The sequence below is a fragment of the Panthera leo genome, chromosome D4 (genome assembly GCF_018350215.1).
Source record: "Panthera leo isolate Ple1 chromosome D4, P.leo_Ple1_pat1.1, whole genome shotgun sequence".
Lineage (NCBI taxonomy): Eukaryota > Metazoa > Chordata > Mammalia > Carnivora > Felidae > Panthera > Panthera leo.
The window spans coordinates 20,597,290-20,741,468 of NC_056691.1; positions in this window are offsets into that span (position 1 = coordinate 20,597,290).

Consider the following 144,179-nt stretch of genomic DNA (forward strand, 5'->3'; position numbering starts at 1 on the left):
AATCTTTTCACCAGTCTGTTCTCTTTAATTTTTTTTTTCCTGATCCCTGTTATGCCTTTGATCTGCTTGAGGGGTACAGGAGTCATGGAACAGATTCCACTTGTAAATTCTGCATATGGTGTGTGTATTGGCAGGGAATCTTCATTCCTTTTGTAAATTCTGCATATGGTGTGTATGTGGAGGGGGAAGGGGATCATATTGGTGTCTTCATGAAAATGATTGAGGCAGGAGGGATTCCATCCTGATAGGAAGGAAGGAAAGTAGGAAGGAAGGAGGGGAGGGAGGACCAGAGGGATGGTTGGAGGGAGGGAGGGAATTCACTTTTTCAGTCTCTCATTCTAGAGCATGCTCATCTTTATTTGGTGGATATTGACTTCAGTACACAGAGCAAACAAGGTGATTACACACATATACTTTATAGACCTCCATTTGCAGTGTTGAAATCTTTATTTTATTTTCTAAGATGAGACATATCCTGGCCCCTTTTTATGTGATACTAAAATCCCCAGAACCGCTAAAACAGACTGGAAAATTCCTTCATTTGAACAGCTCATGGGTCTTGAGTTGCAGGGTTCTGAAAGGAAGGGCTATTTAGGGATGCCCAATCATGCAGGCAGACCTAAGGAACAATTGCGTGGAAACTCATGTGAAGTTAAATTGGCAATCAGCTCTAGCATTTCTTATGGCACAGCTGCCTATTGGGTAAATAATATGCATTTTATAAAAACATTCATAAGTGTAAATTCACACAGGAGACTGAAATGGCTCCTTAGGGTTAAATGAAATACATATTAACAACACTTATGAATAGTAAATAGCATGCACTTTTAAAATGTGCTCAATGTGTATTTACATAATAGCCTGTAAGAGTTCCACTGTCAAGTAAATAATACTGTAGTTGCCCTTAAAAGTCTTTAATTACCTACAGTATTTGCGAAGCACACTATAATGGATTTCTGGTTTGTGTTAGCACTCCACTCTCTTCTCAGATTAGTTCCTTTTCTTTGCTGGTTTCAAATGCATATATATTTATGAAAATAAACTTAAATTGGCACTGAGAGAAATCACCCATCTCGCTAGAATGGCCTTGAATGGTTTCACTTGTGTGAGAAGGATACTTTTAAATCATGCTGACAGCAAACCCCTAAAGAGCATCTTATAAATGAAAACAAGTAAACAAAAAAGAGAGCACCTGATGGAGCAGTCCATTGTGGGCAAACCATGCTTTGGTGAACTGGAGCGAGTGTTTCAGCCCTTTCCTGTGCCATTGTGTTTCCATCTTCTGCTCTTTCATTGTATCAGAGGGCTCTACCTCCTGCAAAGTATGAGTCCCAGTCTCTTCTTTCAACTACTTTCTGGCTCTTTTAGGGCAGTGGGGAGAACTGGTTAGAGGCTGGAAGGAAGGAAGGAGCTATGAATCAAAGATGTCTTCCCTCTTCTCTCTTCTTCAGGCATAGATCTAACAATGGCTGTGGTACCACATACCTCTTTCCCATCTGTCCACCCCATAGGTCTACCATGGTTCTATGTTCGTATGTGGTGTGGCGCAGGCTTCCAGGCTCCAGTTCTCTTGCCTCCCCTCTCCAGTCCTCATTGTGGTAACAGCTCCCTGTAGTTGCTAATCTCTGTGTTGCCTCACCTTCTCTTGGTTGGTCTTCCAGTTCTCACCTCTGGTAACCAATGATCCAGGTTAAATGATCCCTGTCACTACCTGGTGTAGTGAGCTTTCTTTACTTGGATGGTCTCTGATAAAACTGGCATATGGAAGTTCTCTTCTCTGAAGAAGTTGTCTATGTCCAGTCAAAGATATAATTGCCCTCTTTCCTTTTCCAGGCAAGAAGTCTCTTGGGACTTCACATTCAATCTGGTAGAGCCCATCTGATATTGGTGTCTTTTTAAGATGAAGGAGACAGATTTAGATGTTACATTAGACATAAAAGAGGTTAAGTCTAAGTATTCAGACAAGGCTACTTAAAAAGACAGCACTGTTCCAGAAATATCATTAGTGTGAATGCTGGCTGTTGCATTTGACCAATTCTGATCTTGCCTTACTGCTTTAACATCCCCAGCTTTCAAAGATTCTTGACTGTAAGACTTCTGCTTCTTGTTTACTGGCTATAATACCACTCTTAATCCTTGTAGTTACAATCTGAAATAACTTCTGAGCACAATATGTAATGGGAGTCAGTGAACAAGAGGGGTCTTGATAAAATGATGTGCCTTGAGGAGGGACATTCAGTTTTGTATGACTCCATATGAGCCACACAACATAACTTTTGCCAGATCTGGCCCTCTGGCCTGCCTGTTTGAGACTTTTAATTGACTATTTCATTTGGCAAGAAGCATACACCTGCCCTACTTCCATATTCTCATTCTTTCTGTGCCACCCTTCCCACCACCACAATGAGCCACATTCTTGCCTTGGATTTCATGGATTCATGGCACCTACCTCACCCCCCAGTCAGTTAATACCCTTTTGCCTACATACCCTGTGCTTAATCCCAACCCCACTCATTCTTTCTCAACCCTTGGCCTTCCCATGCTGTCAGGAGAAACATGTGGCACCTGAAAAATCACCTATTAGAGAGTATTTTGAAAGTTTACCATAGGTAAAAATTTCACTCTTATTTTATTAAAATACACTCGACTATTCTGCATTTTATTAGTATTATATCAGATATCACCATTGCCAGGTTAGGGAGTGCTTACTATAAGCTAGGTACAGTTTTACATATTTTAATTCATTCCATCTCATGTTACCCTTATCTCAAAACCTTCCTTTCTGTGTGATTATAATGGAGAACAGTGCCCTGGGGAGAAAGAAGTTCTATCTAGAATAGGCAGGGGGTGGGGCAGGTGAAGAAAGACCCTAGGAATAACTTCCCTAGCTCATGGTGTTAAGTGGATCTGAGAGCTAGGCTGGTGAGAGATGTGTGGGCTCCCAGACTGCTGGAACTGGGATGGCCCAAGACCCATCACTGAGCCTGTGCTCTCCACTAGTTCCAGTCTCAAATATCAGGAATAAACTGGTGAGAAAGATATACAAGACTGTTTTCCTTCTGGCAACTGATTCTGCGGGGAAGAGGACATTAAACAAGTACACAAGTGAATTAAAAAGATCATTTTAGAAAATGAAATGAATACAACGGGATGCTGTAAGAAAAAAAAAAAAATCAGTGGAGCAAAGGACAACACCAGATTGCATGATGAGGGAGAGCCTCTGAGAAGGGCATATTTGAATGATGGGAAGAGCCGGCCATGCAAAGCTCTGGGGCAGTAGAGTTCCATATGGTAAGTAAGAAAAGCAACTGCTAAGGCCCCGAGTCCAGACAAGGGCAGCAGACTTTCAGGACAGAAAGAAGGCCGGTGTGGCTGGGATCACAGGGAGAGGGGCGTAGGAACAGATGTTAAGAGGGACCATTGGGTGATAAATCAGGTGGTGATTTTTTAGAATGGGTAAGTTATTTGGATTGCATTCTAGGTGCCTATAGGGACAGGGAGGCTGAGGCTCCAAGAGGTGAAGTGGCTAGCTGGATTTAACATGGTTGCATTGTTGTAGAGATGCAAACTCAGTCTGGGATTCTTCATTCAGTCTTCACCGCCTGTATGATTTCTGCAGTATTCAAATTCATGTATTTACCTCCTTAAAAATAACAATCACCACAGCAAGAATCTCTTGACCTATTTTATTTTTATTTTTATTTTGTTTTGTTTTTTTCTCGGTTGTAGAGGTCCTTTAGTATCAATTGATCAGATCTTGTACTCGTTGACAGAGCAAAGTCTTGGTGGCCCTTCTGCACAGGAGCTCTCTAGGAAGTGCGTAGGGGCTGTTGGGAGCTCAGAGTGCGTGTAAATCAGTAAGTGGCTTTTAGATGTCATCCATCACCTGGAGTTTGTTCAGAGTGCTAATCAGAGCTGCCCTCTGAAGACACCGGCCTACGCTGGAGCTGTAAATCTGAAGCCAGGCTTGCCTGTGATTATTAGCGATCCCCCCGGCAATTTTTTTGTGAGAGATGAGGTGTTAATTCCAATGCCTTGGCCCAAATCCAACCCAGGAAATTACTTTTTGCCTACCTAAATTGTGTGTAGACTTCCAATTGGAAATTAATTCTCAAGTTCTTTTCTGGGAAACATTACTGTTGCAGTGCTGCAAGAAGTCCCCACACGCCCAGGAATTTCCTCCTCTAGCCTTCTCCTCCACCACTTTGCCCAGGCCACTCCCCACCGTGTGTGCACTTAGCCAGCATGGTATGATTTGGATATACCTGAGAATCTCTCTGTGCGGCAAAGTGGGACAATTACCTGTGATTCTGTGTGTTTCTGGGTGTAAATTAAGCCTCTTTCCATCAACACTATGACCTGCCTTGGAATCATGACAGCTAACTCAGTATGTCTTTTATTCTTATTTAGATCAGTCTCCATAAAGAGCTGGGATGCATAAATCATGCCTTTTCTCCTGGATTATTCTCTAGTCTACTCCATCTCTTTCTTTCTCTCTCTCTCTATCTCTCTCTCTCTCTCACACACACACACACACACACACACACACACACACACTTACACAGAGCCCAGAACTTCTTTCTCTTTTCTGCACTGTCAGTTCTGCCCTCCCCTGCAAAACACTTCTTGTCATCTAATATGTTATATGTTTTAATTGTTTATTCTCAAACCCACCTTAGAATATATGCACTATAAATGAAGGGATTTTTTTTTAAACTTCTTTTGTTTCCGGTCCATATCCCAGTAGTAAAAATTCTGGCTAGCATGTAGTAGGTGCTCAATGAATATTTGTTAAATGAACTGTTAAGTAACTACCCCAAGCCCAGTCATTTGGGTAACAGCTGAGAGATGCAATTGGACACTCAAAGTGTTGATTGTTCATTTATTCATTCATTATTCATCCCTCATTTGATAAACATTTATTAGTGCCCACTGTATCAAGAAAAGTGCATCACTAGGAAGCTGAACAGACATAGTCTGATTCCCCCAGAGCTCTTAATCTAAATAAGGAAAGACACATGTGAGTAGCTAATTAAGGACCTAACTATAAACCAGCGAGATAAAAGCCAATCTCCTGATATGTTGAAGGGCAGTAAAGGCTATAGAATTTTGACTCAGTACCCTTCCTGGATAGCTCCGTCTGGTAAACTCCGCTTAGAATTTAATAACGGGGGGAAAAATCTATTCCCAAAGATATTGAAGATGTTTCTTTAAATCAGGATAGAACAATCTTTATCATGTTTCCCTTTTTGCTTTAGCGGCTAGTCAGTGAAAATCTAAGTGTGATAATCAATTGAAGTCAAAGCCATATAATGAGTATCTGGTAGACCTGGTTTCAAATACCGTACTTTACGATTTGTGATGGCTTTTCCTATCTGCATGCTAATTGTTGTGTTGTAAGTGTACCATTCTTAAATTTTCTGGAGTAGCCACACGGCGTAGATAGTAAATAAAGCTTCATAGATTTAGATGCTGGAGATGACCCTGCTGACCTATGCTAAAATATTAAATTCATAAAAATCTAGGGTATGATGCCTATATCCAGGCCCCAGGCCTCTGCCTAAATAACCAAGGTTTGGGGATTTACTGCACTCTTCTGCACATCCTTTTGAAGGCTGTGATAAACCTGTATGCCACCCCTTTTCTTATAGCAGCTCTTGATGTTTATTTTAAACCACTTTATGCACATGCAAATAGTACAAGTTGGAGAGACAGGGAGAGTGTAATGTAATTTACTCCACACAATACCCCAGGATTGGTTTTGTGTCTCATCCTCTGCAAAGAGCCTTAGTGCTTCTTATCCCCTGGTGTGGGCTTCTTGGTAGTGACTTCACCTGTGCCAACATTTCACTTTCTTTGTTTGAATTGTCTCTCTTTCTAAATTGGTCTTGCTGCGTTTTATGTGTGCTGGTGAGGCACCTTAAATCCATTCTGAAACAAGGTGAAAAATAAACAACCAACCAATCAAATAAATAAAGCTTTGTAAAATCATGGTATTTAAAACCATGTTTGCCCGTGGAAATACAAAGTAAGAACAGAGTTTCCAAGATAGTATCCTAGACCTACTTATTCAATGATCAGGTCTGGAAATCTGTATTTCCAGGTATAAGAGACATATGTATGATATATAGACATTATCTTAGTCTGTTTGGGCTGCTATAACGATGGCATAGACTGGTTGGCTTATAAAAACAGAAATGTATTTCTCACAGTTTTGGAGGCTAAAAGTTCCAAGATCAAAGCGATAGCAGATTTGGTGTCTGGTGAGACCCTGCTTCCTGGTTCATAGCTATCTTTCCTCTTTGTCCTCACATGGTAGAGGGGGTGAAAGGGTAAAGTCTCTTCTATAAGGACACTAATCCCATTTATGAGGGCTCTGCACTTATGACCTACTCATTTTCCAAAGACTCCACCTTCTGATACCAACACATTATGTTTCAACATACAAATTTGAGGGAGACACAAACATTCAGTCTGTAGCATTCCACCTCTTGTCCTTCGAACCCTTGTCTTTCTTACATGCAAAATATATTCATTACATTCTAATGGTCTCAAAGTCTTAACGTGTTCCAGCATGAACTCTAAAGTCTAAAATCCAGAGTCTCATCATCTAAATATCATCTAAATCAGATATGGATGACATTCAAGGTGTGATTCATTCTGAGGCAAATTGTTATCCAGCTGTGAATCTGTGAAACCTTATTAAGTCATGCACTTCCAAAACACAGTGGTGGGACAGGCATAAGATAGACCTCTTCATTTCAAAAGGGGGAACTAGGAAAGAAGAAAAGAGTAATTGATCCCAAGGAAGTCCACACTTAGAAGGAAAACTCCATGAGATCTTAGGGCTTAAGAATAATTCTCTTAAAATCAGCGGTCTGTCCTACAGGTCCTGGTGGTAAAGGTCCCACCTTTTGGACCCACTGAGGTGGTGGTTCTGTCTCCACAAATTTGCTGGGCAGGGGTTGGGCTCCAAGGCACTATGTGACCCTTCCCCCATTGCTTTGGAAGAAGCCATCTAGTCTGTTGGAAACAAGACCATAGTTCCCCACTTTGAAACCAAGGAGATAGCCCTGATGATTTCTGTATTGCCTTTGGGGTTCTTCTTCCATTATCTTGGAGAAAAGCTCTTGGTTTCTATTGAGATGGCTGATTCATAATGATCTGTTTATGAAATGGTCAGTTGGCCACACCTGTAATGTTCTTTTCCAACTGTTTTTCACAATATGGATAGGCTAAGAATTTTCCAAATCTTTAAGTTCTGCTTCCTTTTTACCTAACAATTCCACAACTCCATCTTTAAGTCATTTCTATCTTCTTTGTTTTCCTTTTTTGAGTATAGGTGATACACGATGTTAAATTGGTTTCAGTATACAACATAATGATTCAATAACTCTATATGTTGTTCTATGCTCACTACAAGTATAACTACCATCTTTCAAATGTTACAATACCAATGACAATATTCCCTATACTGTACCTTTTATTCCCATAACTTAATCATTCCATTGCTGTCTGTTCTCTGTATTTATAGGTCTGATTCTGCTTTTCATCATTTCTCCCTCATTGCATTTTACAGTAAGTAGTCAGGAGGAGCCAAGCCATACCTTCAACACTTTGCTAAGAAGTAGCTTCAGCTTGGGTACCTGGGTGGCTCAGTTGGTTAAGCGTCCAACTTCAGCTCAGGTCATGATCTCAGTTTGTTAGTTGGAGCCCTGCATTGGGCTCTGTGCTGACAGCATGGAGCCTGGAGCCTGCTTTGGATTCTGTGTCTCCCTCTCTCTCTCTCTCTGCTTCTCTCTCTCTCTCTCCCTCTTTTTCTGTCTCTCTCTCTTTCTCTCTCTCTCTCAAAAGTTTCAACATATGAATTTTGGAGGGATGGAAACACTCACTCTGTGGCCAACATGTATAAGCTCCCTGGGTGATTCAGATCCCAGGATGAATCATTCCTCAAATCTGTGCATGGTAGAAACATCCCTTTGTTTCACAATAAATCCATTCCCATTCTTGTAGTACTCACATGTGTATCATCCAGCCTATAACCAACCCACAGGTGAAACAGTTATAATTGTGCATATTTCTATAAAGTCAACTTGTTTGGGCTTAAATAGCATCATAACTTTCATCTGATTGCATTGGCTATGCTTCTAACAAAATGTTAAACAATAATTCTTGAGTTCAAGAAAATGTCGCTGATATTTCCTCATTGAGAACGAGCATTTTCCCATGTATAGCTGAATTCTATTTCTTTGTTTTTCTGTCTACATCTATTTATGAATATAATTATGATTATCACATTATAGTAGTATTCATAAATTCCTATTTTATTGAGTATTTTTATAGAAATTATAGTTGAATTTTGTTGAACTTTTTATCAGCATCTAGAGAGCTAATCATATGAGGGTTTTTCTGAACCCTCCCTGCATTTCTAGAAAAATACATATTTAATGTGTTGTCAGCTTTTATTTAGCATTTTATTTAAAAGATTTTACATACATATATATGTAACATTGGTTTATTTGTGTGTGTGTGTGTGTGTGTGTGTGAGAGAGAGAGAGAGAGAGAGAGAGAGAGAGAGCTAACTTCATCAGTTCTAAAGCCAGCATCTAATTTAATGGGAAAATGCTAGAAATATTTTCCTAAAGTCAAAAAAAGGCAAGGATACTGACTACCTTTACTACTCTATAGAAAAATTAGAGGTGAGAGATTTGAAAACTACCTTTGTGCATGAGGTGACAATATACGTGGAAAATTCATGAGAATAAATGACAAAATTAACACAAATTTAATAAATCATTACCTAATAAATCATTAGGTAATATAGTGTAACATTAACAAAAGTCAATAGCTTTACTATGTCTAAGATATTACCATTTCCAAGATACAGAATAAAAACCCTATTGCATAATAGTGACAAAATTCTTAATAATAAAGTTAGCATGAAATGGACGAAATCTATAAGATGTAAACTTCAAAATATCTTTGAAAGACAAAAAACTGGCCTGAGTCAATAGAAAGACTTATCTTGTTCTTGGTGGGCATCTCACCATTATAAAGGTAGTTTTCCTCAAGTTAATTTTTAAATTTAATTCAGTAAAATGCAAATAAATTGCTTTATTTGGTTTGGTTTGGTTTTGGAGTTAGACAACCGATTATGCAGCTCACATGGAGAGTAAATTTGAAAAATCACCTGAAAAAGCCCTCAAAAAGAACACACAGAGAGAGACTAGATATAGTCTGTATCTACTAGATACAGTCTTTAATATCTACCAGATATTAAAACATAGTATAAAGCTCTTATAATTAAAACAGAATAGGGCGCCTGGGTGGCTCGGTCGGTTAAGCATCCGACTTCGGCTCAGGTCACGATCTCACGGTCCGTGAGTTCGAGCCCCGCGTCGGGCTCTGTGCTGACCGCTCAGAGCCTGGAGCCTGTTTCAGATTCTGTGTCTCCCTCTGTCTCTGCCCCTCCCCTGTTCATGCTCTGTCTCTCTCTGTCTCAAAAATAAATAAACGTTAAAATTAAAAAAAAAAAACAACCAGAATAGTGTTGGTGCATGAATAGACACACACAATAATGAACATAAAACGAGATACAGACATGGACCCAATCTATTTAATTCGTAATGAGAGTGTCATCTGAAATTATTGACAAAAAAGAAAAACAGATTCAAACTTCAGACTATATACCAGAATGCACTGCTAATTGTCAGAGATCTAAATGTAGAGAATGAAATCACGCGAGTACTACAAGAAAACATCAGTGAATTCCTACATAAACTAGTTGTGGAGAAACCATTTCTAGCTATCCCTAAAAAAGCCAGAGGCAATAAGAGAAAAGATTGGTAAATTCACTTAAAGTTTAAGTAAATGACTTGGCAAAGAACCCTAGAAGCAAAAGCAAAATCGGGACAACTGGCAGGAAGAGGGCTCCCAACACGTTGGTGTCTTTGGCCTCTGGGACCTTGAGTGGGAAGAGCTCTACCACTAGCAGTGACAAATGACATGTGTTAACAGTTGTTAAACATTTTGAGTCTCACTCTTGAGGACTGTGGTTACTTCTTTGGGGATTTAAGGAGGAAGGATGCAGAGGGGAGGAAATGCCCACCTGGGCTTCTGTAGAACTAGAGATATTTTATTCTGAGATCATTACATTGGTATTTGGCTTCTTTTAATCATTACATTGGTATTTGGTTTTTTCTGTTTCTATAAATCGTATATCCACATTTTGTGTTTTCTTCTTTGACTCTATGTGCTTCATAGTAATAAACACCTTTAAGGAACTATCTTTACATTCTCTGTTACTTGCTGATGAATTATGGCTTCTCTTCTTATTTGTCTACTGACTCAGATATTTCAACCAAGTTTCAAATGATCCTGATCCAAAAGTCCTATTATGTAGTGTTAACTTTAAAAAGCAAGATGCAAAACCGTATGTACATAGAAGCCCAATTCTTAAAAAAATATTCTTATCCAAAAAAAAATCTGAAATACTTTGTAATATTTCTTACTTTTCTACAATGAATATGTATGTCTTTTATAATTGAAAAGAAATTCTATGTATGAAAATACTAATAAAAATAACTGTCACCTAAGAAATGTAGAGCAAGTTGGCTCTGAGAGATTAGACTCTGTTTTCTGTTTATTTGAGAGAGCAAGAGAGACAGAGAGCATGTGAGTGGGGGAGAGGGGCAGAGGGAGAGGGAGAGAAAGAGAATCCCAAGCAGTCTCCACGCAGAGTGCAGAGCCCAACACGGGGCTCCATGCCACAACCCTGGGATCATAACCAGAACAGAAATCAAGAGTCAGTGGCTCAACTGACTGGGCAACCCAGGCGCCCTTAGACTTTGTTGTCTAAGGAGAAGGAATTTCCCCGTCTTATCTTCACCCTGTGCTCCTGTTCAGAGATATCTCCAGTTCAGAGAGAGATATCTCTCAGGTAGAGAACAAGAAAAATAAATATTTAAAAATAACTTTTGCTTTAAAAAGTGTTTTTCATATATATTGTTGTGTTTCATCATCACATGAGTTCTTTTGGCTCAGCAGAGCAGAAAATGTACTGATGAAGATTTGAAAAAACTCACACCTTATTGGATGTTTGTTGGGTTCAGTTCCAGTCACTTTCCTAGGCCTTTATATAATCTCATTATTCCTCTCAGCAATCCTATAAAGTAGATGCCATTTTCCCATTTTATGCATGAAAAAACTGAGGATTTAAAAGGTTAAGAATTGTGCCTGAGGTCACACAGCTGCTAAATAGCAGAGCCAGAATTTGGATCGCGATCTGACTCCAAATGCCACGTTCCTTTTGCAGTGCTCCTCATTGAGCTCTGACCAGAATGCAAGCATCCCCTCCATTGCAATCCTGCATTTTCTCTGCATCATGCAGACTCCCTGCAGCGCTAAGATAATGCTCTTTAATGGTTGTTTTGACACTCGTTAGACAGAATTTTGTTCTGACCAAACATTCTTGGCTAGGCAGTGGGTCGTCCAAGTGCTTTGTTAATTTGAAAGTGCAATATAGGCAGAAGCCCTTATTGGGGGGAGGGGAGGGCAGTGCAGTGGTAAGAGAACTTGGCAGAGTCAGAAGTTCTTCAGAATCCTCCCTCCTGCTAACTCATTTTGTAACATCGGGGTGCATTTAATAGCTAAGCATGAGGGACCTGCCTACCCACCTAGTTACTTTGCACCTCCCTCTCTCCTACCCTCCTTTACAGAATTGTGAGTGTAATTGGCGCAATGAACAACCTTGGTACGTCGGAAAGAGTTGAGGTTTTTTTTCCATCATTCCCTTCATGCTTGCTCTTTTGAACTTTCTCTTTATATGGCTTGATTATATCTGGAGAATGTTCCCTAAGGAACCAGTTAGTATTAGAACAGTCTCATCTTCATATTATTAGTATTGAAACACAAAGAAGGTCCAGTCCAGTCTTAACATGACATCTTATATCCAGTGTAAGGCTTTTCTCTTCCATGCCCTTTGTGTGTTCTCTTTCTCCTTTCCTCTTCCTTTTCCTTTCCTTTTCCTTTTTCCTTTTCCCTTTTTCCTTTCCTTTCTTTCTCTTTTCCTTTCTTTCCTTCTCCTCTCTTCCTTTCTTTCTGTCTTTCCCTTCCTTTCCCTTCTCTTCTTTCTTTCCTTCCTTCCTTCCTTCCTTCCTTCCTTCCTTCCTTCCTTCCTCCCTCCCTCCCTCCCTCCCTCCCCCTCTGAATTAGGTGTTGGATAGGGAGGATTTAAGCAAAGAGTCGAAGTTTTTCACTACCCAATGCTGCTTTTCCCTAGGGCATCTGTGTAGGTTTTTCAGAACAGTCTCTCCCTTCACAGGCCCCTGTTGTGAGTATGTTCCTCAGCTGACCTCCTCAAATACCTTCTTCCGCTCCAGGTCACTGAGAAACCCCTCGCATTCAGTTTTTACTGTTGAAGCTGTCCTGAGTGGGGCATCAGCTAGATGGCCCCAGGTAGGCCACTTTCTAGGGGCCATGTTGGTCCATGGGAAGCTCCCATGGTTTGTCTTGTCAGAGATGAGAGTGGAATCTGCTCTTTACTTATTTTCTAGTCTCTTCCTATTTTTTTTCCTCTCTAGCTCACTCTTACAGAGATTTTGCCTCAGTTATAAGATAATTAAAGAGTTCCATTTAACGTTTTTTTTTTAACATTGTGTTGCATATAAAACAGGTAGTTTTTTTTTCATGAAATAGGGTAAAAATACAGGTGGTTGCTATCAGAAAGCATTTCTGTTGCTTATCACCCAAAAGTGATTTTACTCAGTGAACATTTATGCGTTAGACACTGCTCTAGACATTGGACATACAATAATGAATAAACCCTATCCTTACTCTCAAGGATCCTTCATGGACTATTTCAAGAAACCAATAAAAACATTAAAGTTAAGTTTTATTGGTATGATTCTAGAAATCTACTTAGTTAAGGTAATAGCAGAGAGGGACTATTTAGTGATATTGCCAAGGAAAACTATTATTGTTATTTGATAAATTTGATGTTTTATAAATTTAAGATGTGTGATGTGCTACTTTGATACATTTATATATTGTAATATGGTTACCTGTGAAGCAGTATTTATCCCAGTACATCATGATAGTACAGTATTATTTTCTATATTCATTAAACTGTGCATTAGGTCTCTATGGCTTATTTACCATTCTTTATAAGTTCATGCCCTTAAACATCATAAATCTTATCCTTCTACCCTTCATCCCCTGGTAACCATTGCACCTTGTTTTTTTACAGATTTGACTATTTGAGATTCCATGTATAAATATCATACAGTACTTATCTTTCTCTGACTTATCTCACTTAGCATAATGTGCCCAAGGTCCATCCATGTTGTCACAAATGTCAGAATAGCCTCCTTTCTCAAGGCTGAATAATATTTCATCATGTATCTATACATATCACATCTTTTTATCCATTCATCTATTAATGGGCATGGGTTGTTTCCATATCTTGGCTGTTGTGAATAATGCTGCAATAAAAATGGGTGTGCATATATCTCATCAAAATACTGTTTTCATTTCCTTTGGGTAGGCACACAGAGGTGGAATTGCTAGGTCATATAGTAGATCTATTTTTAATTTTTTGAGGAACCTCCATATTGTTGTCCATAGTGGATGGACTACTTTACGTTTTCACCAACAGTATATAAGTGTTCCATTTTTACCACTCCCTGCCAGCACTTGTTGTCTCTTATCTTCTTGATGATAGCCATTCTAGCAAGTGTGAATAAGTGGTTTTCATTTGCATCTTCCTGATGATTAGTGATGTTGAGCATCTTTTCAAGATTTAACATTTTGATGTCCTCTTTGAGAAAAATGTCTGTTTAGTTCTGCCCATTTTGTATTGAATTATTTGTTTGTTGTTGTTGTGTTAGTTCTTTACATATTTTGGATATTAACCCCTTATCCAATATATGGTTTGCAAAAATTTTCTCCCGTTCTGTAGGCTGCCATTTTGTTCTGTTCATTGTTTCTTCTGCTGTGCAGAAGCTTTTGAGTTTGACATGGTCCCATTTGTTGATTTTTGCTTTTGTTTTTTGTGCTTTTGGCATCATGTTCAAAGGATCATTGCCAAAATCAATGCCAATAAGCTTCTTCCCTGTGTTTTCTTCTTGTAGTTTTATGGTATCAAGTCTTATATTTAAGTCTTTGATCCATTTCAAGTTAATTCTTGTGAGTGGTATGAGACAGGTCCAATTTCATTGTTCTGTTCTCCATGTGTTTCTCCAGTTTTCCAGCACCATTTGTTGATGAGACTATTTTTCCCCATTGGGTATTCTTGTCTCCTTTGTCGAGTATTAGTTTGAAATCAGGGTGATACCTATGAATTTGTTCTTTTTTCTCAGGATTGCTTTGCCTATTCAGAGTCTTTTGTGGCTCCACACAAATTTGAGGATTGTTTCTTCTATTTATGTGAAGAATGCCTTTGACATTTCCATGGAGATTGCTTTGAATCTGTGGATGGCTTTGTGATAGTATCGCTATTTTAACAATATTTATTTTTCTGATCCACGAACATGGGATATCTTTTCATTTGTATCTTCTTCAATTTCTTTCAGAAAAGTCTTATGGCTTTCATTGTATAGCTCTTTCACTTCCTTGGTTAAATTTAGTCCTAAGTATTTTATTGTTTTTGATCTAATATGACCGAGACAGTTTTCGGTATTTCTTTTTCCGATGCTTCAACGTTGGCGTAAAGGAATGCCACTGCTTTCCGTAAGGTGACTTTGCAGACTCCACTTAACTGAAATCGTTGATTAATTCCAACAATTTTTTGATTGACTCTTTGGGATTTTCTATATCTAAGATCATATCATCCGCAAATAGTGACAGTTTTACTAAGGAAGACTATATTGAGAAATATTAGTGCTATTAATATTATTACTATATCAAACTATAATGTAAAATACTGTTTCTATTCTACTAACATACAGCTACCTATTATTGAATACTGACCATAACCAAGAGTAATGGAATGTTTTGCATGTACTATTTTATGTAGTCGTCACAATCATCCTCTATGAAGTAGAGACTCTAATTACCTCCATTTTACAATGGAAAACAGAAAACTAAGACTTAGTAAAGAGTGAATGAGTTTTTCAGTGTGACAGTTTTTCTGCCCTTCCTGCACTGGTAACTGTAACTCAGTACTGTCTCCCTTGGAACCATGGTTTTGAAGGCACATATGAGGTATGTGCTTTTTGCTAGCAATGGTGTTAAAATAAATAGTATTTGAAATGATATTAAGTATAATAGAAGGTTCAATAGGAGGTCTTATTGATGATTTGGATGCAAGAAGAATGACTACAGGTGGGTACCATTCACTTTTCAACGTGACCATCGAAAAGACGAGTATTGGAAAGTAGTCTTCATTTGAGTCTCTTCTTTATAGGAAAGGGGGGTTGGGGCTTCCATTGTCTGCTTCCTGTTCATTCTAACCAGCTGACAGAGCAGCATATTCAGAAGCTGAGTTTCTGCTCTTCTTGAACTTTACAAACTGTGAGGTTGCCAGTTACTCTAAGTTGAAAATAGCACCAGTATTTAGCCAAGAGTTTTCGGAATTGGAAAAAAGGCTCTTTGGTTTTGTTGGGGTTTTTTTAAGAGCAAATGAAAAGAGGTAGAATTTTCAATAATGCCTAATAGTAAATTGAACTAAAGAAATGAGACTAATATTTTAAAACACACACACACAGTATGTTAAATTGTATCAATAGTCCCTGTTTTCTTAGCTCACTAAAAATAATTTCCCAGAACCTCTGAAAGAGAAAATAGCTACTAAATCTGACTTCCTCGAAATCCTTTTCACTTGAAATTTTATGAAGGTGCTTTATGCAATGCTGAATAAGTTGAGTCTTCTAAAAGGGTAGGTTCCGTAGCAGAAGGAATACTGTCAGAGTTGCAAATGGTGGATGTTTAAGAGTTATCATTGCCAAAAATTGAATCTAACAATTTAAACTAGCACAGCCCCAAAGGCCAAACATGGAAGGAAATCAGGCTGTGAATCCTGTCTCCTGAAAGAAGTGTTTCTATAGATTTGCAGAATGCTAAAGCTGCAAAGAAATTCAAGATTATATTACCTTAATCTTGTGCTTTATAAATGAAGAACCTGAGTTACAGAGAAGCTACTCAAATTGCCCAAAGACAACATGTCCCTGAGAGTACCATGGAGGGAACCAAGATTTCGTAACTCCTAGTATATTATTATTCCAGAAGATACCATTTTTCCATTTTAATAGGTGTTGATTTACATGAAAATAGTGCTATAGCATGGCTGTGATATAAACATATTTTGTTCCAGTAAACTATATAGCAATGGAGAGGGTTAAAAAATTCTCTTCGGGATTATACCTTACAAAGGAAAAATAACACATCTTTCTCTTTTTCTTATTTTTTCCCTACACTTGGCATATTTACTAATAAATATTATCTGACTGAGAATTGTCACTATTTAGTTGAAATTTTTAGTTTAAAAGTCTTTTGATCTTAAAATAATTTAATGATGTCTGAAATGAAAATATCAGTCAAGAGTTACATTCTGCTGCATGTAAGTACAATGGCTGTACCATACAAGGGCTTATACTCGCAGAGTAAAAAGTTCGGTAACATACAGTCTCTAACTGACACACTAGCTTCATGTCATAGACCCTCTCCTTCCGTCTCCCTCCTCCATCCATCATCCATAGATTATGGCTTTCATTCCCATGATCATCTCAGTGTTATGCAATGGTAGTCTCACCTCTAGTCTCCTGTCTGCATTATTGGTAAGTAGGAAAAGAAAACAATAAAGAACAAGAGGTGAGTCATTATTTCAAGAGGAAGCTTACCCCAAAATTGCCTTCATATTTTTGCTTTTAACTCATCATCCAGAATGGAGTCTCATGAACAGCCCTGTACAAGGGAAGCTAAGAAATGTAGGTTAATGGCTGAACCTATTATTGTCTCTCCCCTCACCAATGGTATAGTTGATTATTAGACAGACGAGAGGGATGGACATTTGGCAGCATTTCCCATAAAGGAGAAGCAAATATAGCTCTACTCCAGTGTTGAAAACCCTTGTGTAATAGTAACCCCAGACTCTCAGGTTTGAGTTGTCTTGCTTTATATCCTTGGACTAATTGCTGAACCTCTCTAAATATTTTGTATTTCATTTTTGAAATGTGATAACTAGATTAAAAATGATCTTTAGGGTAACTTCAAGCATTAAAAATTCAGATATCCGTTACCAAGAGCTGTGTGGTCCCATAAAATAACCACTAGTCACACATGGCTATTAAAAAGTGGCTCGTCTGAACTGAGATGTTGCATGGGTTATGTGTACACACTTGCTATTGAAGAGCTTGGTGTGACGAAATTCTCAAAACCTGATTAATAATTGATCATGTGTTGAAATGCTAACATTTCTAATATGTTGGATTAACTAAAATGCATTATTAAAATTAATTTCCCCTATTGCCCCTTACCACTCAAAAGAAAGTAGAGGATTGGGGCACCTGGGTGGCTCAGTCGGTTGAGTGTCCGACTTCACCTTAAGTCATGATCTCACAGTTTGTGAGTTCGAGCCCCGCAACAGGCTCTGTGCTGACAGCTCGGAGCCTGGAGCCTGCTTCACATTCTGTGTCTCCCCGTCTCCCTCAGCCCCTCCCCTGCTCATGCTCTATCTCGCTCTGTCTCTCAATCCCTTGGCCCCTCCCCTACTCATGCTCTGTCTCACTCTGTCTCTCAATAATAAATAACCGTTTAAAAAAATTAAAAAATAAAAGTAGAGAACCATAAAAGTAGCACCTTCTCCTTTCCTTCCTCTTCCATCCCACTCCAGTCCCTTTTTTGCCCCTCTTTTCTCTTGTCTCTTCATCCTCTAGCTGTCATTGCTTTGCTCTCCCCTCCACTCACCCTGGAGGAGCTCTTCTCTCTCTCTGAGTCTCCTGGCACAATGTCTTCCATGAATGTAAGCTTTACTAAGTCTGGAAAAGGATTTGTCCTTAAACATCTGATTTTCCAACTGCACCCAAAGCAAAGGCCTAACAAAGCTCTTGGCATGAAAAAAGGAGAAATACAAAGAACATTCAGCCTTTTGGATACCTTGGTGGCTCAGTCGGTTAAGCCTCCAACTTTGACTCAGGTCATGATCTCATGGTTTGTGAGTTTAAGCCTTGCATCAGGCTCTGTGCTGACAGCTCAGAACCTGGAGCCTGCTTCAGATTCTGTGTCTCCTCCTCTCTCTGCCCCTCCCCTGCTCATGCTCTGTCTCTCTCTGTCTCTCAATAATAAATAAACGTTTAAAAAATTTTTTTAAAAAGAACATTCAGCCTTCCTCATTTTTCTTCAGAATGGTAAATGTAAGTCATTAAATCATAATTCAGCAATTTACCTGCCACATGGGCTAAGATTTTCTCTTTCTGTTGGGAATCTGGTAATTTCTGCTCCTCTTTAATTACAGAATACAGCTAACCCAACAACCTCAATAGTTTCTACTTTTTTAAGTTTTATGGCCCTTTCTCTCTCAGTGTGTGTGTGTTTGTGTATGAGCACACCATGTGATAGTTTTATTTTGTTTTTGCCTTTTCTGTAGACAGTGAAACCTAGTGGTATTTAGAGGTGAAAATATGATTCAGACAATGATGAGAAATCATCCCTTCTCAATTCAGAATAACTGACCATCTTGTCTCCATCAGTGACTATGCTCTCATTTATGATTTTCCTGCATTTCCCTCTGAGTTCTCCTTCTCTGAAAGAAAAAAAAGTCTTCCAAATTAAGTCAAGACACAGTACAAACAACACACAAAGATTTTTATTTGATTGATCACATGTTTTGTCACTCAAAGAAAAAGGAAACTGGTGATCTTTAGTGCATGTTATATGATAAATATGGGTGAATAGGCACTTGATGTGGTGAAAAAAGCAAGTCAGAGATTTGTGTGGTACTATGATATCAATTCTAGAAAATAAGTAGGCTAATGGAGAAGACAAGATAATATGTAAAATGTATATCACTATTGTGATGAGGTGTTGGAATTATAGTAGAAAACCCCCTAGTTCTGAAGTTTTTGTAGTGTTATAAGAAGAAAGAAAGAACGCAACGCAATAGTGGGAGAGAGCAGGGGTCAACGACTTCAGAGCCAGCTTAACTGGGTTCACAGCTCAGCCTAGTCACTTGTATCTGTGGCTTTGTGCATCGAGCTGGTTTGGCTTCTCTGAACCTCATTTTATCTTCTGTAAATTGGGAACAATAGCAAAAAACATTGCACGGTTCTTGTGAGAATGAGAAATTGAGATAACCTATTGTCTGTGTCTAGTACATATTAAGTGTCTGATAAATAAACACTGGCAATTATTTTAAAAGGTTTCTACCATGAACCCATCAAAAAAGAAAATAAGCAAAATGTTTGATGCATGTATCTTACGTGTGATTTGTGCAGACAGAAAGGATGTCTACCAGAACCCTATTAGAAAACAAGAGAAAGATTGTCATTATTAGTTAAGAATTCAGACAGAATCTGAAAAGGGTTCATTTCTCTATCAAATCTGCAAAAATGTACTGAGCACAGCTACATAACAAGCATGTACTTGATGGCATATGGCATGCTAAGATAGATAAAGCACAGCCCCTGGCTTCCAATAGTTCCCTGTCTAGTGGAGCATGCACATTTGTTCCCACATAACCACAGGACAAAGAAGAAAATGATTACAGAGGAGAACTAACGTTTATTGACTTCTTACTTGGTGCCGAGCGTTATTTTCAGCAGAAGTAGATATTATTATCCTCAGTTTACCAAGGCCCAAGAAAGGCTAAATAAATGCTCGGAAGTCACACAGGTACACTGTAGTGGTGTGGGGAGTTAGACCCAAAGAAACCGAGGGCATAGACTGACCTTTGATATGAGAAGATAGAGGAGAGAGAAATTAATTCAATCTTTGGAGAGACTGAGTAGGGAAGAGAGAACGGCAGAGAGAAAAGCCCTTCAGTTGAGTGAAGAATGGGGAGTATTTTGATAATAATGATGAGGGAAGTGCATCACAAGTGGAAGGAACAGCATGGAGGGGCAAAACGGCATGAGGATATAGAGTGGATAGGATAGAGTGCATAGGATATAGAGTACAGTTAATATTAATAACCAGAATCTGGCGTAACTTGATTTCCAGCTTCACAGACGAGGGTGAAAGGATGAAACTGACCCCGTAAATTCTAAGCTCTCCTGTCAATCGGTTCATACATTTTATTCCAGAAGGAATAATTAAAATTAATGGGACCACTCTTGGAAGCATTCTAAATCTGTCTTTCACCACCAGAATAAAATTTAGAATTTAATCTGTAGAAGGGTAAGTTAAGAAGAAATCAAGGAAATATTTCTGTAGCTGAAAAAAGGAAAAACATATATTTAAGTAAAGTCTTAAACAAGGGCATTTTACTCTGAACTCTATAAAGCAGAAACCCACATGCTAGAAAGATATACTTATTACTTGGTGGGTTTGGGGGGCTGGATAGTGTCTCCCCTAAATTCATATCCACCAGGAACTTCAAAATGTGACCTTATTTGGAAATAAGTTCTTTGGACTATAATTGTTAAAATGAAGTCATAATGGATCGAGGTGGGTCCTAAATATAATGACTGGTATCCTTGTAAGAAGGCCATGTGGAGAACCAGAAATACATGCAGAGGGAAGATGGCCAAGTAAAGATGGTGGCAGAAATTGAAACGATGCATCTATAAGCCAAGGAACACCAAGGTTTGCTGGCACCCACCAGAAGCTAAGAAGAGGCAAGGAAAGATTTTTAGAATCATCAGAGAGAATACAGCCCTACTGAAACTTTGATTATAGACTCCTAGTCTCCAGAACCATGAGAGAATACATTTTTGTTGTTTTAAGTGACCCAGTTTGTGGTTCTTTATTATGGCAGCTCTGGCAAACCAATATAGTGGGCAACCAAAAATCTCAAGCAATCCATAACAAAATTAATTTGGCCATCCATACGGCAGTGGTAGCTGAGATTAATAGGAGTTAGAAACCTTAGGAGAGTCATGGACTTTATGAAGACAGGTGTTGCAAAGCTCCAAACAGCTGTCTACTGGAAGCAGCACAGAAATGTGGATTCAGTAAATAAAGTTTTCTCATTTCTTTGTATACTAGACCTTTCCCATGTATTCTTCTATAGCAGGCTCTAAGATCATCCAGAAGTTAGACAAAAATATGATGACCTCTCTCTCAACCTCTCTTTTTCCCCATCCATCCGTCCAACCATCCATCCATTCATCCGTCTACATAACATGGAGGAAAAGTAGACTGTGTCAGTGACACCAACTCTGTAGGCATCCATGAAATAAGAATCAATACTGTCAGTGGCCAGGAAAAAAGAAAATCACTTTAAAGGCAGCCTTCAACCAATCAGAAATTAGTCTCACATAGGGTCCCATGCTGAGGAAGTTCATGTTGCTCTAAGTGCTAAAATTATAGCCACGTCTGAGCAGAAAGGGGCCACAGCAGGGAAAAAACAACAATCCGGGCATCTCTGTAATGCGAACTATGCCAAGCATAAGAGCTTCAAAGTCCTGTGAAACTCCAAAACTCTCTTGGGCTGGAATGCTGCTTCTCACCAACTTTCTTTCACTTCATCTGCCAGTCCCTCTTCTCTCCCAGCTATGAATTCACAGTCAGGCAGCGTCAGTATATGCGGTGTGTTGCAGTGAAAATGCAAACACATTTTCTATAATGAACATATGGAAGACTCCAGTTGAAAAGAGTTCCGATTCTATCCCAAGCATGTTATTGGCCATGACTGCAGAGAAGCAGGCAGCAGACGGAATCAGGAAGCGTGGAGGCAAGAAAGGAAGGATGTGTACTTGACTGCTGTTTCAAGATCCTGAGTCCTGCCATCCCATGCTGCAGCCTCTTTCAAAAAGCAAACTGGTTTAAGTGCTTGCTTTCCTGATTTTTACTACTTATCTTTTATTTTATAGTCCAAGGCCTTATAGAAGGGCGGGGGTGCAGGGGGGTAGGGGGCATCTAATGCAAACTATTTGTGCCTTAAGATTTCAATATAAATGTCAGTATTTAATTTGTTTAATTATAAAAAGGTTAAGCATTCAAAAATTAAAATCAGTATACAAGTAACTCCTGCATATCCGAACCTAGGCTTAACAATTGTTAGTATTTCTTATTTTTCTTCATATATATGCATTTTGTACGTATATAAATATAAACGTGCATATATATGCATATATACCCATTTATGTGTATCTATATCTCTGTATATATGTATGAAACCATCTTGATATAGTACACTCATCCTTAAAAACAAGGGCATTCTAACACATAACCTCTATACAAGACATAGGTATTTTTGAAAAGCTTTCTTTGACTTGCTCTCAGTTTCACTAGGATGATACAGATTTGAAATGACAATAAATTAAAATTATTCCTCTCCCCCAAATCAAATTACTTGTTTAAATGTCAACTCAAGAGTGTTTTCCTTCAAGATTCATCTTTTCATTCTGATGTGAAGTAAGACGTATATCTGTACAGATCTGTCAGTGATGAGCACAACCATGGGATATGTTGAGTCAAAGAAATAGCGTCACCATTGACTGCACCGAGGTAACGAAAGGTCGTAGAAGCAGCTGTCAGGTTGGTGCATCAGAAAAGTGCAACCATCTACTTAGTCAAGGATATTACTACCCAAATAAAATTGTACCTGCTGATGTGTAATAATTTCTCCTCCAGCAAGGAGACTTTTTGCAGTCTAATGGAATACTTGGAAGAGATGTCCAAGAGCTTATAACCATCAGTCTCTCTTAGATTTGTAGGAATTTTTTTTTTATTTGTGTTGGATGAGATCTCTTCTTACTTTAGTACACAATGGAGAATGAGGCTGTGTGTAAGGCATGAGAGAGGTTACAGTAAGTGCAGCACAAAGTTTAAGATAGAACAAAATTTGGGGTATATTTCTCTATATTTTACAGGGTTAAAGACTAGTTGGTTGCCTTTCTGAAGTAGAAATGGTCATTTTCAAATTTTCTTTCTTACCAAATGTCTCCAAGGACATTACTGAGTGTCTGCCTATTCTATCCTATTGACTATTTCTTTGTAGTGATTTTGCTCAAACACCTATTTCACTGGATTCTTGAATTAGTGGTGGTATTTTTAAGGGGGAAAAAAGGAAGGTTTCCTTTAGGAATCCTTTTTCTTCCTCTTTAGATGCGGGATTTTAAAATTTGTTAGCAGTGACACAGGCAGTGGTCCTGTGCTGTAAGCTGCATTCTGGAGGCTTTCAGAACTTCGTGACCTTTTCATTCCCTGCCAGGCTTGTTTTAGCTCTCGGTGCAAATCTGAGTGCATGAGTATCAGGAAAGAGTGGTTTTCTTGGGCCCGTGGACAGGAAAACTTAAGTACCAACATAAAAAATTGTATAGACTGTATACCTTTTCTAACTTCCTCCATCTTGTCTTTCTGCATTTCTATTTAATCTTTGGACTCCTAAGTCATATTTCAGATATTTTCCTCACAACTATATGGGAAAAGGGTCTATTTTATGAACAGGAGCTTCTCAGAAGGGTTAAGTTGTATTTATATGGTAGCTATCTCTGCATACATAATGACTTTCACCTTAAATGATAAAACTTACTTTCAGAACTCTTTTCTATCTGCAAAAACTGGTCTAAGCTGGTATCATTACAGGGCTTATCATGAAACATCTTACCTACTTATGCAATTTTGAAGTCTGGGAAGCTACAGTGAATATAGTAGGCCTTCGGCATTCAAGATTTAGCATTCACAATTTTGATTATCCTTACAGAATACTCAAGGTCCATGTTATAGCGTGGCTGATAATTTTGCTGCGACAAGAAATTAAATTGGCATAGACTGAGATGCTAGTTTGTATGAAAGTCGCTTTACAAGTGAAAATTACTAGCTAACTATCGCATAGCATCTGCACCTCGACATGACTTTATGTTCTTCCCTCGATTTCATATATGTGGTAGCACAGATGTAGTTTTTGAGAAAAAATGTTAAGTCAGGTAAAAAGTAAATCTTCAATACAAGTTGAAAATATCGTTACTTTGTCATGTAGAGATCTATGGTAGAAGCCGGGAGCCAAGGGTCTTCTGTAATTGGTGTGGTGGTAACATGATCCCATTAATGGTGTATACATATTGATATCCTCAGTAGATGGAACTATGAGAATAGACCTCTGCATGCCTTCCAAAATCTGATATCACAGAACATGAACTTTAATACTAAGTTACTATTCTGGGGGAAAAAAGTTTATTTTATCAGTTACAGCTGCCAGGATCTTATTCTACCCCACTTTGACCTTTCCACACTGCTGGAGCTCTGGGGGACAAAACAGAAACAAACAAACAAAACAAAAAATACCCCAAAACCCAGACCTCCTCCTAAGATTTATTCTAAAGAAAGAATGGCAATGGAGAAAGAAATCTAAGAGAGGAGTAAAAAGGAAAAGCATACACTATCAAAGAGTAAATAGAATGCTCAGAATTGCACCCATCAGAAATAAATAAGCTTTTTTTTTTTTTTTTTTCTTTTAAGCGGAAGGAAGCAGGGCTCCTGGGTGGCTTAGTCGGTTGAGTGTCCAACTTCGGCTTAGGTCATGATCTCACTGTTCATGAGTTCGAGCCCAACGTTGGGCTCTGTGCTGATAGCTCGGAGCCTAGAGCCTGCTTCAGATTCTGTGTTTCCCCTCTCTCTCTGCCCCTCCCCCACTCACACTCTGTGTCTCTCAAAGATAAATAAACTGTTAAAGAAATTTTTTTAATGAAAGGACACATTGAAGACAAAATTTTTTAGAATGAAAAGAAGAGAAAAAAGGAATCTAGCACACAAGGGAAAGATAAAGAATCTATCTAGCAGAATATTTATACCAGGAAATACAAGGAAATTGTGGACAGATGCATTTCTCATGGAAATCAGAGAGAACTTAGACTCTACAGGGAGACCAATGTAGAAACAGAAGAGATCAAGAATGAGCTCTGATAGCAAAAGAAAGCTGGCAGAGCTAAGAAAAGGACCATGTGGTTGTCCTAGTCCATCTGGGCCTCTATAACAAAATATCATACACTAGGTGACTCGTAAACTAGAGAGGTTTCTTTCTCACAGGTCTCCAGAACTCTTGGCTGAGAAGTCCAAGATCAAGGCTGTCTTCTCATGGTGTTTTCACATGCTGGAAGAGACAAGAGAGCTGTCTGGGGCCTTTTTTGTTTATAAGGGCACTCATCTCATTCATGAAGACTCCACCCCCATGACCTAATGACTTCCCAGAGGCCCCACCTCCCGACATCATCACATTGTGGGCTAGGTCTTCAACATAAGAATTTCAGGAGGACCCAAACATTCAGGCCTTAACAGTGACAATGGAAGAAAATCTTCCATCCATAAGAACAAGAAAATCCCTAGATAAACCAAATGCTAACCGTAGAGACACATTTCGAAGAAAAGGTAACATTCTACTGAGGCACATACAGGAAAAATGGGCTAAATATATAAATATATATCATTCATGAATAAGAAGACTCAATAAAATGAAGATCCTTACATGTTGTAAAAATCTTCCAACATCAACTAAAACCAAAAGAGACTTAGAATATTATTGTTTTAAGATGACAGCATTTCCAAATTAACCTGGAAGCATAAATGCGCAATAACTGGAAACTTTTTGAAAGGAAAACTAATGAGTTAAGGCTTGTTCTGCTGTATATTAAATTATATTATAGAGCCATGTTATTTAAAACAGCATGATTACAGATCCGTGTGTGTGTGTGTGTGTGTGTGTGTGTGTGTGTGTGTGTATACATATAAATGTATGTTTAAGTTTAGAATAAAAAGAGGTTAGCACTTCCCACTGATTTAAATAGCCAGCAAAAGATGGAATTATATCTTCAGAATGTCTTTGGTCCTCTTTACATGCTAAGAGATGATCCCTTCAGTATAAATACATGCTTGTCAATCTCTCTATTTGCAGAAATCCAAAAATAATGTGCTAAACCACTTTGTGGGCAATATTCTGTGTATCTCAAATTTGCATTCGCTTCTACTTGTCCCTGTAACAAATTACCAAACAGTAGTTAGTAGCTTAAAACAATACAAATGAATATTCTTAGAGCACTGGAGGCCACAGTCTAAACTGTGTCAGGGGATCAGCAGAGCTGGCTCCTTCTGGAGACTCCCGGAGAAAGTCTGTTCCTTGCCTCTCCCAGCTTCTAGTTGTCGTCAGCCTTTAGCTCTTAGCTTCACACTGTATGGCCTTTTGCGCCCTGGTTCTGTTGTCACATTGCCTTCTTTCTGTGACTCTGACCTTCTTGCCTGCCTCTTCTAAGGACCCTTGTGATTATATTGGGCCCACGGAGATAATACAGGATAATCTCCGCATTTCAGATTCCCTAATTGAATCACATCTGTAAAGTCCCTTTGACCATGTAAGATAATATATTCACAGATTCCATGGATTAGGACATGGATGTCTTTCAGGGGAAGAACTATTCAGACTGCTATACTCTCCTTCATTATTACCCTAGTTACATAGTAATACATACATACATACATACATACATACATACATAAATGGCTGAAAAAATGAATGTCAGTTATATCCACACAGGCACATGCATTTGTAACAGTGGGGCGGTGGAGAAAAATTTCCTGGATGCTGAATCTTATGTGGTTAGCTTCTTTGATTCAGCTCTCTTTTCTAAGAATTTGGTAAGGCCCTGAAACCTAACTTGCTCATTAACAAGTGAAAGAAAGTATGAAGTATTTTTCTTCTATTTTGCGTTCATTTGGTCATTTCATACTGCATACCTAAAAATTATAATAATTATTATTATTAGAATAATTAACAGTAGCTGTTATTTCTTAAGTGCTTTCTGTGGGTCATTGTACGAAATTGCATCAATTATCTTATTTATTCCTAATTATCCTATAATCGGGTATTCTCATTTTCCACAATTTATAGATAAAGAAACTAAGAGCTCACAAGAGTTGCCCAAAGTCACACAGCCAGCAGGTGTGAAAAACAATATTTGAACTCAGTGATTCAGAAGAACCTAACTTGGCAGTCATTAGCTTTGTTCCCAGTACTGAGCAAGGCACTTGCAGCAGGAACCAGTGGAGCGGCCTGTAGCTGGATGCTTCATTCCCAGGAGACCCAGACTCATAGGCAAGAACAAAAGGATTAAATGTATGGTAATGGGGAAGATTGGGATATAACAGGAACATGGGTGAATGTCTAACTCAGACAAAGATGGGGATTCACTTCTAAGGGGGAAGCCGAGGAATGAAGAACTGATCTCCGGGCAGGTTGAAGAGTAGTCGGGTGAGGACTCCAGACTGATTTAACAAAATGAGCAAATGCCCTGGGGGGCAAGAGAACAGGGAGCGCTCTAAGGGATTAAAAGAAATTCATTATGGCTGGATGATAAATGTCAGGGAGAAGATAGCAAATGTCTAGGGAGATAAGCCTGGGCCAAATTATGCAAGACTGTATAAATCCTGGTGAGGAGTTTGCACTCCTTCACAGCTTCATCAGATGGTCTGCCCCTTTAACAGGTGTAAGCAAAGGGATGACTTGATCACACTTGCCCTTCAGGATGTTCCGAAGTGTGGTTTCGATGTGGCAAGTGGGAGTGTTGAGGCCAGCCCCTAAACTGTTAGGACTTCCGTTATTACAGAGATATTACGGAGTTAACATGTCAATATTAAAACATACATGGAAACACTTTGAAGAACACAGAGTTCACATGCATTGTTAATATAGGCCACCAACTTGAGAGAAATTTCATACAATCCTCAAGTCTGTTCCTCTAACCCTCTTAGCAGACCTTCCCTCTCCCCCTCTCCCCCCTACTCTGCACCAAGTATATTCTGCTCTGCTATAAGGAGTACATCAGTAGACAAAGCTGTAGAAGCACATGTATTTTGAATGGACCTGTAGCCTCGGTATCCCCATAAAGCAGAGCATGAGACAGAAGCCTGCATAAAGGCAGTTGGTTTGGGAATGATCTCAAGAAGCAAGAGAGGGACAGGAGAGTGGAGTGGGGGAGGAAAACAAATACAAGAATACATTTTCATTTTGGTGGAACTTTCTGAGGTGCCTAACGAAATGCATCTCAGAACTTTGCTCTATGGAGATGAAACAGGAAGCACATTTCTCTTCCATCGTCCATTGCATTTCCACGAGCAAGTGCCTAGCAGGCAGCTGTGGGCAAACAACCTGAGAAGCTCTAGGACAGGCATCAGGCCCAGGGGGAGACACCAGTAAGTTGTGCTCGTATGAAGCATGTTGAAGCTTGCACGGCAGCCGTTGCCACAGCCATGGCCAGATTGATGTGTGCGGTTGCCATTTGTAATAGCACTTGCTGCTGTCTGAAGTTGCATTTTGGTTGGATATGACATGTGTGTGCTGCCTTTTTCACCATTCATATTGCAAGATCGAATTGTCTTTTTTCGTTGCCTATCACCTCAGCCCTAGAATGCTTCTTGCTTACACATGTTATTAAATCGATGACTCTCGAGTCTCAAATGTCTGAAGTGTACAAGGTCACCTCATTGAGACTTGGTCCCAACTACCTTTTTGTAGTTTTCCCTAATTTTACTGCTACAATTCACCCCGTGTGCTGCTTGAGAGGTACTCTAGCCACAGCAGAATGGACAGGTGACCATTTCAAGGGTTGGAAGGCAACTAACACAGATCACAAGAAACTCCAGCCAGCATGAGGCATTGCATTCTGTAGAGCTATTCCAGATTGGATGACTCCAGAATAGCTCGTTAAATCCTAGTCTTTGGAAGATATTCATCCAAAAGGGAAAGGGAGCTTCACTCAGCTTCATGTTTTCCTAACTGATGCTGGGCTACTTCTGCCTGTCTCTGAGATGTAAACCCTGAGACCAGGGTGAAGTGTGCTGGTGATAAGGAAAGGGGCATCATCCTGAAATAACTCCACCAACAGGTTTGGTACAGATGGATTCCTGCAAAGAATGAATTTGTATTCTGTTCACAGAGATGGTTACAGATCACATCCCACTGTCCTGTTGCATATCAGTTCCCGACCACATTTAAAGTAGAGAATTAGAAGAGACTTCGATATTATTTTTGTTTACTGTCTTCCTCCTTCTTGAACCTGCCCCATATTTGGCCCAGAGGAAATTAAGATCCAGAAAGGTGAAGTGACTGCTCTTAAGTTACCCAGCAATTTTGTGACAGAAACAAAATGAGAGTCATTCTGTGTGGTCTAGTTCTTTTTTCAGAGCAATTCAATAGAGTGTGGGTTACTGATAATGCTAAAGTAGCAGGTTTGATTTTTTGTGTATAGGCCACAGATTCTTCCCTCCCTCCACTGACCTCCCTAAAACACATAAACTCGCCTGAAAATGCCTTGAGGGTTAGAAATGTATCCTCTAGCCAGTGCCTGGCACGATGTAGGATCTCAAAAAATATTTGTTGTAAAATGAATTTCTATGGCTGTGGTATTAGTCATCCCAAAGGAGGATAATAACATTTTTCCCCAAAATACATTTTTCTCTGCTATCCTGGTTACTTTTTGTCTGTCTTTGTTTATAGTCAATCAATATCACTATTAAGGCGCCTCCAGCCTGGTTGTATTCTGGTCTGGAGCCTTGTCTGTTGGACACCTGACTTACCGCAGAGATTCCAAACACCCTTTCAAAATCTATTACTGGGTCAAGCCTCAACTCCACTGCTTTAAATATCATTTCTTCAAGGTTTACTTTGAAGTTTTCTTTCTCTCCATGTCAGCAGGATAGCTGTGAATTTCTTATTTTCAGCAGGCCCTTCTTTGAGTAATGGTGACCCAGTAAGAGGGATTTTCATGTTCACTTTAAAAATCTTCCTGTCAAAGGTTTAAGCTTTTCCCCATTAGTCTAGCTGGGGAAAAGACTCTTTTTTTCTGGCTGGGGGGGGGGGGGGGGGGGGGCGGGGCACTCAGTTTCTGTAATTGTCATTATTGCCTGATTAATGTCAGTTTTAAAGTCTAACTCCAACCATAGAGGGGAGACAAAGCTAAACAGAGAATTTCATTGCAAGATAAAAATTGCATTGCTTTCTAAATATTTTTGTTGTCATTAAAGATAATCTGCATTGGTAGGTGCTAAAGAAGCTATGTTACCAAAGAATATGTTTAATAGCATAATTTTTTTTTTAATTTCCTTTAATGTTTATTTTGTTTACAGCGAGAGAGAGAGAGAGAGAGAGAGACAGAGTGTGAGTGGGGGAGGGGCACATAGGGAGACACAAAATTCGAAGCAGGTTCCAGGCTCTGAGCTGTCAGCACAGAGTCCTACCCAGGGCTTGAACTCACAAACCGTGTAATCATGACCTGAGCTGAAGTCAGACACTTAACCAACTGAGCCACCCAGGTACCCCTAATAGCGTAATTTTCAAATAAAATCCTAGATTTGTAAAACTCTGAATTTAGAGTTTGTACATTATCTTGCACCTTGATTTTATTTGCTTCCCTTATATTTCTGTGAAGTAAACAAAGAAGTTATGTCTTTGTTTAAGACATATGGAAAGTGAAGGCTCTCCCAAGTTTATTAGTTCATTGGGTTTTCTCTCTAAGCAATGAAAGCTGGTTGAGAGTCCCTGGAGGAAGTAATATTGGATAAGCAAGAAGTGTGTGTGTGGGGGGGGTGGGTGTTGGAAGGATGTAGAGTGTTGAGGCTATGGGAAGTGTGGCAAAAATGGAACTGTTCTCCAAAATCTTTGTTGGGAGGACCCCTAGCCATTCTTTGAGGGGAAAATAGTGGCGTAAACATAAAGAACGAGACAAGAATACAAAGAGAGCATAGTTGATATTAAAGAAGTTAAAAGCTAAGTGAAATAAGATATGAATAACAGAGCCCCAAAAGGAAAAGGTTATTATGATTCAGCCAATACACTGAACTAGTACCAAAGGGCAGTCTTCATTGCCAACAGCAATGCCATGTCTATCTATGTATTCGATGAACAGATAGCTCTCTTGTAAATATTTTTCTATTTGTACCAGTGAAGAAAATCTATAAACAATTGTCAGTGAATAGCCAATGACACTATTTAATGTAACAAATCTTTGTTAAGGAACTACCATGAGTAGGCACTGGGTCAGGTGCCATGCTGGTTCAAAGGTGAGTCAGAGATGGTCACGGCCTTGAGAACACACAGTCAACACACAAGGGGGAAAGTAGGGGAAAAAAGGAGAAAGTGTGGCTGTTTGTGATCATTTTATTAATAAGCACTATTTTAAGCTCTTAATATTAAGTGTCATGTGGGAGGCTGTGAGAAGGGATCAGTGAAGATAACAACTGCCTAGGTGATTAGAGAGGAAGATACAGGCTTGAAAGTGTGGGTAGCATTTCCATAGATTGGAAGGGTCCCATTAGAGCGTTCCACTCAAATGAATTACACCAGGAAATGCAAGGGGAGGGGATTTTTAAGGTACCTGGAAGAATAAGGTGAATGTCAGCTGTGACTATTATAGAGGTATATCGTAGTGTGCAGGGATCCGTACATCTATTTTAATATTAGGCCAAGGAGTTTGGTTTATAGAGTAGGCATTGGGGAACCATTGAAAGTTGTTGAGTACAGATTCACATGATAAAGCAGATTAATGTAGAAGATGGAGAGTAGATGGGGGAATATCAATTAGGTAGCCATGACAATAGTTGAGCAACCCCACCCCCACAAAAGGACAATGAAAGGAAAAATGAGAAAAGGATTCCAGAACTATAGACTGAGTCTTAGCTAACACAGTTAATTATCTCTCCAAAAAGTCCTATTGTCATGCGGTTTGTTGCAATAACTGACATATCGATGGAAAAGCTCCAAGCATAACTGGGGAGATAGTCATTTGTTCTGGAATAGAAATAGGACTAACAACATTGAAATAAGTATTTTTGAAAATTTGGGGTATGATTATATACCTTAGTAAAGTCTTAACGTCTGGTAGATAAGGCTCAGAGGATGCATATTGCTTGTGAAAGCAAGGGTATTTCTAAGTTGTCATCTATAAATTGAAGAGTTTTATGCAACTTTTGGTTTCTACGGTAGAATTTTTCTCTTTATTCTGTGTCCTTTTCATCTTCCACTACCCCAGACAGGGGCAGTCTTCCCACTGAATGACAAAGGAATGGGGAGGAAGAGCAGTACATGTTGTGGGTAGCCACAAGTGTACCTAACTCAGGACAACTTACACAGGAAGCCAGTAGAGTGAGCGCTTCAGACATTTCTCAGGACATGATTTCCTCCAGCCACTTGGGCCAATGTATCGAATGGATAATCCCACGATGAAATACAGCCACATGGTGCCAGAAGAACCAACACCTACCAGTTCTGCAGTCTCAGTTAAACCTTTATAAACGCGACTTAGATTCTTTCCTTCATGACCTGCCTTATGTGACATAAACCCCTCCAAAATTCCTACCCAGATCTTTGCCTTAAAATGCCTTCCTCACCAATTACTGTCTATTTAATTTGCATATCTTTCTTTCTCATTCACATGCTCGTAGCATGTAGAGAGATGACCTTGTTGCCATAGGTAATAGGAGTGGCTTATGTACATGTGTGTCCTTTATTAAAACCTTAACTCCACTTGGCAAAAGTACCACTGAGTTCTTGGTTCACTTTACTCCTGCCATCAGTGAAACAAGATATTCCACAATTCTGGCTGTCCTTACTTCCTGCTTTGTCTCCATGTTATGATATCCAACTTTCCAATACATACTCCTTAATTATTTTACCTATTTGCTTTATTTCTATTGACCAAATTTGGTGCTTCCTCAAGAATTTACATAATATATACTTATCTGAATTTCTATAATAATTAGTATTTCCCACTCCATAGTTTCATGTATCAGAAAATTAAAGTAAGTTCGAATTCTTAAATTATAATAATTTTGTTCCTCTTAGACCTGATGACAATTGATTTTCTTCTAAAAACATTATAGTAACTTACATATAAATAACTTTTTTTTTTAATTAGCAGAGTCATGGTTCAAATCCAAGACTGATTCTGTGAATGTGCCCTAATGGTAAACGAAATAGGAAGTGGCATATGCCAGCCTTAATAATATATACACACCAAAAATATTAGATGAAAAGGTGAGCATTGATCAAGAATCACATTTTAGGGGCATCTGGGTGGCTCAGTCGAGCGTCCGACTTCAGCTCAGGTCATGATCTCACGGTTCATGGGTTCAAGCTTAGCATCAGGCTCTGTGCTGACAGCTTAGAGCCTGGAACGTGCTTCAGATTCTGTGTCTCCCTCTCTCTGCCTCTTCCTCACTTGTGCTCTGTCTCTCTCTCAAAAATAAACATTAAAAAAATTAAAAAAAAAGAATCACAACATTTTAGGAAAAAAAGTAGATGGAATGGGAGACATAAACAAAAACTACAACTTTAGGAAAATAGAATTCATAACCTTATCCAAGGGAGAGTTTAGAAAAACTACAGAAAGTATCTACAGAGAAATCGGAGATAAAGTATATATATAAAAATACATAAAAGTACTAAGTTATTGACTTTATTAATATTAAATGTTAAAATTATTAAATCATTAAATTATGATTCTATATTATTAAATTATATATACACAAAAACATACAATATACACATATATTAAAATCTGATTACAATGAGAATATACACATATATAAATATATACAATATATATTAATATATGCACATACACACAGTAATATAATATAATATAATATAATATGATAAAATATAATATAATCTGATATAATATGATATGATATGATATAATATAATATAACATAACATAACATAACATAACATAACATAACATAAATCAGACTTAAAAAGAAGGAGGGGCGCCTGGGTGGCTTAGTCGGTTAGCTGTCAGATTCTTGATTTCAGCTCAGGTCATGATCTCATGGTTTGTGGGATGGAGCTCTGCATCGGGCTCTGCGCTGACAGTGTAGAGCCTGCTTGGGGTTCTCTCTCTAACCCTCTCTCTGCCCCTAACCCACTCACACACACGTGCATGCTCTCTATCTCTCTCAAAATAAATAAACTGTAAAAAAATAAAAAGGAAATCCTAGCATTTGCAACATGAATGGACCAGGAGACATCATGCTAAGTAAAATGTCAGACACAAAAGGACAAATTCTACATGATTCCACTTATTATGAGGTATCTGAAAACAGTCACACTTCTAGAAGCAGAAAATAGGATGCGGTTGTCAGGGGCTGGCAGGGAGATTGGGAGTTTTTGTTCAATGGGTATAAAGTGATAGGTATGTAAGATGAATGAGTTCTAGAGATTTGCTGCACAGTATAGTACTTACAGTTAGCAATATGATGTTGTACACTTAAACATGTGTTAAGAGGGTAACTCTCATGCTAAATGTTCTTAACACACACACGCGCACACACACACACACACACACACACACACGCACACACAGGGCAACGGGATACAAGAAAACTCGGGAAGCCGTTGGATAGGTTTATTATCTCTATTGTGGTGCAGATGTCACAGGTGCAATGAATATGCCCAAACTCATCAAATTGTAACATTAAATATGTGCAGGACTGTTTTTTTTTTTTGTATAAGAGTAATACCTCAATAGAACTATGGAAGAAAAGTACAAAGACACCAGCTTTTGTAGGATAAACTATGTATTTGTTGTGCTAGCATCTTGGTCACCAGTAATTACTAAAAATTGACTCCTTTACTATCAGCAGACCTTACCCAGGTTTTGGCTGCTTGGTCTAATCTGGTAGTACCTTCTCCTATCTTGATTTTCAGTCTGTGACTCTGCCTACCGTGCTACTTCTCGCTCATTCTCTCAATGAAACGGCACCTAAAGAACAAATTGCCTCTTTTGTCTGCAGCTGGCTTGTTCACAGTGGGGCTCTCGATTTGAACAAACCTGAAGATGTCAGGCTGTATAAACACTCAGGGAAAGATATGTTCACAAAGGTTCCTGCTCTAGAAAATTATACACTACTTTCAAAATGCTTTGCCACATTTAAAAGTGTAATTATACCCTTCTTTTTAATGACTGACATGACATATGTTTACACATGTTTTAGCTGACTTATGACAGTGCACAGTAGTGTGTTGTACATTTGGTGGCGACATCTAAGATTTCATGGGAAAAAACATCTGAAGCCGTCTGTTGTTGTCCATGTGTTTTAAAGCAAATGATGCAGCTTGCAAATTTGCATTACTTTTTAATCTTCGCATTAATAAGTTAATTGTCACTTTTCCCTTGTCAGCTACAGGGAGTCATTGCTCAACCACCTTGTCCTTGCTTCAGGTTTCCTTATTTTTCTTAGGCTGTTTCTATATTTAGTTGGGTTTTTTAGAACAACACTGTCCATCAGAACTTATTGTAATGATGAAAATGTTTTATATCTGCATTGTTCAGTTTGGTAACCACTAGCCACATGATGCTAGAGAGTGCATGAAATTTGGCTAGTGCAAATGAGGAATTGAAATTTTAATTTTATTTAATGTGAATTTAAATTTAAATAGCCATATGAGGCAAGTAATGCTGTCCAACAGAAACCTATTGTGAGTTACATGTGGAGAATTTTCAAATAGCCACACTTAAAAATGGAAAAGGAAAAAGAAATTTTAAAGATTTATTTGTATTTAATCCAATAAACCCAAATGAGTGTCATTTTAACCTAGGGTAGTCAAATTCATAGAGATGGGAAGTAGACTGGAGCTTGCCAGAGGCTTGTGGGCAGGGAAATAGGGAGCTGTTGTTTAATGGGGACAGAATTTCAGTTTTGCAAGGTGAAAAACATTCCATGGATAAATGATGGTCATGGTTGCACATGGGTGTCAACATACTGAATTCCACTAAACTATACATTTAAAAATGTTTTAAGATTGGGGATGCCTGGGTGGCTCAGTCAATTAAATGTACCACTCTTGAATTTGGTTTGCATCATGATCTCACAGTTTATGGATTCAAACCCCAATGTCAAGCTCTGTGCTGACAGCATGGAACCTGCTTAGGATTCTCTCTCTCCCTCTCTCTGCTCCTCCCCCACCCTTCTCTCCCTTTCCCTCTCCCTCCCTCTCCCTTTCTCTCCCTCTCTCTCCCTCTCTCTCCCTCCCTCTCCTCTCTCTCTCAAAAATAAATTTTAAAAAGTGTAAATATTTTTAAAATATTTGTTTATTTTTGAGAGAGAGAAAGAGAGTGCAAGCTGGGGAGGGGCAGAGAGAGAGGGGAACAGAGGATCCAAAGCAGGCTCTGTATGGACAGCAGAGAGACGGATGTGGGGCTCAAACTTACAAACTGTGAGATCGTGACCTCAGCAGAAGTCGGATGCTTAACTGACTGAGCCACCCAGGTTCCCCAATTAAAAAAAAAAAATAAAAAATGGTTTAAGATGGTAATTTTTATGATATGTGTGTTTTATCACAATTTTTTAAAATTAAAAAATGAAAATTAACGTTAATTTCTGCAATTAACCAACACAAACTCCTTATCTTTCCCCAAACCTGCCCACTGCTCACCATCTTCCCCCAGTAGCAAATTAATGACCTACTTTAACCCTAAAATACCAACAAAGTATGTGCTCTTGGTTCATCTCTTTCCCTCATCCTCACTTCCAACCCAGGAGAAAAAGCCATCAATTCTTTTTTTTGTTTGTTTGGTTTTTTAATATTTATTTATTTACTTCTGAGAGAGAGAGAAAGAGAGGGAGAGAGAGAGAGGCAGACAGAGAATCCCAAGCAGGCTCCGCACTGTCAGTACAGAGCCCAACACAGGGTTCGAACCCACAAACTGTGAGATCATGACCTGAGCCGAAATCAAGAGTTGGATGCTTAACTAACTGAGCCACTCAGGTGTCCCTAAAATCCATCAATTCTTATTACAAAACATACTGTAATTTTGTTCACATCTCTCCATCATTATCATCACCTAAAGCTCATTCCCAACTTGAGACTTTTCTCCTTACTGTTCTCTCAGCCCAGATACTCTGCAGACCTTCCCAGGACTGGCATTCAGGCTTTCCCTTCTCAGACACTTCCTCAGAAAAGTCTTCCCTAACCACTTTCTACATGTGCACATTTCCCTGTTTGTTTTGTCTTTCTCTCATAATATAAATTCTGTGGATGTAAGGACCTTTTAACCCTTACTACTGCTATTTCTCCCCCATCTAGCTCAATGTCTGGTATGCATCTGGCACTTAACACATATATTTTTTTAATAAGCAAATGAATGAACCTGCCAGATTTTTAGTTTCCGCTTTGTGAAAGTAGATAATTATATCAGTCTCATAGGTCGAGTTTGAGTATTCAATAAAATAATACCTGGAAAAGTGCTTAGGACCGTGCCTGAAGCACATTCAGCACACAGAAAAGGTTAACTGTTATTGTCATGACTATTAATATCATCACTAGGCAAATTATAGGCTGATGTTGGTGGCTTCGGGCATTGCTATCATCAGTTGTCTTAGTACTTGAGAGGCAGGAAATTGACAGCTAAAGGAGAACCCCCTTGGCCCGTAGAGGTAGTAGACTACTTCTATTAAGAAGAGCAGTATTTCAGGCCAGATGCATGAACATTCTATTGGTCAAGGAGAATAGGTTGTACATGGAGGCAGTGTAGTTTTGTTACATAAAATTTCATAAGCAAGCGTATCCTATCTAGATACCAAGCATAGATCAACAGAGTGCTTGAAAGCTTAATGGTACATTTTTACATGCATTATCTGATGTGCCCCCCCTCACACTAACACTGTGAAAAAGCCAAGATAGATATGAATGTCCCCTTTTAAAGAAACACCTTGAAAGATTAAGGGCATATAACAACTAGGTTCCAAAGCCAATACTTGAATCCAGATTCGCATCTCCAGTCTTATAATTAAGATAAAAAATAATATACAGTGTTTAAATAGGAAACATAGAAACACTCAGCTTTATATACAGTTTAGGTATAATTATTTGGTATTCTCTTAAGATAGATTAATTTTTAAAAAATTTTTTAACGTTTTTCATTTTTGAGAGACAAAGAGCTTGAGTGGGGGAGGGGCAGAGAGCGAGGGAGACACAGAATCTGAAGCAGGCTCCAGGCTCCGAGCTGTCAGCACAGAGCCCAACGCGGGGCTCGAACCCATGAACCATGAGATCATGACCTGAGCCAAAGTCGGCCACTTAACCAACTGAACCACCCAGGTACCCCAATTAATTTTTTTAATGAGATGTCAAAATGCAGTCTTGTTTCGTTCTGAAACGAAATCATACAGAACCCTTAATATTCAAACTTGTCTATATAAGTTTGAAGGATTTCGGATTCCTATTTGGGGCTATAAAATCCTCTTCCTTATATTGAGCCAAAAATCCTCATGTAAAAATATCAGTTACCCAAGCTGTACTTGTTATACAATACATTTTTTCCCATCTCTCTTAAGGCTTCCTATAAAGTTGCTCATCTTCTCTTGAAAAGAACAAAATCCTGGATTACATCAGTTCACCTTGGCAAAAAGAAAAATGAGAAGTTTCATAATGTTAACAGCAATGAAATCTTTCACTCCATTATGTATTGCACTAAAGATAGAGCATTTCAAAATTCAAGATGTTGCAAATTCCTTAAAAATATGGAAACATCAATGAAGTAATTTTCCCTTTTGGTTAATTGTTAAAAGCATTTAATTAAAAAAAAATTTGGTTGATAACTTGGTTTCATGCACAATATACCATTCTCTACCGATAGAGAAAAGTCTACTGAAAAGTCAGGAGGGTGGCAGGAAGAAGTGAAAATGGGAGTAGAAAGTGACAAGGATGATCTAGACAGTCTGGTTATCCAGGAGGTGTATTGACTTAGGTAAATTGTGGAGGAGGAAAACCAGAAATTCAGAGAAAAGAAATTGCAAATAGAGAAGGGCAGTCTTAGCTGAAAAAGACAGGCATGCAAGCATAAGACAATCAGGAATTGAAGGTAAAAGGGAGCATACAAGTTAAGTAACTAACTTGCAGAGGAGCAGAGAGCACATCAAGCAAGAAAACAAGGAACAAGTGAGAGGGAGATAGGGATTCAGGATCCTGCGTGTGTGACCAGGGCACACGGTGTACCACATACTGCCAGTATTGATGGAAACACCAGAGAGGCACTGTTGCTTGCCTGCATTCCTTTGTGAGTATGAGAAAGCATTTGTGGAGAGACTGCGTTGCCATTGCCATAATTTAATGATGCGATAAACAATGTTCTAAACTATTTCGTAGCAAGAGTTATTATGCGCCTATGTTGTAATAACCACATTTTTAATTCTAAAAGTGATACCTCCTCACTATATAGAACTTAGAAACTTTTTTTTTTGAGAGAGAGAGAGAGTGTATGCAGGGATTGGGCAGAGAGAGAGGGGAACCAAGCATCCAAAGTGGGCTCTGCACGGACAGCAGCAAACCCTATGTGAGGCTTGAACTCATGAACTGTGAGATCATGACCTGAGCTGAAGTCAGATACTCAACCAGCTGAGCTATCCGGATGTCCAGAACTTAGAAGTTTTTTTTTTTTTAAATATTAAGAAACTAAATGTTCCATGCAACCTATCTCTCATAAAAAGGCATTCTTAACAAATTGCTGAGATGTATGCATGGAAATATACATGTACATTCACTTGAAATCTGTGTGATCATAATATATTGTTTGATACTTTTTTTTGTTTGATACCTTTAATAAAATTTTAATTGTGACTTTATAAAGTAATGTGATTTCACATACAATTAGTTTTTCAAAAGGATCATTTTAGTGATTGTATAATATTCTATTACATATTTTGGATCTTTATATTCTTTCCATTTTTTGACAAGCGATCTAGTAGCCAACAGCTTCATTAATTAATGTCTACTTCTGTCTCTTAAAAGTGAAATTATTGGGTTACATTTTTTCAAAGGCCTTTGACATATTGTTAAATTGGCTTCCAGGAAGTTACATAAATATCCACTACTTACACTGTGAAACCTGGCGACAGAATGAATTCAGATAATAGGTATCTTTTGCTACCTGCAGTATCACAGTGAGAATTTAGGAATTAGATAGTAAAGCATTCTTGTACATATATTTTCAGAAACTTCGAATTACAAAATGAATGCAGCTTTATATCTTGATTCTTCTTTCACAATTATATAGTAAAATGACAATTGTGGTGACATCAGATTTTTATTAGCAATAATAGATGCCAGAAAACAATGAAGTAATATCTCCTAAGTATTAATAAAAAGAAACTGCCAAGTTAGAGTTAAATATGCAACTAAACTGTCATTTAAGAGTGAAGGAAAAATAATGGCCTTTTTTTCATCCCTAAAAGAATAAAATTTCCTACAAACCCTGAAGACATCCTAAAATAACTAACACACTTTGCAAAAAAAGAATAATGGAAGAAATGAGAGGTATAAAGAAATGATAAGTGTGGACGTTTGGGAAATATTTATAAATCTAATCGTTGACTAAAAGTAACAATAATGTTACATATCTAAAAGGTACTACTAGATAACATGAAAAAGCCTGACTATAAAACACCTGTGTTTTCCAGATCAATGTAACAAACATCTTCATAAATACACAGTGGAACTCATAAGAAGGATTATTTTCAGGGGCCCAAACCAAAATTGAAATACAAGCTTGAGGACAAGGACAATGCCTTAGCAGCAACAAAGAGAAGTAAGGTGTAGTTTCTGAAGACTTAATTATGGACAGAGAGGGAAAGGAGATGAGGATGTGGCCAGAAAAGACGGAGAATTTAAATGGAAAACTCACATAAATCTAGGGAATGTACTTTTAGTAAAAAAAAAAAAAAAAAAAAAAAAAAAAAAAAAAAAAAAAAAAAAAAAAAAAAAGTCTAAGTAATTCTACTCATGGCTGGCTCAGAAAGATGTGGAGTAAGTTGATCAGTTATGCTAAAGTACTAAGTAGGGGCAAGAAAAAAAAATCTGTAAGATTTTATAACCAAGGGCCTATCACCATGTAATACTAAGATTAAAATCCTAATGTGGAATCCACAATCTAGGAAATCAACCCAACAGAAGGGTGTGTCAGGCTTGTAAATGCACCTGTACGGTTTGCTCTGGAGAGCTACACCCTAACACATCTCAGATCTTACTTGATGAAACCCTGCCAAAGATAAGCTCGCTATCTAATATTACAAAACATAAGCAAAAACAATTCACCTTAAGCAAAAAAAAAAAAGTGATCATAACAAATGGTAGGATTAGACCAGAAATGTCAGATAAGAGAGCCTATGAAATAAATAGATGTAAAAAAAGATTGGTATTTCCGAAGAGGATAAGCACACAGAAAAACATAAGACTCTATGACCAAACAGAGATTATTTTTTAGAAATGAAAAAAAAATTGTGAAATAAAACTTCAATGAACAGTTTAAACTTTAACTTTGTTCAGGTTAAGCAAAACTGAACAGAGAGTCTCTTAGGGTTTGCCTCCCTTTTTCCCTTTCCCTTCCCCCATAGTCTTCTGTTGAGTTTCTCAAGTTCCACATAAGATGGGGGTGGGCAGGAGAGAGGAGAAAATGGGTGATGGGCATTGATTGAGGAGGACACTTGTTAGGATGAGCACTGGGTGTTGCATGTAAGTGATGAATCACAGATATCTACCCGTGAAACTAAGAGCATACTGTATATGTTAGCTAAGTTGACAATAAATTACATTTAAAAAAACCAAATAGAGTAAAAATGATTTAAAAAGCTGAACAGAGAATTTGTGAACAAAATACAGATCTTAAGGATGTGAAGTTCATCTAGCTGTGATGTCTCTCACCCATTGATTGCCGAGTTGATTCGGCTGATCTGGCTTTTTAGGCGAGTGTCACCTTCCTCCCTCACCTCTCCATATACATCCTTCCCAAAGGTGCGTGCTCAGGGTGAAGAGGCTGACCTTCCCCGAAAGAGAAGGCCCGTCCTTCCGTCAAGGGTATAGGATACGAGTAGCTGTGCTTTCCTGCTAGAACCTCCAAACAAGCTCTCAAGGTCCATTTGTAGGAGAACGTAGGATAGTAAGGCTTCGAAGACTCCAGACACATCCAAGTGAGGTACTGCTTGTGGCGGTCTGCCTTTCTTGGAAAAAAAAAAAAAAAAAAGGAAATACAGATTTTAAGAGATTAACCAGAGGACAAAGCAGAGCGGAAAAAAAAGATAAAAAATAATAGTAATAAAGAGATTAACATATATGAAGAGATTAACATTAACATATATGTTGCATGGAAAATGCAACATATGTTAAATGGAATTTTGTTAGAGAACAAAACAGATAATGGGAGAGAAGCAGTAAGGTGATTATTTTCTTTCTTTTCTTTCTTTCTTTTTTTTTTTTTTTTTTTGAGAGAGAGGGTACAAGTGAGCAGGCAGCAGAGATGGGTGGGGAGGGTGGTAAATCCCAAGAAGGGCAGAGAGAGAGAGGGAGAGAGAGAGAGAAGGGGGGCTCACCCAGGGCTCATGCTCACCAGAAGCAGGACTGGAGTTCATCCAATGTGGGACTCGAACTAATGAACTGTGAGGTCATGACCTGAGCTGAAGTCAGATGCTTAACGACTGAGCCACCCAGGTGCCCTGAAGTGATTATTTTGTAGAATTGGAAAAAGTCATGAATAAGCATATTTAAACAGCACAGTTATTGCTTAGTGTAATAAAAGGAAATGTGCTCCTAGATTCACTCTACTTTGTCATATAGACTGAGAGAAGGTCTTAATGGTAATGCCAGAAAAAGCAGAGTCCCTTCAAAGAACAACAGTTAGCTAAAAAAAAAAAAAAAAAAAAAAAAGAGACATCTAAACTTCACCTAAACTAGAAGCCAGAAGATAATGTAATTATACTGAAAGATGGTCAGGGAAAATAACCTATGATCCAAATTCTATATCCAGCTAAACTGTGAAGGAAGAACAAGGCCAAATAAAACCATTTTCAGACAAACATACACTAAAGGAGGTTACTAATAATAGACTGTGAGAAGCAATTATAAAAATATGCATTTCTGGGAGAAACTGATTACAGGAAAAAGAACTGAGTTTGAAGAAAAATGGTTATTAAAAATATAAATATTAATCAGTCTAACAAACTTTGCATAAAATAATAATATGGAATAACTTCAGGGTTATTAATGATGGAACTAAAATGTAGGAGACCATATATCACTTAAGACAAGAGTGGGTGAGGATAAAAACCTTCATATTCTTGTATTGTTTTGAATTTAAGCCTATTTACTAACTACCCTATGTGTACATTAAGTTAAATGTGTATATTAAAGTGTTTAAGGTTAAGGGGTGCCTGACTGGCTCAGTCAGTAAAGCTGGTGACTCTTGATCTCAGGGTCATAAGTTCAAGCCCCATGTTGGGTGTGGAACCCACTTAATTTATAAAAAAAAAAAAAATAGTATCTAAGGTTAGTTTTAAGGGAATAGATACATCTGGTATAACTTCTAAGCCATAGCTGACATTAGAATGAAAACAGAAAGCAAAATACAAAAAGAAAAAAAAAATACTGTAAAACAGGTTATAAATGAGGAAAAGCATAAATATTCATGGTCATATAGGAAGCATTAAGTAAAAATGATAGAAATAAATCTAAAATACCATTTTCACAGTCATTGTCTTTTTTTTTTTAATTTTTTTTTTTAATGTTTATTTATTTTTGAGACAGAGAGAGACAGAGCATGAACGGGGGAGGGTCAGAGAGAGGGAGACACAGAATCTGAAACAGGCTCCAGGCTCTGAGCGGTCAGCACAGAGCCCGACGCGGGGCTCGAACTCACGGACCGTGAGATCATGACCTGAGCCAAAGTCGGCCGCTTAACCGACTGAGCCACCCAGGTGCCCCCACAGTCATTGTCTTTTAACTCACTAGTTAGAATGCATATATTTTCAAATTGGAGAAGCATGTACACGTACATGTATAAAATTTTGTATATGCTGTTTTTGACATAAACATCTAAAGCATAAGAACACAGAAAAGAATATATTCCATGCAAATAATTAAAAACGATAAAATCTTGTAGAGATAAATTAACATCAGAAAAATAGAATATAAGGCATAAAATGTTATTATGGTAAGAGGTATTTACTAAAAGAAGGTGGGTAGAACAATAATACTTTCTAAAAATATTACCAGGGATAAAGAGGAACACCACGTAATGGTAAAAAGAAGCATTCCTCCAAGACGATATAAGAATCATTAACTTACATGCACTTAACAAGACCTTGAGCTATATAAAGCAATAGCTAACTGAATTAAAGAAACCAATTCCCAGTCATGGTGGAAGATGGTAACAGTAACCAACCTGTTACAGGAACCAACCAATAGAGGGAGCAGACAAAAAATGTATACATATTGTGTAGACAGCTTGGATAACATAACTAATGTAATGTTACATTTACTAGTTTACTTTTAAAAGCTTAAAAACTATTAGAAGAAAATATAAGATAATTGTGTTTATGAATCTGGGTTCATAAAGGATTTTTAAATGAGTTCCAAAAAGTATTTAATTTTGACCAAATCAAAATTTAAAACTTCTGGAAAATAAAGGAAACCATATTATAATAAAATTATAAAAACTGAAAAATACTGGAAGAATATATTTGCAAAACATACAAAGGACCAGAAATAAAAGCATATACAGAACACCAAGGATAACTAAGAAACAGGAAAGGAAAAAGAAAGAAAAAGACAGGAAGGGAAAATGGATAAAGGGTTTATATATACAAAATCACAGAAGACACCCGATTGGACAATAGATACATAAAAGTTATGAAACGCTAGCAACTACAGAAGTGAAATTAAAACTACACATCACCAGTGTAGCCCCATTGGTTTGGCACATTTATATTAATATGGTAACATCAGTTATTCTCAAGGATGGACAGAAAAAAGGAAATGTCAAGTATGGCTGCTTGAAACATAGACATCCGTTCAGCAAATCTAATAAAACTGACCTAATCTCACTCTATCTCCACAATTCCTTTTCTAGGTATGCATCTTAGAGCACTAATTTTCTGAGTAACCATCCTTAGGTATGGTTTACCTTTCAGGTAAAACTTGAAACTACTTTTATGATAATAATAAGACTTTATCTGTCGCTTTGTTCGTGTTGGCCTTTGCACTGATTGTATAAAAGCCGTGAAAGATAAAACTGCTGACACCTTAACATATATCAAGGCAGAGGATCAAAGTATATCATATTTTAGTGTATTCTTTACCACCTGGGGCTTGCAGTTAAAAAATAAAAAGCTAGGGGTGCCTGGGTGGCTCAGTCGATTAAGCATCCAACTCTTGGTGTCGGCTCAGGTCATGATCTCACAGTTTGTGGGATCGAGCCCCTCATCGGGCTCTGTGCTGGCGGTGAAGAGCCTGCTTGGGATTCTCTGTCTCCCTCTCTCTCTGCCCCTCCCTCACTTGCACTGTCTCAGTCTTTCTCCAAATAAACAAATAAACGTAAAAAAAAAAAATTTAAATAAAAATAAAAAGCTAGTTTTACTGAAGAATGTCCTTCAGAAATCAGGAAAAAATTAAATTTCTTAAATTTTGACTCTTCAGTGCACATCTTTTTAATATTCTGCATGAGAAAATTGCAATTAAACATGAAGTATTTTGGCTGCCTGCTGAAGAGCAAAGAACACTTGTGTGATTGACTTATGAGCTGGAATAACTGGTTTGAAGTATGGAACACCATTTTGACTTGAAAGAATGACTAACAAACTACAGTTATTCAGAAGGTAATGGCAGGCACTTTCATGCAGAGAACAAAATGAGTTTGTTCTTTCAAGGAAAACAATTGATAGTATTTGTACCAATGATAAAATTCCAGCTTGTGTAGAAAAATTAGAATTGTGGAAAACCTGTATTAGCTTCTGTGAGCTTAACAGCTTCCTAATATTTGAAACCTTTTTTGATGAGGCCAGTGTGATATTAACAGCTGTGATTTTAAAATTCTGTATAATGAGGTATGTCATCACTTGGAAGTTCTGCAAACTCAGTGAACCGGTATTTTCCAAATGACCAATGCATGATGTTATCAAATCATGCCATAGTTAAAGGTCCATATACAAGAGAGATCAATAGATTTTAATAAAACAGCATGTGAAAATTCAGTGTTATGGTTTCAGATTCCATATGGCATTAAACCTTTTAGAAACTACCACTTGTTGAGGTTTGGTATAGTATTAACAGGAACAGTATCTAGAATAATTTTAAAAGGATACTGACATATATTTCTCTTTTCAACAACACGTCTGTGTGATACAGGATCTCTTCCAACCAGAACTACATATCACTATAGGGTGAATGCAGAAGCAAATCTTATGACCTAGCTGTTAAAGGATTTGCAAAAATGTAAAACATTATACTCTTCTATTTTGGGGGAAATAGAGTTATTTTTATAAAATATGCTACTTATGTTAAGATATAAATGGACTTGGGGCACCTGGGGGGCTCAGTCAGTTAAGCATCCAACTTCAGCTCAGGTCATGATCTCACAGTTTGTGGGTTCAAGCCCGACATAGGGCTCTGTGCTGACAGCTCAGAGCCTGGAGCCTGCTTTGGATTCTGTCTCCCTCTTTTTCTGCCCTTCCCCCATTCATGCTCTGTCTCTCTCTTTCTCTCTCTCAAAAATAAGCAGTAAAAAAATTTATTGAAAAGATGTAAAAACATATAGATGGACTTATTTTAAGTAGATTTATAATTTTTTTAACTTCTGTTTTAAATTCTAATACAGTAGCTATTGATAAATATAATCCACATAAAAATGCTCTTTGACATTCTCCATAATATTTACAAGTGTAAAGGTATCCTGGACCAAAGAGTTTGTGAACTATTATCTTAAAGAAATGTTGACACATATCAAACATTGTTTATTATGATACTATTTCAGTGAAAATTTAGGAACAGTTCAACGGCTCATAGTAGGAGAATGGGTAAATAAGTTGTAGTACGTTTATGCAGTGGAATACTGCAAGGAAAAATAAATAAATTAGATCCCTATGTGTTAATATAGTTAGTTCTTGAAATATAATATTAAATAACACAAGAAAATAGCTTATTACATGTCAGTTAATTAAAATTACATAAATTATTTATGAGTTATTTATTAGGAATTATGTATGCATTTTAAAATTTTAAATCATGATAGTAACTGCTACTGGAGAGGGAGAGAGAAGGGCAACCTGACTGAGAGATTTCAAATTTAAAGTATTTTATGTACATGAAAAAAATGAAAAGTATAGCAAGCCTTTTTCTCCTTTTCTGTAGGACATAGTTAAATATACTCCGTTGTATGTTAGGGTTTTTCAGTAGTTTTCACTATTATTAAAAACACAAATGCTTTAAACATTGATCTTTATTGCAGATGTCATTCTTAGAATAAATTTCTCCTATTGCGAGAATTGTGTGTTTGACTCTATGGTTCCTGATAAGTTTTATCCAGCACAAAGTTTACACAAATATAGCAAGCAATATACTAAGAGTGCCAGCTTCTGGGCATACTTTCCAAGTCTGTAGAGTATATTAAGAAAAAAATGTTTGCCAGTTTTATAGGGAAAAGTGACCCACGATTGTTTCAATTATTATTTTGATGATCAGTAGTGAAGTCTGTGGATGGGAAAAATACAAATTATAAGAGCAGAATTCCTTCTGCTTTAGAAACAGGAAAACTCAGCATCATAGTAAGCTTGTCTTTGGAGTTTATTCCACACTTGGACAATGGTAGGTAAAGAGAAATATACGCCTGTGGTCTTTACTTAAGAACACTGGGATAAGTTATGTTCAGGGCTTTTCTGCCCACCATCTCTAACATGTGGTGCTGGGGAGAAGTAGCTTTGCAATTTTGTGGTTATTAACACTGCTCAGTATCTGCAAGAGGGGCAGTAAATATGGGAAATCAAGAAGTTCCCCAATATGTGTATTTGGATCTCCATATATGTGCACACCCAAAATCCTCTACTTTCTATGTTTCCATTCCATAATCTCTCTAGGTTTCTACCTAGTCCCTCCCTTGGAAACATCTTCACACCTGAGTTTATAGTAGTTCCCCAATATGGGTTCCTTTCAACAGCTATTATTGTAATGTGGAGGGTGTTTTTCAGTGACCTAGCTTTGCTTTGGTACCTCTGAAGTTCATTGTGGTGATGATTCTCATGGTTGTTGATATTTTTGAGTTAGTAGAGTGTCCTCTGGGAGCAAAACCATGCTGAAAGTCAACAATTCCCTTTAAGTTACCACTGCTCTGATGCTATACAGGGTGAAATTTATGTGTTTCCCATGATCCTTGTCCTTCTGGTGGTAGCTTCTGGCAGAAACCAATTTAATTCTTCATACTTACTTCTTTTTGAATAAGGACTCAACATTAAATAATTTCATATCTTTGTCCATCATTTTAATTTGTGCTTTTTTATACTTTGACCTATTTTTATTGCATCTTACATTCTTTACTTCTTGCTTTTAAGAGCGTGTGTGTGTGTGTATCACAAGACTCTTGAACCAAATTAATTTGTCAAATTTGTGGCATATATTTCATCACATGGTGTGAATTTCCTTTAAGTTACTTTATGATCTTCATTTTGCATTCAGAAGTTTAAATTTTATTTATAGACACAATATATTAGCTTTCTAAATGTGTGGTTTCTTCCATTGCTTCATTATTATCTTTTTCCTTGCAAGACCTATTCAAGATTCATCTGTATCTCCTATTTCTCTTTGTTTACATTTTCATACTTAAGTTATGTGGAATTTATTTAGTGTATATTGTGAGGTGTGAACCTGTCTCCAAGTTTTTTTCAATTCTGACAAATTTTGCAAGAAACAAAGAAATGAGGGGGAAAAATATTGACCTTGGCACTTTATTATGATACCACCTCTATTATATATTTAATTTTTACATAGAAAAATATTTTAATTCTGGGATTTTTATTTCAGATTGACTGGTCTCTCTGTGGATTCCTAAATAACTAATATACCAACCTGATTGTTGTACTTCAAGATTTCATCACTTGTAGGATATATTCCTTTTTTTGTCTTTTTTTTCCTGAAAAAGTTTTACTACTCTTACCTGTTTGTTTTTCCTAATGTACCTCAGAATCTTTCCTATAAAATTTTTAGGATGGGAATTTGAATTGGGATTAATACTAAATTAATCAGGATCCTAGCCCACTCTTTAATCACTTCCTTATTTCTTACATGGTAGAGTTATGTCGTGTAATCCTCATACCTTGTTATCACTGCTAACGAGATAGGATATTTTGACTCATTGTATTTTTTAACTGGTATGTATAAAAGCTATTAAAATTGTGCATTTATTTTGCATTAAACTCATATCAAAATATTTTGTTCTAATAGTTTTCCCCCATCGATTATTCTGGCTTTTCTCAGTGGATAATTTTATCATCTACAGATAATGATACAATAAAAGCCATATTTTTTTGTATGCCAATGTCAAGAATTTTGAGAACAATTATGAATAATGCTTACCAAGGGTACTGTTCCTAGTTTTAGTAGCTTTTTCCCCCTCTAGTGTAGTGTCAACAATAAAAAGTTCTACATTTGGGATTCCCTTCTCATTGCCGTGGCAGACATCACTAAATTATCATTGCATTTTGTATGTCATGTTTTCTCAGTTTGCATTTGGTATTTTTATTTGGACTGAGCCCCTCTGTTTTAAATATACAATTCAAATTATGCCATTCCCATTCTCTCTGTTGTATCATCCCCTTTGATTTTCTTCCTAACAGTTACCCCAGTCTAAAACTTTTATTTACGTATGAGCTTACTTTGTTTACTCTCTGTCTCCTAGTTATTTAGGACCAGGGCCTCATTTACCCTGGTATGCTTAATACCTAGGACACTACCTGGCTCATAAAGGTATTCAATTCATACTCATTGATAAATGACTCCAGAAAATCAAAGGCTCAGCTGTTCCTAGTTCTCTTTCTATCTCTAGTCCTGCTTACAACACTTTTCTTTATTCATCTCATTTTTGTTAGTCTTTCCCCACGTATAGTGGGTCTCTGTTGTTAGGTGCATATATGTTTATAATTATTATATGATGGATTAACCAGTTTATCATTATATCATGTCCTTTTTCTCTTTAATAGTTCTGGACTTAAAGTGTATTTTGTCTAAAATTAATAGCCACTCCAGCTCACTTTTGGTTATTATTTGTATGGAATTTTTTTTTGTCATTTTTTTACTTAATGTCTGAATTTTCACTTTGTGTCTTTGAATCTAAAGTGAATCTCACAGAGAGCATACAGTTTAATCTGTAGCATTTGTTTAATCTTAAACATTTGTTTAATCCTTCCTGCCAATCTTTACCTTTGGATTGGAAAGTTTAGTCCACTTATATTTACAGTAATTACTGATAAGAAAGGACTAACCTCTGTCATTTTGCTTTTTTTTTTTATGTATGTCTTTCTTACATCTCTTTTGTTTCTCAATTCCTCCAATACTGACTTCTTTTGTGTAAAATGGATGTTTTCTAGTGTGCCTTTTTAATTCCTTTGTTGTTTCTTTTGCTACATTTTTAGAGTTGTTTTCTTAATTTTTGCCATGGGGATTATAATTAAAAACTTAATTTATAACATTTAGATTCAGAGTTCAGATTAATACCAAATTAATTTTAATATATCATATGCCTCTTTTCCCTCCCCCCTCTTAAGAGATTTTATGGTTACAAGTTACACATTGTGTGCCCACCAACATAGGTTTATAATTATTTTATGCAATTGTTTTTTAAATAAGATAGGAAAAAGAGAAGTTACAAACAGAAACAACGTTAATACTGCCTTTTATATTACATATATTACACGCATATTAATACATATTACATACATCACATACATAGTTATCTTTACTGATGTTCTTTACTTATTCATATAGATTAAGGTTACCATCTCCTGTCCTGTCATTTCAATCTAAAGGACTAAAGGACTCACTTTATTCTTGTAGGGCAGGTCTGCAAGTGAGAAACTCTCATTTTTTCATATGCTAATGCCTTAATTTTTTTCACTTTTGAAGTATATCTTGCTAAATATAGAATTTTTCATTGAAAGTATTTTCTTTCTGCACTTTGAATATGTCATCCTACTGCCTTCTAATAGAGGTATCTGATGCTCCATAGTTTTTGATGAGAAATTAACTGTTACTTTTATTGATGGTCCTTGTTCATGGTATGTCACTTTTCTCTCTGTTTCACTGCTTTCAAGGTTCTCTTTTTGGCTTTGACTTTCGACTCTTTGATTATGAGATGTCTGAGTATGGACCTCTGAGCTTATACTACTTAGAGTGTTTTGAGTTTTGTGTGTGAGTATTAATAATATTTTTTCATCAAATTTAGCAAGTTTTCAGCCATTAATTTTTCAAATATTCTTTTTGTCTTTTTTCCCCTCTCCTTCCTCTTCCTTTTCTTATCTTGGTATATTTGATGGAGTCCCACAGGGCTTTTAATCTGTTTATTACTCTTTATTCTTTTTATTTTCTGTTTTCTGTACTGGATAATGTCAGTTGACCTATCTTCAAGCTAACTGACACTTCTGCCTACTTAAATCTGCTGCTGAGCCCCTCTAGTTTATTTTTCTTTTCAATTATTGTACTTTCCAACTCCAGAGTATTTATTTGGTTCCATTTTGTCATTTCTATCTCTTTCCTTGTATTCTTTATTTGTGAGACATTATTCTGGATGCTTTTCTCTAGTTCTGTAGACATGATTTCCTTTAGCTCTTTGAATACGTTTAAAATCTTTGTCCAGTAAGTCCAATATGTGAGCTTTCTCAAGGGCAGCTCCTATTTATTGCTTTTTTTTTTTTTTTTCTGTGTATGACTTACATTTTCTTGTTTCTTTTGATGTCTCGTTGTTGTTGTTTAAAACTAGACGTTTTAATATTTTAATGTGGTGAGTCTAGAAATCACATTCTCCCTCTCTTCAAGATTTGTCGTTGCTTATTGTAGTTATTTTTGTTTGTTTGTTTGTTTGTTTAGTGACTTCTATAAACCACTTCTGTGAAGTTTTTGTTCTTTGTTGTGCATGGCCATTAAAGCATCGGTTTTACTAGCTTAAAGATAGACATTTCCTTAAATGCCTGGAACCAAAACAAACAAACCCTCTGAGTTTTAGGGCATGTCTGCAACACTCAACCTGGTGGTTTGCAACTCTTTAATAGCCTCACTTCTTGGGCAGAGCCTCAAAGTCAGCTAGAAGTGAGAGCTTAGGACCCTCTAAGGTATTTTCTGATTATGTAAATAGTCCTGGGCATGTACATGGTTTTCTAGATTCCTAGAGATATATTAGAGTTGTTCAGACCCTTGCCACGACATGTTATTCTCCCAACTTTTTCTCCCAAGTTTCTTGGCTAGTCTATTATATGCCTCAACTGCTATTCACTGCCTCAAGAAACAGCCACTGAAATATTTGCCCGTAGTTTTCACAAATGTTCAAAGGGAGTGGCTTAGGCTGGGAAAGTTCTGAATTAGCTAAGATAAAGATGAGCCATTTGAGAAGGTCTTCTAGGGAGTCCACAAACAAATCTATTCTATGCAGGTTTTTGCAAATAAGTTCCTTTTACTCCTTCAGGAGCAGGTGTCATTAATATGGGCTATAATCTTCAAGACTATCAGTGAGCTGGCAAGGGGGTGCTGGGACTAGGGTGAATGAAAATAGGACAAATCTTACATTTCTTAATGAGATTCAGCCATATTTCTTAACTAAGTTATGCTCAGGTTGCTGGGAGTTTTTAGTTAGTTTCCGGATTTCCAGAAAAGTTGATATTACATTTTTTGCCAGTTTTTTTATTGCTTTTATGAAGATATTTTCAGTTGCCTTACATTGTTCACTCACGTGTGTTTTTCTAGGGGGAAAAAGATTTTAAATGAAAAACATTGTAAGCAATCTAAAGTTTGTTTCAAGTTTGCTGGGTTGATGAATTATTTTTCTTAAAATTATAATGTAATAATAATAATAATAATATCTACCCTGAAGCAATTATTATGTCCTAGGCATTGCCTATGTGCCTCATATACATTATCTTTATTAATCTATGCAATATTTCTATGCTGTGGTTACTTTTATTATCCTTATTTTACACCTGAGAAAACTAGTATTTAAAGAGATTAAATTCAAGGTCATATAAGTAGCAAAGGGCAGAAGATGATTCATATCAATGTCAGTCTGGTTTTGGATTATTGCTCTTAATCATGATGCCAGGAGAGGAAGCAATTCAAAATTCCATAATATCTGACTTTGATGTACAGGCAGTTTGTTGTTACCATTATTATTAAAGTTCATATATCAGATATTAATATATTGGGTGAAGACTAAGACATTGACCTGAGTACAGCAATCGACAAATATTTACTGAATACCTCTCAGATGTCAGTATTGTGTTAGACATTTCTTAGGATAAAATGTGATTAATGCCTTCACGAATCCAATTATCTACTGAGGAAGTGAGAATAACTATGTGAGAAATAATTAAGCTCTAAACTATATGATGCTAAGAATACATTCAATGGGAGTTCAGAGAAAGAAGGTCATTGGTCACAGGCTGTAGGCAAAGAAGAGCTTCATGAAACCATTGAAATCAACTTGAAGAATAAAGAGGATGGAGCACGATTTAGCAACTTGTGGATTCATAGCATAATCTGACGATTCAATTAAAAACACATTGTTCTAATGCAGACTATATTCAAGGCATTGGAACTACAAACGATGACGCTCTAGACATCCCCTTAAGGAATTCAAATAGTCTTTTTTTAATATAGAATGCAAAATATTACCTTGTGGGTATATAAAAAGTGCTGCAGACAAATGTAAGAAGCAATTAAACCTGTCTCTAAGAATCAGAGAAACATTTAAAAATTTCAGAGAGCAAACGGCTCTCAAGCTGGCCCTAAAGAGTGAGGCAGTAGCATTTGATTCTATTACACTTATGTTGCTGCCTGGACCCAACTCCTCTGGGCATTGGTAAGGCCAGGCCAACAAGCTGCTATCCTTTCTTCTACCAGCAGAGTAAGCTTTTTCCTTCCTGTTTGTACTGGCTTTTTGGAAACGCGGTAAAGCAATGTGGATGTTGAGCACAGGTTTTATTGCCCATACTGACTTGATCAGCATCCGAGGGAGAATAAAACAGTACTGAAGAAATTCTTGGATTTAAGTACGAGAATTTAAAAATATAAGCTGTATCTCTTCATTTTGTTTGCTGTCTTTCCTCCATCTAGATTTTTATCTTAGCCTTCCTTCAGTCAGCATTAGAGTACCACGAACACTGTTAGGCTCCACTTCTTCAAGTTCTTTCTATTTTGATGGCATTGTGAGATAGGGAGGGATTTGGTGTCCCAGACAACCTTATTTGGCACCTGCATAGTCCTTCCTTGATGGCAGCACTTAATTATTTTAAAGCGGGTTGATTTCCTTCCAAGCGCCCTGCAAACCATATTGTTAATCTTGTAAATGCCAGTTGGGGTTAAGCTGACTTGACTTTTTTTTTTTTCTTCTTTTCACTGTCCTTGTACTTTGGGTTCAGCTTATTTGTCAAGGCTGATTTTTCTTTGCTTATGTCTATTTCTAATGTACTAGTAGATGACTTTAAAAAAAAATTATAACTTATCAGCAATTCTCCAGGAACACAGGTTTGCAGAACAGCAGTCCAGGTGGAAAGGCAGGCAAAGGCACACAGGCTTTGAAAAGACCTGTCCTCAGAACATGAGGTTTTCAGAACATGTAGAGCAGAAGCCTGTTAGGAACCGGAGACCAAGGTGAAGTCGCCACTGGTCAGGTTATACATAAAGCCAAAGTGTTTGGACTTTATTCCACTGAATGAATGCAATAGTGACTGATCTGTGGATTATAAAATCACTCCACTGGCAGAGTAGGGGATGGATGAGAACGAGGCAAGTGGCAACAGTGTTAAGGTCATTAAAGAAGTCACTAGGTAGTGATCCATCTGTAGTTGTATTCTAATATGGTACAGATTTTTTTTTAAGTAGTTGAAATTGGACAGAAAAGAAAGTGGCACAGGGAGAGAAATGTTAGTCTAACTTTAAATAATCATTATTTGTTCTTTATGATCATTGACATGACTAACTGAAATTATGTATTTTTACAAAAGTTAAAAGTAAAGGTTGCATCTATCATATATTTTACTAAAATTAAAATGTCAACACAAAGGGGTACCTGGTTGGCTCAGTTGGTAGAGCATGTGACTGTTAATCTCAGGGTCGTGAGTTTGAGTCCCACGGGTGTAGAGATTACTTTAAAAAAATAGTAATAGTTTTAAAAATATCAACATGAAAAATATTTTTATTGACTTACTGACAAAAAATACAGTATTTTTGCCAACATACAATTTAAAGATTATAGCCTATCTTTTGCTCTATTTTTTTCTCCGTTAATATTGTTATCTTTCCCTCCCCCCAAATAGAAAAGTCAGAAAATCAATTACCATACTTTTATAGAAATTGATTTGTATCCTGTGAGCTACTCCCTTCTTTTTGCATTATCTCCCTCTCTGACTACAGCACTTTTTTACCTCTCTAATGACTCTCACTCGAGAAACCTAAAAAAGTTTGAAACATAATAGGTTGAATGGTTCCCCACCCTCCCTACTATATTAGCAATCTGGCATTCATATTAACTGTGGTCATATTTACCTACATTCATCCCAGATTTTACTGTTGCTATTGTATAGATCACATTTTCATGTTACACCTTTTATATTAAGAATATGCAATGAATATTTTATCTCTAATTACTCACAAGAACCCTGAGAGGATTATGAGACAATTATAACTCAAAAAAATAAAAATTAAAAAATGCAGACCTGAGATCCAAGGTATTGCTTTCCACTAGAGTGCACAAGTTGAGGCTATCCAGAGTGCAGCTGTTTTACTCAGAAAAAGACCCTAGGGTGTGCTAGTATCTAATATATGTAGAAGGTGATGTCACAAATCAATAGGAAAAAATGATTATTCAATAAGCAATTATTGAAAAATTTGTTATGTATTTAGGGGAAAAGGGATTATCTGAATACAGACCTGAAGGGATGCATAAAATGTTACAGATAGTTTAGGGAGTAAAAGAAAAAAATAACTCCAACTATTAAAAAGAAATTATAGTGAAAAGGCACGTATAGTTCTTATAGTTCTGGAAATGTGGAGGGCTTTCCAAGTTTAGAATCAATGAAAGTCATCCCAAAGGAAAGTGTTAATAGATTTAATTATATGTGATGGATATATAGCTTCTACGTGCTATCAGAAAATCGGAATGAAATAACAAGTCTCATACCTAGCTACAGCATCATTTTTAAAAGGAGAAATATAAAAATAAACCTAAACAGGCAATAATAGACTATGGATTAGAGAGATTTTAATCTACCCAACTAATGGAATATTATAGCTATGACAAGTGATGTTTATAAAGAATTTATAATGACACATGAAGGCCATATGTTTAATATGAAAAATAATGCATTAAAAAAACTGTATATACTAAAGGTGCCAAGCACGGTGGCCCCAGCTCCCGGGGGGCTGAGGCAGGAGGATCGCTTGAGCCCAGGAGTCCTGGGCTTTGGTGCCCTATGCCTGTTGGATGTCCGCACCAAGTTTGGCATCAATATGGTGACCTCCTGGGAGCAGGGGACCACCAGGTTGCCTAAGGAGGCGTGAACCGGCCCAGATCAGAAATGGAGCAGGTCAAAAAACCATATATGCCAAATGAATACAAATATATAAAATCATTCCTGATACTTATAACTTTTAGTTTAATGAATAAATATATATTATAAAAATATGAATATATAACTTGATAGCAACCATTTTAGCTTTTACATTTTTCTTTCCCACATCCCATTTAGGGAAGATCTCTCAGCAAAATCTTTTTGTTGTTGTTTTAGTTTACTTTGCCTGTTTTTGTTTGTTTTAATGAAATCATTCATTTTTAACTAAAAATTTGAAACTACTTAAACCTTCTATATCAGGTATTAAAAACAAGAAGTTAAATCAATGACATGATTTAAAATTCAAGAAACACAAATTCTTGTTTCTTGGATTCTTGGTTATAACCCTGGGGGAAAATCACTTGGCATTTATTTGCCATACCTTATTATGTCTTTCTTTTAACTCAGCATATTGTTCTGGAGCTTGTCAATTCTGTCTCCCATAATAATGTGTGATTCTAAACAGAACAGATACTGACCCAGAAGCCACCACTTCCAGGGAGATCTTAGAACCCAGGGAGCAGAAATCATTAACCCAATGGATTCCATCAACACTGAAGATTGCTATAGTCCTATAGCATGGGGATTCACACTGCCCAGGGCAGACTTAGATTTCTATATTAGGTTGGCCACTTTAAACACATGTACATGAATCAGAAAAGGATCTGCCAGACAATGATAGAAACGCAGCATGGAAAATCACTTAAAAACACTACAGATTCCTTCTTATCTTTGTACTTTATTTCTAATTTTTTCAATTACTGCAATATCGCACTCAAATATTTATTGAGCAACTGGTACATGTCCAGCCTTCTGGGATACAAAATTGAATACAGCACAGTCCCAGCCTGCCAGGAGTCCACAATCATGGGGCTGGGGGGTGGGGTAGGGGTGGGGGTGACAGTTATAAATACAACAGACTTGAGTGCTCAAGTGAAGGTATGACTAAACACCATTAGGGGACAGACAGAAGTAGGAAAGTTCCTGTTCAAAGTCAAGTCTTTATGATAATTATGTGGCAATTTGTCACCTATCATAACTAAACTGCCCAGTTATTGAGCTCAAATGGGAAGTGACATATATAAACCAGCATACTTGTATCAAGGAATCAGAAATAACTTTTTTTTTCTTTCTTTTTTCATTGCAATAAAAAAAACCCCACATAACATAAAATATACCATCTGTCTTAGTCTGTTCGGGCTGCCGTAACAAAATTACCATAGAATGGGTGGCTTATAAATGGCAGAAATCTATTTCTCAGCCTTGGAGGCTGGAAGTGTTAGTTTGGTGAAGACCCCTTTGGGTTGCAGAACCCCAGCTTCCTGCTCTATCCTCACATGGCAGAAGGGGTGAGGGTGCTCTCTAGAATCTTCTTTATAAGGACACTAATCTCATGCATGGGGGACTCCACCCTCATGACCAGATTACCTCCCAAAAGCCCCATCTCCTAATACTGTCATATCGGGGGGCAGTATTTCAACATATGGATTTTGAAGGGACACATTAAGTCTAGAGCACCATCTTAACCATTAAAAAAAATTTTTTTTTAACATTTATTTATTTTAGAGAGAGACAGAGCACAGGCGGGGGAGAAAGGGAGAGAGAGGGAGACACAGACTCCGAAGCAGGGTCCAGGCTCTGAGTTGTCAGCACAGGGCCCGACACAGGGCTCAACGCAGGGCCGGAACTCACGATCTAGGAGATCATGACCTGAGCCCAAGTCGGACACTTAACCCACTGAGCCACCCAAGCATCCTACCATCTTAACTATTTTTAAGTGTAGAGTTCAGTAGGGTTAAGGGCATTCACATTGTTGTGAAACAGATCTCCAGAACTTCTTCATTTTGCCCATCTCAAACTCTACACCCATTAAATTACTCCCTTTCTTCCCTCCTCCCAGCCCCTGGTAACCACCATGCCACTTTCTGTCCCTATGAATTTGACTACTTTAGATGCCCCGTGGAAGTGGAACCATACGTATTTGTCCTTTGTGACTGGCTTATTTCACTTAGCACAGTGTTCTTAGGATTCATCCATGTTGTACGTGTGACAGGATTTTCTTGCTTTTTAAATACTGAATAATATTCTGCTGCATGTATGTATCACGTTTATCTATTTTGTCAGTGGATATTTGGATTGTTTCCACCTCTGGGCTATTGTGAGTAGTTCTGATATGCACATGGATATGTAAAGGAGTTAGAAATATTTTAACAAGGAGAGAGGCCAGGCATATCAAGGAGAAACTCAGACAAAAGGAGGCAAGGAAGGGTCAAAGCGTGTGTGGGGTGTGTGTGTACGCATGTGTGTGTTTGTATAAGTGGGTAGGTAGGTAAGTGACATAAAATGTCCAAGCAATTGCCTTAAGAAATTCTCTGATTCATACTTGGGATAAATAAAATGATCCGTATTTTTCCAATTAAGGTCCCATGTTTATTAAAGCTTCCTGCGATATGCATAGAGAATGTCATATGCATAATGAAAATTCAGAGTGACTGGAAATTTGTGGCCGGATGGGTGGTTTTCGTGGCAGCCTGGATGTTGGGGATGCAGTAATACCTGAGGACACCGACACGACAACCGAAACTGGCCCCAGCATTAGAGATCGGGGTTCTAGTCCCATTTCTACCACTCTGCCCTCTTAAGTCATTGGTTTATTAGGCTGTAAAGAGGAAGACTTGAACTAAGTGTTCTCTGAGCTCTATTCTAACTGTTGATTTCTATTTTTGTCCATCGGTGGTTTTGGAAACAAAACAAAACAAAACAAAACAAAACAAAACAAAAACCGTCATGAGAAGGCAAATAATGACCCAGCCACAAATTTGAATAGTTCCCTTGGGAATCTAAGCCCAGAAGCACTTGAGTAACTTTGGGGAAGTTGACAGAATCCTTAGATGAGCAAGAAGACAAAATCTACGAGAGGACTAATACGTGTTTTCTAATGATCACACTGCATGAATTTGGGGCTGGGGTGGGGAGTGATCATCTCCTCTAAGTAGTTAAGAAAACAATTACATCACATCCTGTAAAATCGATTCTGGTCTCGTTTGAAAAAATTAATTTCCCCAATTCCTACTTTTTCAGTACTATATCACCTTTGGGGTAAACTGAAAAGACTATTCTGCCATGAAAATATCATGTTCTTACTTTTCTTTCTCCATAAGGGCTGTGGGCATAACATAATGTTAAGTCTGCCAAGGTTGTGGGCCTCCTGACATGAGACAATTATATTAATTACTTGTCTTGAAAGTATATCTGGGACTTTATGCCACATTCTGGAAACACAGTTAAGTACTTTTTCCTTATCTGAAAACCAAGTTGAATGCATAGACGTATGCAGAGATTTACAGTCCCTTGAATCTCCAGGGTGTTTGAAAATGTCTGAAATCTCTTTAAAGAGCATATTAACATGTATCCAAAAAGTTAGACTGTAATACTATTTAACTGCTCGATTTTTCCATTATGGGTCTGTCAGCAGGAATATGTTGCCCTATAGTACATGACAAGTGAAAACGCTGGTAACATTGTTTTTCATAGACAGAAAAAATACCAAAGAAGCAATTTCTTAGCTAAAATGTCACCTGTTAGATGTATAGGGCTCACTGTATTTTGTTGCCCTGGTAACGGATGGTGTAAAATGACTCCTTTGCACTGCTCCATCAGAGTGATTGCATCCTGTTTTTTCCATCATTTTACAAGAGGCTGTTTTCATTCTCCCTTCCTGACCATATTAAGTGTAAAGAGATTGAATTACTGTGCTGTACCCTCTCCATCCGATGTGGATTTAAGAGTTGATATTGATGTACGGAGAACTGTATGCTTCTTCAAGAAAAAAAAAAAGCTACAAATTATAATGAATTTGACTTTTATGTATCGACCATTCAAGAGTTGAAGTAGGGTTTCTGCACCCAAGGGATAGACATGGCCTGATCAGCATTTTTCACTCGTACGAATCCAATTGATAAAGCAATATACTCAGTGTCACTTTGCTTGATCTCCAGGTTTAACAATAGTCATGCTAAAAGTAGATACATTACTCTATAAATTTTACCCGTAAAAAAAATGTGCTAGCCATAGCTTTCTACGGCTGCACCTCCTTCCAACTTTTCACTGAGCCGGGCAAAAAGGAGGCCCACTGCGAAATTGTGCTGAGGCCGTGCAAGTGTGGGTAATGTGTATTCAGGTACGCATTCCTGACAACCAGGAGCCAGGTACCACTTTACTTCCTTACCCAAAACCACCGAATCAGAAAGCGCTTCCTGGGAAACCGACTTCTCGCTCTCTGTTCAATGGAAAATGACTCTCCGAAGTGACACACTGCTTTATAATTATCCAACTGTTTCCGTCTGTCACTACGAACAACTTAATGCCTAAAATCCATTTGGCTGAAAACTGCTTTTGTTCCACATTTGAAATAAGGGAGCGATTTTGTTAAAGCAAGTGTTTTCGGTAATGCACTTCGGGTCATTGAAGTTTTGGCCGCCGCTCCGTCATGTGGGTCATTCTACTATGTGTTTTTGTTTTGTTTTGTTCTACTTAGAATTACATACACAAAGCAAATGAGAGAGTGTGAGGAAAAAAGTGAAGATAGGAGGGGACATTTTGAAAGAATGGGGAATCCCCCTGCCCCGCTCTGGGGTAGGAGTGGGAAACAGTGGGATTATCTATTTTATTTACTTAACACGTCATAGGAAAATGACCCCCTAGTTAACTGCATTCCTTGAACAATAATACCCTTTCACAATTTTATACGAAAGACTGTTTTTGAAGTCCTGCTGCTCAATCACAATTTGGAGAGGCAAGAGATCCTACTTGAGCCGCCAATTTGGGTGACTGTGTATTTCTGCTTTTAAAGTGACTTCAGCCATGATGATGAATGATCATTTCCCTTCATACGGGAAACATTGCAAACATTTAAATAGCTAACTAATGACCTTTTTATTGTTTAATTATTCTTAATATGTGTACAACAGGAAACTGTGGTATTGATTTGCTCTCTGGTAAATTGGCTATCAAAGGTTCTTTGTTTTAAATCAATCTGTTTCTCTGTCTCTCTCTCCCTCTGTTTCTCTCTCTCTCTCTCTCTCTCTCTCTCTCTCTTTCTCTCTCTCTCTTTCTCTCTCTCTTCTGCTGTCCTTTATCTCCTGCAGCCTCTTGACCCAATTTAGTAAAGTGCCTGTATCTCAGAAATTGACTAATGTGAGGTGCTCTGGTCCCAAAATTTCTCCAAAGAAACCCAGCTCAGCTTGTAAACATTCATTTGCATTGACTTCTTTCTGTCACTAAATTGCATGCATGTCCTCTCTCCCTGTGAATTTCTGCCATGTGGTTAACACCCTAACAGCATTGGTTCTCTAAGTGTGGCCTCTGGACCAGCAATGTCAGCGTTACTTGGGGACTAGTTAGAAATGCAAATGATCGGGCCCACCTTAGAGCTATGGAACCAAAAAACTCTGGAGAGGAAGCCTGTGCTTTAAAAGTGCTCGGGGTTGATTCTGATGCCCACTATTTGGGAACCACTGTTCTGAGCCTCTGTTTGTTCACAATTAGCCCATTCTGGTGATCAAAGCTATACCACATCCACAAATGTGGGTGACACCAACTAATTTCAAGTGACACAGCTATGATAAGTGGCTTTGGTGATTTGTATGACCCACTGTCCCACCCCTCAGAGTTTATTTGTCCTTATCTCAAGAATCTTACAGAGTTTAGAGTGAAGAACGTTTTAAAGTATCTTTACACAAAACCAACCAAGCCTTTAGTAAAGGAGGAACTGAGGGGAAAATACCAATCAGAGTCAGTTCCGAGACCGGAGGTCTGCTCGTGGCTTGCCGCTACCTCTTTCTGTTCTTGTGTAGTTTATGCAGCCTGTCTCCTCATTTGCACATGGGAATAAAACCATCTAAGTCACGGAGTCATCAGAAGAGATCAGACGATAGCTGACGATATGCTTTTTAAATTATAAAGAGCTACACAAATACAAGTAGATACTATTAATAATATAATCACTTTTTATCTTTAATGATAGCTTTAGAGTAATTACAGAGGATTTAGATAATGATGTAGGGCTAACACCAAATGTCTGTTTCTACTCTGTTTGCTCCTGGAGAATTGCTGGAGAAATCAGGGATTTTTGGGTGAAGAGAGTTCTCTCTCTCTCTCTCTCTCTCTCTCTCTTTTCTTTCTTTCTGTTTGGGCTCTGGACTCACCGTGTAAGTAGCGTGGCTCATAATACCACCTGCTTGGAAGAAGGTGTGAAAGAGCAGCTCTCATTTTGTGCTCAATCACAGAACCAGTCCCTCACCCATATTTTAAGAAAGATAAGAGAGCTGCCAGGCATAAGTGCCTTGTAAATATATTTCCTTTGCAGGATTACGGGACATGGAGAAACTGACAACCGTAGATAGTCCTTTCTGAAAAGTGTCATATCTTCCCAGGCTGGGGGTAATCGAGTGAGAAGTTTTGGGGTGATTAGGACGCTAAGATCAAAGAATTATACATGTGTGGAAGGGAACTCACAGCCCTCCCTCCAAACCCCCCCCCTCAACACACACACATCAGGGACTGAAAGATTCAGAGAAGCGCTGTCCAATAGAAAATAATGTAAACCACAAATGTGATTTAAATTTTCCTCATAGCCACATTGAAAAGTACTAAAATACAGGCAAAATTAATTTTAAGAATATATTTTAGTGAACCCCAATATATCTAAATTTTAACATTGATCAACGTAAACGTTAATGAAATAGTGTAGATTCTCTTCATCATGCTGAGTCTGAAATCTGGTGAGTCTTTTATACTGAATAGCACCTCTCCATTTGGACCAGCCACATTTCAAGCCCTCAGTAGCCACATGTGGGAGTGTGGTTACTGTACTGGACAGCAGAGGGTTAGAGAATCTTAATTTTAGAGTGCAGATTGGTAAAACGGAAACAGTCCTACAGAAGAGTTGAAACCCCTTCAGCATGTGTTTGAGCAGGCACTCCCGCTCTTGGGCTGCCCCTTCTTTCTCTCCTACTTGGTTCTTCTTCCTCTCCTCCCCTACTGCAACATATGTGCGCGCGCACGCACACACACACACACACACACACACACACACTGTCTCTGGTGCTCACAGGCATGTACACTCACACACACACACTCACCGTGCCCCCCCCCCCCCCCACCGTGGGGCATAATCACGGGGCTGCACTTGTCTTCTCCTCCTGCTCCCTGTGCTGCTGCTGTGTGTGTCCCAGCAGAGCGAGGCCTCCTCTGTCCCACGCTGTCCCCCAAAGCCATGACACAACCTTGGGTTATTGAACGTGCCGTACGTCCTGTCCTCTGCAAAAGCAAAAGACTGAACGCCGTCGTCTTTTTACAGGCCCAGGGCTGTTTTTATTTACCGTTTCCCTGATCTTGTGAAGGCAAAAGAGGAAGGGAGAGAAAAAGGGATGAGAAAAAGAGACAAAAACAGCGAGACCATGTTCCCACATCAATCCTGACCTTGGAGGCCCTGATGACTGCTAACAGAGGGAAACCTCCTTTAGCCTTCCTAAATACAAATAATGTTCATGTTTCGAAAAAATGAAATTTTCTGCGGAAGCATGGTAAAATTAAAATGCAATTAAAACCAAGCCCCCAAGAACCATTCCAACCATTATGAGCCTTTAAAAATTAGCATATGTTGGGGCGTCTGGCTGGCTGGCTCCATCAGTAACGCATGTGACCCCTGATATTGCGGTCTTGAGTTCAAGCCTCACGTTGGGTGTGGGACCTACTTAAAAAACATTAGTGTGTGTTAATTTTACCAGAAAATATGTAAAAATACCTATGCCTCCTACACGATGCTTTAAAAAAAAAATTTTTAAAAAGTCTAGCTTACCATGGGTTGAATCTGTTCGGTGACAGAGAATAACCATGTTGGGTAAACTACGTCACCATTACATCCCAATGCCTCCTCACCCCACTCTGTGCCTAGAGAACATCTTCCTAAATCCCCCCGACAGGTTGACCCCATCTGGTCACACATCCTGCCACTCTTGCCTGCACGTGCACATGTGGCACTCTGTGTCAGGACAGTGCTGGCTAATTTAGCCCCGCTGATTTGATACAACTGGAGAAAATTTTATGGCGCACCTGTGATTGTCAGGATGCCTGCTTCATTCCTTTCAATATGCCTGGGAAGGCGTGGAGGGCCATTATGTCTTAATTGGGTAATTTCTTTTGCAGATTTCCAAAGGCAGGGTTGCTCTATCAAAGGCACCCCAGAGCAGTGCCTCTGATGCCAGCTGGTGTTAAGATGATGGCAATTCCAAGAGGACCCAGGACCTCTTTCACGGACTGAATCTTTTAGGATCTTGAAACAGTTTTACTTATTTTAAAACAGAGATGTGGGCCTATTATGTCAACCTGCTTTAAGAGAAAAATATCTGGTTCAAAAGGTCTCTTTTATTCCCGTTTTCTCTTTTTTCCCCCCATCCTGTCTCATGCATTCTTTTAGACATTTTAACAAGCTTCAAAATCATGTATTTATATACCAAGTGAATTTGTACTAGTTCATTTGCAGTTTGCAAAAGGTGTTTTTGGATTGTAGGTGTAAGTGGAAACACACACACACACACACACACACACACACACACACCTTAAAGCTTAAAGAAAAGGGCTCAGTTCTTTGAGTCCATAAATTGCACCAATTAATTGTACAATACGCTGCTGCCATTTTGCAGAGGACCATTAAGATAATATGAAGCAAAGCAGATTTCATTCGGAATAAAAGCTTCAATGTAAAAATGTAAAGGAAGTAATCTTTGCCCAAAGTGTCATGAACCAAACCAAAACAGAAAAAAGGGAATAAAGGAAGTATTGCAAGGAGGAGAGGGAGGTAGACGGAGATAGGAAATAGCAGTGGGTGCTGTTCCCACCACTCCAGAATCTGTGCAGCAAATTGCTGTGCTTTAAGGAGAAGTAGCAATCAGCACCGATTGAAATATCCCTGAATGCAGTCATAATGACATTCCTCTCCTCCCTCTTGTGTCTGGCATGATAGGCCATCATCAGAAATGTGCACCATCATGCAGAGTACACTTTTTAAGGACAGGAAGACCCCTGCATATGATCCCAAGACCAAGAGCCTTCTATGTGTGTGAAGCACGTACCCCGTGTCACAAGGGTTCGGTGCTCAGAAGGGCTCCACACTTGATTACATGCTCTGATGTCGCCATCTTGATATTGAAACTCTTAATTTTCAACAGAGTTAATTTTTTTTTTGTTTTACTCTGGACCCCATGAATTATGTAGTCAGTCCTAGATGGACAATATCGCTTATCTAGTTAGAGAATATCCAGTTAAAGGAAGTATTTCATCCATAGGTTCCCTGACTAGGTAATCAGTAGAAGAAAAAATGAAAACAACCAATAGACCATTGTCACATTTTGTGAGGATATTCCTGCCTCTGTCCATCCTGGTTACCAAAAGAGCCATGAGGTGTTCAAAAAGCAGTGAGCAGCTCTAGACCACAGCTTTGTATCAAAGATCCACAAGGGCTGTTCTTGATTCCCCTTTTGATTGGGTTGAGTTACATAGCACCCCATGTCATGTCACATCAAATGTGACTTGATGTGACAAGACATAACATGACCTGGTGAAAACAGAGGGAGAATTGGAGGAAAGCACCTTTTTGTTTAAAATGCCAAGGAGGATGTGAAACAAATCTAGGAGAGCAGAGGTGATCATAATAAAATAATGCTGCTAAATTATAAATGATAGTCTGTGCTTCCCTGGCCCTTTTCATCCATTGCTATTAAGGCACCACACACTGGTTAAGCCATCGTGTAATTTCTCCTCAGGTTCTCACTATAACGTGTTTTGGTGTGAGTATGTTATGGGTAAGTCTTCCTTATTCAGTAGTGACATAGGTCCATCCCTGTTAGATAGCTGTTTAAAGGAAATAGTGTACAAAAACTTCAAAAAGGATGTTAAGAAAATTGTTGTCAAAAGCTAGAATATGCAGAAGACCATCAGAAAATGTTTCTTTTTGATTAGAGGAGGAAAGAAGCTCTTTTTAGAAATGGTTGTTGCTGGTGACTTGGAACAAAGAGCACATGACTTGGGGGAGGGAAGTTAATGTGTTAGGATCGTGTCACCTCAGATTTAAAGGGTACTACTTGCCACCAGGGTTTGTCACTGTCTAGTGTGATTATATAAAGCAAAAAGGGCATTAAGGATGGCCAGTTCTTCCAAGAAAAATCGCCCGGGGCTTCCGGGCAGTCCATTGCCAGCATGTGCGAGCTCAGGATTCAGTTTCCTCTCAATCAGGCTTAAGTCAGTGATCTTTCATCCCATTAAAACGTATTGAAAGAAGATTTAAGAAAACTGTGGAGGGGTGCCTGGGTGGCTCGGTCAGTTAAGCGTCCAACTTCGGCTCAGGTCATGATCTCATGGTCCCTGAGTTCGAGCCCCACGTCGGGCTCTGTGCTGATCGCTCAGAGCCTGGAGCCTGTTTCGGATTCTGTGTCTCCCTCTCTCTCTGCCCCTCCCCTGTTCATGCTCTGTCTCTCTCTGTCTCAAAAACAAAAATTGAAAAAAGTTTTAAAAAAATTAAAAAAAAAAAGAATAAAAGAAAACTGTGGATCTCGGAGATCTCAGCGATGTCCCATCATCCCAAATTCCTAGTTGGGTTAGAATGGCTCTGCCCAGTAGGCCAGGCACATGATCCCAGGGGAAGATGGTGATGAAATTTTCACGGAGCAGAGGGTCTAAAGCTGTGGATTCAGGGTGTTTTGAGACCACACACACTCCTGCCACACGAGGAGGAAGACGGAGTTCACTCAACACCTGCCCTTCACTAGACCTGAGACCTCTCTGAGAGCCTAAACTCACACTCTGATGACCTGTGTTGACATCTCAGCTTGACTTTTTCTCAACCAGTATAACTTTGGGTGAGTGATTTGACTCTTCTGTGACTCAGTTTCATTATATATAAAACAGAGATGATGATATACTTATTCATAGGGTTGTTGTCAGGATTCAGTAGAAACAAATATGTGTCCAGTATTTAGAATTCCTGGAGCATACTAAGCAATGAATGAAAGTGTTTAATAAATCTTAGTTATTTCCTTACTAAACCAAAGTGTTGGATATTAAACACTGATATTTCCAGTCACAAAATCAAATGAGTGATCTCATGGTCAACACTCTTATTTCTTTTATTTTTTTAATGTTTATTATTTTGAGAGAAAGAGAGAGAGGCAGAGTGCAAGTGGGGGAGGGGCAGAGAGAGTGGGAGACACAGAATAGGAAGTAGGCTCCAGGCTCTGAGCTCTTAGCACAGAGCCCAACATGGGCCTCGAACTCACAGACCACAAGATCATGACCGGAGCCAAAGTTGGATGCTTAACTGACTGAGCCACCCAGGCACCCCTCAACAGTCTTTTTTTTTTTTTTTTAGTTTTCTTTATTTTTGAGAAGCAGAGAGAGACAGAGCGCGAGTCGGGGAGGGGCAGAGAGAGAGGGAGACACAGAATCCCAAGCAGGCTCCAGGTTCTGAGCTGTCAGCACAGAGCCCAATGCAGGTCCCGAGCTCCCTGACCATGAGATCATGACCTGAGCTGAAGTCGGATGCTCAACCGACTGAACCACCCAGGCCCTCCTCAAAAAATGTCTTATTTTTTATAAGACATTTAGAGAATCTCCTCTTCCTCCCTTTTTTAGATATTATACTGTTTAGGTTTCCCAATCTTTCTAGAAGCTGGGTATCTTATCAAGACTTGGAGATTAGCAGGTGTAATATTTTGCTGGTAAGCCAAGGTGGCAAAATACAAAATGGTCCAAAGGACAGTATATTGATTAGAAATCTTGGATGGGTAACTGGGTTAATAGTCTACTTTTATCATATTCAGGTTCATTCCACCTATAATGAAGAAGTGGGTGATAATTTTTTTTCAAGTTCACACAGATCCTGTAAATGTTTACAAGCTCTTTTTTTCTCTTTTGGTTTTACCACACAAACACAGATTCTCCAGTTCCATGAAGTCAAAGAAACTAAGAAGCCAACTCATTTTTTTTCCAAAGTATAAAAAAACATTGTGAAGAGGTGAAGTTTTAAACTCACGTGAGCATTTGAAACCTTGCCTCCTTTATATGACCAGTAATTCCTCTAGAGCATACAAGATGAGTGGAGAGTAAATACCTTTGTCAATGGAGCTGTGAGAACGTTAAATGTTCTACTTGTAGCCTGTTATGTGAAATTAAAAAAAACAAAACAAAACAGAACAAAACCCACCTTAATCTCCTGAAAGGTGGCCTTAGCATCCAGTATGCTATCTCATGTTTTGAAATTTATCATCTCTGTGGCTTTCCAGGGAAATTTAGGATTGCCTTAACATTTTTTGAATGGATTAAAAAATTAAACTCTTTTGGTTTGCCTTATCACATGAAGTTAAACATAGAGGTAAGTTGGCAGAACCAGAAATCCACTTGGCATTGGTGTCCCTGTTCTATTTGTGCACCATGGGCCTTTGGATGGATCGTTTCATGGCCCTAGGCCTCCCTCTCTCCATCTAAAGATTAGAAAACACTCTTGGGGTTATTGTGAAGATAGAAACAACACATACAACGTATAATGCAAACACTTTGCCCCGCCCAGCAGTAGTAGGCGCTCACCTAAACACTAAGTTGTTATTGCTACCATGGCCACTATCACTACTGCTCTTATTACCATCATTTTATCATTATTGTCTTTGTTGTTACCATCATCATTATATGCCTGTTCTGGTCACCCTACAACATCTCAGCTAATATAGTCAGTATTTTTAAGGGCTGGTCGTCTAAAATAGGATCAATACAATAAGTATATGCAATATATTAGTGGTGTCATTCTTTATCTGAAGTGTTTCCATTAGGAAGAAGTGGGGAGGAAGCCGTGAGCCTGCCTGGCATATGTGTTCACTTAAGCTAAGTGCTAATGCACTGACATTGGCAGCAGGAGTGGTGGACCTGCCAACCTTGTGGGGTTTCTAAAAGGAAGAGTTGGCATAAGGGGAATTCAGATAGAGACAGGGATGCAAATAACCTTACAGCAAACATTGTGGCTACTCCTGGGCACTTGGTTTATTTATAGTTCAAATCTGGTCTGAAAGGCAATAAGAAAATGACTTAATGGCACCTCCTCAGCCTGAAGCAGGGCTTGCTTTTTCACCTGGAGAGAGCTTTGGACAAAATCCCAGTCGGCCTAATAGCAGAGCCATGCCAAGGGAGTGTCATAAGGGATCAGGTCCTCACCAGGAAGCTGCTGCCCTGAATGGCAGCCTGTGTGCCTTTGTTTTCTTTCTCTTGGGTTTTTTTTTTTTCTTTCTCACTGAGATGTCAGGTTGCCTGTGGCCCTTGAGGGAAGCCCTTGTTTTGTGAGCCATCTTGTGCCTGAGCTACTTGGATAGGATCCAGAGAAGTGCTGCGAAGTGCAGTAACTAAAAGGTTGGGCTAGAACCCATGAGAAAAGACTCAAAAGAGGGTTAATTAGGCAGTCAGGAAAAGCTGAGGGTAGTTGAACAAAGGTCTTCAAGTACACCCCGTGGAATCACACAGAGAATAAAAAGCAGTTATGTGCTGTCTCTAAGGAGAACAGAATAAGAGGGACTAAACTTCAGGCAAAGAAGCCCAAAGCCATTTTGTTGGGTTCACAGCCTGCTGTGCATTCCCTTCCCAACATGGTCGCTGCTAAGTTGTCTGTTTACACAGAAGTCACGGAGAAAAAAGGCAAAAGACTTCTCCTTCCTTGGCCTCTGAGAGATGGTCAACTAAGAGGGTCAAGGAAGAGCTGGCCCATGGAAATCTCCAAAGCTCTCTTCTTCCCCCTTAAAAGGGATTCCATTGTTATCACCTTCACAACCACTTTTGCCTTTATTGCACCCAGAGTAGAAAGAACCATGCTTAAATCTGCAAGGATTAATGAGGTAATATAAAATGAGGCTGTGCAATCATTAAATAATAGGGCTAAGCTGCTTTAATGCCAGCTATATTGGTATTAATGCACCTGCTTTACTAATTTCTATCTGTGTTTGTAGAAGCCAGAGTTGTTCAGTGGTTAGAACATGTGAAGTCAACTTGTGGTATGATCTCTCTTGATGCTGAGCTGACCACAGCAGTCTAGCAGTCTATGGCAAAAGCGAGTTATCCTGGTGGTGGCAATAGTCGATTGGCTCACGCCCTTGAAGCTACAGCAGATCTCAGTCTGGCTTCTCCTAAACCCACGGACAGAAAGAAAGAAGCCACCTTTGACCCAATTCTTACTCACTTACCTGGATTTTTCTTCATTAAGTGTCACTTTCTATAGATCAAAATGATGACTCCTGAGTCCTGAGATACGAAGGCCGATTTTGAAGCCAACAAAATTTATTTTATACCTTTCCACTTAACCCAGGCAACCATCTTCTCCCTCCTCCACCATCTCCCAGTCCTGCCAAGTAAAGGAAATCAAATAAACACACAGTTATGGGAGATAGAGTCAATCTTTAACCAAGCCCACTCTACTTGAGTATGCCTGAAGGAACTGAATCAATATATTCATTGAGTTGGACTTGATAACATAAGTTATGTAGCTCGCGTTACATAATTGATCCTCTGATCAATTATCATGGTGTCTGCAGGTGTTGAAGAAGTTACAGGGGAATAGGTAAACAGAATAGCCCCCACCTTTCTTGGGAACCTTGAAAAAATATCTGTGGTATTAGTCATATCTAGTGACTAGGAAGAAAATTGGTCTGACCCAAGTGTATGGTGCTGGGAGGGATGGTAGAAGATGAGGTCACGGAATTAGATACTGAAAGGGTATTATCTGCCACTCCAGGAAGTTTGCACCTTGTGCTACAGCCACTAAGGAGGCAATGGAAACCTGTCGACATGGTCATGATGCGACTAGGTTTGGTTGCTTCTCGTTCCTGTTGGGTGTGGATTTTTGGTTTTTTGGTTTGGAGATTTTATTTGTTTCTTTTGGGTTTTGTCCAAAGTGTGCAGGATGGACCTGAACTGATGGAAATTTTATGGGAGGAAGATCGATTATCAGCTATAAAACATAATGGTGAGAGGTGGCAAAGGCCTAAGCTAAGACATTAAAATTAGAAAGACAAGGCTAAGAACACTTTGAAAGCCATTTGAAAGGTACCACTGACATAACTTGTAACTCTTTGGTATTTGTGCATTCATGACAGGGAGTAGCTGAGGATATCTGAGTTTTCCACCTTGCTATAAAAAAAACATAGAGTACAGAGATAAAACTCTGAAGCCTGGCAAGTACAAATGAGTTGCCAAAATTTAATGAAGAGAAAAAGAATTATCCTTGGTGACTCTGCATCTTGCTTCAAGACCTGGAAAGGTACTTGAAGAAATAATCAAACTATCAATTTGCAACCTTCTATGAGAAAACAAGATCCTGAGTTGCAACCACAGCAACTCAGGGAAGATCAGATTGTCCAAACCAATCTCATTTCCTTCTGTACTACAGTGACACCCCAGGATGATAAGGAGAAAGCAATAGTTGTAATCTACCTGGATTTCAGCTAGAGTTTTGATTCTGATTTCATTTTACGTGACATTCTTATTAACAAGTCAAAGAGATATAGGCTAGTTCCAGGATGGTACTCAAAGAGAGGGTTACAGGGGACCAAACTAAAAGGAAAAAAAAAATTAGAGGAATTCCACTGTAGTCAATCTAGTTAACATCTTTGTTGGTAGCCATTGAGGAGAGTGCTAATTCTTGCTTTTGGAAGGAGTCGCTAAGACAATTTCAAATTGATGATAATGAGGGAAATGTTCTTCCTCCTTAAACATGTTGGAAATAGTAGACGGTAGGGGCCTACAATGTGGGGGAAAGATACAAGATGGAGAGAAGCAGATGAGGCCACCCGAGTAAGTAAACAGCAGAAGTTATTATGCACATGGATGTGGAAGTTAGCTGAATTTCCACACCAAAACCAGAAACCTCTTTTTCTACCACCTTCATAAGACTTCATGTCAAAGTTTAAAATAGGCTTAAAATATTTGAGATTACTCTGAGTTACTGGATAGTCCTTGCATATGGGGAGGAAATTAATTCTTTAAGAATCAAATGTTCTTATATATATGAAGAAGAAGGGTAGGATTCTGGACACAGAATAGGAGTTGGATACTGGATGTAGGATTAGCTCAGTGTGTACATATGTTAAGTAACTTGCTTGGAATGATTCTCAGGGGGCTCCCGAGAGTTATCCTAAAAAGCACCATCCCCAACTGCTGAATGTTACCTGAATTTCCACCATTAGAAAGGGGAACTAAAATGGATTGAGTTACTTCTATGACCCAAACCCTTTGCATAGCCTATCGTATATGACTTCTTAAAGAACCCTGCTTGGAGGCACTGTCACTTCATTGTACAATGCAGAAACTGGGGCTCAGAGAGGCCAAGTCACTTACTGAGAGTCACACAATTCATTAGTGGTGGAGCCAGTGCTTGAAACTAGGTTTTTCAGCTTCAGAATCTGTGTTGTTTCTGTTGTACCACATTAAAAGTGCAGTCTTTTGAGTTATTGTTTTCTTATACCCTTGGGAAAGTTGACATTTCTAATGGTGGCTAATTCACTTTAGTGTGAGTAATTTTCAGACTCATCTCAGTACCTAAATGGGGAAAGGCCTATTATAAAGAAGATGAGAGGGGCGCCTGGGTGGCTCAGTCGGTTAAGCGTCCGACTTCAGCTCAGGTCACGATCTCATGGTCCGTGAGTTCGAGCCCCACGTCGGGCTCTGGGCTGATGGCTCAGAGCCTGGAGCCTGCTTCCGATTCTGTGTCTCCCTCTCTCTCTGCCCCTCCCCCGTTCATGCTCTGTCTCTCTCTGTCTCAAAAATAAATAAACATTAAAAAAAAAAAAAAAAAAAAAAAAAAAAAAAAAAAAAAAAAAAAAAAAAAAAAAGAAGATGAGAGCCAAAGACCTGGGAAGAGTGGAAGAGTGTATCTCCAAATGTAGGATAAGATGCAATTCAGAAAACTTAACAAAAGGAAAGACAAACTCCTTAAACACGTGTCTTGGCTGAGCGCCTATGGCTCCTCATAGAGGATAAGATAATAGAAATTGGTGCAAATTCCAGTAATAGGGAAAAACTCAAGCGCCCCCCCCACCCAACATACACACACATACAGATATACACATAACACCCCAGACGTTACACCTAGACCCACATAGTCACACAAGAGATTAGATCCATAGGACCCTTAACATAAGCTAACCTTAGACATCCTCCATTGTCACTTTGTTTACTTCAAAGCTAAAGAGACTCTGGCGTGGAGTGATGGATTTCTGTACACAGAGTCCTTCAGCTACTCATGGCTAAATGTATATTCAGTCCTGGGTCTTCTGACTGCCATAAGCAAGTCTTCACTCCTGGGGACTACACATTTTTTGTAGCTTAGGACATACCTGTCTGAAACAATGGGTTTGATAACAAGTACTTTCATTTGGAACCTCTTAGTTCTTTTATGAATTGTCAGCTTAAAATATAAGCTAGAACTAGAAACTAGAAAGCCTTTGTAAAAGATAGTTGCTATTTTTGATTTTCCAAAATCCATTCATTCTCCCCTTTTCCTTGGTAACAGAAGGCTGATTTCATTTGGGCATTACCCCCTCCCCATTCATAGAAGAACAGGTGAGTTTGAGTACAAAAAGATTTCCTTGATCCTAGCTCATATTTTTACCTGTGAGGATATGGCCCAATTTACACAAATGAGATATGCAGAGGTATTCACCAGGGGTTTCTGGGAGAGAAGTTTCCACATACTTTATTAAAAAAATTTTTTTTTAATGTTTAGTTATTTTTGAGATACACAGAGAGAGAGAGAGAGACAGAGTGCAAGCAGGGGAGGGGCAGAGAGAGAGAGAGGGAAACACAGAATCCGAAGCAGGCTCCAAGCTCCAAGTTGTCAGTACAGAGCCCAATATGGGGCTCGAACTCACCAACCGCAAGATCATGACCTGAGTTGAAGTCGGACACTTAGAACTGACTGAGCCACCCAGGCACCCTGAGAAGTTTCCACATACTTTAGATGGAGCTACAAGAGGAGAAGAGGAGGGTGCCATTCTTCCTTGGGATGGTGTGTTAGTTCTCGAGCCAGTATGGCCATTTCTGTCACCATAATGGGATTCCAGCCTAAGGACAAACTGAATGCACAAAGAAGGGCAAAATAGGTAAAAATTAAGCACAGGGAAACAGAGGCCTGATGGCAACAGGAATCTCAGCATCAGACCGTACCAGACGTCATTCATGTTCTCGACCATTAAGCCCCATTTTAAATTTAAGTCAGTTTGGATTAAGCTCTGTGCCACTTGCAGCATGAACACCTCAACAAGATCGAGCTATACTGTTTGTGGTTGTTATATCAGCAAAAATTACCCCACAGTGTGGTTGACTGGTCACCCCTAACTGCAGGCTTACAAGATGGCATAACCAAGAGGTACATCCCAAAGTCATCCATAGCAGAGCAGAGAGTGTTGATTTTAGTATAGGGACTAATTCTCCACAAAGCACAAAATCTGATTAGAGGAAAAAAGGAAGAAACTACAGGGATAAACCAAAGGAAGATGGGCCAGGCAATATAACATATCCCCAAGGGTGTGGTACAGAATAAAAGCTATAGTTTAGGGGAATTTAGAGGTAGATAGGGTCCCTTTGGTATGGGGTTATCGGGAAAAGCTTTGGGGATGAGGTGATATTTGGGCCAGATCTTAAAATAGAAATCGTGACAATAATGTACCAGCATCTGTCTGGATTCTACCTGCCATCTCTGAAAACCAGGTCGGAACCTCTGAGGTGCAAAGGTTTGACAGTTTCAAACGGGGAGAACATATTCTCCATTCTAAATGTTACTGTTGGAGGGCCTTCATCTAGATCCCTGTTCTCAAAGTCGGGTTTCTGGACCAGCATCATCATCATCATCATCATCATCATCTGGGACATGTAAGAAATGCAAACATTCAGGCCCTAACCCAGATTTACTGACTCAGAAACTCTGTGAGGGGGGCCTAACAATCTGCATTTTGGCAAGCTCTCTGGGTAATTCCGTGGCACACTCAATTTGGAGAACCACTCATCTTAAGGGGTTCTTAAAGTGTCCTTAACTGGGTGTTCATGAACTTGGATGGGAAAAAAAAGAATTCTGTTTTTATTTTTACTAACCTCTAACCAAAATATAGTATCTCTCTCCATTGTGAAACTGGACAACAAACCAGAGTGGTGCTTAACAGTATACATCACTGGTAGAAATCAGGGGTATTGTCATATCACATTCCTGTGGTGGCAGACATCTCAAAATATCACTAACGCTCATCGCTGCTTTGAAATTATGGTAATTACTAGGACTGCAACTAGATCTTATCATTAATATGTTAAGAAAGAAACACACACATTATTATATCTCAAAATTTTAAAAATACTTTGATAACTGTGTCTTAATAGAATTCCCTGATTTCCTTTGCAAGTCTACATATTTTATTTTATGTATTTAAACACTAATTCCAGCAAGAGGACCAGAGGCTTCACTGGACCAGTGAAGAGGAGCGTGGCTTGAGAAGTGTAAACCCCTGACCTGGGAATAACACTGGTGTCTCTCACCATGCCCCTCCCCCAGTGTTCCCAGCACGAGCAGGGGTTATGATTTGAGTGGGGAGAGATGCAGAAGCCATAGGAAAAGCCTGACTCCAACCCCTTTCCTCTTCCCTCTCACTGTATCTGCCTGGGTGGAGAACTCATACGCCCTCCATCGTGCAGGCAGGGCTTGACAGGGGTCCAGCTCTTCCTCTGGCTGGTGGGTATGTTTGTCTCATTCAGAGCTGCAGTGCCACAAAGCCCACATAGACATAGGGCTAATGTAGCATTCCATGCTCCAATCCAGCTTTTACCACTCGCAACGTGAATATTTTGATCTCCAGCTGTCTGTCTCCTATCTGTTTCCTAATTGGTTCCAAACTCAGGCAGGGAAGAAAAGCATCATTTATCGGCCTTCTAAAACTTCACCAGTCTGTACGCCTATCTTTTCCTTTTCTTATTCTTCTGGGAATATACTGATGTAAAGAAGACAATGCAGGAAATCAGGCAGCCCCATCTCTACCCAGGGGGTTTCTTAATTGTTCCTTAGTAGCATTGGTACCAGATGCCAGACAGAAGCTTGCAGCCAGGTACTTCCTGCTCGGTTGTCCTAGAATCAGGGTTATAAATTAGTTGGGTCATTGCCCTTTAAAAGAGGAAAATATGAAGTGATAATAGTCAAGGTCATCATTGTGCCTCCAATGAAATCTGTAAACTGACTGTAAAGATTCTTCTTTAGCCTAATACAGCTCTAGAGACAGACCCTGGCTGGCTTTTTAGATCTTCAGATTAAACTTTTCCCTGAAGCAGCTCTTTTCTCTTTACCACTATTAACTTGTTGGGCCAAAAATGGCTAACCTTATTATGAACTGAAAGAGAACAATCGTGATTACAGTGTTTAGCTCTGCAATATGCAAGGACAGAAAGCCAACCAAAATGTTGACTCTGGAATTTGAAGAAAAGTCCCCAAACCAGCCTAGTTCTATACTAACACCTGCTACTGGTAGAAACACTTACTGTCAGTAAGGCCTGTGGAGGTGACTCTTCTTGTATCATTCACAATAACTGTAGGAGTTGGAGTTTCTACCATCCATTTTTACAGCTGGGTGCACTGAGATTTAAGGTAAGGTAACTTCCCCATGGTCAACAAAAATTGTGGGGCTAGGATTTAAATCCAGGCCCAGATGTAGAAGCCCAGGCTCTTAGCCATTGTCAGAGATAATAGTCTCTTCTCTTTGTACCTGTTTGATCACCCCTCTACCAACAATCTTGTATCTTCACTTCAGAATTTATGAATATTTAGGATGCACAATTCTGTGTATTTCCACAAGGTATCCAACTTCAACACCATAACAACCATGTTACGTGAGTCATGTTATCATCTCAATTATGTAGATAAGCAAACTGAGACTTAGGGATGAAAGTAATTTACTTGAGGTTAAACCACGCAACTAATAAAGCATCAGGGTTGACATGTGAACCCCAGTCTTAACCTGAGTCCAGATTTTATAAATCTGATAAATAATACGCTTTGGTGGGGCACCTGGATGGCTCAGTTAGTTGAGCGTCCGACCCTTGGTTTCAGCTCAGGTTTGATCAGCTTGGTTTCGGCTTGCTTTGATCTCACAATTCATGGGTTCCAGCCCTACATCAGGCTCTGCACTGACAGTGTGGAGTCTGCTTGGAATATTCTCTCTCCCTCTCTCTGCCCCTCCCCAGCTCACATGCGCTCTTCTCTCAAAAATAGCTAAGTAAACATTTTTCAAAAACAGGCTTTGGTGACAAGGATTCTTTATCCATAGCATCTCAGCTAGCAGATTGACAGGGTACGTGTGAGGATAAGGACCATGTAGCTTCAGTGCACCAGGGCACTAAAGCTTCTGGGACTTCCAGGCTACCTACATTACCAGTAGAAACATTCATTTGTTTTCTCCAAATCATACTGAAGTCTTCCGATTCCTATTTCAGACAAAATAGGAATACTTAACACAGCGACAGCCTTTCTGCGCGTGGCACATGACTGGAAAGACTGATATGATTGTCCAGTCTCCCCATTCTGATGAAAAGCGAAGCCTGGGAGGTTAGACGCTCAACAGAACCACTTGGACATCGGTCACCTCATTAGCAGGACTCTTCAAGACATCTCCATCTCTTGGTGCTCAGTCACAGTGTTAACACACGGTAACTGGCCCCGTGGGCATAGAAGTAACTCTTTCTCCCATTGCAAAATAATGCAGATAAGGGGTTATAAAGCCAAAATTGGGCTTGCCGACTACCCAATGGACCGTGCTTAGTTTGGTTCCTTAAAGGGTGTAAAAAGTGCTACTTTGAGCAACAGTTGTTTCTGGCCATCCTTTGCAGGGACGTATGCAACATAATTGTGCTAAGTAGTGTGAAAAGGAAACCTACTTTGAGCCTAATATAATCATGAATGTCATCTGGGAAACGAGAGGAAAGGCAGTAATATAATTTTTTTCAGATGAAAATAAAAGTCTCGTTAAAGAAAGTTTTAAACAAATTATATTTCTCTGTTTCTCTCGCAGTTAATTTTTGTGCAGCCCAATGGCCATTTACGGTTCTGATGCTTTTACACCAAGCAGGGTGCGGTGAACTGCTTGGAGAACAGCAGAGGGCAGTGCTGAGCTGAAGCTGGGGCTGGTACCTTGCTTCTGGCTATAAAATTGTACTTGTTATTAAATGAAATCTTAAGGCTAACTTAGCCACAGAGGAAATTAAACTGCTAATTACGTGTGTATAAACCACTAAAAATGGGTCCGGCTGTTGCTCAAGATTCCAGAAACACCCACCTCTTCTTGGTTTTTAATATGTAATTATGCCTGGAAATAGTACCTATTAATGATTTTATACAGTTAAAAAAATATTTTAGCGTTATCTGTTTAGATAGCCCATCCCTTTCTAAGTAAATAAACAAAAGATTAGTGGTTTTAGTTTAGTTGTGTGTGTGTGTTTCAAATCATCCACATCAATGTCTATAACATCTGAGTCACCCCTGTTCAAACCACATAGAGCAGAGTCCTAGTGGGCTCAGACAAGATGACCACATTATTTTTACAGCACTTTCTTAAAAACAGACAACAACAACAACAACAACAAACACCATCTTTCTGCTGAGGGAGAAATTTCAAGAATTTAGAAGATCTGGAGAACAGCTTTTTCTGATCTGGGAGGGGAAAGGAGCAAGGATTGCATACATGTGCATATGCACTGAGAAAGGTGATGTCATTGTGAATTTATCCTCAGGACAAGGAAATAAAACACAGATATCTCAAAGAGGGTAAGGAGTCTGTGACGGTCCGGGATTCTTTTGTGTTCTTGGCTCTGTGCGGTGCAGCCTAGTAGCTGTGGATAGATGATCAGGTAAGGGAAAGGGAGAGAAACTCAATACCAGGTTTTAACAAAAATCTCAAAACAAACTGACAGCGAATGTCTGTGGTCCAGTGAATAACTTGAATAATTTGCATGGCCCGGTCCCTGCAGTTTGAGAATCGTTTTTCATTTCTATCTCTCTTAGCCTCTTACTAAACCAAGGAACAGTGTGTTCCTTAGGCCAGCTGCATCACCTGGGAGCTTGTTAGAAATGCAGAATTTCCACCTACAGACTCCAAATCTGCATTTTAACAAGTCTGCAGAAGATGGGATTGTGTGCTCGAGTTTGAGAAGCACAGTTTAAGGTTTTATCTCCAGTAATTTGCCTTCTCTGAAAAGGGCATCCCTCCTGCTTTAGTGTAGAGACAGTTCATAAAGCCTAGAACAGCAAACTCTCATTTAGAATCAATTAAGAGAAGTTTTCGTGGCTGTGGTTGTTTTCCTCTTTGAAACAAATAGAGCCTTTTGAAATCTTTAATGGATGCTTTTTTCCCCCAGCTGATTTTAGCTGGGCCTAACACATCCCCCGGTCACGGCTCAGAGTCCTGGATGAATGAATGCACAAGGCGGCCGTGGTTAACTGTGTATTTCTTCTTGGCGTTTCTGGACCTGCCAAAGACCGGTGAAATGTTGAAGGTTCACCACCCCTTCCATTGACTTGGCTCTCCAGTTCTTTCTCTGCTTTTTGTGGGTTTCATGAAAGGGTGATAATAACCTATTTTACTTATCCATCAAGAGCTATGACCCAGAAGCTTCTTCCCAGTTCGTCAAGAAAGGAGGGCGGCATGGCTAGGTCAGCCAATCAGAGTAATGAGGCTCTCCAGCCTGGCAAAGTGAGATTAATCTAAATCAAATACTTTCCACCTTGACAATTTTAACTAATTCCCCCAGGAAAGTACAAGAAATACGTGGAGCCCCGACAGTCGCACAAGTCTCCTGGTACGGTGAGGCAGGTAATACCTTTTAAGCTTGTTAATATCTTCTCCCGCTGGGTTCTACAACTGACTCAAAGCAGCAGCGACTCCTCCACCAGCATTACAAAGGAAGGCAGCTTTCAGGGAGGAAGACCAAAAATCCGGGGCTCTACAGAGGATGGCTTTATTCTGTGGCCGATCACTCGGCCTGCCTTGATTAAATTGCTTCCCGCATTGTCTTTCTGCCTCTGTCCCAGTAATCATCAGAGGATACAAAGTGCCGGGATTCAAGGGCTGTACTCCGTGATATTCAGGCTGCAGATTAGAGAGGCTTCCTTCCTTCCTCCCACAAGATGCATATGCTATGCATATGATCTGCAGGGACCACACCGCGAGGCGGACCTGGGAGAGGGCAGCTCAGGTGCGCCATGGCTCCTGGGGGCGCGGGGTGTCCCCCTCCTCGCAGCGGTAACCATCTGAACACCTGAGGCCCGCTCAACGGGCAGGGCTCCCTGGATAACCACTGCACGGCTTCTCCGATGACCTCTTTCCACCTTCAACAAAAGGAAAGGTCTTAAGCGGGCCCAGCTTTCTTGGTTTTTCAAACAGAAGCCGCAATGGAAAACAAGCTAGATTTTTGACTTCGTGGGCACCGACCTAGGACTCCTCCCTGAAATTGCCAAAGGTGAGAAAGATAAAAGTGCCTCTGTGCCCAGAACAGGTGTCTACCCGTGAGCCTTTGGAAATGTTTGTTCGTTGGAGATTCATTTTTCCTGTTCTCCTTTTACATCAAGTTTATCCGAGTGTGATTTGGATTGAGTAAAATCAAACCCTTTTGGACTACAATTCTGTGAGTTTTGACAAATGAAACAGCAGTTGAGATAAAGAACGTTTACATTACCCCTCAAATCTCTTGAACCCCTTTATAGTCACCCCCCCACTCCAAGCCTTGGCAACCACTGATCTCTTTTCTCTCCCTACAGCACTGCCTTTAGTCCTGAAAGATTTAGTCCATTTTTTAAAAGCGGAAACCCTCTTTCCTCACAATAATTAACAAATAGGTACAATGAGTACAATAAGATGTAGTTAAAGAAGCAGCTCTGGTGTCATATAAATCAGGTAAATCCAATCTTTGCACACTGATTGGGATATATTCCTTAACTTAGTTAAGCCTCAGTTTTCTTATCTAGTACATGGGGTAACAATAATCAGCAGTAGTTGCTGAATACCACATTGCTTGCTGAGATTGGTTGAAATCACCTCACCAGGAGATGATTCAAACCCACATGCTGTCACTTTCTACTTAATCTTATTGCCCAAGTTAGAGGGTAGACATCCTAAATCACACACGTTTTGTCCTCCACAGTGCCTGTCAGAGTACATGTCTTAGGCTATCCAGGTTATAACAAAATACCATAGACTGAGTGGCTTATAAACAATGAAAATTTGTTTCGCACAGTTTTGGAGGCTGAAGATCCAAGAGCGAGGTGCTAATACCTTCCATGTGTGGTGAGGGCCCACTTTCTGGTTCACAGATTGTCCTATTTTTGCCATATCCTTAGAAGGGGTGAGGAATTTCTGCCTCTTTTATAAGGAGGCTAAATCCCATTCATGAGTGCTCTGAATAATCACCTCTCAGAGGCTCCACCTTCAAATGTCTTCACACTGGGGAGTCGGGCTTCAACATAGGAATTTTGGGAAGACACAAGCTTTCAGTCTATAGCAGTGGTTGGGGAGGAAGAACTTACTCTGCCCTTCAAGGCCCTTCTAGCTGGGCTAAGAATCAAATTGACATGAAACAGATTAACAGGAGAAAATCAAATTTAATAGCCTATTTATGGGGAATCCACACAGACATGGAAATTGCAAAGACAATGAGGCAACATGATGCTTATATAAGCTAAGGAGAGGGATCAGTGTCTGAGGATACAAAAGGAAGGCGGCCAATATCAGAAAGGTGAGAGGAGATGTTTGGAGAGCAAAGGTTGCCCTATTATGAGGATAAGTTTTTTAGGTAAAGAAGAATCTCCATTAACAGCTCTCTTCCCAGTACAAGCAAGCAGTTGAGGGGCAGATAAAGAGCTTTTCCTGAATCTTCTGGGGTTTGATTGCTTTTAACTCAAAATAATATTCACAACAAAGTAGCCCATCTTGGGGCAGCCTGCCCTTGGCCTCTAGATAGTACATAACATCTTTGCAAAGCACATACATCAAATAAAAGAATATTACACATTACACTGAAAAATAAACACATTCATATTTGTTGTATTATTGCTACATTTATAGGTATTCATAAATGATTTATGTTATTGATATATGCTTTTAAAATTTGCATGAATGGTATACTTTTTGTATCCTTTTGCGGCTTGCTTTTTTCCTATTTAGTAGTACTGTTTTTTAGATTTATCCATTATTTAACTACTAAATAGTATTATATTTCATGAACAAACCAATCTATTTACCCATTCTGCTGTCCAGGGACAGTTAGGGTGTTTCCATACTTTTGCTGTGTGAATGTACAGGCATTGCCTTGAATAGGAAGGATACTCACCAAGCCAGGGAATGATTTCCTTTGGGAGGGGAGAGAGAGGAAAAAAGGAAGCAGGTAAAGGTTTTTAGCTGTAGCTGTAATATATTGTTTCCTAAGAAAAAAAGAAAAAAAAAAGATAAGATATAGCACACCAGGGCAATAGAGCTAGCAAGTTGTTAATATCTGTTTATTCTGGGCAATGATTAATGAGTGTTTATTATATTTAGTATAATTAAAAAGAAAAATAAATATAAAAAATAAATACATTAAAAAATAAACGGACACAGTTTTATCCTGGAATGTATAAATTGTTACCAATGGAGCGGAATCTGTCCTCTTGAATTTTTCATAAATAATGAACTTTTTTTTCATGACCGGTGTATCTTACATCGTGACATATCCTAGTTATTCTGGATATAAAAAGTCAGTGGGGCGCCTAGGCGGCTCAGTTGGTTAAACATCTGACTTCGGCTGAGATCATGATCTCGTGGTTCGTGAGTTTGAGCCCCACATCGGACTCTGTGCTCACAGCTCAGAGCCTGGAGCCTGCTTTGGATTCTGTGTCTGTCTGTCTGTCTGTCTGTCTCTCTCAAAAATAAATAGACACTGAAAAAAAATAATAAAAAAAAAGTCAAGAGTCAGGCTTTCCCTTAATGAGTGTTACTCCTTCATCAGTGACAGCTGGGCTCTGCAATGTTTTCCTGCAAGAATCCAGTTGGGGTTGTTGTTGTTGTTTGTTTTTCCTGCTGTTCTTGTTTTTGCTGGTGTGGTTGGAAGTAGTGAGTTTTGAGCATAAGAAGCATGTACCAGAACCCCTTTAAAAATAACCAGATACTGTTTGTACGTTAAAGAGAAAAGGGTTATGAGGCATCTAGCAATTCATCTCATCAAACTCTGCTGTTAGCAGGACTTGCCTAATACAGGGCACCAAGGGAGTAAGCATGCTTTTGCCTTTATTTTATTCATATTTTACAAAGTAAAGGGAGCTTGGCTTTGGACAGGAAATAGCTAAGCTTTGGAAATAGTTGTGAGGCTTATCCCATTCTTTAACTTTAATGACTTTCCCTGGTATTGAATCCCATCTTTCCTTTCTTCTGTGACTCTACTTATTTGTATGCTCTTAGGATAGCTAAGAAAACAAGGCTGTGAAGATACAGCTTACACCAGGTCGGGGCTACCATGGCAGTGAGCATGTTTCCCTGCCCCCTTGTGGCTTGACTACAGAATTTCTGCTGTGGTTACCCCCCAACCCCACCCCCCATGGCTCATTACCCTGTCTCTGAAATTCTGGGGAACAGACTGTCTGAGATTCAGCTCTGCTACTCGCTGTAAAATAGATGGATATTTTATTAGTGACTGGGCTTTATCTTACTGAAAGCATTTGCTTCTTAAGGAACTGTGGGCTCCAAGATGCACCCGCTCACAGATGACATGGGAAGGCATGGGCTTCGAGCCCGGAAGCAAGTCTGCAAAGTAGGTCATGAGCCGAAGCAATAGGCACTTGAGAAAAGCCACGAATCCGGAAGGCAAGTCTTCCAGCTTCTTACATGATCTCCAAGACAAGCCCTTTGTGTCAGCACCAACTGTTCATCGTTTCGGGACAGTGAAGGAGGCTACGTATTATCAGAGAATGTCTGTTGGATGGAATTTTGAGCACAGTGGGATGTATAATGCCACAAAGAGGGAGGTACAACTTCCTACTATTAAGTGTAAGGTGCAAATTTTAATGTTAAGCAAAGACCAAAGAGGCATTTCATGGCTGCACTGTCATGGGAGACAGGGCCCAGATGAGAGCAAGTCAGGGCAGTAAATTGTTCTTCTTAATCTATGACAGTACTGAAGTCACTTACCTGTCCTCATTTAATTTTCCAAAATTTCTGTTTACCAAGAATGGGCTGCAAACATAATCACTCTCAGGATTAAGGAAAACATCATATATGTTTGGGTCATTTTCATTGTACAGACAGGAAAACTGAGTCACCAACGAATTAAAATTGTTTGTCACAGATCTCATAGTAATCTAGTAACAGAGCAGGAAAGAGAATTGAGAGTGTCTTGTGCCTTAGATAAGAATTCTTGTCTCCAGAGCAGACTTTCTCTCTGTAGCAGTAATGAACTGCTTCACTGCTTCCTAATGCACTATGTGCCCTCGTCAGCTTGTCCTTCTAGGATGCTGGAGGCACCAGGTCACTGTGTCACAGTACAGTGTCAAAATGTCACAATAATATCAGCTCGGTGATGACAACAGGGATGCAAGCCAAGGGCTACAGAAACATAATACTTTCACCATGCAGCATATAGATGGCATTATTTTCTGTATCAATATTCAAAAAGGTGCTTGGAAATAACAGAAACACTAAGTAATAAAAATAAGTGTTTGCCCCACCTCGTGAAATGGTTTGTCACCATCTACTTGCTAGCCTCACCTTTTCATCAGGCATTCATATTTGATATATAGTTTGAAAACTGTAAAATAAGGAAAAGGCTGTATTTATGTTAATATTGTCATTGTGCAGATAACTGCACAGTAATCATGGCTCTTGCCTTTTACTTTATAATTATAGAGTATGGGGGCACCTGTGGCTCAGTTGGTTAGGCGGTGGACTCTTGGCTTCAGCTCAGGTCATGATCCCAGAATCATGGGATCAAGCCTTGCATCTGGCTCTGTTCTGAGTGAGGAGCCTGCTCAAGATTCTCTCTCTCTCTCTCTCTCTCTCTCTCTCTCTTCCCCCCTCCCTCCCTCCCTGTCTCCCTCTCCCCTCCTTCTCCCTCCCTCTCCTAAAACAAGAGAGAAAGAGTACAAATGAGTACTCCTAAAAAAAGAGAGAAAGAGTACAAATATAATATTTTATAATATGTGATATATGTGCAAGATAAGCACCATTCTTTTGTGTCAAAAATAAAGCTGGGGTGCCTGGGTAGCTCAGTCAGTTAAGCAAGCGTCTGACTCTTGATTCCAGCTCAGGTCGTGATCTTGTGGCTTTGTGGGCTCAAGCCCCACATGGGGCTCTGTATTAGCAGCAAGGAGCCTGCTGGGGATTCTCTCTCTCCTTCTCTTTCTGCTCCTCCCCCACTCATGCTATCTCTGTCTCTCTCAAAATAAATAAACTTAAAAAAAAAAAAGCTAAGAAGACCTAAGAAAACAGTGTGTGTGTGCACATGCACACAAATTGTATATATAATGATATAATACATATATGTGTATGTATTATGTATACATGTATACATACATGTATGTATATGTGTATATTTCATAATTATAATCAAGATGAAAACAGAACACTAAGCTGCAAAATAATACTGTTTTTTTGATGCATCATTTTAGTTCTGTGAACTGAAATAGGTTTTCTAATGAAGTTGATGATAAGATATATAAATAGATTGATGGATATAGCTATATAGATCATATATACTTCTCCACCATTGGGTTTTCCCTATTCCTTATGTCTTACCATCTTTCTATTTCTCCATCTAATGTGCCCTCACTCCGCCCCCTGCCTTCCTACCCCACCCCCTTTCCTGCTACATGGCTCCATTGAGTCCAGATGACTTTTGACTCATTATAGTTTAGGGATAGCCGATTATGGTCCTGATTTAATGTTTCTGGAAATATGTTTCTGTGGCCCATCTGAAATCATAGAATCACCTAGTGATGCTCACTCAAAATGCTCATTAATAGGACATCCCCCAGACCTGCTGAAACAGATCTGTTTTTAACAAGCCTCCTCCTCTCCCATTTTTATGCAGATTCAAACTTGAGAACCCCTTCCCTAAAGCAGTGATCCTCAGCACAGATGAGCACAAACATTGGAAGTTTCTTAAAATTGCAGGCACAACCGCCGTAGAACTGGCAACTCTTACATTAGGTTTGGTGATGATGTGATGGATACTAGAGTTCAAAGTCTCCCACCACGTGCCAACTTGGAAATAATGATGTAATACCAAGGAGTATCTCTGCCATAAGGACTGAGAATCACTGCTGTGGAAGTCACTGTTAGTGATGGGGGATTTGCTTCCCCAGGAATGTGTGGAATTATGAATATGTTGAGAACAGTTGTTACCCCTTGGATTTTGTGATGCTCCTGAAAACAAGTGGTTAGAATTAAAAAATAACATTACACATGTAACTTATTTTTACGTCATAAAAAGATTTAATTATATATAACATAGAAACTAAATAAATGTCTTATGAAATGGAAATGATTAATAGATATCATACACTGCTTTCTGGTTGTAGTCAACATTGTAATAATTCTGAGGGTCAAAACAAATATACAAAATGCTAATGTTCAAAATTGCTACTTGTGGTGGCCATGAAGATGTGCTGCTCAGATCAGAGAACATAAGTGACTAATGGGTCCTAGCTGCTACCCCTCTGGACCAACCAGGCACCAAAGCCACACCTCTGACAGGCTGCTCCCAGCCAATGCCTGATCACAGAAAGGATAATAAGGTGGTCTATTCCCGTGACAGGTAGAACTCCTGATATAGCGACTTTGGCACAAGGGCTTCCCACTTGGCCTGGCCGAATCTCTCTTGGAACACCCGTTACAGTCCATAATTCTTCCTATAAGATCTCCCTTTCTTCAGTCTCTCCTTCCACAGGTGTCAAACCTACATCATGGTCTGGCTGGAGGCTTTCTCTGCTTCCTCTTGTTCCCTTTCCTCATCTTCTCTTATTTTCCTTACTATTAAGTCTCCTGCTCATCTAATCGCATCCTAACATGTGCTTCTTGGTAGACCTACACTAGTACACTAGGCTTCATTGAAAGCACTATTCATTTTGTGTTCTGTCTACTCCAACACACACACACACGCACACACACACAGACACACACACACACTGGTACAGTGCTTATGCTTTCCTCAAACTACCTTCTTCCTGACCATCAGGATGGCCCCCTTCTGAGTGTCATTCTTTTGGTTTCTTGCTCTCTCATGAATGACAATGAATGGTAGTATATTTTTTAGATGAAATGTCCTCTTTTGGCATTTTAATTATTCATTGTATCTTCCTGTAAATATAATGCTCCAAACAGTAAAGATGCAAAGGATTCCTAGAGACCCCTAAGGAGAACTTGTAATTGTAGACATTTCAGTACGTGGTCAGGGAGATATTTGGAGGTCAGAGCCCCTCAGCCAGTACTCTGTAGGTAACTGTCTACTGCATTTATTTCTGTGTAATGGTAGAGTTATCACTTCTTTCCCTTTTTACTCCTGCCTCCAAAGTAATGATGAAAGCTGGGAAGGTTTTCCTTCTTCTCCAGTTTACCTCAATAATGCCATTTCCTGCCCTATAAACAAAGAAAGCAACTTTAAAACTAGTGTTTGACCTCTATTGGAATTATGTGGGAGAAATTGGGATATATGCAATTATGTAGTTTAATGTAAGTAGTTAAAAATGGAGATGTAGGGGAAAATGCCATGGCTGTATAGTCATTGTCAACCATGGCCTACCATAGTGACTATGCAATTAGACTTTCTATATCTCAGCTAATATAGATAGGACATAAGCTAATACCCTAAGCTAGTAACCACTGCAAAAAGATCCTGAATGTTGAACCCTATAATACCTAAGGTCTTCAACAGACATAATAATACTTTCCAATTTTTATTCAGGATATTCAAGATGTTTCAGAAGGAATTAATAACATTTAAATAGATATTGAAGTGATTGTTTAAAAACTGATATGTAAATATTTCAAATTAAGCCTAACATTCTTTATAATTGCCTCTGTATTTATCCTCAATTAATTTATTTACTTACTCTCTTACTTGTTAAATTTGGAATGAAACTTCATCACTTCATTTGGATGATTGGTAACTATAGCAATTGGAAGGAAAATAAAAAGTAAATACGAAAGTAGCTGTAATCTGCTAAGCAAGTCATTTTAAGAACTGGAGTTGCAAATCAATTATTGGAGCTAGTGGTGGGCTTTATCAGTGGTGGGATTATACACTCTTTCACACAGTGTTTTACTCACCCATTTTATCCTCTTCTTTACACATGAATTCTTAAGTCAGAAAGAATGCCTTTGGGACAATAGAGAGGAAGAAAATAAATGTAATAGTGTCTTACTGCTAAAGAAAATAATCTGGCTTGTTAGTTTTTCAAATCCTATTATATCTGAATCCAAGCTACGTTTTTGATATTATATTTCTGCTACCTTCTACATGGACCTTATATACCAGCCAAACAGGAAAACTCACTTTTCCTAGAGCACTAGGTAGATGTACTCACTTCTGAGCATTTTGCCCATACTATTTCATCTTCTTAGAAATCATGAAGATGTAACACTCAGCCTCTGGGAAACACCGATCTACTCTCTGTTTCTCTGCGTTCAACATTTTAAGATTCCAAGTATAAGTGAGATCATATAGTATTTGTCTTTCTCTGACTTATTTCACTTAGCATACTGATGACAATAGTTAGTAATATTGTATTGTATACCTGAACATTGCTAAGAAAGTAGATTTTAAATGTACTCCCCCCCACCACATGCACAGTTAACTATGTGAGGTGATAGATGTGTTAACTAAATATACTTATATGCCAGATTATCGTCTTGTACATCTTCAACCTATACAATATGTCAGTTATATCCCAATAAACGTGGAGAAAGAAAAAGATGCAGCCCATCTCTTAAGGACCAATTTGTACCTCTCCTTTCCATGATGATTCCTTTGACTACCTAAGCAGGAAATGACCCCTAAACAAACACAATACAGGACAGTTTACAAGCTGGAGCGTGGATCGAAAACCCAGTTGTACTGCTGTGTTTTCACAATTTAAATAAGTCACCTAACCTTTCTGAGCCTCGATGTCCTTGTCTGTTAAATGGGGAAAATAATAGTTTCAACAATGGTTTGTTTCAGAAATTAAATGAGTTATTATTATTATGCTTATGATTTTGGTATCAGTTTATCCCACAGAGCTGTACAGTGTAATTGTTTGTGACAGTTATCATCCTTCATTTGTAAGCTCCTTGCAGTTAAGCATCTGTTGTTTCTTCTCTCTGGCCACCATAGTTACATTTGAATTGTCAATGTTCAATGACTTTCTTTTTCTTTTTCTTTTTCTTTTTCTTTTTCTTTTTCTTTCTTTTTTTTTTTTTTTTTTTTATAAATGGAGGAAACACAGAGTGAATTAATTCTAACTTCTATATCTGTTCTGACAACAGTTAATCCTCCTATTTGGGAATAAAAGTAACAGGCATAAGAGTAGCGACGTCATATGATGACAGATGAGAAATTTACCTTTAGGAGCATCAGGGAGGACATACCTGGTTACGACTTATTGGAGGTAACTTTTGGAGTACCTTCCATTTGTCCTATCCCTAGGCAGCTGCTTCCTAAGTTTGTTTTGTTTTTTTTTTTTAAACAACAAAAAACTTTAGGTAGACCTAAAAGCCAACAGTTTCCAATAAGTACTAGGGTGAAAAAAAGGAGAGTATGGAGGTTGCCAACCAAGAAGATACCAGGAAACTGGGGATATATGAGGCTTGGATGCTGATACCTGACAGAGGCCAAGTCCTGTTAAGCTGGTTGGTCTCCTTTCAGATTTCAATCCATTGCACTAGACTAAAATCTGCGTGCTTTCAGTTTGTACTTCAAACCAATATAAAACGTTGTCCTCATCGTTAGCTAAAACATACTGATGTGTGTTAGATAGGAATTCTAACACATAATTCTTCCTATAAAACATAAGAATTGTCTTTCTACATACAATCAGGGATTAAAAGTTTTCAAAATTCTGATTGTTTTTAACATGTACACCTGAACACGTCTTTCATTTGAGCATAAAAAGTTAATGGTAAATGGGTTATGAGACAGAGTTTTGCTTAGCTTGTTCGTAGGTACATTCTCTTTCTGTCTGTAGTGTAGAAGGGTGCCACTACATTCCTGAGGCCTTTGTTTTCTCTTTACCCTCATTCATGATGACTTCTAGCAGAGGACCGGGTAAACAGGCCTGCCCTAGACCCATGTACCTTCAAGCCATTGTCACAGCACCACCAGGAACAGAGCCCAAGGCAGGGGAAGTAAGAGGAAAAACATGTTACATTTTAGTTATTATTTGAAATATTAACTATTTAAAAAATACAGATTAAACTCCATTCATATTGAGTTAAATCATTAATTTATCATAGGTAGTAAAGCCTCCTTAGAACATCCTTGGGTTCTCTGTATCTATATTCTTAGGAAAGCATGCCATGTATTTTGGTACTGACATAGTGACAGGGAACACTTGTGTTCATGCCATTCTTTATAACCATCCTTATGATGTAGAGATCACAATGGTTAATCTCTATTTTATTTGTTATGGGTCATTTCAATGGTCATTAGAATGCTTTAAGTTAGTGCTCCTGTATTTACTTAGTGGTGTTGAAGTATATAGCCCACAAGATGCAAATTCTTATTATAAACATTGCCTGGGCTCATCTATAAAAGAGAGAAGAGATCAAGTAACCTATATCCCAATCTCCTAACTTTCTAAACCACTCAATGTAGCGGTGCAATAATCTCTTTAGAAACTGTGTGTTCCCTTAGGGCTGGGGCCATGGGCCATTCACCTCTGAATACACAGAGTTATGTATAGTAGGTATGTAATAAGTAGTCAATAAATAATGGTCAAAAGGAACTTCCTAAATGAGTCCCTTTTGTTGCTTTAAGGAATCAATTTGTGCTAATTATCCCATGTAATGCATGATCTTATTTAGGATATTGGCCAGGTAAGTTCTACGGCCATATGAAGGGTGAATTTCCTAAAACATGCTGCAAAGTTACTGCAAAGCTTCCCACTGGGAATAACTGCTGGGTGTTCACTACATGCATCAGACATTATGCTAAAGTCTGTGCTTGGATTTTCTTATTTAATCCACACATCTACCCTACTGAGGACTATTACTCACTTCAGTTTACAAATGAAGAGGTTGAGGTACAGTTGAATAACACTGTAGCTGTTGTTTAGCATTTTCCCAAAGTTACGTCTAGTAAGTGACCTTGATTTCAAAACAGGGAAGTCTGATTTTACAGTCTAAAGTCTTAGTAGCCATTTTGCTCTACTGCCTTTTAAATACACTCAGAAAATGCATATTTGACATAAGAAAACCACGTGGGAATCATACACTTCTAAGCCCATTCATTCAATCAGTAAATATTCATCATGCTTCTACTCTGTCTGGTTTTTCAACAGTCTCTTGCTGAGTTTCAGTCCTCAAAAGAGGGACCACTCCTGCCTTCAGTGTGTTCATAGCCTTTTAGAGGGTGATCCCACATGATGATGCTATAGGTTTGAACATGGGACGGTGAGGTCACCTTCAAGGGGTCTTTGGTTGACCCAGGTTGGTTTGGGATTGCTTTGTAGAGGAATTGAGGGATTGTCTCAGAGGGTGAGCAGGAGTTTACCAGGAGCGCAAGATTGGGAGTATTCAGGCAGAACACTGTGCCTAGAGTTGTGGAGAGATGCAAAGATGAGAAAAATCAAGGCTGATATCTTTGGGCAAATTGAAAGTGGAACAGCAAAAACACAGAATGTGGGCAAAAAGGGGTCATATGCTCACCAACGCTATGTAGAAGCTCACACATGCCATTCGTGGAGCCCAGATTTTCAATGCCGGGTCTTCTAAAGTCAAACATATCAGTCTAGCCTCATAGTTGGAGCTGGTAGCAGCTCAAGGTAAATACATACTCATGCATCTATCAAAATGTTAGAATTTGCCTCCTCTTGCATTCACTGTCCTTCCACAGACATATTTCACTTTCAGTTTCTTACATTAGTTCTGTAAGGAAATTTTAATTGTTCCAGCAATTACAGGTTGACCAACAAAAAGAAAAAAAAAAATACAGGCTTCATGTTGATGGTAAAGATGATGGATGTTCCCTTCTTTTTGAATAGTTTTGCCAGGCATGATTGATTTAATAATAGGTAGGTTTCATTTTAATGCTAGTGATAACTGGGGGAAGAGTTGGCAAGGAGAAGAAGAGAGTGGTACTCTATAGCAGGTATTTAACGAAGACAGCATGAAAATCAATATTAATCCTTTGCTGGCAGCTGAAAATTTCAAACAACTTAAACAGACGAATGGGCCATAATGTCAGTCAGTAGTATTAGTCTATTCATTGGCTCCCTCTTGGACTAAATGAGAACTGTTGTTGATTAAAAATCCCTTCCAGGGATGCTGCAGCACATGCTAAGCAGTTCTTATTTTCCCTGGGGGCTAGAAGATGTTCCTCCCTTTGCCTTTTCAGGTCTTACTTTAATCCCATCAATTTCCAGGTACCTCTGTGCTTCTCCTGTGGGCAAAATTCTTACATGCCTTTTCAGCTCCTGGGCTGTCTGTCTCCCACCTACAGAGCAGGTGACCTCCCCACCCAGAGAGCACATCTCCTACACACACCAGAGATAACCCCACGCTGTGACAGCTGCAGAGAGAAGTCCCGTAGAACAAATCCAACCTCAGGCATGGCCCTGTGGCTGCATTTCTTGTCCTTATCTGTGTATGTTGGTGGAAGACATGTCATGGGGAAGCTGTGAGAAAAATTAAGAAAGAAAGCACAGTGAACTTTCCTAGTGTTGTACCTGGTAAACAACTCCCAGGAGGATTATTATAATTTAGTTAGTCTGTCTGGGTTGGGGACATACAGGCATAGAGCTTAGGTTAAGGTAGGCCTGAAGCTGGCCAGAGTGCTGGAATGCTTGGAAAAATGAGCCCTGATCCAGTCAGTCTCCCAGGAAACATTTAGGAATTTCCTGTGGTTTTACCTGTTACTTGCTTGCACCTGGTTAGTAAAAAGACACATGCCTGAAATATCCAAAGCAACTGGAAAGGTGCAGAAGAGATTAAGACTGCCTGAGTGAATGGTGAACAGGAGCTCCTCGAAGAACAAATTGGAATCTTTATGTCAATCTAGGGTAGTGGTACAGCTCTGTGGGATATTGACAGCATCTTCTTTCATTGAGGGTGCTGTAGTGTCCCCATCAATGTAGCATATTTATTTAGGTATGTCCTCGTGTCTTTGACTTACATTAATGGAACAAATGTGTTTTTTCTCTATCTTTTTATGTCTCTCCATCAGTCAGATCTTTGTAATCATTGTGGCAATGAGTTTGCAAAATTGTTCTATTCATATCAATGATTGGAAAAGATCTAGAAAAATACGAATATTTTCCCAAGGTCCTTTTGGTGACAAAATGAGGGAGGGAGTTATCTACAATGTGATTCCCTGAAAGGCTGTCTCATGTTAGAAAGAATGAAATGAGATCATTCAAAATTATAATAGGCTGTAATTCTAGGAGTTATACCCTGATACCTACTTCACCTCTGGGAAGTGGATTCTTGGTTTCTCTCTAACTATATTCTTTTGAAGAGAGCAAACTAAAAATTTCAATTTCAGCTTTAGGAAAGCTCACAGAATTGGATGTCCAAAACCTGAATGGATGTTTGATTTAATTACAAAGAACCTCCAAAATGGGCCCATCATTAACAAGTTTAAAAATGGGTGAGAACTGGGGCGCCTGGGTGGCGCAGTCGGTTAAGCATCCGACTTCAGCCAGGTCACGATCTCGCGGTCCGTGAGTTCGAGCCCCGCATCAGGCTCTGGGCTGATGGCTCGGAGCCTGGAGCCTGTTTCCGATTCTGTGTCTCCCTCTCTCTCTGCCCCTCCCCAGTTCATGCTCTGTCTCTCTCTGTCCCAAAAATAAAATAAAAAACGTTGAAAAAAAAATTTAAAAAAAAAAATGGGTGAGAAGTAAAAAGAATTTCGCTCTTACTCATTTCTTACTGTAATGTAGGCGCAAAGTTAGATGCGTCACATTGTTATCTTGACGATAAACATTTGATAGCTTGGTGCCCTTATACCATGTTGGATGAGGTCACTGGGACTTGGATAGATAATATTACTGGTGAGATATAACAAGAATGTATTCAGATGTCCCTGATTCCAAAGCTTATACACACTTTTCAATGCACCATATTCTACCTAAAAAAGAAAAAAAAATCTAGCATATGATAAAGACAAAGTAGACTAGAAGTCCTCCTTGACATCTCCCTTTCTTTCATACCTCACATTCAAACCTTTAGGCTATTTCTACACATTTATATAGACAGTTCAGTCCCCTGCAAGCTATCAGCAGCTCTTTCCTGGATTATGTAATATCCTCCTAACTGGTCTTCCTATGTCTACCCATGTCCTCATATTCTCTGGCCTTGACATAGAAGCTTGAATGGACCTTTTAAAATGTCAGATCAAATCACTCCTCTGATCAAAACTATCAGTGGCTCCCTACTTCACTCAAACTAAAAGGCCATTGTAGTTCACCAAAAGTGGTGAAGTACAGAACTCCAGATTTCCGTGCTTCCACAGAAGCAGCTAATAAGCCAGCAAAAACTGTCAGAATCAACTTTTGCAGAACTCTGAAATCTAGTTATAACCACAACAACCAAGGGAAATGAGTGGAGAAAGATGCTGCTGCAATGTAGTAAGAGAGAGCAGAGGTGGTTTTGAAAGTAAGTCTTATTTTCAGAGAAATTTTAGGTTCACAGTAAAGCAAAATTAGGCAGGAAATACAGAAAGTTCCCATAAGTCCTCTGACTCCCCGTAAACACAGCCTCTTCCACTATTAATATTCTGTCCCAGAGTGGTACATTTTTATAATCAATGAACTTACATTGACATATTATCATCACCCAAGGTTTATAGTTTATATTAAGGTTCACCCTTGTTGTATATTCTATGAGTTTTGACAAATATACACCATTATAGTAAAATACAGAATAGTTTTCCTGCCCTGGAATCCTCTGTGCTCTGACTACTCTTCACTATAACCCATTGTGGTCAATTATCTTTTTATAGTTTTGTCTTTTCCAGAATATCATATAGCTGGAATCATATAGGATATAGCCTTTTCGGATTGTTTCTTTCAATTAGTAATTGGCATTTAAGTTTCCTCCATATTTGTCATCTGTCTGTCTTCTTTGGTGAGGTGGATAACGTAGAAGAAATGGATAAATTCCTAGAAACATACGACCTACTAAGATTAAATCATGAAGAAATAGAATATCTGATTAGATCAGTAACAAGTAAGGAGATTGAATCAGTTATCAAAAATCTGCCAGCAAAGAAAAGCCCAGGTGGCATCACTGGTGAATTCTACCAAACATTTAAAGAATAATTAAGAACAACCCTTTTTAAACTCTTCCAAAAAATAGAAGAGAAAGAAACATTCTAACTTATTGTATGATGATAGCAATACCCTGATGACATCAATTGATGCAGAAAACAGCATTTGACAAAAGTGAACACCATTTCATGATTTAAAAAATCAACAAATTTTAAATAGAAAGGAACTTCCTCAACATGGTCAAGAGTAGTTGGGAGAAGCCTACAGCTAACATGCTCAATGGTGAGATACGGCTTCCCCTTAAGAGATGAGAAACAGGATAAGGAGGACTATTTTTATTATTTCTATCCAATGTTGTACTGGAAGTTATGGCCAAGAAATTAGGTAATAAAAGAAATATAAAGCATCCAAATTGGAAAACAAAAAAGTAAAATTATTTATATTTACAGATGATGTGATATTATATATATCCTTAAGAAACCACAAAAAGCTATTAGGTATAATAAATGAATTCAGCAAAGTTGTAGAGTATAAGATTAAAGGCCAAAATTAGTGATATTTCTAAACACAAGCAATGAACAATTAAGGAAATAGTTTCATTTCCAATAACATCGAAAAGAAAAAAATCCTTAGGGATAGATTTAATAAAGAAGGTGTAAGACTTGTATACTGAAACTACTAAAATATTGGTGAAAGAAATTAAAGAAGATATAAATAAATGAAAAGACCCCCCATGTTCATGAACTGAAAGACACTATTATTGAGGTGCTGGGGTGGCTCAGTGGGTTAAGCGTCTGACTGTTAGTTTTGGCTCAGATCATGATCCCATGGTTCATGGGTTTGAGCCCCACATCGGGCTCTGTGCTGACAGTGCAGAGCCTATTTGGGATTGTCTCCCTCTCCCTCTGCCCCTCCCCTGCTTGTGCACGTGCACACTCTCTCTCTCTCTCTCTCTCTCTCGCTCTCTCAAAATAAATAAATAAACCTAAAAACAAAGGCGTTATTATTGAAATACTGTTACCCAAAGCAATCTACAAAGTCAATGCAATCCCTATCAAATGTTGTACATAAGTGGAAATGTTGATCCTAAAATTCATATGGAATTGCAGAGGATTTCAAACAGCCAAAATGGAGACAGAATGATGGAGTACTCACACTTCCCAGTTTGAAAACTTACTACAAAGCTACAGTAATCCAAACAGAGTTGCAGGGGTATAAGAAAAGACATGTATATTAATGTAATAAAATTAAGAGTACAGAAACAAACCTGAATCCAAAAAGTAATTTTCCACAGGAGTGCCAGGACTATTCAATAGGGAAAGAATTTTCTCTTCAACAAAGGGTGCTGGGACAACTGGATATCCACATGCAATAAAAGAGAGAGAGAGAGAGAAGGAGATGGAGAAGATGAAGAAGAAAGAAGGAAGAAGAAAGAAAAAAGAAGAAAGAAGAAGAAGAAGAAGAGAAAAAAAGAAGAAAGAAGAATCTGCTCTTCTCCTCACCAAAAAAAATTAACTAAAAATGAATCAAAGACTTGGCTAAATGTAAGAGCTAAAACTATGCACCTCTCAGAATAAAACATAGGAGTAAACCTTCACAACCTTGAGTTTGGCAGTGAATTCTTAGATAGGACACCAAAAGTGGAAACAACAAAAGAGAAAACAGATAGATTGAACCTCATCAAATTAAAAAAACTTCTGTGCATCAAAGGATACTATCAAGAATGTGGAAAGACAAAATTAAATAATTGGGTACAATTCTTACAAATCATATCTTTGATAAGGATTTAGTATCCAAATTATATAAAATTCTTAAATCTCAACAACAAAAGGCAAGCAACCCAATTAAAAAATGAGCAAAGACTTTGAATAAATATTTCTCCAAAAAAGATATACATTCACTTGAAAGGATGCTCAATCTCATTAATCATTAGGGAAATGCAAATTAAAACCACAATAACATACCACTCACCCAGTAACATGGCTATAATAATAATTTTTACAAAAAGAAACACAGAAAACAACATGTGCTGGTGAGGGTATGGAGAAATTGGAACACTCATGCTGTTGGGAATGTAAAATGGTGTAGCCTGTGTAGAAAATGGCATAGCAGTTCCTCAAAAAGTTAAACATGGGGTTATTGTATCACCCAGAAATTCACTTCTAGGTATGTACCCAAATGAATTGGAAGCAGGTATTCAAACAAAAACCTACACACAAATATTCATAGAATCATTATTCACAGTAGACAAAATGTGGAAACAACCCAAATGTTCATCAGTTGATGAATGGCTAAACAAAATGTGGTATAGCCATTCAATGGAATGTAATTTAGCCATAAAAAAAATGATATATTCTACAACATGGGTGAACCTTAACACATTACGCTAAATAAAAGAAGCAAGACGCAAAAAGTCATGTGTTATGTAGTTCCATTCATAGGAAATGTCCAAAATCCAGAGAAACAGAAGGCAGGTTGGTGGTTGCCAGGGGCCGGATGGGTGGGAGAATGGGGAGCCACTTCTTAATGGGTATGGGGTGTCCTTTAGGGGTGATGAAAATGTTTAGAACTAGGTAGAGGTGGCAATAATTATTATTCCTTCGTGTTCAGAACACAGCCACCACTTGGCAGGAAGTTCAGGAATGTGAAAACAATACTGGTGTAAGTTTATAGCCCTGGGAAAAGAGGTACCTGAACATGTGATCTGGAATACTGGCTAAAATTCATACCAGACTCCAAATGGAGGTAAAAAGCCTCTAGTGACTTTAGGCAAAATAGCAAAGGAATGGAGCAACCTATGACTCAGTGAGATCAATGTCAACGTGACTAACTCCACATCCCATATCTGGAGGGCTGCGGTTGCCGACACACTCCCCATCGTTTGCAGGCTCCGTTCAGAAGCTGGGCACGTCCCAGACTGCAGGTGGCAGACATCAGTGACTCAACAGCCTGCTGCCAGAAGAGGCACAGGAACGTACCTAATTATAGGTCTGAAACTACAAAGCAAAATGGAGAATTTGAAGCACTTACCCAAGGAGTTTGGGAAGAACAGGATCTTAATCCCCCTACTTTCTTTCTTTGACTGTTTCCTTTGGGCAATGACTTTTCTTCAGCCTGAACCTAGAGCAGTGTCTTGAAGTGTTCTGTTCTGCCATGTTAACAGATGTTATATGGAAAATAGGTTCTTTGGAAATGCTGCATTAAATAAAGTTAAACAGGCTTTGTTATTGCAGGACTTCTGAAAGTTTTGTTGTGCGCTGACCCTTTAGGAAAGGAACGTAGCATTTATTTGCCTATGAAAGTCTTGTTTTGTTTCCTTGGTTTCTTTTTTGTTTTAGTAAAATGTCTTGCCAGACTGATACTTCAAGGAACACTTTTTGGGAAATACTAATCTAGATATTTTCTGTTTGCTTTTTGTGTAACTTAAGTCAGAGGACCTCGAAGTTCCTGGTATCTATATGGAGCTGTTGAAAATAATGTGGTGCAAAGAAGAGCCCACCAGGCTTGGAATCCACTCATCCAGCAATGAGAATCTAGAGTTAGATTCTAGATCTTTCAGTGCCACTGTATTACCTTGGGCAAGCCGCTTTTTCTCTGTTATCTAGTCTATAAAGGGAAGACTTGAGCTAGCTGCTCTCAAAGATTTTTCCTCTTAAATCCTCTGAAATTCCAAGTCCTTTGAGGGTGGACATGAGATTTCCCCCATTTAACATAACATCTGACAATATTCCACAGAGATTCATGATTCTACACAACTTTTTTCCAAAATCATTTTTAAAAGTATTTCATCTCTTCTTTGATTGGAGATGTTTCCTTTATCATGTACTAAATTCCCTTAAAAAACCTTGGTCTGTTTCTGGACTTTCTGGTTTGTTCCATTGTTTTGATTCTGCAGTACCATACCATGTAATTATGGAGACATTTTAGTTGGTTTTGCATGTAATTTGGCTACTTTAAAATGTTAGCAACATCCAAGTGACTAATGGGAATAGGAACTACAGTTCACTTCTATTACTTTTGGGATCATTTGAATATTAAAAATGTGTCTGCTATGGTCTAGTTGATGTTCTAGAAGGATGGGTCCATTGGATGGCTCTCATAGAATTCCATGGCTGCCCAGAACATTATTAAACAAAAATGAATCCATGCACATTTCGTCACACTGTCCTCATCTCAGTTTGGGGAAACTAAGTCAGCAAGCTGTATCCTCATCAGCCTTCGGGACTATGTAGCCAACTTTTCATCACTTGCTTGACCACCTGAATCATGAGCATGGCCTTCTCTGGCCTTTGAAATTTAGACGTGGTTCTTTCTTTCTGGCTATCTGCTTGGTTTTCCGCATCACCACTTTTAAATACCTATGCCCCAGACAGTTTTGAAGTCCTGCTTAATGATCGAGGAATTGATGAATGATTACATGAATTGATTATAAAATTAAATATGCCCGTTTGCCAATCTGTGTGCCCATCTTTGAATAACCAGGTTAGCCCTCACCAAATTCAAAAGCCATGTTAATTGCAGGCAAAATATTGTTCTACTTACTGCAAGAAACTGGACGCATATTTAGTCTTGCTATCCTCAGGAAAAAACAAAGATCTTTATATTATGCTTTGAATGCCACAAATATTCCCATGTTACAGATTTTGCATCGAGCCTTTATTGCAAGCCTTTAACAAAGGATATTTTCTTAAACTAAATGACTGGTACTAATAGGAGTAGGTGACGTGGAGCTATTTTTTTTTTTTCTCTCTTTTTAAAATTTCAAACAACCTTCATCATTTGTATCTGAAAGGAAGATTTTCATGTTCGCTGGCCTACAAGAGTCTTTGGGTAGTTACAGAAAGTTTAGGTAAACATTCTGAAAGCCAATCAGATTTATTTATCTTTCATTTTGTGTTTTAGAAAACGTGAGCAAGACGTATACTGCACATAAAATTTTGCTTGTTTTTTATCTCCAGATATTTATTTTAACTTCCACCTGGGAGAGATTCAACTAGCCCTTTATGATGTCTGCATCAAAATATGCAAACTAGAAATTAGTTTTAAGGTTGAAGGAAAAGGGAGCTGAGCCAATAATAAATAAATAAATAAATAAATAAATAAATAAATAAATAAATAAAAGTAAGGGAACCAAATGCTTGATAAACCTGGCACAGTGTCTTTCATAAGTGAGTGAGGTATTCACAAACTATATTAAAAAGAAGAGGAATATTTAAAATAACTCACACTTCACATCCTACGGATACAGACACAAATCTCAGAAGTAATTAAAATAAAGATATCAAAGGGGAGGGCAAATACCCCTGCAAACTCAGAATGGTAAAATATACACAGCCTGACCTCGGTTACCATTGAATCAAATAAGCTGTTAATTACAAAAGGATGAACACTCTCTGGAGATAACAGCAAACTCCGGCAGTCAATAGGATGTGATAACATCCAATACAATCAAGAAACATTTGAGTTGAGCACAGGATTATACACGAGGATTGGAGGATTAGGAGACATGGCATTTCTGAGTCTAGTAAACAGAAAGCACAAGATGCCAGCTGAGGAATGTATGGGAAAGGAAAGACAGATGTGATGAATTAATCACTAGGAAACCAGGGAGATAATGGCACAGTTCTGCTCCTGGCTGGCAGGGAACGAATGCACCGAGATGACCTCTCTTGCATCTCTAATCTTCCATTATGAATTGAGTGCATGTGTGACCATAATGTTAAGAAATTCTAAAAACTCTGTAATTGTTGTTGATTTTTGGTTAAGTAGGAGAGTGGCTACTTTGTATCACTTAAAAATTATGAGGCAAATTCCCTTTAAAAATCCTGGTATTACAATAATGTCACTCATGGTTGAGGTTAGAGTTGAAGGCATATTTTAAGACAGAGAAATTAATTTTGATGAACATGAGTACCTGATGTTTATCCTATGTATTAGTTACTTATTGCTGTGTAACAAGTCATGGCAAAGCTTAGTGGCTTAAAACAATACACACTTTGTGTCTCATAGTTTCTGTGCATCAGGAGTCTGGATGTAGTTTAGCAGGGGTGCCTCTGGTTCAGGGTCTCTCACAAAGTTCCAGTGAAGGTGTTGAATGGAGCTGCAGTCATCTCAAGGCTCACAGTGGGAAGGATCCAGTACCAAGTTCATTCACACGACCGCTGACAGCCTTCAGATCCATTCCTGAGTTCAGTCATGTGGCTGTTGAAGGCCTCAGGTCCTCAATGCCTGGTTGCCTAGATATATCATTTCCTTGCCAGCAGCTTTATCTACAGGGCTCTTCATAACATGAAAGCTTGCTTTCCCCAGAAAGTAAGAGGTCCAGAGAAATGGGCAGGGGTGTGGGCTGGGGAGACCAAGAGAGAGAGAGAGAGCCCCAAGATGGAAGCCACAGTCTTTTTGTTACCTAGTCTCAGAAGCAACATCCTGTCATCTCTGTTACATTCTATTATGTAGAAGATTGGCGTCTATTTTAGCCACTCAAGGAGACAGGATTATACAAAGTCATGAGGATGAGAAGGTGGGGATCATTGTGGGCAATGTTAAAAGTGGTCTTCTACATCCTACCAAATATTCATCGGCCAATAGAGCAATATTGAAATACTCATAAAAAGTCCTTTTGCAGTTCCTAACTAGTTCGCTTTAGCATTATAGCTAAGTGTTTATGGACAGTAAGGTATGTATGTACAACAACTATGTAGAGACAAGATTAAGGAGCTTCTTGGAGGGACCTACAACTTATTCCCTTTATCCCTCCACCAATATCTAGTAGGAACTCAAGTTGGCATCTCAACTCATACTTTCGAGATCTTATTTGACCCTTTGGCAACATGGGCATTGTGAACCACTCCCTCTGCAAAACAACTCTCTTGGCTTCTGAGAGTACTTTTCTATTCTGGTTTTCCAACTTCCTCTCTGACTTTACCTGTTAATGTTCATCATATATTTTTTTGTCTCTGCTTATGTACTAAATTTTGATATCCTTTATGGTTTCCTTCTTAGTTTCTCTGCCCACTCTATTTTAAGTTGCCTTATGCATATCCATACCCATACCCATGCCTTTGGTATTGATGATCACCAGAGAGGCATCTCCAGTACAGAAATCTCCTTAAATCTCATGTGTCTCATGCATCCACAGACTCCTCATTTCCACTTTATTCTTTCATCCCTTTGTCATCTTTATCATCTCAAATAAAGGCAACACTGTAAATCTGTTGTCCCAAGTAGATATATGATAGATAGATAGATAGATATGATAGATTCCCTTTCCAACAGGAAAATTGGCCAATAATTGTCTTTCTATATAATTTTCTTTTTTTTTTAAATTTTTATTTATTTTTGAGAGAGAGAGAGAGAGAGTGGGGGATGAGCAGAGAGAGAGGGAGACAACAGAATCAGAAGCAGGCTCCAGGCTCTGAGCTATCAGCACAGAGTCTGATGCAGGGCTTGAACTCATGAGCGGCGAGATCATGACCTGAACCAAAGTCGGATGCTCAACCGACTGAGCCACCCAGGCACCCCTATAATTTTCTGTATACTTCTCAAATCTTCCTTCTCCCTTCCAATCCCGCTGCAATGGCTCTAAATTGAGTATATTTCTCAATCTAGAATAACACTGTAGCCTCCTAACTGGTTACTGCCTCCGGTGGCAACAATTTCCAACTTGTCTTTGTGTCAACAGAATGATATCTGAATGATTGAAAACCTTTCCCTGGCTCCTTGTCACGGTCATGATAAAAATCCAAGCTACTTAGCATTTGTGTGCAAAAAACCTTATGTTCTTTACTTTCTTCTTTGCTTTCATCTCCTGATCTATTCCACATGCATTGAATGTTCTAGTCATTTGGAACCACTCGCAGGGTCCTGAAACTACTTTGCACACACAGCTTCTCAGCCTTGTATTTTTGTCAGACTCCCCTCTAACTGGCTAAAACTCTGATTCATTTTCCCTAGCACAATGAAAGAATTGCTAGGTCTAGAAGCCTTCTTGGAATTGCCCCTCTCCACACTGCCAGCCCCACCACATGCACACACACACACACATACACACATACATATATGCCCCATAGCCGCAGGCTGACCTGAAGGCCCTTCTTTTATCTTCCTGTAACATCCTGACATACCTGTATCATTGCCATGACCATTCCACATTGTATTTATCTAATTACGTAGGTGTTTTTCCTGTTAGACTGTGAACATCGTGAGGGTAGGATTTTACACATTTTCTGCATTCCGAACATCTAATTCAGAGTCTGGCATAAAACAGTGGCACAAGAATGTGTGACTGAATGAAGAAAAACATGTATGCATGAGTGAATGCACATTGAATTCTCACCTTTTGACCAAATACAGCGTATAATTAGTTTAATATACTTAATTATCACGAGAACTTCCATTTTTTAAAGGGGAATGGAGAGCGAGATTAAGAAGTGTGGAGCTAACTATCTCGCAGTCCCACCAGGTGAGGACCAGAAGTGGGAGTCTCAGAAATTCGTAGTTGAAAAGGAGAGCTGCATTTTTTGAGCTGATTGCAAAATTGTGTCTGCCAAGCGTGTTCACTAGTTGACCTTCCATGCCCCATGTGCTTACCTGTAATTTTCTTGGTGCATCCAGCCACTTGCTGCCATGTTGTGATTAGTTACAGTCAGAAGTTTCCCTCTTCTGCAAGACTGAGGGGTTTTCTCTGTCTGTGCCCAAGTCTCTTCTGCTTTGGAGGCCAGTTGTGGTAGGATGAGCAGAGATTGTGAAGCTGTGTCTTTGGTGAAACAATAACTTTTGACAGACTCTCTGGAAAAATGGGAAAGAGCTATCATGAAAGATTAACTTCAGTTAGCCAAAGTCAAGTCCAGGGTTTCAGTTCTTGTTGTGGTTGAGTTTCTAGAATCTCACCATAGCAGGATTGATTTATAATTCTGTTGAGTGATTCACAGAGTGATAATAACAGAGTAAGGAGGTTGTCTTTGGCCTCTCTTAACAGTTCAAATTCCTTACAGATACCATCTTATTAATTCTCCAAACATGCCTGCTTCATAGAGGAAAGCATTGAGCCTATGCTCACAGGTAGGTACTTGAGTCCGTTTCACTGCCTTGGGGCAGGACCACACCCAGTGCATACTAGAAAAGTGAAATCTATCTGGTTTGATTGTGGGCCTGTGGGCCTTTACTGCCTTCTGTCCTCCCTGAAGTAGAATCCCTCAGCTACAATTTTAGTTTTTCTTATTACTAACATTATTACCCAAGTACACTGATTTAGGGTCCTAAATTCACGTGTGTGTGTGTGTGTGTGTGTGTGTGTGTGTGTGTGTGTGTGTGTAACTAACATGGGATTTCCCCTGAGGGGGTATTTTTTTTTTTTTTTGAGTGCAATGAGAGGGTGCTGAGGTTCCTTCCTCTCAGTCTCTCCAGCACACAGCCCTTGTCACCCTCTCTCATTTACCATCTTGAATGACACTTCTGTTTGGATAGAACTGACTAATAAGTCTGTCTTCAAGACTTCACAGACGTCACAGCTGTAGCTTTAGGCAAAAATAGGAGAAAGGTAGTTGTGAGGAAAAACCTTTCCTTCCCTGGTGGGCCACTTCTTCTCACCCCCCACCTTCTCCACCCATCTTCACTTCCCCGGTTGTCCTCAGGGTATCATTTGCCTCTCTTTGTGGTCTGATAATTTATTTGTCCAAACATACCATCCTTGATTCACAATGATACAACATGCTGCTTTTCTAAAATGCATCAACACTATAAAAAAATCAGATACATGATGAAGGACCAAATCTCTTATTGTCATGCTTTAAGCATCAGCCAGCAGAGAAAGGAGAATTTTTTTTTTTCATCTGAGACTTCTTGCCTCTCCTGTTTAGGAGACCATCCCACATTAACATAAGTAGGATCTCCCTGCTACTCTCAACTCATATTGACAGAACATCTCAAGCTTAGACCTTTGGTCTAACTTCCTCACCTCCATTATCAAAACCCTCATCCAACCACACATCAGCTTAATTTCTTTCATGCTAATCTCCGACTTCTAAGCTAGCAAACAGTTCAAGAGTTCTGATCCACAATATGCAGTAAAAGTATGCTTTGTGATTCCAATGGTAAAACCTCAAGGGGCACTTGGGTGGCTCAATCGGTTAAGCGTTTGATTTTGGCTGAGGTCATGATCTCAGGGTTCATGGGTTTGAGCCCCGCATTGGGCTCCGCACTGACAGCTCGGAGCCTGCTTGGAATTCTCTCTCTTTCCCTCTCTGCCTCTCCCCAACTGGCACTTTCTCTCTCTCTCAAAATAAATAAATAAACTTAAAAAACAAAACAAAACCTGGCATTGGTGAGGATGGAGAGAAACATGCATTCACATACATTATTGCTTTTCACAATGTGGTTTTGGATGCGAAAACTAGACCTGATGTATCAATTTATTTCCACCATTGAGGGAAGCTGTTCAGGGATGAAGCTGATATAGGAAATGCCGAGCCGACCAATTGAAAGACAGAGTCTTTGATGACATTATTGATCCTCTAATTCAAATCAACTCTGAGGTTACCCCACCTTTGTTCTTCCTAACTAATGAGGCTCTCCATCCACTTTACCTGTTCAGCCAGGTTGTATGCTCCTTGCTTCTCAGGTCACCCTACATTATATGCATAATATGGGATTGTAAAAAGGCTGTAAAAAGAAAAATATGAATCTGTATATACTAAGGAGAATAGAATGCAAGATAATATAATGCAAGATTGCTATATTCAAAAAATTGAGATGCAGAGCATTGTGTATAAAATTGATTTTTGAACCTTTATGTATTCATGTTAGTTTATATGTCTATCTTTGTATCTTTGTTTACTGAAATAATGAATATTTCTTTCCTTATGTTATATAGACATATAAATAAGATGCTGTTGGCCATGGACATGGTAACAAGGAGTTGGGAAGGAGGACAAGGACATACTTTTACCTTACACATTCCTAAATTGTTGGGATTTTTTTTAAATGGGAAGTTTTCACTTAAAAAATTGAGAATGACAACTAATGAAAAACTTTTAAAATTCTACCTTGTGCCAGACAGTGCTAGGCTTGGATATTACAACACTAGCTTTCAGGTGTTCATTGGCTAAAGGAAATAAAAATACATAAACAGGTGTAGTAATATGTTCATTAAAAGTACAGAGATAATGTTAGAGAAGAGAGGTGCTTAATTCTGCCTGGAAAAGTCCCATACATGGACTTTCCTCTAGGAGGTGAGACCTGAACAGAGTGCTAATGTGGCCATAGGAGTTTAACAAACAGACCAGAATGAGGCTGGGGTGGGACTTTCAGGCAGAAGTTATGTCACTTCTTGAGCACATAGAGGGATAGATTTATCTTTCAGGAGCTGTGAATAATCGGGAAATTCTAGAGAGGCCATAGGGAGGGAAATGAGGGCAGCATGGCAGGTAGAAACCAGATAACGGCAAGCCTGTTTACCATGCAAAGAAGCTTGGATTTTACTTTTTGGTAACCTAGAAGCCATTTGCCAAGACTAAAAACTCAACCAATTTCTAAGAATAAAATATTTTAAACAAATACAAAAGTATAAGAATAAAGAGTATAGGGTATAATACAACAAAGTTCAGTTGCTCACCACACAGTGTGCCAATCTTAATATTTGCTATAGAATTTTTTAAAAGAAATAATACATTGAAAATATAGTGAAAGCCCACTATGTACGCTTCCTTTATTTAAAATCCCATTGCTTCCAAAGAAAAACATAGCTCTACTTTATAGGTTAATATTAATGTAAGGGACAAAACACACCAATACGCTGTACCATTCATTTTTTAATTCTTAATTCAGCCCATTCACATGCCATCAGACAATGGATCAAATAACCATGCAAAATAGGAAACTATGGTCAGCATGCAGCTTTTCCCACCTATCAGCTATCTTCTCATAAAACAATGCCCTTTAGAATCCAGAGATACGCATCTGCTGTGATTGGAAACCATTAAACACTGACCTCATACTGGAAAGGGACAGGATGATATGTAAATTTATTTTAAAAATGAGAATCGGGGCGGGGTGGGGGGGCGCCTGGGTGGCTCAGTCTGTAAGTGTCCAACTTCGGCTCAGGTCATGATCTTATGGTTTGTGAGTTCCAGCCCCGCGGTGGGCTCTGTGCTGACAGCTCAGAGCCTGGAGCCTGGTTCAGATTCTGTGTCTTTCTCTTTCTACTCCTCCCCTGCTCACATTCTGTCTCTCTCTCTCAAAAAAAAAAATAAATAAGTAAAACATTAAAAAAAATGAGAATCATGAAAAGTCATCATGAAAAGCATTGATTTAAGAATCACTGAGATTCTTAACTTTAGTTCATCTGTTATTGACTTCATTGGTATACAGAGATGTGTGTTTGAATTAGGTGTACATGCATGTGTATCTTCAGGAAACAAAATAAGCTGGTTCATAAGAAGTACAATTGACAAAGTGGTTCTTGCATTAAAAGCAGCTCCATCACTTTGTACAATGGTGGCTTGAATGATACTCAAAAAGCTAATCACTTTGACACAAGTACAAGGCATTCAGCTTGCTCCATACCCTATACCGAAGAGAACACGACATCTTTCTCGGCACTTCCATTTACTTACTTCATGCTGTTTATTCCACATTGTTTAATGCTAACAAAGCTTAAATGCAATTGCTGTAAAAGGAGAAATCTTAAAAAGCACAAGAAAACATAAATATTTACTGAACACTTAACATATTTAAGAGGATGTTATGCAGCTTACAGCAAAATTTAAAGGAATAGAACATCTTGGAGCAATAAGGAAGTCTTTTTTTTGTTTTGTTTTGTAACTTCCAAGTGTGATGAAGGACTTGTGTTTATAGCCTACAAACACACACTAAAGTCGCTTTAAACAATTTTGAGAATAAATAAACACTCATTGCTATATTTTCTAGATTGGTGCTAGGCAGTTTTAAATACCCGTGCAGTCTATGTCTAACCACATTTTGATATCTCCCAGCCTCAAAAGATAATTATCTTCCTTCCTTTTTAATTACTCAAGAATGACCCATCCTGTTACCCTTCAAAACTTCTACCCAAGTAGAATTACCCATTCTACGGCCTTGCAGAATTCAAAAGTCAAAGTTCTCTGTTTTCTTTTTTCCCTAATTTTCCAGCAATTAAGAGAAGAACTAGAGTTTTAGCATATGGCTTTGTTTTAAAAATCTGACAGTAGGAGTGCCTGTCTGGCTCAGTCAGAAGAGTATGCACCTCTTGATCTCGGAGTCCTGAGTTTGAGTCTCACATTGGGTATAGAGATTATTTAGGTAAATTTTAAAAAAATCCGACAATAAAAAATAAAGTAAAACACAGCGAAAATTAGTGTGATCTTTTTCCATTCTGTGATTCATCCTCACCCAAAATATTTCATCCAATACAAATAGAATCAACTTCTTTTTTTTCTAAATTTTTTTTTAAACATTTATTCAATCTTGAGAAAGAGAGACAGAGCATGAGTGGGGGGAGGGGTAGAGAGAGAAGGAGACACAGAATCCAAAGCAGGCTCCAGGCTCTGAGCTGGCAGCACAGAGCCCGAAGCGAGGTTCCAACTCAGGGACCGCGAGATTATGACCTAGCTAAAGTCGGATGCTTAACCTACTGAGCCACCCAGGTGCCCCAAGAATCAGCTTCTTAACAAGCACATTCCCAACTGGGTACAACTGCTCTGCTTTAATAATTCCATAATTCCTGTCCCCAAATCTAATATTTCAAATCCCGCTGAACCAAAACAAAACAAAATTTAACTAATGTAAAACGATTTGCAACTAAATAAAAGGAAAATTTTAATTTACAATCTGGCCATTAAATAAATAATTTATCATAAAGCATATTCGTGCGATAAGTATTTATATTAACTCATACATTAATTATATATCATAAACATTTATATTTATAAATAATGTCTTAATATGGTACATGCATATTTACAAAAAAGTTTGTTCATTAAGTATAGAATATTTATGCATATATTTTTATACTTTTTCTCATTAATTCAAAATCCACTCTTTTTCTAGAGTTAAGAATTTCAAGAAACCAAAAATCTAATAGATTAGGATAGCAGAAAACACTATTTTGTCTTTTTCTTATTCAGACTATCGAGTTGGAGACTATTTCAAAGAGACTGGAAGACTCAGTTGGAAGTGCTGTCAAAAATGCGTTGAAAAGTTTAAACTTTCTAAGGAAGGCGACCAGTTAAAAGGTTATAACTGTAATCCAGATCAGTGAGTGCTGTTTGGGCCTCTTGTGGCCTGGCAGTTAGAAGGGAGAAATGGCAATTGCTATAAAAGACATTTTGAAAGAAGAAATAACAAGTTTGGGAGACCATTTGAAAATAGGGCCTGGAGGAAACAGAAGTCTCAATGATAACTCTTAAGGTTTTGGACCTGGAAACTTGAGGCATTGCAGGTGCCATTAACTGAGACCGGGAAGCTGTGAACAAATGTCAGCTTCGGGAAAAGAATCTCAATGCCCTTCTGGAGCTACCGACTTTCAAAATTTGTATAATGTAAACAACATTATTATTACAGTTTTACAGATGAAAAGCTTAGACAAGAGGCAGTAAGGAATTTTTCCAAGGTTACACAGCCAGTAAGTGAAAAAGCCAGAATTTGAACACAGTCAGCTTTCTTTCTGATCATTCTAGCGAATTTTTAAATCTTTTGATTGACACAGATGTGGTCTTTTTCTTTAAAAGCAACTATGGGTAATAAAAAGCTTCTAATTGGCATCTGGTCTTTATCAGCCCAAAATGGCTGTTTGAAAAGATGTTTTTACTTTCCTAAAGATTCATGGCCACCATTACCTGGGTTCTGGACCCCAGTGGTCCACTTACTATAACTCAATATGTGGGATCATTGGTCCAAAAAATGGGCACTAAACCCAGGTGGAACCAATCACTGCATTTCTTAAAAAAAAAAAAAAAAAAAAAAAAAAAGCATATATATAATTTAAAATCCAAGAGTTTCTTGGAATTGCAAATTTAAGATCATTAAATAGCCACATACTTAATTAAAGGAAAGAGCTGCATGAAAGAATGAAGCCAGAAATAATGGATATTGGGCCTAGGAGAGTGACTCTGGTAGCATTTTAAACTTGATTCGGGTCACCTTTGAGGACCACTTGCACTTCCTCTTTCCCTTGGTTTGGTTAAATGAAACAGATCTTGTTCCTACCTAATATATTTCAAGTCAAGTTTTTATCACTCCCATCAAGAGAGTCATAGTTCATACAGCCATACAACTGAGGGAACTTGAACAGGTTAGTTTAAATCCCTGTATCAGTTTGCTCATTTGCATATGGGAGAAGCAGACATGTACCTTTTAGGATTTTTCAGAGGATACAATGATATCTATAAAGTATCTGCCTTTCCATACCTAAAACTTATTTTATTACCTTGAAAAGTACCAGTCACGTTCACTTCAGTGACCTCTTTCCTTTGGAAAGGTTGGTCACCTAGCATGGCATAAACCAATCTGTCTAGAACGCTGTAGGTTACCCATCACAGGAACCTTTGTGTCCCTAATTTACCTTTCCTTTCTTCTGCATATCCTGGATTTATCCAAGTGAGGAGAGACTGGAGAAAATGCCTGGTTGATTTCTGTATTCACACTACCTGAAAAATTCCTCAGTAACGCTTATGAAGTTGAGACACAACAGGTGTATTTCCTTAAGAAATAATCATAGATGTGAAGGACTAATTTCCAACACATTAAAAAGTCTCTGAGTATCCATTGTGCTCCAAAATCTACAACAGCAGATTTTAGTTGTCTCTCTTTATTGGCATATTATATTGATTTTGCAAGTTTTCAAATTAATCCCCCCTTTCCTTCCTTCCTTCCTTCCTTCCTTCCTTCCTTCCTTCCTTCCTTCCTTCCCTCCTTTTTTTCCCTCCCTCCCTCCATCCTTTCTTCCTCCCCACCCCCCTCTCTTTCTTGCTCACTCTCTTGTTCTCACTCCCTCTAGATGAGGAGCACAGGCTGGATACAGAGTCTCAGGTACCACATATCTTCCCTTTGCTCTTTCTTGTGAGCGACTATTACCCTTTGGAATCATCTCTATTATTACTCAACTCAAGAAGGAAGGGTCATTATAACAAGAGACCAGAATTAAGACCTCAAATCAAACATCACGCTCTGATACTATGATACTTTAAGGTACCTGTCAGCTTTTGCCATAAACTGTGGTACAAAGTTATTCATTTTTACCAAGTGGTTTGAATAAAAGAAAAAAATTCCACTGATGGTAGGAAAATAAAATTCTAACCTTTTCCAAGTTTAAACCTGATGACTTTGTTAGTAAAGACATGGAATCTAAGAAAGATGGTATACCATTTTTAGGTACAAGAATCAGTATTTATGGAATATGTGTATATTCAGTGTTCACCTATAACAAAGAATACAAAGTAATTAGTAAGCCACAGCTTCTAACACTGGTTTCACCCACTTCAGCAAATGCTTCCAAGATCTTCATGGCTAATTTAGCATCTTGCTTATAGGAGATAGGTAGGTGATATTTTCATTATAGGTAAGAAATAGGAGTCTAAGAAATTCATTACCTTTAATGCCTACTGTGGACAGTTGCCAGGCATCATTGCCTTCCAAACCAATCAAGGATTCGAAGAGAACAATTTAAATGAGCAGAGCTTTAATTGGACTGGTATCTAAAAAAAGCTGCAAAAAATTTTTACACTTTCTGAATGGAAGAGCACTCCTTCTCCAGAAGCCTTCACAGTGTGTGTTATTCTTTTTTTTTTTTTTTTTTTTTTTAATGGAAATGTTTCCTGCCACATACCTGTTTAGGAGGTGAAAAGCCAAATTTAGCTTTCCTTTCGTACAGCCTGGCAATTAAGCTTTTGTGTTAGAGGAGAGTTTGGGATGTTCATTGTAGTAATAGTTATCATCATGGAAAGGTTTTATTAAGTATTCAGGGCCTATTGGACAATATACATGTTATGCAAACACACACGCACACACAAATCCCTATTTTCAGAGAACTCCTATCTTATATCTGTAAGATGAACATCACAAAGAAAATGCCCAGAGTTTGGTGCACACACTTGTAATATCAGTCCTCTCCACATAAAAAAGTTCATTGGTCTCCTCTTTCACATATGTGGATTTGAGGCTCCAAGTAGTTAAGAGACCAGCCCACGGCCATAGAAGTGAGGGACAACAGTCATCTTTCTACCACACGTGTTTCATGTTATTTTTATGCATTTGAACAGGATTGCCACAGGCAAAGCTGCAAAACTGGTGAAGATTGGCTTATTTGACTCTGCCTCCTACTCTGGGCTCTTTATCTCTATACTGTTCACCTTCTTGCAGCTCTCATGACCCTTGTCTTCCATGATCTGCTTCCGCCTACCTCCCAGGTGTTGCTATGCACCTTCATAGATACTCTCCCCTGCCCACCCACCCACACCTAACATGTCGGTTCCTCAGAGTTCTGCCCTAAACCCTTCTCTTTCCTCACTGTACTCAGTATTCCTGAAGGATAGCTTTCATTCCCGTAGCTTCTGCTACCACCTATAGATTGATCTCACCCAAATTTGATATTCCCAGCTCAGACTTCTCTCCTCTATGCTGTTGTTGCCTTGATAACCTGCCGGTACTCTATCCCCATAATGAGCTCATTGTATGCCCTTTGCTACATGTTTCTCCTCTTGCTTCCCCTATCTTACTCAGTGACACCCTCATCTATCCAGTTGTCCAAGCCAACAACAGCCTCAGAGACATCTTTGAGGTTTTCTTCCTTAACCACTCTTTTTATATAATCGACCTCCATATCTAGAGATTATGTTTAAGACCAAGAACGTGTCTGCCTATTTTTCTTTCAGTTCTCCTTGTCATTGCCCACTCTTGCTCCTTTATGGCTCACTCGAGAACTTAGGACTATAGGCATCTAGGTTTTTCCTAGCATTTCTCTACTCAGCCTACTACTCACGGCATTCCGGTTTTCTGCTCCCACCTGAGAAACCTCATTCTCCTCATATCCAGGGAAATAAGGGGTGTCATGTTTAAACTGTTTTCTTCTCTCGCACACCCTCAAATCTGTACCTTATCATGTTCCGTGTCAACTTGCAAAGCTTGTCTGGTTTGATATCAGCCATCTCCTCAAAACCTCATCAAGGTAGGAGGATTTGGCAAGAGGGGCCAGTACAGCCAAGTGCTCAGTAACCACTTCAGCCCCCTGGGGCTTGGCAGCTGCTGCACTGACTCAGCCATGTTCCCCAGTTAAAATGGTTACAACATTTTTTCAAGAGCCTTTGTTCTTGGTTTGTTTGAGATGCATGTTATCTAGCCTTTAATGCAATCCAAAAGGAAGACAATAAACAGAAATAAATACAGTTAAGTCAGTGGTAGCACAAAATTATCTCCAGGTGAAATAATAAATGAAAAATCTTTGGCTGTTTGTGTCCAACGCCCATGATACATCTCCCTGTGCTTCGCTCTCAAAACTTGCCCCCGGGGGGTGGAGGTAGAGGTGGAGGGCGTGGAATTCTGTAGCAAAGTAGCAGAGTAAGAGACACGCAGAGCCTCACCCTTTTCTTCTGCCTTTCCTTTCTCTAAGTGGAGTCTTTTTGTTATCTTGAAGTAGATTGGGTTGATAAACTCATGGGGCTTTGAATTTACTTTTTTTTTTTTTTCCAGTTTTTGATCCTTACACAGTCACAGGAGTCTAAACTAAAACTTTCAGTCAAATAGCACACATTCTTACACTGTTAGCACTGGAAGAAATCTTACAGATTACTTTATTCAACTCACTGAGTAAAATGAGGTAATAGTAAAATGAGGTAGGGAAACAAGAGGTCTGTGGTCACATGATGACTGGATATCAATTGACAAATAATAGTGTGTTGACTTCCTTCTTACTTAAGTAAATGCTTTTGCATACTAAAAATAAAATTGGTTTGCACAGAAAGCACCAGGATGCAGTGGATAAGCAAGGATAGTTGAGTCAGACCAAGCAAGTCGTAGCTGTCTGATTCTAGCTCAGTCGCCTTCGTTAGATTAGTCTCAATTTTTCCATATGTAAAATAGATATAGAATTAACCATCTCATGGAGTTGTTATGAATGTTAAGTAAAAGTATGTATGTAAAATGTTAACATCGTGCATAGCATAGGATTTTTGTTTTTTTACTCAGAAAAAAGGAAGAAAAATAATAATATATTAACAGATTCACCAGCTATGTCTGAACTTTAAGGGGAAAGAAATTGAAGACACAGCTCTTGGCTTTAAGGTGTACTGAAAAAAGGGAAGATATAAACACATCATTTAACCTTTCTTCCCCTCCTTTAGATTTTCACTGGTAAAAAATGCAAATTAGGGAGCTAGCCACCTTACCCCAAGGATTAGCCAAAAACCAGGATGACTCATCCATGTAATCACAGTTTAAAAGAGAATTTTTAGGTTTTTTAGTTAATAAAATATACACATTCTAAGCAATGATTATACGATGAGTGATATGATCTGCCAATCACATAAAATGAGTGCCCAGTTTATATAGAGAGTATGTTCATCAGGGAAAAGGTATGCTGGAGGTGGAGGGAGATAAACAGGGCAAAGCCTCTTAGACAAGACCAAATGGGCTGTGGGCTGAAAGTTGCAGGAAAGGAGGGACCTGATTTAATAGCGAAAGGGCATTTATGTGTGGGAGAAATTATTACATAGATTAAGGTTAAGCAATTTGTTTCCTTGACAGTGGATGAAATATTTTCAGTTTAAATGCCCTAAAAACTATTGTGTAACCAGAGGTTTGTCTTCTATCTTCCCTTATCTTTCCAATCAGCACACTTCAACAATTACACCCTTTGCTCCAAGGCACTCCCACCCTTAAGATCTCTCCCATAAATCAGGGAGTCGCTTTAAATATGTGCTTTACCACCTTCTGTTGCAATAGGACATACCAACAGCACATAATCTCCACGTGGTGTTTTTCCGGAGCTGGAGTCAAAACCAATTTAAATATGTACTTTCCCCCAATCTGCCTTTCGGCATAAGATATAGCAAAAGAAAGAAAAACAAAAAAAAGGAGGTTTGTTTGTTTGTTTGTTTCTTACAAAGTTGACAAGGGAATAATGTAGTAATAGCAAAAATAGAAGGGTGCCTCTAGATTGTAGATAAGGACTATTATTAGAAGACTGTGTGTGTGTGTGTGTGTGTGTGTGTGTGTGCGCGCGCGCATGTATGCGTGCGCTTAAAATAAATACAAATTTAGGTATAAGAAAACAGTTTGGCCACCAGTGGACATTAAAAAAGAACAGCTGACTTTTTAGTATATTTCTCACTTTAGAGCTAGAGGTATTACCTAGTTTACTGGTTTTCCAGCCACATTCTGGTGAGCCCAGATGTTTCACAGAGGGGGTTAGCAAATTGACTGCCCCACCCCCACGCATGTGCGCGGGCACACACATGTTTGATTTGTAGGCTGACTCACTAACAAACAAGAAGGATGCATCTTGGAAAGTGCTTGTGACTTTAAAAATGCAATCATTTTAGGGGCGCCTGGGTGGCTCAGTCGGTTAAGCATCAGACTTTGGCTCAGGTCATGATCTCACGGTCCGTGAGTTCGAGCTCTGCGTTGGGCTCAAAAATAAATAAACATTAAAAAAAAAAATGCAATCATTTTAAGTCAAATGTGTTTTTGTTTTCAATATATGAAGTTTATTGTCAAATTGGTTTCCATACAACACCCAGTGCTCATCCCAAAAGGTGCCCTCCTCAATACCCATCACCCACCCTCCCCGCCCTCCCACCCCCCCATCAACCCTCAGTTTGTTCTCAGTTTTTAAGAGTCTCTTATGCTTAAGTCAAATGTGTTCTTAAGAAAGCAGTGACTTTAGAGGCGTCTGGGTGGCTCAATTGGTTAAGCATCCGACTTGGGCTCAGGGTGGTGATCTCATGGTTTGTGAGTTCCAGCCCCATGTTGGGCTCCGTGCTCATAGCTCAGAGCCTGGATCCTGCTTCAGATTCTGTCTCCTTCTCTCTGTGCCCCTCCCCTGCTCGTGCTCTCTCTCTCTCTCTCTCTCAAAAATAAATAAACATTAAAAAAAAAAGAAAGAAAGCAGTGACTTTAAAAAAGCATTTGTTTCTAGGCAAATATGGTAAAAGAGTCCCTTGTGCCAGTTCTAGGCAGCCAACACCCAGGGAACTCACACGAGGGGCCGCTTATTTGCAGGAAGGATAATTGGAATTGACATGCTCTCTTCTGGTGACACTCAGCCCCAGCCCACTTCTCATCAGACTCCCCGTATTCTTACCTTACCCCTATACCTTCCCTCTGAACCACTAACCGACACCTCTCTGATAATCGCAAATTATTGACCTGAGGCACAAGTGATACCCTAACACAAGTGATTTCTCAGAGCAGGTGTACAAACGCCATGTCCCAAACGGGAGCGATGAGGGAGCACCTTGTGGGGCCACTCACTGGTGACTCTGTATTACTTACACCAATTCGCAGTCCCATGGTGTACTGCTGTAACGATTTCTGGTAGCCTGCATTCTCATTGACAGACAAGATTTTTTTTTAAAGCTTATTTTTATTTATTTTGATAGATGTAGAGAGCAAGTAGGGGAGGGGCAGAGAGAGAGGGAGACAGAATCCCAAGCAGGCTCTGTGCTGTCAGCACAGAGCCGGGTGGGAGGCTCAAACTCATTAACCGTGACATCATGATTTGAGCTGAAGTCAAGATTTAGACACCTAGCTGTCTGAGCCACCCAGGTGCCCGACCAACAAGGTCTTTTGAACAGGGATGTGTTAATAAAGCATCTAAGCACACAGTTAAATACACATGAATGAAGAACTGCTTATTTGAGTGTTACTAATATTTAGTTGATGAGAACAGTTGCTACTTCATTAAATATTCCAGAAGCTATTGATTTATAGTAACCATTTCTTCATATGGATAAAGAAAGTAAAGGCCAAGGAGCTGAAGTGAATTTCTCAAAGTCACACAGGTTGTAAATACTGGAGCTGGCACTAAGGCTCCTCGTATTTGGCTACGTGTTGAGAAGCCCCCACGCTTTCAGAGTCACAGCATCGCAGAATGTCGGAGTGATGAGGGATACTAGCATCCATTTAGTCTGTGATATTCTAAAAAAGAGATGAATGATAGAAGCATTCTTGAGTTACAGAATTCTAGGATTCAATTCAGCTTGATTCGAGAATTCTGGTGCTACCTAGCTATGCGGGTGTTAGCCTCTTTAGACTTCTGTCTTCTCAAAAAATGAGTTTGCACTAGCTAATTATTCTGATTATCAATTTTAACTGACGAATAGCAGTTTTTGGTAATGGTAGCCCATGAACCCTTCGAGAACCTTCTCTCCCTCAACCTCGGTCACTTGCTGTGGGTCATCTGCCTGAAAATGAAGCCACATAAAAGAAAGAAGACCTGCAAGATGGAGACAGAGAGCCTTAATGTCATCAACTGAGACTGTGGATTCGTTATAATTAGCCAGGAGCGTCCCTCTTTTTTGTTTAAACTAGTTTGGGTTAAATTTTGGTCACAACCTTTAAAAAATATGAGACAAAATCCTTGGAGCATCTCAGCATGAAAACTGTACAGCTTTGTGAAGAAGGAATCAGCAAGAAGAAATGTGCTTAGAAATATAGAGGAAAATATGAAATAAGCTTAAAAAAATTTTTTTTAAACATTTATTTATTTTTGAGAGAGAAAGAGACAGCATGAGCAGGGGTAGGGCCAGAGAGAGAGAGGGAGATACAGAACCCGAAGCAGGCTCCAGGCTCTAGGCTCTGAGCTGTCAGCACAGAGCCTGACGCGGGGCTCTAAGCTCACGAACCATGAGATCATGACCTGAGCTGAAGTCAGACAATTAAAAGACTGAGCCACCCAGGCGCCCCTGAAATAAACTTTTTAAAGAATAGTATCTTTAAGCGCTCTCTGAACATTTTTTATTGTTTTTATTCCTTGAAGACACCATAGCAAGCTATAGAACTTTGGAAATGAGGCCCTACTTTTTAAGAGAGTCTCCTTATATCAGGTGTATATGCTTTTGCCCTGAACCATTAGAATAAGAAAAGGAATAAAGGAGCAGGGAAGGGCATGGCACCATATTTTTAGCAGCTTTATAAATGTATGTATTAGATTTATTCAATTAATAGTTGTCTTAACAGGTTGGACGATTTTATCATTAACTCGAGGTTTCATTCATTTATAATACCATTCCCTCATTAAATATTCTCTAAGAGGATTTCAGTTGAGTATTTAAAATGAGGCACCATAAATCTTTTCTCTTTAATGAATTTATTCCTTTTTAAGGAATTAATTAAAATCAGTTGTAGACGAGAGATATGCTGTAAATGAATAAAGTAGCGTCCAGGCAAAGGTTAAAGAGTAGCTGTCGTTAAATGAAATGAAGCACATTCTGAAGGCAGCTTGTTAATGGAGAATTTTCATACTTAACATGCACCAACAAGAAGTTCAATACTCAGAGATTACTGTATACTCATCTGAGATTACTGTGCCCTTCCCTTTTTCCCTCCCTCTTTCCTTCCTTCCTTCTATCCCTCCTTTTAAATACATAAAGTTGGCTTCATTCCTGTTCTGAAACACACCTCTGCTTTTATCGGGAACCTGGACACTCTGGGATACAAAATTGTCATAATTCCCTTGCTTCAGTTCTGAGGCTTCATACTTAGACGTGGAAAAGAAGGTAAAGAAAACAGGAGACACAAGAATAGTGAGAGAGCTGAACTTTCAAAGTAGGGGAAACATCCTTTTAAATTTAATTCACAAACTGGGAATGGAAATGTCATTGCCTCACTCAGAGGGTTAATCACTTTCTAATTTGAACTGGCAAATTTTATAATGACACTGTGAAATTAGCAGCATTTTATTGTGTTAATTATCTGCAGGACACTACATCATTACTTCTAATAAATGTAAATGAGATTGTGTCTCCTAGGACAATATACAGACAAGGTGAATTTTTATTGGCTATTTACAGGATTCCAGCACAGTCTTTCTTCTTTTTTTTCCCTTATAAAATACTTTCAGTGTTGGCTTACCTTGCCAATTTCCCTGTATTTTATTTAATATAATATTGTAAAGGTCATTAAAGTTCTCCTTAGCTCACTTGAACTCATTTTCACTCAAAGCGGTGGTGATTATTAAAAACCATGTCAAGTGTCAACCAAGACTGAGAACCACAATCATACTCTAGAGTAGTAAAAAATTTCTTTTTATTTAAAAAAAAATTTAAGTTTATTTACTTTTGTGAGAGAGCACACACAAGCAGGGGAGAGGCAGAGAGAGAGGGAGACACAGAATCCAAAGCAGGCTCCAGGCTCTGAGCTGTCAGCACAGAGCCTGACATGGGACTCGAACTCATGAACTATGAGATCATGACCAGAGCTGAAGTTGGACACTTAACCGACTGAGCCACTCAGGTGTCCCTCAGTCTTTCCTTTTAAAGGTATTTAAAAACATGTTACCATTCACCCACTTGATTGAACTGTGTATCTACAGATACAATTCTGCAATGGCATGAACTAGCAAAATGTTGAGGTCAATGGTAAAAAGGAAATAAAGTTGTATTTTTTTCTGAATCATTCAGTAAATACAGAAATTAACAAATACACAGTACTGTGCCAGTCAACGTTGATAAATACTGTAAGAGACCTACTCTGAGCTAGTCACCACGTAAGACTGCAGAGGGTATGAAGGAAAGAACAGGCAGTTCTTAGCCTAAAAAAGTAACAAACTAAGAGAGAGAGAGGGAAAACAGATATGGAGAGGTAAGTAACAAAATATAGAGATAAGTAAGAGATAAGTCTTTCTTATAGAGATAAGATATATATGACCCAATAACCCATATAATGACCCACATAACATAATATGACCCAAATAAGGAGATGCTAAGATTCAAAGGCAAGGGATCTTGGTCACATGCTAATTATGTGTATCAGAAAAGAAGGAGATGCCATTTAAGAGGAACCTTGAACAGAAAAATTAGATTTTGATAGCCTGAGATAAGGAGAGGGCACAGTGATAATGAGTGATAATTAGTTCAACAGTAATAATAGCTACCAACTGAACAACTACAATGTGCTAACACATTCTATACATTAACACTCATTATCCTAATAGCCTTGCAATACAGATATGATTCCTATTTTATAGATGATGAAATCAGGGACAAGAATATTAAATAATACATCCAAGATCACATAGACAACAAGCAGACGAGTCAAAATTCTAGGCCATTTCTGTTTAATGTAAAATCTTGTACTGTTTTCAGTGTAGAATGCTGCATCTAAAAGCAAAATTTGTCAACAGATATTTTCACAATGGGTCACCACCTGGTGGGATACCATAGTTCTGAGAATAAATCAGAAACAAAACTCTGTCTCTTTCTTGTTTTATAAAAAATATTTATTTATTTTGAGGGAGAGAGAGCAGGGTATGGGCAGAGAGAGAGGAGAAAGAAAATTCCAAGCAGACCCTCACAGGGCCTGGCACCAGGCTAGAAATCACAAACCATGAGATCATGACCTGAGCCCAAATCAAGAGTCAGACACTCAACTGACTGAGCCACGCAGGCACCCCTCTTTCTCTCTCTGATCTCCAGATTTCTCATATTTAAAAAAGGGAGAACTTGGGGCGCCTGGGTGGCTCAGTCGGTTAAGCGTCCGACTTCGGCTCAGGTCATGATCTCACGGTCCATGAGTTCAAGCCCCGTGTCAGGCTCTGTGCTGACAGATCAGAGCCTGGAGCCTGCTTCAGATTCTGTGTCTCCCTCTCTCCTGACCCTGCCCCACTTGCACTCTGTCTCTTCCTGTCTCTAAAAAATGAATAAACATTAAAAAAATTTAAAATAAAATAAAATAAAATAAAATAAAATAAAATAAAATAAAATAAAATAAAATAAAATAAAAAAGGGAGAACCGTAAGTACCTATATAGATTTAAGGTGAGGATTGTATCAGGTAAGGAATGTGAGCACTTAGCATTGTATCTGGCATTCATTAAAAGTCATAGTTATTTCTTGTTGTCATAATTGTAAATGAAGTCAATGTTCTCTCACAGAATTAATTTCATTCTTCATTTCAGTTAGTAACTGCCTACCTTCCAACCATTTCATCTTTTTTTTTTTTTTTCCTTTCTGGCATTTTATACATAGAGTGAGGATCAAAAGTAAATGATGGATCTGAACTAGGCTGCTATTTTCAGGTTAACTTTTGCAAACTTAAATGAAAGAAGAAATTTGAAACTCACAACTGAAATTTACCTTTAGTGTGCTCAAACAAGCAAGAAATATATAGCCAGTACCCATAGTGTTCATTGCCATTCTAGATCACTGGCTCTACAGAGAAAATAGAACATGGCTCCTGCCATCAAGGACTATTTAGTTGGTAAGATAAGACAAGCATGCAAACAACAGGGAGAAGTAATAGGAACTGGGTTATAATTAATGGCTTAATTATGAAACATAAACCAGGAAAATTATAGGAAGTCAGAAGAAGGTGGACTACAAGGGAGAGGCATAGTCCCCTGATGGAATTACACCTCGCATGATGAAAATAAGATTCGATGGACTGCACGGAAGCCCATGTGGATTATGTTTGCCTGAGCTTTATTACCACAGCAATCTAACTATCTTCATTGTGAAATTATTGGAATAAATTATCTCTTACTTCAGAATGGAGCTATAGTGAGGAGTTGAGGAAGGGGTTTTGACTCCAGTTAAATATGACTGGGATCATTACAGAATCAAAAGTGTTGTAGTAATAAGACCCAACAATTCTATAGGTAGGAAAGTTGCTTTTTATATGCGAAAGAGACATGTAATTAAAATATTACTAATGTTAAAGTGGGTATAATGGCTTATATTATAAAAGTCCTTTTTCAGTAAAACTAAGCAGTATTCTCATTTTTTTTTTTTTCAGATTAATACCCAGCAGTGGAATGGCTGGATCATGGTAGGTCAATTTTAAATTTTTTGAGCAACCTCCATACAGTTTTCCATTAATGGCTGCACCAGTTTACATTCCCGCCAATAGTACGTGAGGGTTCCCATTTCTCCATATCCTCTCCAGCATTTGCTATGTCTTGTCTTTTTGATAATAGCCATTCAAACAGATATGAGGTGATATTTCGTTGTGATTTTGATTTGAATTCTCCTGATAATTAGTGATGTTGAAGATCTTTTCATGTGCCTCTTAGCCATCTGTATGTCTGTCTTGGGGAAAATGTCTATCTAGAACCTCTGCCAATTTTTTAATTAGATTGTTTGTTTTTTGCTATTGAGTTGTTTTGAATTCTTTATATATTTTGATTATTAACCCCTTGTTGGATATATGATTTGCAAATATTTTCTCCCATTCAGTAGATTGCCTTTTCATTTTGTAGATGACTTCCTTGGTGGTACAGGAGCTTTTCAGTTTGATATATTTCCACTTGTTTATCTTTGCTTTTGGAGTCAGATCTAAAAATTTAATGTTAAGATTGATGTCAAGGAACTTGTTGTCTATATTTTCTTCTGAGGTTTTTATAGTTTCAAGTCTTATGTTCAAGGCTTTAATCCATTTTGAGGTTTTTTTTTTATGATATAAGATAGTAATCTAGTTTTATTATTTTGCATGTGGCTGTCTGGCTTTCCCAAACCATTAACTGAAAAGATTCTCCTTTTCCATTGTATAGTCTTGGCTCCATCATAAATTAATTGACATATATGTATGGGTTTATTTCTGGGCTCACTGTTATGTTAGATTGATCTCCATGTCTGTTTTTATGCCAATACCATACTGTTTTGATTACTATATGTATAAAGGATAGTTTGAAATCAGGTAACCTAATACCTCCAGCCTTGTCTTTCTTTCTCAAGATTGTTTTGTTTATTCAGGATCTTTTGTGGTTCCATACAAATTTTAGAATTATTTTTTTCTAGTTCTGTAAAAAGGGCCATTGGAATTTTGATAAGGATCACACTGCCTTATAAATTGCTTGGATAGTATGGATATTTTAACTATATTAATTCCTCTAACCCGTGAGCACAGAATATCTTTCCATTCATTTGTGTCATCTTCAATTTCTTTCATCAATTTCTTAGTTTTCAATGGTATTATAAAAAAATCAAAAACACGAATTCAAAAAGATATATACACTCTTAATGTTTATCACAATATTGTATGCAATAGTCAAGATATGGAAACAACCCAAGTGTCCATTGATGGATGAATGGATAATGAATATGTGACACACACACACACACAGTGGCATACTACTCAGCCATAAAGAAGGACATCTTGTCACTATGACAACATTGATGGACCTTAAGGTTATTATGCTAAGTGAAATAAGTCAGACAGAAAAAGACAAATACCATATGATTTCACTTATATGTGGAATCTACATAAACAAAATAAATACAACAAAACACAACTCATAGGTATAGATAATTAGTGGTTATCAGAGAGGAAGGGGGTTGGTGAGTGAGAGAAAAAAGTGAAGGGGGTCAATTATACGGTGTTGGATGGTAATTAGACTTATTGTGGTGATCAATTTGTAGTGTATACAAATATTACATTATTATAATTGTATATTTGAAACTAATATAATGCTATATACCGATTCTACCTCAATTTTTTTAAAAAAAAAGTAAAGAAAACACAGAAGGAAATCTTTGTGATCTTGGATTAGGCAATAGCTTCTGAGATATGACACAAATGACACAAGCAACCAAAGAAAATATCAGATAAATTAATCTTTATCAAAATTTTAAACTTTTGTACACTAAAGGAAACCAGGCAAACAGTGAAAAAACAACCTGTAAGATGGGAGAAAATATTTGCAAATCTTAATCTGATGAGGACTGAGGATCCAGAATAAAGAACTCGTAATTCAACAATAAAAACACATAGCCCAGTTAAAAACCAGAGGATTTGAGTAGACATTTCCCCAAAGAAGAAATACAAACGTTCAATAAGCACATGGAAAGAGGCTCAGCATCAAGACATGTTAGGGAAACACAAATCAAAACCACAATGAGACACCAGCTGACATCCACTGTCACGCTATACTAAAAAAAAGACCAACAATAACAAGTGTTGGTAAAAAATGTGGACGAATTAGAACCCTCACACATTTCTGGTGATAATGCAAAATGTGCAGCTGCTTTGGAGAAGAGTCTGGCAGTTCCCCAAAGAGTTAAACATACAGTTACCATGTGACCTACCAATTCTACTCCCGGGTATATAACCAAGAGAATTGAAAAGAAATGTTTACACAAAGACGTGTACATGAATGTTGATAGCAGCATTATTTATAATAGCCAAGAAGCGGGAACAATGAGAATGTCCGTCAACTGATGAATGGATACACAAAATGTGTCATTTCTATACAGCGGGATATTATTCAGCCTCAAAATGGAATAAATTTATTGATACATGCTACAACATGGATGGACCTTGAAAACATTATGCTAAGTGAAAGAAGCCACACAAAAAAGCACATATTATGGGATTCCATTTGTATGAAATGTCTTGAATAGACAAATCCAGAGAGGTAGAAAGTAGACTAGCATTTGCCAGTGGCTGGAGGAAAAGGTGAGAGGGTAATGATGGGTACAATGTTTCTTATTGGGGTGATGAAAATATTCTAGAGTCAGCCCAGTTTTCCAAAGTCCTTGTTCAAATCAATGAATGAATAAATGAAATAAAGAATGACAAATTATTTCTCTTTAAATGTGAGTAGAATATTTTTATGTTTTTGTGTTCTCCTACTCACATGTAGTTGCACAGCATTAGAAAATATTATAAGCCACTGAAATGTGTACTTTAAAAGGGCAAAAATGAATTATACCTCAATTTTTAAAAGTACTAAAACAAACAAACAAACAAACCCTGAACGGTGTGTGGGAATGAGTAGGAGAACACAAAAACATAAAAATTTTCTACTCAAATTTAAAGAGAAATAATTTGTCCTCCTTTATGTCATTTATTCATTCATTGATTTGAACAAGGACTTTGGAAAACTGAGCTATCTACTAAAGCATCATTTAAAAAAATATAACCAGTTGGGGGCGCCTGGGTGGCTCAGTCCCTTGAGCATCTGACTTCAGCTCTGGTCACGATCTCGCAGTTCGTGAGTTCGAGCCCCACATTGGGCTCTGTGCTGACAGCTCGGAGCCTGGAGCCTGCTTCGGATTCTGTGTCTCCCTCTTTCTCTGCTCCTGCCCTGCTCACCTGCTGTCTCTCTCTCAAAAATAAAGATTAAATATATATATAAAACCAGTTGTAGGATAGAAAGCAAAATGTATATTTTCCAACTTACTAGGTAAAAATAATGCAGGGAAGTAGATCATAAGGTATAATAATTGGAGCACAAATTAGCATGTCAATTGACAAAATAATAAGATATGTTCCCAAGTCTGTATGTAAAGACAATGACTCTCAGAAATCAAAACATAATAACAGATGTATAACTAACATGTTAATTGACAAAAAGGTATCAGGAAGGTTGAAGGTCCCCATGTAAAGACAATTCTAGGATTAGGTAAAAAATCCAACTATATACAGTCAATAAGAGACATACATAAAACAAAATGATTGAGCAATGTTAGGAGGATGGCTGGGCAAATGCAAACAAAAAGGAAGCATGAGTGATGGCATTTATTTAAATCAAAATAAAATCCAAACCATGAGGCATTGGTGAGTATAGTCCTGTTATGCTGATAAAAAGTAAAATCTACAATGAAGATATAAGTGTCATGGATTTGTACGTGCCTAACTACATATGATCACAAGGTATGGAACAATTGTTTTTACATATTTTTAAAAGTTGACAGTTCAGCAAAACAAACAGATTACTCTTTGCCTCGATAATTCTAGGGAATGTTATTACATCATTTCAATGAAATGTTATTTAAATAAAAATATCAAGTTACAAAAGGATATATTCAGTGTATGGCAGAGACTGATTAATGGTTCAGCATACTCATTTTCTTTCTTCCTGGCTGCACAGATAAATGATATTTCCCAGCCTCCCTTGCACGTGGATGGGCCATGTAGATTGAGTTCTAGCCAATGGAATGTGAATGGAAGTCATCCATGCCACTTCTCCACCTATCCCTTAACACCTCACCCCCCTCCACCGCCCCGCACCACATGCAATTGCCCATTCCTCCCCTTCACTCATCTAGCTCTTGTCTTGCAGGAGATGGGGCAGAAGCTAATACAACCGTCGTATTCCTTACTCTGACAAAGATGTCTCTTCACCATGCCAGTACGACCACAGTTCACTTCTACCTAAAGCCCATCAGAAACAGTTGTCTGGCCTTTTGAGGCCTTCATGATCTGTCTCCTCTAACTCCACCTCCTGCCTGGTTCTTCTTTTTGTTCTTCTGTAGAAATATCAATACATTGGAAGCTCTGTTGTAAAGGCTACAGAGCCACAAGATGGAAGTAGTCTGGGTCTGTCATCTTGCTGATCAGAAACACCTATTGTACAGATAAGCGAGACCTACACTTCTATGGTGTTTACACCATTATACCGCAGTTGGGTTTTACAGCAGCTTGCATTACTTGAACTTAATACAAAAATCATAATTTGTGGGAGGGGACGGTGGGGGGAGAATTAGTATGTGGTTGTCTATGTTTTCATACATATCATACTTTGTCACAATTATTTGCTCCCATACCCTCTGGATGTATTTTTAATTATATGCAAATAAAAATTAATTGTGTTTATCTCTGGGTGACAGGATTAGAAAGGAATTCTGTTTTGAGATGTACTCTTATTTTCCATATTTTCTATAAGGGACTTGCTTTGCTTTTATGATCACAAAATATTAAGCTTATTAATTTTTAAATAAGAGAAAAAGCAATCTCCTTTCTCAGAGATCTTAGAAGTGCAGAGACAAGCTCCTTGTACATTAATGACTTGTGAGGAAACGTACATGTCTTAAGAGCTTTTAAGAGCTTACTAATCACGGAAAGGACTAGTCATCCTTTCATTTATTCATCAGACATTTATTGAATACCAATTATTTGTCCAGCACTAGGCCAGGCACGGGAGATACAATGATATAGGATATTTGCCTTTGCCTTCACAGAGAAGGCTAAGTTTTTACATTCTCCACTCATAATCTATTTTGAGAGATGGTTCTATGAACAAATTATAGTATGGTAAAATGACTGTAACAGTGTTAGGCTAGTGATAGACTAGAAAAGAGAATAATTGACTCTGTTTTAGTAGTCAGGGGGATTCTCACAAGAGGAGGCTGTTGAGCTGGATTTTGAAGAATAGATGTGTCTGCCAAGTGGATAAGCAGCGAAAGCATTCTAGAAGAGATGCTAACACATGCAGGGAGCATGGCACCTTTGCAGACACCATGTCAATAGTTTGGATGGCAGAGGTGCAGCTCCAGAGGAGAACTGCGGCAGGAGGTGGAGGTAGAGGAGACAGGTCACTGAGGCTTCGAAAAGCCAGACTATTGTTTGTGATGGGCTTAAAGTAGAAGTGAAATGTGGTCATACTGGCATGGTAGAGACGTCTTTGTCAGAGTAAGAAATGCAATGGTTGTATTAGCTTCTGCCCCATCTCCTGCAAGACAAGAGCTAGATAAGTGGAGGGGAAGAATCAGACCTCTGGGCATTTCCCAGAGAGCCTTCTCAGGCTTTACCTGACTTGATGGTACAATGTCACCAACCCCTGCACCTTGGGAAACCAAATGGACTCAGTTGGTTCATGGCATATACCAACATTTATTCCCCAACATTTATTTCCCCATTTCTACCTACCTAGAGAATGCCTAACTGCTCAGGTAGCCCTTCCTGCAAAGTCAGGACAACCTGCAAATGACTGAAGCTGATCTTGAGCTGCTTTCCCGCACCTGAAATATGAGCCAGTTTTAAAGATATGTCTAGTGCACTGGGCACGTGTTTTACAAAATGTTCACATGTTTTGAGGGCAATTAAACATTGGCTTGTTTGCAGCTGTGCACTTTGAACATCCCAATACTGATACTCAGCATTACCACCACGTCTTCTCACCCATTAATGCCAATGCTGTAATGACTTGCCATCTCGCTTCTTTCCCACTCACCGTCCAACAGATTAGAATGCAAATCCCTTTTCTCTCTGCACAGCCCACTTAAATCCTGAATATGCAAATTTGAGGGGAAAACAAACAAATTAGTAGTGAACAATAAAGGTGCATTTTGTTGTTACAGTATAGTAACTATTTATACATATCGTATTTCTGGCTTTCATTGTGTATTATCATAAAGTCAAGTACATGCTCCCACGGTTAAAGCTAATCTAGGTAAAAGTATTAGTTTCCTAGGTTGGATATAACAAATCACCACCAATCTGAGGGCTTAAAACAAGAGAAATTTATTTACTCCTCTGTTCTGGAAGCGGAAGTCTAGAATCAAGGTGTTGGCAGGTCAGTACTCCATCTAGAGGCTCTAGGGGACGCTCCCTTCCATGCTTCGTAGCTTCTAGTGGCTGCCAGCAGTGCTGGGGTTCCTTGACTTGTGGCTACATCGCTCCAATCTCTACCTCGGTCTTCACATCACCTTCTCTTCTCTGTGGGTGTTTTAGAAGGACACTTGTCGTGTGTTTTAGAAGGACACTTCTTGAAGGGTACTTGGATTTAGTACCCACCCAGGAATTCCACGATGATCACATCTCAAGATCCTTAATTTCATTACACGTGCAAAGACTCTTTCCAAATAAGGTCACATTCACAGGTTTTGAGAGTAGGATATGGACATATCTCTTAAGGGGGCCACCATTCAACTCACCACAGAGTTCAGAGAGTTAGAACCTAGAAACAGTACATACAACTAGACACAGTATATGAATCCATTACTGGTTAGTGTACTTCTAAACTCTTTGAGGGCAGGAATTATGTTTTATGCCTCCTATAGCAACGAGGACTTTGCAGATCACATAATGGAGTTTCAACAAAACCAACGCTTTGCTTTGGGATTCAACAGTAGCGTAGATTGAATTCACTGAAATAGAGGATGCAGATAAACATCCCAACTCCTGCGCCTTCTGAGAGTTTAATTTCAGTGCATTCATCTTCTCTCAAAAAGCAGTTCTCCACATGTTAGCAGGAAGTTTTATGTGCATTCAAGAAAGTGCCTTCTATGACCCACCTATTAATTATGTTATATAGAAAAACACTGTTTCACATTGTTCTTTGCTCAGAGTTGTCTTGTGAAATGTGATGACTTTTTCCTAGGGTCACCAGTCTGCTGGTGTGAAGGTCCAAAACTTGCAGGCACTAAAAGAAACTCTTATCTTGAAAACTAGTTGCAACAGAAATGCACAACTTGATGCAAGAGTCCCTCTTACACACACACACACACACACACACACACACACACACAGCACTCCTCTCTCTGTTAATGACACTCGTGGTTGATTTATTGATTGCCTGTAACACCACTGGCTTTTCTCAAAGCACTTGTGATCTTCCCAGTTGTAAGTGCCACCCCCAGTGGAAAGTTGCCCCAAACCAGGATGTTTTGATTGCTGTTTGACTTCCCCAACTTGGCTAGTAAGGGCTGAACCTTCTCAGCTTCCCTGGAATAAGCTCCTCAAGCCTTTTCCCTCCAAAGCATCTGTAAACAGTTGAAGGTCATGATTGTTCACTCTGCAAGATCGATATGCCATTAAATTGTGACAAAAAGGACTGCCAGACCATTAAGGCCTCCCTCATACCCTCAGTAATCCTGATAAAGTGATGAGCTGTTTTAACCTCTCTGGCTCCCATTGCTAACTACGTAGAAAACTCCTAACTGCTGAGATAACCCTTTCTGCAAAGTCAGGACGACCCACAAATGACTGACACTGATTTTGAGCTCCTCTGTACATTTTTCTTGCTATTGTGAAGTCACTTTTTTTTTATTTAATCTTTTTTTCCTCTGTCCACACAGTCTAAAGTCTAGTGTTATTCTCAAAACTATTTTGGCTCAACACTGTCTTGTTCTAGGGTGAACCAGTTTCCTAAAAGCCTCATCATGTAGATGGATAGGCCCATTTCCTAATGTTTGAGAGACAAAAGTAGAAATATTCATGGGGTCTGAAAATGGGACAGGGCTCACTCACCTTAAATACAGGGGATTTGCCTAAATGGGATGCATCCTAGACATGTGATGAACTCATAGTAGTGAATTATGTTGAATTTCTCTCCTGTTTTATCAGTCAGCAGTAAAAGATGAGTAGAAAAGGAGAGGGTTTTGATAAAATAAGAAAAAAACACCTCTGTGTACTGAAAATAATTTTAAAGGATGTTGGCATTCTGGAAACTATCTTAAAATTAAATGTAGACCCACCAAGTCCTGCTCAACATTCCATGATGAGCTCATTTATTATTTCAAGAATATAAATTTCGTATAGCTAACATAAAACCAATTGCTACTATGAACAGATATCCCTTGTATTTGAAAAGCCCAGGAGTGTTTAGCCAAATAAATTTGATCTCACTCTCTTTACTAATGCTGAAGTTATCTGATATCCAAAACACATTTTTACATTTTTGTTTCTAGTTTAGAAGTTCTATACCAGCTATGTTGGCTTTTGTAAGCTAATGCTGTCATAATTCAGTGTTTAGACTTTACACCTAATGTGTACATACACTTACAGGCATACATAAAACATTAGCACTGTCTTTTCTGAACTATCCTAAAAAATAAATAATATCATCTAGGTTACAAAATTGTATTTGAAAATTCAGTGTCTCACTTTGCTGTCATTTTTAAAGTCTTAAACTCTTTAGAAGATTACTAAATCCAGAAAGACCTCAAGGCTGTTACCCCAAATATGATTAGCAAAATGCACCTCCATTTGAGTTCTCAAGGCTTTCTTGCATCAGCTAACAGGACTTTCTGGGCACAAATAGCTGTTCCTCTACTCCATTTTTCTATTTTGCTGATTTGCAAGCATAAGTTTGCAGAAAAACCTTCAGTTTAGGTCTAGCCCTAAATAGCTCATTATGTCAACAAACATACCTTCAAATGAAAAACCAAACACTTAAAACCAGCAGGACTTACGGGTAGTAAACAGAAAGAAAACAGACTTAATATCTGCTGGGCCCATTAGCACTCATCTGCACGTAGTCTTTCTTCAGCATATCAATGGAATAATCTAGGAGGGCGCAGGAACAAGAACAAAGCTTCAGGTCAATGAAATCATTCACTGATCCACCAGCAAAGCAGATAAGTGGCGTATTAGCTCAAAATCTCCTACATGCTGCTTAGACATCATTGCATAGGTTCTGAAATGAGGCAAACAAACCCTATTAAATGGTACCAAAAACTAGAGGATTTTTTTTTCTGCTTCATCTTGTTTGAATTCCCAGAGTAATCCTGAATTTAGATTTTGTGCCTTTGAATTTGCTCTCCAGGTCCTGCGAATATGGATAATGATGATTTAATGAAACAGAAGTTGTCCCTCCCTTGACACTTAATCGTGTCAAGACCCATTGATAAATTTCTGGTTCATGTTGCTCATTAACGTATTAAATCTATATTGTGTGCCTACCAGGTGTCCGAGAGTTTGCTAAACTTCTGGGGATACATATGTTTCTTGGATAAGTGTTTCTGTTTTTAAGAGCTTCTGTTATATTATAGTAGAAGAATTAGGGAAATAGGACTTGTAATAGGATGGCCCTTTCCAATAGTTCTAATCCTTGGTACTATTTGCATTTTGACTCAAATGAGGTACTACTGATAACAGAACGAGGTTGCCTCACCATTACAAAACAGAACAAACAGTTGTCCCTGAAGTCCCTCAGTAGAGCGTCTTGCTGGCTGATGATAAACTTCTGCTCTTTTTTTCTGCTTGCTTTGAGTCTGATTTCCCCCCCCCCGCCGTCAGCAAGTGAGCTACCTGCCCTTTGGTCTAAACCAGCTGATGTATATCCATACTGCATTTGGTGCATTTCATAGGGAGGCCTGACTTGGTACATGTTAGGAAGTGAAGAAGTGAATTTATCTATCATTCTCACTCATGCAAGGTGTCATGGAGTTCTGGCCCATTCATTCAAAGGAGCTCTCAATGTCAAGAATCCTTTAACAGGAAAATATTTACTTTTTGAATCCGTCACCTCGCATTCAGATATATTATATGGAGATGAAATTTACTACACATTAGAAGGAAAGATGAGAGAAAGGAAGGGAGGAAAATGTGAACGGAACAGAGAAAAATATCCTGGCACAGCTAGAGCGAGCATAGCCACAAAATCCTTCCAAGGGTAGTAGTGCAGATTATTTATCTTACCACACTCTCCCCTCCATTGTTTGGAATGGCAAAACTTGAAAATTAAAAACTCTGTATTTACATTCTCCTTGGGAGGTACGGAGGATTCTAATAAATCTGTTTGGCTGACTGCAGGAAATCTGCCTCTTTTGGTTGCATCACACCCAGCTGTTTGCATTAAAGTCCATCCAATTTGATTTTCATTTGTCAAACTGATCCCTTTGATGTCAAAATTACTTTCTCCTTTGCATTTAGTCCTTAAGAGTTTCCAGCTGCCATTGGCTCTGTAGTCGCACTGAAGTCTTAAGCCAGTCTTGGGTCATATTGTTCTGCTTTGCAGTTGTCTAAACTAAATCTCGGTGACCTCATTCATCTTGATGACCTAACTCAAGACACTTATCCAAGATGTCTTGGGAGCTGCTGTTCTTGAAGATTGTCTTGCATTGTGCTCACCCTCTGGTAACCAGCTTCAGCTGTATCTACTTCTCACTGAGAGCACACTACTCATCCCAACATCTTCTGTTCATTTGGACAAAGAATATGTTCAGTTCCCTTTGGAATCACTGATTGCCACCTGATTTACAATATCTCTTTTTCTCCTTCAGAACAGGTAACCTCTTAGTGTTGAATGAGTCACAAATTGGTTTGGGGATCCTAAGCAGACCACAGAGTGTTGAATCAACATTTAAAGAGCCCTTCAGTGTCACAGTATTGAGTTCTATTCGTTGGGATTCTTTATGGGAGAGATAACTATTGTTATGTTTCCTTTATAGAGGAGGAAACCAGGGGGATAGGTGGAGTGTCAAGATTTTTTTTTCTCTAATAACTATCTAGGCCAGACTTTGCTCTGCAAACTTTTGGCCACACTAAATTCTATTGGTAAAATTCTGTGTGATTTTATCCAATACTTTATCTACCTGTCTGCCTGCCTGTCTGTCTATCTAACTATCTATCTTCCATCTATCTCTTAAATATTTGCTCTCTGAAGGAAATATGAATTCAGGCTCTGTGCTGGCAATGCAGAGCCTGCTTGGGATTCTGTCTCTCCCTCTCTGCTCCTCCCCCTCTCGTTCTCTCTCTCAAAATAAATAAATAAACTTTAAAAGAAATATGAATTACCTACATTCTAATCTCTGTCTCATTAAATTGTTCTCATTGTATCATCAACTTAAAATGTGTTGAGCTGTTTATTTTCTCTGAGAATCAGTTACTTCATTTGTAAATAGGATCTGATACTTCCAATTTAGAATTGTTATAAGGATTAAATGAAATAATAAGAAAAATATGTATCATCACTCTGACTGGTACCTAGTAGAAATATGAGAAATGACAGTTATTTTCCTCTTCCCCTACTATGAAGGTGGCACTGGATCAAAAAATTATTAGAAAAAAATAATAAAATTACTGATTCATCTGGCATGACCCTTTCTGAAATGAGAAATCATCTGTTTGGAGAGCAATTGAGTCTTATTCTGTGAATTTTCTTTAGAAAGTAATTTTCCCCCCAAATCTGATGTATTCGTTTTCTATTGCTGCTGTAACAAATTCCCACACATTTAGTGGCTTAAAACAACACAGATTTATTATTTTGCAGTTCTGGAGATTGAAAGTCCATAATGGTTTGGCAGGGCAGCATTCGTTCTGGGGGTTCTACAGGCAAGTATGCTTCCTTGTCTTGTTCAGTGTCTACCAGCTGCCCATTCCTTGTATCGTGGCCTCATTGCTTCCGCCTCTGTGTCAATGGTCACATCTCTTCTCTGACCCTTCTGCCTCCCTTTTTTTCTTATAAGGGCCCTTGTGACTTACACTGGGCTCACCCATAATTTCTCCATGTCAGGATCCTTAAATTTAATTACAGCAAAGTCCCCTTTGCCATGTAAAGGAACATGCATACAGGTTCTGGGGATTAGGGCGTGGACACCTTTGGGAGAGGCCGTTATTGTGCCCACCACACCTAATACAAACTTACAAAATGGTTTGATTTTGAAGGTCTCCTCCCTGCCGCTCCTTTGAGTTGAAATCCATTTTTCGTTCACTATTTCTATACCCTTTACTTACCTTATTAGTGTATTTCAAGTTACTGGAATGTGAAAACGTAGATAATCTTTCCAATTTTTTAAGGTAGGAATGCAATAAACAATGGCTTTTTTGACACTATATCCCCTCTTTCCTTTCATGTGTGTAGATAATATTTAATTTCTGTACTTATTTTGTGGTCATCTGTTTGTGTCTTACCTGCTCTCAAAATGTAAGCTCCCAGAAAGGAAACCTTGATTATTGTGTCATGTTATAAAAGAGCTTGCCCAGCCTCATGCATATTCACAAAACAAATTCTCTTTAATACTTATTTACTTCCTTTCCCTGAATTTTTACTGATGGGCATAATTAGAAAAACAGCAAATTTGAAATAGTTATTTTATTCAGTATTTAATCTGTTATTTCTATATTTTGATACGGCTGACAAGTAGTTCACTACATAAAATGGAGGAATAAGAGATGAGCATTCCTTCCAACACCTATCATTCTAATTGTCATATGAGTAGGGTTTATTGTATAAATATGAGTAAAGGTAAATATATATAATATATAAATCTCAATGAGATTTACCTTTCTCTTACGCATTGTTGTAAGGATTGTACATTACAGAAACATGTAGTATAGTCATATGGAGACAGAAAAGCCATTTTTATTTCTGAACTGTGTGTATTTGTGTGCATAATTTTTGAACATTCACTCAAGTGATAGTAAATTTAAATTTATTGAAAGCAGTGACTGGATTGTCTGGATCTGAAAAAAAAAATGTTATCTTTGAAGTCAAGGTTTTTTTTTAAGCTTTATACTAAAATATGATTAGAAGGGCACCAGAGTGGCTCAGTCGGTTGAACGTCCAACCTCGGCTCAGCTCATAATATCACGGTTGGTGGGATCGATCCCCGCATTGGGCTCTGAGCTGGCCGCACAGAGCCTACTTGGGATTCTCGCTCACTCTGCTCTCTCTAACCCTCCCCCACTCGTGTTTTCTCTTTCCCTCAAAAAATAAATAAATAAACTTAAAAAAATTAAAATATGATTAGATATAGGCTGTAAATCTGGTGGGTGTTTTCTCCTAGTGGGTTTTCATGGGTACCTTCTGCACTTCGGGACAATGAGTTTATAGAGGCACCCACATTCCATTTCTGCTAGTGTGCTTCATCTCTCAGTACTTGGATTCTGAAAACTGTGGTCAATTAACTTTCCCTGGTATTCATGAGATTCCTTCTTTTGCAGCCTGGGTAGCTAGGCTAAGTATACTGATGGGCTCCTTCAGCCTAAAACTGGTGGTTTTCCAAAGTTGTTCTCAGAACCTGGAAGTTGTGTGACGGCGAAGGTGGTGCCTCGCACGGATCAGTGTGTTTTCTCCTCCATCATTTCCCACTTGTTCTAAACTCTATTGCAATTGGAGTTCCTGCAGATTGGAAAAGTTAACACAAGAGTACCATTATTGCTAAAAGTTCAAAAGCCATCAATCTACACTAAGTTTAAAACTGGCTTCATACAGTAGTGACAAACTATTTTACAATATCGAGATACCAATCTGCCTTCTTCCCTTCCTCCCTTCCTTCAATTTCTTTCCTTCTTTACTTCCTTTAAGTTGTATTCTTCCTTTTCTTTCTCCCTTCCTTCTCTTTCTTTTCTGTTTGCATTTCTTTTTTTTCTTTCTTCCTGTCTTCTTTCCTTCTTTTTTTCTGTTTTCTTTCTTTCTTTCTTTCTTTCTTTCTTTCTTTCTTTCTTTCTTTCTTTCTTTCTTTTTTTCTTTGTAATAGGACAAGGATGTATAAAACAATGATATTTACCTTTCTTTTATGCATAAATATGATTATAGATTCTGATTCCTTGTTCCTTATGTGATGGTATGCACAAATATCTAGAAACATCTATGAAGTCATGCAACTGATTTTTTGACAGCCACACCAGACCTTAAACATTGAAATGATTGTATTTCTTCCAAGTAGCCATCATAGGATCATATGTATTTATTTAGAAAGTGCTCCATTATTTAAAATATTTTGAAACTCTTTTAAATTTTTATTTAATGTTTATACATTTTTAAGAGACAGAGACAGAGTGCAAGCTGGGGTGGGGCAGAGAGAGAGAGAGAGAAAGACACAGAATCCGAAGCAGGCTCCAGGCTCTGAGCTGTCAGTACAGAACCTGACACGGGGCTCGAACTCATGAACCATGAGATCATGACCTGAGCTGAAATCAGACACTTAGCCACCCAGGCGCCCCTTGAAATTCTTTTAAACCTGCCTTCTGTGATGTTTCAGTGTCTTCCTACATTTTAACCACCCTCTATTTGACTCAAAATGCATTCCTTGGATTAGTCATTTACCTCATTTATCAGACTTGGCTCCAATATCTTTTACTTGTATTAAAATGACAACTCCAAGGATGAATGTTTACTTACACAAAGGACAGTCAAAAGAATGCACCCACTTAAAGACCAAAAGCCTTTAAACTTTTACCCAGTAACTTATAATAGCTAGCATATTGAACAAAAATCCATGCGTGTTGTCTAACTCAATATGATAGCTAAAATTAAGAAATTAATTTTATTGACAAATATATATGATAAAACTTTAAGTACAAAACAATGCATTATTATATAGGACACACACACACACACACACACAAAACATACTCCTGCACACATTTATATACAATAAATTACTTTCCAATATTTAGAATGTTTACTTCTGACTGATCCAATTATGGATGGCTTTGATTTTCTTCTTCTTTCTCTAATTTCTAGAGTAGATACAATTATTTTTGTGATCAAGGGGAAACAAACAATTTGAACTCCTAAGGGTATTTCTAAATACAAATGTAAAAAATGGTGTGAATAATGACACCCTCACCAAAATAAACACATAACCTTTAAGGGTTCACAAGTATTTGAATGTGTTTGGATTCTGTTTGTTTAGAAAAAAGTCACATTAATTTAAGGTACAATTATACACATTTCGGATACACACTTGTAAATGCAACACCAACTTTTCCTGTTACAACTGAAACACATCAGAGGCCTGGATAATGCCTGCTGACATCCTCTAAAAATCACTTCTATTGAATCAGGTCTGAGCATCCTAGAGCCCTGGATCCAGTAGGTGCCTAACTACTGTGGTCAGGAGCTCTAGTTTCTGAGGGTAGCTTGGCCAGGACAAACTCTGGATCACATTGTGAAAAGCAAGAGCTTACATGTTCTGGGCCCACTCTGAAATAAGCTTAAGATCTCCTTCATCTCTAAAATTCAGTGAATCCTTTTACTTACTGCTTTGATAATAAATAATTACTAGATAGATTGTTGTTCCATTAGTAATGCTACCCACAGCAAATAAAATTCACCAGAGGCAACAAAAAGGGGATTTGATGGATCGTCTCTTAAATCATACCGGAATTTCCCCTAGATTAGTTTGGCAGCAGGTGTAGGATCTCAGAAACAATGAGGTTTAATCATGCCATCTCTAAAAGCTAAGTGACTGCATTTTTCCCTTTTCCAAAGACAAGGGTGGCCTTTCTTTCTAGGCTAGAGTAGAAGTCTCTTCATTCTCCTACTTGAATGTTGGCCTAATCATACTCTGTATGACTTGAGGAATCCGGAAAACATAACACGGCCAAAAATAGTAATGTGGTAGTGAATCTTCAGTTATCATAACTTTCTTTTCATTTTTCTTTTTTAATGTTCTGTATTCAGTTCTGTATTATTTAGAGTCATGCTAGATGCTATTATAAAAAAATCACAAACTTTATTTTTATTTTTATTTTTTTTTACAAATCACAAACTTTAAATGGATGTACACACTAATTTTTTTTTCCTTATCACAGTCTGACAGGTAGCTTCTTCCTCATCATGATTCAACATCTAGGATCCTTCTGTCTCTGGCTGTCCTGAGCCTTAACAGCTTGGAGTTCTCAATTTCCAGGGGGCAGGGAGAAAGAGCCCATGTTCTTGAAAGCAGGGGCTGTGAGACACAGAGCACTCCCCACGCTGATTGGTAGGAATTGATCACATGGCCACCTGGATGCTAGTGGTGCTGAGAAATGTGTTCCTGCTTGCACAGCTGCTTCCCAGTGACAACAATCCCAGTGAGGGGGTGAATTTTGGTGTAGAACCCCACATCACTGCCCCATTTCCTTGGCCTTCTTGCTGTAAAAATTATTTTAAAATATATGAATATGTAAAATCATCCAAGATATAACATTTATTCATATATGCATTGATTTTCTCATTCAACAGATATTTACTTGACTGGTCTACCGTGGGTATGGCCCTAAAAGACAGTCCTGGTATGGCCAAGAGCTCACAGTCTAGTTGTAGCTAAAAATAATAAATAAATAAGCAGGCAAATAATCACATCTTAAGGAAGCAAACAGGATGCTATGCTACTGAATAGCTGGTGGCTGGTCAGAGGCCTGCTTTGATCGAATAATCAGAGAAATCTACTTAGAAGACAGACATTTGATCCTAGACATGAGGCATAAGAAGGAACGAACTAACTACACGGCGAGCACAGAGGTGGGAACAGCAATACGAAGACCATTTGGTAGAAGAGAGTTCAGAGGGTTTTAACTGTGTAATTTTTCTAAAGATTAGATTTCTATTTTTAAAATAATCGGAACTATCCCCTCGCATATTATATATAAACTACAGGGATAGAGATGTCTCAGTGGTTTAGTTGGTTGAGCTCCTCACTTTTGATTTCTGCTCAGGTCATGATCCCAGGGTTGTGGGCACTGAGAATGGATCCTGCTTAAGATTCTCTCTCTCTCTCTCTCTCTCTCTCTCTCTCACACACACACACACACACACACACACCCTCGCCCCTCCCCCACTTGCATGCTCTTCTCTCTATAAAATAATTTAAAAAATTATTAAACTGCAGGGATAAAGGGAATATTTACAATGGAAATATCTAGCAGGCAATACCTTGGCTAGATGATCAAACTTCCCATTACCTGTAATGGAAAAAATTCATAGTCTCTGCCCCTGCCAGGAGGGACCAGAGGCATACCGTCAACTCTAGTGTTCTTGTAAGAATAAAAATGAAAATTTTAATCTGAAGCTAATCAGGAGACAACAATCAGACAAATCTAAACTGAGAGATGCTCCACAGCACCACGGACCAAGACTCTTCAAAATCAGAGTAAAGAAAACATGACCACTGAATTAATTCAGTGCACAAACCTAGATTTGATCATGAAGAAAATGTACACATAGACACCAGCAAAAAACAATAGGAATGATTTTACGGAGACAACTGTGAAAGGTTGAATATGATTGTCTATTAAATAATAGTAAACGTATAGATGTTAAATTTCCTGAGTGTGATAATGGTATTAGGGTTACACAGGATGTCCATGTGTGAGGAAATACACAATGAAGGTTCAGTGTGACATGAGAACCTAGGTGATGGGTGCATGGATTTTCTTTGTATTATTCTTTCGATTTTTCTTTAAGTTTAATTTTTTTTTTCAAAATAAGTTAGGGGAAATAGTTAGATTCATGCAGTTTAGAGGTGACTCAAGGTTCTGTGTGGGGACTAAACTGTGAGTGGCAAGTAGGGATGTAGAAGAGCCCAGGGGGGCGTTGGGTGGGAGTGGGGGGCATGGCAGCCGGCCAGGAGAGAAACTCTACTGGCTTTCCCTTTGGCTATTTCAGTGGACATTAAGAGGAGGTGGAGGTAGAACAGAGGGATTGAAATATATTTTGGAAGTGCAATCAACAGCCTTTTCATGGACTGGTTGTGAGGAAATGAAAGTGAAAATAAAAATAATAATGGGCGTGATGTAGTTCCCGGAATGCACGCTAAGGGTGAATCTCAAATTTCTCTGCCGTATTTAAAGGCTGAAGCCAAGAGAAAAATACAATCCACACACACAAGAGTTACAATGTCCAGAGGATACAGACACACCAACTGTATCAGAAAAAGCCAAACCGTTCTTGGTGTTGAGTCTGCTTTGGCTCTGGGTTCTCATAACAAAGGTAACTGCGCTGTGAATCTCCTCCCTCCGTAAGTTCCTGCGCTGCCAGTGACCACACAACCAACAGCTTCAAAGACTCAACTGGGCTTCTCCAGGAGACTTACTGTCAATGCACGCCTTCAAAATCCCTGTCGAAAGAAACCCACTAGGCCTGAAACTCGAAGCTCCGTGCAATTTGGAAAGAATAAGCAGTTTTGTTCAGTTCAGGCCGACGTGCTACTTGGTGTTTTATGCAAGAGCTGCTATTGCAGTCACATTGAGGAGAAGATTCTACGTGAATGGTAAATTATAAGAAATGCCCACACTTCCTATTTCCTATAGCTATTTTAGTTGGTGGCGGTTACGATTTACTACGCAACACTCAAAATACAAATGGTGCGATGTTAAAGGATATATAAGTGACAGATTTGCAACCTCAAAGCGTGACTTCAAAATATTGGTGCCGGAAAGATTTCCAGTTCCGGAAGGCGGTTGAGACACACCATGCAAAGGCCCCCGCAGGTGAGGGCGACAACGTGAGAGGAGAGGGACGGGCCCACTGGATGTTGAAGTGACGCTGTGCACAGCAGCGGGGAGGCGCCGCCAGCAGGCAGATGGAGGGGGCCTTTGGTGCCAATCGCACGATGAGATGGCACAGACAGTGAGGAAATACTGCTAAGCAGGGAAACTGAGAGCATAAGGACGGGAGGAGAAAATCAAGAAGGAAAGCCAAGAACTTCAGGAAAATGAAGAGGCAGGGTTATGTGAGGAGAATGTGCGGGCATTCTCCGTTTGCCCCTCCAGCGCCCCTCCAGGCTCCTCTGCCTTGGTCTTTGGCCGGGCGGGAGGCTGGATTTTGAGGATTGTGCTGCGGGGGGCTCCTGTGCCCTCTGCACCTGGTTGGTGTCACCCACGGGAGCCACACTGAGGAAACCTGAAGCAAGTGTAGGGAGAGGTTTCTTTCTTCCCTAGCTCCTACCTGTTGGGCCTCAGTACTGACTGAGTACTGACTGGCCAATTGCCCTTGCCCTCCAGGCCTGGGGTGGGTCATGGCTTCTCACTCTTGCTAACCCAAGCATAGGACATCATCCCTTACTTGTTTCCCTCAACCCTTGCTCACACCTTATAGGTATTCACTCACTAAATTCTCAGGAAAATGCCTGGGATCCTGACCCACACAGGGGGTCAGCTTCAAGGAGATTGATTAAGGACATAATGAGAACCACAGTGCTGAGTTTATCCAATGAATAGTCCAGCTCTGAAGCAGGAAACGTAAATGGTGCTTCCATATTCCTAAAACAGGAAGATGATGGATTCCTTAATCTTTCTGCACCTGCATTATTTTTCAGTCCTTAAGACATTCTTATTCTTTCTAACCAATGTCTCTGGTGTTTGTGCCTTGAACCTAATCCTTGCCCACCCCAGGTCTTTGCATTCAGATGGTCAAGAGCCTAGAGCTCTACTCAGTTCAGAACAATGAGGAAATCAGCTTGAAGGAACTTCATTTCAGTACAGTTGTCTTTATCTGGGTGGACACCACAACCTAGGAGGTACCTGTACTTCAGAATTCAACTTCAAACCTTCCTAATCTATACACCCATTCAGACTCCTCTTTGGCCCACCTGCACTGGTTTTTGCATTAATAGCAAAAAGGAAGAATTGTCTAGAGAAATGCACACATTTCAAATATCTAGGAGGATGCAATATGTGTTATAGGCATCACGAGTACAAGAATGCAAACTGAGATTTATACACAAAAGGAAGGAGATGTGCTTTATTCCAGATCACTAGAATCAGCTGAACTGAATTCTAGTCTCTAAGTTTACAATAATTAGAAGGTTTTGAAAAGTTGCTTATTTGTACAAGGGTCATGTAAAATTAAACACGCAGACACAAACACACAAAGAGATACCTACCTCCTTCTCTGCCCTCCTTCACCTCCACCCATATAAGCTTTCTGCATCGTCGATGGAGTGCTTATGATTGTCCCCTTTAGAGGGACACTAATGCACAGAGAATATCAGTGGAGTGCAGAAAATGGGAAGAATCTTAGCTACAATACCTAAAATTAGAAGTTGCTCTTGAAAATCTGTCCCAGAAATAAAAGTAATCAGAGAACTGTACTTGATTGAATTCAAGTGACGCTGTTTTAAGCACAAACGGCAGAAGTGAGGGACATTGGTACCTCTTAGACACAATAGCAATGGCCCAGAATGGTTTGTTATTAACACTACTCAAAATTCCTTTTAAAGGAAAGAAGTGCTTTTCTTCTCTCCCCCTCTTCTAGGAGCGATCCTGCTCCATCTGATATAAATTATGGTTCAAGTTTCATGAAACAAGGCTCTGGAAAGATATCTTTTACTCTGCCTGCACTGACATTACAAGTTTGCATCAACTACAATGAGAATAGTTGTTACAGAAAATCAGAATTACATCATACAAAGGAAAGTTTGGAAGAAGGAAATGGAAGACCAGAGCTATAGAATAACATGAGGCTCATTCATGTCACTTATTCAATATGGAAATATTGTTGGTGTGATAAGAAGAAGAATACGAATAAATGAATCCAGAGCAAGGAAAAGAAACTTGAAGGTTAGGAAGAAAAGGCTTGTTGTATGAACAGCATTACAGAAAAGATGAGGTTTAATCCTACCATCTCTAAAAGCTAAGTGACTAAATTT